Source organism: Nerophis lumbriciformis, linkage group LG08, assembly GCF_033978685.3.
Source record: "Nerophis lumbriciformis linkage group LG08, RoL_Nlum_v2.1, whole genome shotgun sequence".
Taxonomy (NCBI): Eukaryota; Metazoa; Chordata; class Actinopteri; order Syngnathiformes; family Syngnathidae; genus Nerophis; species Nerophis lumbriciformis.
Window position 1 is genome coordinate 3,083,605 of NC_084555.2, and position 119,650 is coordinate 3,203,254.

Consider the following 119,650-nt stretch of genomic DNA (forward strand, 5'->3'; position numbering starts at 1 on the left):
TGCATTTCCTTTGGAAATCGAGGTCCCAGAGTCTGGAGGAAGACAGGAGAGGCACAGGATCCACGTTGCCTGAAGTCTAGTGTAAAGTTTCCACCATCAGTGATGGTTTGGGGTGCCATGTCATCTGCTGGTGTCGGTCCACTCTGTTTCCTGAGATCCAGGGTCAACGCAGCCGTCTACCAGCAAGTTTTAGAGCACTTCATGCTTCCTGCTGCTGACCTGCTCTATGGAGATGGAGATTTCAAGTTCCAACAGGACTTGGCGCCTGCACACAGCGCAAAATCTACCCGTGCCAGGTTTACGGACCATGGTATTTCTGTTCTAAATTGGCCCGCCAACTCCCCTGACCTTAGCCCCATAGAAAATCTGTGGGGTATTGTGAAAAGGAAGATGCAGAATGCCAGACCCAAAAACGCAGAAGAGTTGAAGGCCACTATCAGAGCAACCTGGGCTCTCATAACACCTGAGCAGTGCCAGAAACCCATCGACTCCATGCCACGCCGCATTAACGCAGTAATTGAGGCAAAAGGAGCTCCAACCAAGTATTGAGTATTGTACATGCTCATATTTTTCATTTTCATACTTTTCAGCTGGCCAACATTTCTAAAAATCCCTTTTTTGTATTAGCCTTAAGTAATATTCTAATTTTGTGACACACGGAATTTTGGATTTTCATTTGTTGCCACTTCAAATCATCAAAATTAAATGAAATAAACATTTGAATGCATCAGTCTGTGTGCAATGAATAAATATAATGTACAAGTTACACCTTTTGAATGCAATTACTGAAATAAATCAAGTTTTTCAAAATATTCTAATTTACTGGCTTTTACCTGTATATATATGTATGAAATACTTGACTTGGTGAATTCTAGCTGTCAATATACTCCTCCCCTCTTAACCACGCCCCCCAACCACGCCCTGCCCCACCCCCGACCACGCCCCCACCTCCCGAAATCGGAGGTCTCATGTTTTGTATATGAGAATTCCAGTTCATTTGATCATCTATTAATACTCCCAAAAATCTGGTTTCTTTTACCCTTTCTATGTCTACTCCGTCACGAATAATATAGATTTATGACAAAAGTGGATGTTGACCACAGTAATAAAAGTATTACTTTACGAGATTTGTCTGTATTTAATGAAAAAAAAATAGTGCTTTGTTGATGTAACTGAGCGCGAAATAAACTACAAGTACCACAATGCCTTGCGATCATTTCCTGTCAGAAAACAAGATGGCTGCCCACCATGCACCGACGGCTTCTTTATTTACGTTCGTCGCTTTAAGATTAAAACAGGCTAAGACAGGCTTTTTAAACACTCCAAAACATACATAAATGTACCTACTTCATTGGCGTTTCGGCAGGCAATTTCACACCTTTTTTTTTCTTTCTAGACGCTGTTTGGTACCGACAGGCAAGAGTGTTCATTTGGGGCTGACTGAGCTGTGAAGCCAGGTGAGACAGCCATCGTCATTAGCTGCGTGTTTTGTGAGTTCATTCCAAAAAAAAAGAAGCATTAAGACACGTTTACAAGTTGCTATTATGTTCAGCCCCGTCAAGTCATCTTATTTGCGCGTCAGTCCGGCAATTGTCAACAGAGAACTGGGCAAGACCAAAATCAAAATGAGATAGCAACAGGTGGCGTGGCGCGTTCACACGGTCAAACGAAAGAAAGAAACAAAACAAAACGTCATGTTTGGGAATCTTTTTGAGGAGGCGGAGGGGGGTGAAGATGGCTTCTCCTCCTCTTCTGCTTACTCCGGTGTGGGAGCCGCCAAGGGGGGAGATGAGCCCCCGGCTCCCCGAGGAAGGAGCAACCTATGCGGCATCAAGAACCAGGGAGGGACCTGCTACCTCAACTCTCTGCTGCAGACCCTCCTTTTCTCCCCTGAGTTCAGAGGTGAGAGGTCAGAGATGAAACATAATGTCCGCCAACTGTGTTGATGATTTTGCTTCCTGTGCAGAGGAGCTGTTCAGTTTGGGGACTGAAGAATTGGGATGTCTTGAGGACAAGGACAAAACGGGGACCAAAGTAAGTGCTGCGAAATATAAATATGAGCTGCGACCAAAACGCCTTTAAAGGGGAACATTATCACCAGAGGGGAGCACGGTGGAAGAGGGGTTAGTGCGTCTGCCTCACAATACGAAGGTCCTGAGTATCATCAATCAATCAATCAATCAATCAATGTTTATTTATATAGCCCTAAATCACAAGTGTCTCAAAGGGCTGCACAAGCCACAACGACATCCTCGGTATAGCCCACATAAGGGCAAGGAAAAACTCACCCCAGTGGGACGTCGATGTGAATGACTATGAGAAACCTTGGAGAGGACCGCATATGTGGGTAACCCCCCCCTCTAGGGAGACCGAATGCAATGGATGTCGAGTGGGTCTAACATAATATTGTGAGAGTCCAGTCCATAGTGGATCCAGCATAACAGTAAGAGTCCAGTCCACAGTGGGGTCAGCAGGAAACCATCCCGAGCGGAGACGGGTCAGCAGCGCAGAGATGTTCCCAACCAATATACAGGCGAGCGGTCCACCCCGGGTCCCGACCCCGGACAGCCAGCACCCCATCCATGGCCACCGGATCTGTGTGTCTTCCCCTCCACAAGGGATAGGGGGGAGCAGAGGAGAAAAGAAAAGAAACGGCAGATCAACTGGTCTTAAAAAGGGGGGCTATTCAAAGGCTAGAGTATACAAATGAGTTTTGAGATGGGACTTAAATGTTTCTACTGAGGTAGCATCTCTAACTGTTACCGGGAGGGCATTCCATAGTACTGGAGCCCGAATAGAAAACGCTCTACAGCCCGCAGACTTTTTTTGGGCTCTGGAAATCACTAATAAGCCGGAGTTCTTTGAACGCAGATTTCTTGCCGGGACATATGGTACAATGCAATCGGTAAGATAGGCTGGAGCTAGACCGTGTAGTATTTTATACGTAAGTAGTAAAACCTTAAAGTCGCATCTTAAGTGCACAGGAAGCCAGTGCAGGTGAGCCAGTATAGGCCTAATATGATCAAACTTTCTTGTTCTTGTCAAAAGTCTAGCAGCCGCATTTTGTACCAACTGTAATCTTTTAATGCTAGACATAGGGAGACCCGAAAATAATACGTTACAGTAATCGAGACGAGACGTAACGAACGCATGAATAATGATCTCAGCGTCGCTAGTGGACAAAATGGAACGAATTTTAGCGATATTACGGAGATGAAAGAAGGCCGTTTTAGTAACACTCTTAATGTGTGACTCAAAGGAGAGAGTTGGGTCGAAGATAATACCCAGATTCTTTACTGAGTTGCTTTGTGTAATTGTTTGGTTGTCAAATGTTAAGGTGGTATTATTAAATAAATGTCGGTGTTTAGCAGGACCGATAATCAGCATTTCCGTTTTCTTAGTGTTGAGTTGCAAGAAGTTAGCGGACATCCATTGTTTAATTTCATTAAGACACGCCTCCAGCTGACTACAATCCGGCGTGTTGGTCAGCTTTAGGGGCATGTAGAGTTGGGTGTCATCAGCATAGCAATGAAAGCTAACACCGTATTTGCGTATGATGTCGCCTAGCGGCAGCATGTAAATACTAAAAAGTGCAGGGCCAAGAACCGAACCTTGGGGGACTCCGCACGTTACCTTAACATAGTCCGAGGTCACATTGTTATGGGAGACGCACTGCATCCTGTCAGTAAGATAAGAGTTAAACCACGACAAGGCTAAGTCTGACATACCAATACGTGTTTTGATACGCTCTAATAAAATATTATGATCGACGGTATCGAAAGCAGCGCTAAGATCAAGAAGCAGCAACATAGATGACGCATCAGAATCCATCGTTAGCAGTAGATCATTAGTCATTTTTGCGAGGGCTGTCTCCGTAGAGTGATTTGCCCTGAAACGGGATTGAAAAGGTTCACAGAGATTGTTAGACATTAAGTGTTCATTTAGCTGCTGTGCGACAATTTTTTCGAGGATTTTCGAGATAAACGGAAGGTGGGACACCGGCCGGTAGTTTACCATGAGGTCAGGATCGAGGTTAGGTCTTTTGAGCAAAGGATGAATAACTGCTTTTTTGAATGCTAGTGGAACAGTGCCAGAGGAAAGTGATAAGTTTATAATATTTAGCACTGATGGACCTAATAATACAAAAAGCTCCTTAATAAGTTTCCCAGGAAATGGGTCAAGTAAACATGTTGTTTGTTTTGTCCCATTGACACATCTTAACAATTCCTCTAATGTTATTTCATCAAAGAGAGAGAAACTATTTTGGAGGGCGGTATCCTTCGTAGATACAGTCGTATCTGTGTTAATAGAACCCAGTTGTAGCTGCGATGCATTGTCTTTAATCTCCTTTCTAATGAGTTCAATTTTCTTATTAAAGAAATTCATAAAATCATCTGCTGAGTGGGTGGAGCTACTGGGAGGAGTCCCTTGTTGGGTTAGCGATGCTACTGTACTAAACAAAAATTTCGGATCATTTTTGTTGAGGTGGATGAGATTTGAGTAATATTTAGCTTTAGCTAGGGTAAGCATGTGTTTATAAGTTATTAAACTATCACTCCATGCTTGATGGAAAACCTCAAGTAGTAGTCGTGAGTTCAATCCCGGCCTCGGGATCTTTCTGTGTGGAGTTTGCATGTTCTCCCCGTGACTGCGTGGGTTCCCTCCGGGTACTCCGGCTTCCTCCCACCTCCAAAGACATGCACCTGGGGATAGGTTGATTGGCAACACTAAATTGGCCCTAGTGTGTGAATGTGAGTGTGAATGTTGTCTGTCTATCTGTGTTGGCCCTGCGATGAGGTGGCGACTTGTCCAGGGTGTGCCCCGCCTTCCGCCCAATTGTAGCTGAGATAGGCTCCAGCACCCCCCGCGACCCCGAAGGGACTAAGCGGTAGAAAATGGATGGATGGATGGATGGATGGATTATCACCAGACCTATGTAAGCGTCAATATATACCTTGATGTTGCAGAAAAAAGACCATATTTTTTTAACCGATTTTCGAACTCTAAATGGGTGAATTTTGGCGAATTAAACGCCTTTCTATTATTCGCTCTCGGAGAAGCAATCCGCCATTTTCTTACTTTAAATAAATACAATACTGCTGAAAATAAGTTAGGGTCAGGGTTGCATGTAATCCACCCAAAAAGCAATACGTTCAACAACCGAAATAACAACAACCATCTTGGATTATGTTACAAATCACGTGTCCACTCGCGTATTGTCAGCGCCATTGTGTGTGTCTTTAAAGGGGAACATTATCACCAGACCTATGTAAGTGTCAATATGTACCTTGATGTTGCAGAAAAAAGACCATATATTTTTTTAACCGATTTCCGAACTCTAAATGGGTGAATTTTGGCGAATGAAACGCCTTTCTATTATTCGCTCTCGGAGCGATGATGTCACAACGTGACGTCACATCGGGAAGCAATCCGCCATTTTCTCACTTTCGTCGGTGTGTTGTCGGAGGGTGTAACACGAACAGGGACGGATTCAAGTTGCACCAGTGGCCCAAAGATGCGAACGTGGCAAGAAATTGGACGAAATTTGTTCAAAATACGAGGCTGTGGGGAAAGCCGACGAAATGGTCAGTCGTTTGTTCCGCACACTTTACCGACGAAAGCTATGCTACGACAGAGATGGCAAGAATGTGTGGATATCCTGCGACACTCAAAGCAGATGCTGACATCAACTCCAAAACTGGACAGATCAGCTTTCAGGAAAAGAGAGCGGATGAGGGTATGTCTACAGAATATATTAATTGATGAAAACTTTATTCATTACTCGCGGTTTTACGTAAATTATTATACAAAAACTGTGTTTACCAATAATTTAGCCTAAAAACATTTATTTTTTTTCAATCATTCGAGTACATTCGGGTAGTCTTGTGTAATGCAGTATTTTGTGTCTATTTAGGTATGTTTAACCTGAGTGCCTAAATCGTGGAAAAATATATGTTCTTAGCGCGCCTGAAATGGGCTGTCTGCACTCTCAAAGTGCATGTTGTTGCCAAATGTATGTCATATGCTGTAAACCTAGTTCATAGTTGTTAGTTTCCTTTAATGCTAAACAAACACATACCAATCGTTGGTTAGAAGGCGATCGCCAAATTTGTCCTCGCTTTCTCCCGTGTCGCTGGCTGTTGTGTCGTTTTTGTCGGTTTTGCTTGCATACGGTTCAAACCGATATGGCTCAATAGCTTTAGTTTCTTCTTCAATTTCGTTTTCGCTACCTGCCTCCACACTACAACTATCCGTTTCAATACATGCGTAATCTGTTGAATCGCTTAAGCCGCTGAAATCCGAGTCTGAATCCGAGCTAATGTCGCTATACCTTGCTGTTCTATCCGCCATGTTTGTTTGTATTGGCATCACTGTGTGACGTCACAGGAAAATGGACGGGTGTATATAACGATGGTTAAAATCAGGCACTTTGAAGCTTTTTTTAGGGATGTTGCGTGATGGGTAAAATTTTGAAAAAAACTTCGAAAAATAAAATAAGCCACTGGGAACTGATTTTTAATGGTTTTAACCCTTCTGAAATTGTGATAATGTTCATAAAGTGAACATACTTGCCAACAATGTTTCCTCTAATTTTTCGTGTGTGTGAGCAAACGCACAAACTCCCTGAGCATTCAGTGGAGCACATGTGAGCAACATCAGACGTGCCACACCAGCGTCACACCTGTCCCAAACCTGACATCATAACAATTTAAATGTTTTATTAAAATAATTTTCTGATATAAGTGATTTTGCCCTCTTGCAATGACAATAACAAAAAAACATGTTTTTCATGACCTATGTGCTAGTATTGTATGTCTGGCTGCGGGTCCTGCCTTTTAAAAAAAAAATTTTACCCCTTTCAGAGATTACATTTAGTTCCTGTAACTTTATGTCTGTAAAATGCATCTTTTTATTAGCATTTATGAAATCTAGTGACAATATTTCAAGAATAATATCCTTAGATTAACATTCTTAATAAATGGCAGTAAAATAAGCACACATCTGATTGAGGAGTCAGAGTGTTACAACCTGGCATTTACACATTGTGTGGCGTTGGGGTTGTCCGACTTTTTGTGTGGCCATAAACGCAGCACTGGCTAAGTGCCATGAGTGCGTGTGTTGGTGCAGGTGAGAGAGCGAGCGGCTTCTGTTGAAACGACGGATGATAACGTTGGTTTAAGCCTGGTTTGTATGGGAGAAAATTGCCAGTTTTTATAGATAAAAGTTTTTTTACTCGTGTTTTTGGTGTGGTTACAAACAGTTTTGCTCAAAAAAGTGATTGATGGAATTCCTGTCCGTAAAGTGTCTCGACAGACGATATTTGAACTGTGTTGACAAAGATTGTTTTATTCATTGGTGCCACCCTTGTTGTCACCTGTCACTCAGAGTTGCATTGCAAAATCATACAGAATAAATTGTAATGTGTTTATTTTGTTTAAAGTTCAGATGGGATTTTTGATTTCCTGCGTGGCATAAATTTGCTGTGCGCAGAGGACGCGTGAGCGGTGCGCAATTGCGCAGGGAACGTTGCTTGCCAACCCTCCCAATTTTTCCGGGAGACTCCCGAATTTCAGTGCCCTTCCCGAAAATCTCCCGGGGCAACCATTCTCCTGAATTTCTCCCAATTTTAACCTGGACAACAATATTAAGGGCGTGCCGTGATGGCACTGCCTTTAGCGTCCTCTACAACCTGTCGTCACGTCCGCTTTTTCACCATACAAACAGCGTGCCGGCCCAGTTACATGTTGTATGCGGCTTCTACAGACTAATGTAAGCGACTGCAAGACATACTTAATCAACAGCCATACAGGTCACACTGAGGGTAGCCGTATAAACAACTTTAACACTGTTACAAATATGCGCCACACTGTGAACCCACACCAAACAAGAATGACAAACACATTTCGGGAGCACATCCGCACCGTAACACAATATAAACACAACAGAACAAATACCCAGAATCCCTTGCAGCCCTAACTCTTCCGGGACGCTACAATATACACCCCCGCTACCACCAAACCCCGCCCCCCAAACCCCCCTCAATCGTACCTCAAAGTACGATTGAGTACATTGAGATTCAAGTACCCATTTAAGTTTTCATGTTAAAATTACGCACATTTTAGAGTGTAGAAAGTGTTTATAATAGCGTATATATGCACCGTATTGCTTTTTTATCCGGCACTACTATGAGCTTATGTAACGAAATTTCGTTCTTATCTGTGCTGTAAAGTTCAAATTTGAATGACAATAAAAAGGAAGTCTAAGTCTAAGTTTGTGTGCTTTAAAAGACACGCTGCTAAATGAGAGGTATCTCTTCTCTCGGCTGTTGAATAAGTCTGCATCTCTTTCCAGAAAACTGCGGTTTCATCACAAGTAAAACTTTCTGTGGTACGAAGCCTGCTTCGTCAATTCTGCCATACTTGTGAGCGCCAACGTTTTTTTCTTAAACTCCACAGCGATTCCCTCCTTATTTCCACGCTGGTCTGTTGTCTTTTTGGGACTCTTGAGTTAGCAAAATGTACAAAACTAGTCAAAAGGGGAAAAACAAACACAAAAGGCACACACACTGAAGCGCTGAGTAGTGACTATAATGTACTGCGCAGCAAGTGACGTGGAGGGCTGTGCCTACCCGAAATTGCTGCACCCTGCTTTTACCTGCAGGTGGGATGAAATGAATAACTGAATGAAGCGTTTGTACACAGAGACATGGTTCGCACACAGAGGCATATTTGGCTCATCCTAAATGTTTGGAAATGGAAAAGTTTGCAAATAGAGAGAAGGGTACGTATCGAGGTTCCACTGTATACTGTATGTACAATTAAAAAAGATGGACATCTTTGGATTAGAGTATGCTGTAAATCAGCGGTGTCCAAACTTTTTCCAGCCCATAAATAAAGTTGATTTGATTTGATTTGATACTGAAAAATGAAGTGACCACTTTGATACATTTTGTACATTAAATCCAATGTTGGTCAATATATGCTATGCTAACTTAACCAAGGTTAAGTTGAAAAAGCTAATTAGTGTTCGATAATGTATCACATTCATAAGGAATTATTATTGTATTTTTTTACAACATGCTGGGAGCAACAACAAAAAAATATTTTCTTGTCAAACGTTGTAGATATAGATGGGACATTAAATTACCTTAACCGCAAATAGGTTGGTTTGTTAGTTGGAAGCAGGCGATAATCAAAGTGGCTGTTATTTCTGAAATGCAAAAACTCATTATGTTTAACAGACATGCACCTGGGGATAGGTTGATTGGCAACACTAAAATGGCCCTAGTGTGTGAATGTGAGTGTGAATGTTGTCTGTCTATCTGTGTTGGCCCTGCCATGAGGTGGCGACTTGTCCAGGGTGTATACCGCCTTCCGCCCGTATGCAGCTGAGATAGGCTCCAGCGCCCCCGCGACCCCAATAGGGAAAAGCAGTAGAAGATGGATGGATGGATGTTATGATTTTTAACCTTCAAAGGATGACCTACAGTGATTTAAATACACATTTAAAACACTTCCTTGTGGTCTAGATAATACGTGTTGTGTATGATTTATGTAACTTGTGCTCCACATTAGGGTTGCGCGATATGAACGATATACAATATGAATGATATTAATTTGGCTGAGCTATTAATGCTATTGTTCTATCATGATAATGCATGTTGATGACACATCCTCGCTGTAGCCCGCAAATTTGACAGTGAGACGCGAACAAACGCGTCCTCAACGCAATGTAGCATTCTTGGTAGCAGCTAACGTCCCTCCACAGTGCAAAGCTACTTCTAAGTCAATAATCTTTTCCTCCATGGCGGCAAATAAACAGTTTTTAACAAGTATCATTTCTAGAGGACGAGGCATAGCTAAACATGCTTCACTACACACCATAGGACATTTCTTCTCAAATGGTGGGCAAGCCCCCCTGGGGCGGCATGGTGCGATGCAGGAACTGTTTTGTTCTTCCTGGAGGTGTATAACAGAAAATAATTGAGAAGCACTGCTGTAGGAGGATATGCTAACCACAAGCTGTAACTCTTGAATGTAAGCAAAGGTGGGTGGATCAAAATATCGACAGTAATCATGTAATTAGTCAATACTACAGAGGTTACATCAATATTTTTTATTATCAAAAAAATGTTTGGTTATTGGTTACAAAGTCAGGAAACAACTCACTGAACACAAGGGGACTTGAAAGACAAAAAACAAGAGATTCAAATCAAAGCCAATATTGGGAAATATTTTAATTTTTTAATTGATATTGCTACGCTGCCATCCTGTGTGTCTCTCTCTTTCTGGCTCTCTCTCTCTCTATTAAGCGATATAGGATAGACTTTATTTATTCAACTGTGTAGATTCAAAAAGTATTAAAAGTAGCGCAAACGTCCCACCCCTTGTTTCGCATTCCCGCTGAGTTTAAACCAAAAGCATAAAAACAAGAGGGAAACATTAAAAAAAAAAACCTAACAAACGACAGCTGCTGTAACCAGCTGCCACTTCAGCGGCGCCTATTTTACATACAGCAACAAAAGTACAATGCAATTAAAAACTAAAAAATAGTAATAAATAATACATAGTCATAGTGTGCACATTCCATTGCCCATCCTTAAGGTAGACAAAGCTGCTGCATGCTGACCACTCATGTCACTTCAAGTACAGAATTATTGTGGAGTTGGTTAAAAGCAGGAATGCTAATGCCAATGTTTTCGACCTGGTGCTAATCCGAGAGCCCGGTTGGTGTTTTTTTCGATGTGGTCTACCCACCTAACCACTATAAGATGCTCTGCAGGTTTATTGAATAAAGGTGTTAACTAAAGCATTTTATGTATGTGAGTGTACCGTGAGTGCTGTGAAGTGTAATAAGGCTTATTTTTGTGCTCCTCAGGTCCGAGTGATCCCACTGGAGCTGCAGAGACTTTTTGCTCGTCTTCTGCTCGTGGACCAGCAGAGTGCCTCCACTGCTGACCTCACTGACAGCTTTGGCTGGAACAGCAGCGAGGTGTGTGTTCCTGAGAGGCTCAAGTTACTTGTGTACTTAGCGATTGATTCATCACTCCGTGATACTGGATGCAGCCAAGAGATAAGGCAGGCCCGCGGAAAGAAGGGATGTCATCTTTGTCTAGAGGCAGTCCAGCTGCATTGGGACGACACAAAGCGTCAATATTTTTGGAAAATAATTATAATATTAGAAATTTTAATTTACCTTACTTTTAAACCCTGCTTTGTGGTGTATGAGTTAGGGATGTCCCGATCCGATATTTGGATCGGATCGGCCGCCGATATTTGCCAAAAAATGCGTATCGGCAAGGCATGGGAAAATGCAGATCCAAATCCAGTTAAAAAAACAAACTCCGGTCCGTGTTTTCCAACGCACCGATTTAAATGATACATTCCACTTTTTTGCTGCTCCGTAATTTCCGTTCCGCATTTTCCAGCACACCTTCAACACATCCACAGGTCTGTTGATTCTCACGCAGTTGCTTTTAGCTGCTGGCATTACACGACAGGCTCTTCTCACTCTTTCCTGTGTCTACCTCTCACAGACAGCAAGCGCACCTTCTTACACACGTCACATACTGTCACGTCATACGTCACATACGTATACGTCCTCCCCGAGCAGAGAGGTAGCAGCATGGCTAACGTTAGCTGTGATGCTAGCGCAGCCGTGCGAGCAACGCTCCCTCTAAGGTGCTCGCCTGTGCAATTGCGCACTGTTTAAGCGTCCTCTGCGCATAGCAAATCTATGCCACGCACAAAATCAAATTAAAAAAAATAAGCGCATAACAATTTTCGACACACGGACACGACAGAGAAAACAGTTTTCGTCATCATTGTTCAAATATCGTAACGTCTGTCGAGACGCTTATCTCCATTCGGTGCCACACGCCCACACCATCAAAATGCCGAGGCAAAAATGTCCACATCAACACCGTATGAAAAAATTAGTGATTTTTTTAGTTGTGATTTCCTTCTCTGCATGAAAGTTTAAAAGTAGCATATATTAATGCAGTATGAAGAAGAATGTTTTAATGTAGACATGCAAGCCTTGAAAGAAAATTTTGAAAATCAAGACTACATTTCCTGCAAATGGGTGCATTTCTACCCTATATTTTAACTTTAGATTTATTCTCATATCAAACTCTTTTGGCTGTCTTTTTGACACTTACATCCGGCGCCCCCCCTCCACACCCTGGATTATAAATAATGTAAATAATTCAATGTGATTATCTTGTGTGATGACTGTATTATGATGATAGTATATATCTGATAGTATATATCTGTATCATGAATCAATTTAAGTGGACCCCGACTTAAACAAGTTGAAAAACGTATTCGGGTGTTACCATTTAGTGGTCAATTGTACGGAATATGTACTTCACTGTGCAACCTACTAATAAAAGTCTCAATCAATCAATCAAAACACATAGAATCATCATACTGCTGTGATTATATGCATCAAGTGTTCATTCAAGGCTGAGGCAAAATACCGAGATATATATCGTGTATTGCAATATGGCCTTAAAATATCGCAATATTAAAAAAAGGCCATATTGCCCAGCCCTAGTTTCAATGATGCCATTTCTGTTTGTCATGTATAATTTTGTCTATTTTGTGTTTATCCTTGAATAAACAGGTCAGTTTCTTGTTACCAACCATTGTGTATTATTCAAACTCCCCTAATTCAGCTGGCTAGTTGTTATCAAGAGTACTAAAACCCTTTTCAACATGATTCTGACAACTAAGTAGGCTAAATAACTTTAAACTTTAATACATGCTCGGATAGGCCAGTATCGGTCAGTATCGGTATCGGATCGGAAGTGCAAAAACAATATCGGTATCGGATCGGAAGTGCAAAAACCTGGATCGGGACATCCCTAGTATGAGTCATGTTATGGATACGCTTTGTGTTTCAATTTTGCATACATTTTGTTCCACAGTCACTTTTTTAACCCGTTAGTCTGTCTAAAAGCTGGCTGTTTGTGGAGGCGTTCCTAGATGGTGATTGAAACCACACTCCACCCTCTTAAAAAGTATCAAATTTATTTATCTTTTAAAAAATGGGCACTTTTTAAATGTATATTTTTAAGTTGTTACCGCTATCTTTTTCAGACAGAGTCGACAATAAACTTCAAAAACATATTATTAAGTCACCGGTTATAACATTAGGTACACCTGCTCACTTGCCGACAGATCAGACAAGCTGCACTAGAAAAAATATGGCGAGCTGTGTACAAACAAAACATGAAATGTGGGCTACTACTTTACAGATACTGTAATATGATTGTTCATATTTTTTAATTCAGTACAGATTGGTGTCCTTTCGCATTGTGTTGTGCATTACAAACTCTCACTCGTTTCGTTCTGAAGAAGAAGCTAGCTTATCCCTTGCCGTAGCTAGCTTTTATGGCTAATACCGAACCATACCGATGTGTTACTAAGCTAGAAAAATAGTTCCTCAGTGTTCGCTCTTACAATAACAATGTCGCTACAGTTTGGTTATTATACAGGTTACTGTATGTTAATGAAGTATTGTTGACCATATTTAAATGCATTTTTAATGTGATTTAGAGGTAGAATTGATCGCTCCCATTAGCTGCATTGCTAACCAGCAAGAAACAAGCCAATTTTTACATGTTAGAATGCAAAACAAAAAAAACTTTTGTCTTCTTGTCTCTCATCATTTTGGATGATAGGCAAAATTCCCCAAAAAGTGCAGTTTCCCTTTGAAGCATACAAATTTGTCTTAATTCCAAACACTCTTAAGTTGAGGTACCACAGGATTTCATACCTGATTTAGATTTTAATTACAACATTCTGTCCTGGAACTCTTTGTGTCACAGGGAACAAACCAGCATGACGTGCAGGAACTCAACCGCATCCTCTTCAGCGCTTTGGAGCACTCTCTTGTTGGCACCTCCGGGAGCACACTTATCCACCGCCTGTACCACGGCACCATCGTCAACAGCATCGTCTGCAAGGAGTGCGGGAACGTCAGCCAGAGACAGGTCCTTGTCTAGGCCGGTTTTGCGTAACATGGAGCAACATCCACATGAGCCTAAATGTTTGTCTCTCTTCAGGAGGACTTCCTGGACCTGACGGTGTACGTGTGCGGCGTGTCCAGCCTGGAGGCGGCTTTGTGGAACATGTTTGTGGAGGAGGAGTTGTTTGAAGGCAATAATCTGTACCGTTGTGCGCTGTGTGACAGGCTGGTCACTGCTGCCAAGGTGAGACGTCATGTAAAAACATTCGATCAAAATGTTTTTTTTGTTTAGTTTTTTTTATTGCTTTTCCCTTAGTCTGCCAAGCTGCAGAAACTCCCGCCATTCATAACCATGTCCTTACTGAGATTCAGCTTTGACTTTGCTAAATGTGAGCGCTACAAGGAGACGGGACGCTACAGCTTCCCCCTCAGCATCAACCTACGACCGTTTTGTGAACAGGTACCACGCCACAGGAAACACACTTAAGTCACGTTTGAGCAGCGTTACTCAGCTGTGCTTGTGCTGACAGGCCGATGGAGATGACGCCGATTACTCCTACGAGCTGTTCTCTGTGATTATCCATAAGGGCGGCTGCTACGGCGGCCATTATCATGTTTACATCAGGGACATTGACCGACTCGGCCACTGGGAGCCGCCGGTGAGACGAAGTGGATGTTTGCGTTGAAAAACTTTACACTGGTGTCTTCAGAGTATCTTTTTGTTTCTATCAGGAGGACAACAACAAAACAAATATGCAGACGGATGTCAAGCAGGAGGTCAAGGACATCCACGAGACCGAACTTAATGAAAATGACCCGTTGTGCATCCTCATGGCTATTATCTCACAGGTATGCCCACTAAGTGTATTATTTTGCTTTTGTTGTCAGTGATGCTACTAGGGGTGTAACGGTACGTGTATTTGTATTGAACCGTTTCGGTACGGGGGTTCCAGTTCGGTTCGTAGGTGTACCGTACAAGATGTTTCCACACAGACATATTAAGTAGCGTATCGCACGTATGTGTAAACAATGCACACAGAGGCACAACACACGGCATGCTAGCAGCTAACGGGCTACGATAGACTGACCATAAGTCCTCTTTTCACCGGACATGTCCTCTTTTGCGGAGCTGTCAGGGCGGAGTTTCTTAAATGCCTCAAATGTCCGGCATTTTGAGTTAGGGTTGCGCGTATTTTCAATGTACGTTCAGGGTCAAGAAGGGAACAAATTGTGCGCTCAGCAGCATTCGTGAGGGAGGGGCAGAGACAGAGAGAGCGAGAGAGTTATGATAAACGCGCATGCGTCGCCAGGCTCTGCTTTTTATCCATAGATTTATCAGATTTAATTTTTTATTATCTACAGCAGGGGTTGTCAAAAGTGTGCCCTGGAGGCCATTTGCGGCCCACAGCTAATATTTTAAAGGCCCACGGCACATTCTAAAAATACTATTAAAATAAACAAAAACATAACAAAAGTGAAATAAATAAGCTTAAAGGTGAAATGTGATTTAGAAAAAGTTGCAATGTTGACTAATAAAACAAAGCTGTTTTTTTTTCTTTCAAACTGTCATTGCTCAAAACATAATATTGAATCAAAATCAATGTTATTATGAATTATTGACCTATCAAAGGTTCCGATTACTTCACATTAGGGCTGCAGCTAACGATTATTTTTCTATCGATTAATCTATAGATTATTTTTTTCGATTAATCGGTTAATCTATAGATTATTTTTTCGATTAATCTATAGATTATTTTTCCTTTTACCGATTTTTTTTTTTAATTTAAAATGAAGAGGAAAAAATAAATGTAGGCCAGTTTTTTCAAAAGGCATGGCTTTTATTTACAAAAAAAAAGTATGGCCACTAGTCAGTCAACATTGACAACAACATGACAAAATATTCTGTAACAATGTAAACATTTAAAACTTTTAACATTTAACAAAATTAAAAGTAGCTTATTTGCTTTTTAATGTGCAAATATAAAAGTAAACATCCAGTGCAAATCTTAATATTCTGGAATAGTATAAGCATTTCAAAAGTAAAAGTATTGCTTATTTTGCTTTAAAATGTGCAAAAATAAAGATAAACATCCAATACAAAAAAGTGCAAAACGGAAATATTCTGTAACAAGTGTAAACATTTCAACAAAAGTAAAAGTATTGCTTATTTGCTAAAATGTGCAAAAATAAAGCTAAACATCCAATACAAAAAAGTGTACAGTGTAAACATTTCAACAAAAGTAAAAGTATTGCTTATTTTGCTTAATAACACAACAATGATAGTATGATTAAAGTGAAAGTTAATTGTTCGTTTGTACATAGTATATGTAACTGTTAATGTTGTAAAAGGTATTTGCACAACTAATTAACGTTAGCGTTTGTGACACGTCTTGTGCCGTGGGGTTCTTTCAGGACCGAGAGACTGAACGCCAGACGGCTTTGCCAGGTTTACAATCTTTTAATTTTACACAAAGTCTTTTCTCTTCCAACTGCGCGGATCGCGCACCTGGGCACGATTGCGGCGTCGCTCCCGGCGCGCCCCGCCTCGCCGCTCGCTCGCCGCCGCCGCCTCTCCACAGCGTTAAAGAGGAGCGCGTCTTTGTAAACACTGAACAGGCACGCCAAACGCGCCTCTCAGAGCGAAACGGTGCTTTAGTTTATGAATTTACAACGCAGATACAAATGACACATTCATGTTTTTGTGTAATAATGACAACGTATACGCACGCGGACGATTGACTTGTTGATGGTGATGGCAAGAACGCTGTCGGGGGTTTTCTTTTCAAATGTTCGTTCATAGCCGTTGTGCTGCTATGATAGGCCATTTCCGCTCGACACAGTGTGCATACAACAACATTATTAGGCCGTTTATTGAAATACTCCCACACTTTTGACGACTTTTGGCGTGCTTTTTTCCCCTCGCTCGCATCGTCTGCTTTGCGCTCAGCCATGACAGTAAAGTAGTGTGACGTAAATATGCGACGCGCCGACGCACAAAAACGGCGTCGACGTATTTACGTAACCGATGACGTCGACTACGTCGACGCGTCGTTTCAGCCTTACTTCACATCAAATATTCCACTAAGACAAATATTTTTGGTGGAAGATTTTGCAAATTTGGTAAATAAATAACCCCAAAATTTATATTTTGTTGTTTTCTTACTGTACCGAAAATGAACCGAACCGTGACCTCTAAACCGAGGTACGTACCGAACCGAAATTTTTGTGTACCGTTACACCCCTAGATGTTACCAATCCATTGCCTTCATTTCCCGCTTTGTTTTGTAGGAGCCCTTAAAGAGCGTCCTATTTGACCAACTGGGCCAGAAAGTCATGGAAAAGATTGGTTCCTCCTGGAGTAAATCTTTCAGGAAAGACTGTGGCTCCATTGGCAAGGTGTTATTTTTAATCACCCCTTCAACATACAAGAAGACTTTAAGTGGTTGGTTAGTTTAGTTTTCTCCCCCATGTCCTTAGTACTAGTTGCCTTAGTTTAGTTAACAGGATAACTGAGAAACCAAGTTACCGTATTTTCCGGAGTATAAGTCGCTCTGGAGTATAAGTCGCACCGGCCGAAAATGCATAATAAAGAAGAAAAAACCCACATATAAGTCGCACTGGAGTAAAGTCGCATTTTTTGGGGAAGTTTATTTGATAAAACCCAACACCAAGAATAGACATTTGAAAGGCAATTTAAAATAAATAAAGAATAGTGAACAACAGGCTGAATAAGTGTACGTTATATGAGGCATAAATAACCAACTGAGAACGTGCCTGGTATGTTAACGTAACATATTATGGTAAGAGTCATTCAAATAACTATAACATATAGAACATGCTATACGTTTACCAAACAATCTGTCACTCCTAATCGCTAAATCCTATGAAATCTGTTACGTCTAGTCTCTTACGTGAATGAGCTGTATAATATTATTTGATATTTTACGGTAATGTGTTAATAATTTCACACATAAGTCACTCCTGACCCCGGCCAAACTATAAAAAAAACTGCGACTTATAGTCCGAAAAATACGATAGCTTAGGTACCTGACTAACAAATGGTCACCAGTCTCTTAGAAAACAATCCACAAAATGAGTAAGTGAATTACACAAAAAAAGGTTTAACCAATTTTTTTGTAAGATTGTTGGCTAAACATGACCGATTTCCGCAAAAGTGGTCCGAGCAGTATCTCAACTTTCGAGCTTAAATTGGTTGTGCGATGGAGTGTATAACGCAAAACACTTTAATCTTAAATCAACGTTGACCATTGAAGTCAATTGGTGTTTGTCACCCCCAAAACACCACAATTTTAACATGAAACATTTCCTTTGAAAAGAAAAACAACTTGGATAAAACATATTCGATGAAAAACAATACAATAGAATGTAGTACAAAAAACTAAAGTAGATTTATGAAGTATTGTAGCAGCATTTACTTTGGAAAGCAGATTTTTACGGTATCTCCTCTGAGCTGCATCCCAAACGCACCATCAGCAGCTTCACCATATTTCCATGGATAAATGTCCACATTTTAGATATTATTTTAACATCTTTGACTGGCGTTAGACTCCTCCTGCTTTAGTATGGTGCAGACTAATGCTACGCTCCGACTGCTGCCTACATACAATGATGATTTCTTTATTTAATTAAATTAATTCCACTTTTTCTGTTCAGCACTGTCCACCGCACATGCTTGGAAACACAAAGTTATGTCGATCTCTAGCTATAAGCCAATGCTAGCGAGTAAGACCAGATGTTTTGAACGTTTATTGGGTTGTTCACTGTGACATTTGCTACGCCAACTAATGGTAGGGATGTTTGGAGCTCCAAATTTTGTGTGCAACTTCAGGCACAACAATTAGCTGAGGGACGACTCTTATCTCAAAACAGTCTGAAGTTTAGGCACCACTATAGTTAGGTTTTTAATGACCGTTATTTAGGACTGCAATCTATCTGTGGCGGTGGGCTGCAGGGGGCGGACTAAATGACATCTAATTTCCACAATTGGCCAAGTGCTTGTAAATTTTATGGACGCCGTGGGAAACAAGGTGAGCAAAAAAACATGGAACGCAAATAAAATGTGTAGAAATCTAAATACCTTTTTTCCTAAACAAGATAGACCCCTCTGGTAATGCTTTTCGATGAGGGGGCAGAGTGGAGGGGCACAGCATGACCTGCTGCTACTTGAGAAAAGTAATACGTTTTTCATGTTTGTCTTCAAAGGTGTACAATAAGAGCAGAAAAAATTGCACGTCTTTTGCACGTCTTTTTTTTCTTCCTAAAAAGGATATTATAGAGGGGTTTGAATACTCGCTAAATATTGCTAAGTTGGCAACACTGATTCCTCCTGTTTTGTCTTTTTCTTCTCTGGCAGACTTGGTTCATAGGAGAGGTATGATGATGCCCCCTACTGTATAGAGTTGTAACAGCAAGCTACATTCACACACTGTCACACAATTGTCACGGCTTGTTACACCAGGCCATGCCTTATTTTGAGTTTGTTGGCATATTCCTGTGTATGAGGATTTAGTTCCGGTGTAGTGCTCTTATTTTGGTTTCTTTTCCTGTTTTAGTTTGTCTTTCTCCTGCCTCAACGCTGTTAGGTCCACCTGAATTGAGTTAGTAATTAACAGCCTATTTAAGCCAGCCTCGCATTTAGTCCGCGCTCGAGAATTGACTGCTGTTGCACGCTGTTCTTTCTTTTCATACCTTGCCGTAAGTGTAGTCTTGATTTGATTTTCCGTATAGTCTTTTTGTGCGCTCCTAACTGCACTAGTGTTCTCTCTTTTTGTGCACACTCCTGCACAAGAGTGTTTATGTAGAGTTTGACTACTGGTGTTATTAAATATTCTTTTACCTTGGGTCGGCATGGCGTAGTGGGTAGAGCGGCCGTGCCAGAAACCTGAGGGTTGCAGGTTCGCTCCCCGCCTCTTGACATCCAAATCGCTGCCGTTGTGTCCCTGGGCAGGACACTTCAGCCTTGCCCCCGGTGCCGCTCACACTGGTGAATGAATGATGAATGAATGGTAGGTGGTGGTCGGAGGGGCCGTAGGCACAAACTGGCAGCCTCGCTTCCGTCAGTCTACCCCAGGGCAGCTGTGGCTACAAATGTAGCTTACCACCACCAGGTGTGAATGAATGATGGGTTCTCACTTCTCTGTGAGCACTCTTGAGTATCTAATAATAGAAAAGCGTGATATAAAATCTAATCCATTATTATTATTATTATTATTATTATTATTACCTGCAAGCTGCATTCGTGCATTCCATTTCCATCTCGAAATCACGACAACTACCGCTAACATGCTGCCCCGCAAGCGTGGCAACAATGTGTTTGTGAGCACAGGAAAACAGGTAGCGCCAACTCTATTTGTGACGGTCCAAATGTATTTGTTGCGGCTAGCCCCAAATACATAATACATTTATATCTGGAAAACACTGACTTGAATGGGAAAAACACTGCTTAGATGTTATACTAGCTCACCAGTACATTTGTTTAGTTAGCAGGGTTACGACCACCAATTTTCCTGAATTTTTCCGTGAAACAATCCAGTTAGCTAGTTATTTAGTTAAATTGGTTTGTTTGGTCAAACCAAACTCTGAGCACCTAGACAAAGGAAGAACAAAAATATAAACGCAACACTTGTTTTTGCTCCCATTTTTCATGAGTTAAACTCGGAGCTCTAATACTTTTACTATATACACAAAATACCTATTATTTTCAAATATTGTTCACAAATTGTCTAAATGTGTGTTATTGAGCATTTCTTCTTTGCCAAGATAATCCCTATCACCTCACAGGTGTGGCATATCAAGATGCTGAATAAACCGCATGATTATTGCACAGATGTGCCTTAGGCTACCCACAATAAAAAGCCACTCTGAAATGTGCAGTTTTATCACACAGCACAATGCTACAGATGTCGCAAGTTTTGAGGGAGCGTACAGTTGGCATGCTGACTGCAGGAATGTCCACGAGAGCTGTTGCCCGTGAATTCAATGTTCATTTAATCGCTACCCTAAGCCGTCTCCAAAGGCGTTTCAGAGAATTTGGCAGTACATCCAACCAGCCACGCAACCACAGACCACGTGTAACAACACCAGCCCAGCACCTCCATGATCGTCTGAGACTAGCCACTTGGACAGCAACAATTATTTTGTACAACCAAATAATTTCTGCACAAACTGTGAGAAACCGTCTCAGGGAAGCTCATCTGCGTGCCCGTCGATCTCATTGGGGTCTCGACCTGACTGCAGTTCATCGTTGGCAAATGCTCACATTCCATGGCGTCTGGCACGTTGGAGAGGTGTTCTCTTCACAGATGAATCCCGGTTTTCACTGTTCAGGGCAGAGGGCAGACAGCGTGTGTGGTGTCGTGTGGCAGAGCGGTTTGCCGATGTCAACGTTGTGAATCGAGCAGCCCATGGTGAGGAAGGGGTTATGGTGCTGGCAGACGTATGTTATGGACAACGAACGCAGGTGCATTTTATTGATGGCATTTTGAATGCACAGATATACTGTGATGAGATCCTCAGACCCATTGTTGTGCCATTTGCTCGAGCCCATCTGCATGGCCCCATGTTGCATGGATCTGTACACAATTCCTGGAAGCTGAAAACATCCCAGTTCTTGCGTGGCCAGCATACTCACCGGACATGTCACCCATTGAGCATGTTTGGGATGCTGTGGATCGGCGTATACGACCGCGTGTTCCAGTTCCTGCCAATATCCAGCAACTTCGCACAGCCATTGAAGCGGAGTAGACCAACATTCCACAGGCCACAATCAACAACCTGATCAACTACTGTATATGCGAAGGAGATGTGAGGCAAATGGCGGTCACACCAGACACTGACGACTTTTCTGACCTCCCCAGACCTCCAATAAAGTAAAACTGCACATTTCAGAGTGGCCTTTTATCGTGGGCAGCCTAAACCACACCTGTGCAATAATCAAGCTGTTTAATCAGCATCTTGATATGCCACACCTGTGAGGTGGGATGGATTATCTTGGCAAAGAAGTCCTCAATAACACAAATTTTAGACAAATTTGTGAACAATATTCAATCAATCAATCAATCAATCTTTATTTATATAGCCCTAAATCACAAGTGTCTCAAAGGGCTGCACAAGCCACAACGACATCCTCGGTACAAAGCCCACATTCGAGAGAAATAGGTCTTTAGTGTATATAGTAAATAACTAAATCATTAAAAACGGGAGCAAAACAAGTGTTGCATTAATATTTTTGTTCAGTATACATTCAGTTGTAGATCAAGGAATTTAATTTCACTCAATTTCTGTGTCGCAGTGACCCACCAAATGCAACAGATGGGAGCTTCGTTACTTTACCTCCTCTTTACAGTACCGGACTAACTGCTTTCTTTTTCTATGAATCAGTTCCTACAGTCACACAATGATGTTTTCATGATGGTATCCAACGGTACCCGCGTGGCACTGAAGGCAAACCCGCCTAGTCCGATCATGAGCGAGCCCCCCGCACAAGCAGATCCCTCCACGAATGCTTGCCCAGATAGTGTCGCTGTTGATGGACCAAAGCCTGAGCCAGAGGTGTGCAAAATGCATGACTTTAATCTTGCATGAAGAGTTTTGAAGCTAATGGCTCATGTGCATCTTCTGTATCTTCAGGGTGACCACTGGTTTGACTTAAACGACTCCGCTGTGGCCTCCATCGGAGTGTCGGACATAGAGAAGCAGTTCCAGGGCAAAGAGAGTGCCTACATGCTGTTCTACAGAAAAACACAGCTGTGCCGGCCCAGTGAAGGTAACGGACTCATGCTGAACAGTGATATAGATATGGAGTATAAAGCACAGACTATCCTTTATCTGTCTTCCTTTGCAGCGCTCCGCTGTCCTGAATACAAAGTTCCTCATCACCTTATACAGATGGCAGAGAAAGAGAACATCAAACTGCAGCAGATGCGGTATAGAAGCATATTTTATAACTACAGCAGAACCACGTCACCTTGTGTTTCGACATTCACACCCCTGCATATTCTCAGATTTCTTCTCTCTGCTTTAAATTGAAAATACTGCATTTTTTAGGGTAACTGAAATAGAAAAGGCATATAATGGCGCTATCTGCAGGAGAAAAGAATGCTGCTGCTATTAGTCTAGCGCTGTCTGACAAGTCAATTTACTAAACATATTCAAGCAGGAAGACGCTTTGACAAGGTGTGATAATGTGTAACTGCACATTTTTTAAGTAACAAACCGTATGACTAATTGTTTTTAATGTGCAAAACTGGATTTAAAATGTGTTTTAATATCTGAAAGATACAGTTCCTCGTTTATCGCAGCTAATTGGTTTAAAGCCTGACCATGGTAAATTAATTTCCATTAATAAGGATTATTATATTTTATTTATTATTTATTATATTTTTATAGTTGGAGCATAAACTATTTACAACCCTTATAAATGTTTTGTTAACATAATTAGAGCCTTCTAAACATTAAATAGCACTTAAATAGTCACCTTTTTTTTTTTTTTACCTAATATAGTAGCCTTGAGTGTGTTCTACTGTAGAATACTTTACTCACCGTTAGCCCAGAGGATCCTCCAAGCATCCTTGCTATGGCTGTCACCCGGCCACTACAACGTGGAAATACTTTGTCACATCCTGGGTAATTCCTCTGGGCTTTAATAAGCTGTAACCATGGCTATCTGTTGTTCTTTGAAAATTTGGTCAGATTGACAGTCACATCTACGACCATTAGCCGTGTTGTTAGCATTGCGTGCCCTCCGTTGTCATTCCACATTGCTCCTGCAAATGCTTACCAATGTCATGTGGAGCTGATGATGTGAAAGATGAAATGAATCAACAAAGTTAATCTCTACTTAGCATTGCCCAGACAGCTGCTTATAGCAGTCTTGTTAGCATTAAGTGCTGCGCCGAGTCACATCGAGCCCTGATGCATTTTGCGTCTTGCCTCCAGAGGCTCGCCAACATGGAGATGTTATTGTTGAAGCAGGTGTTAAAGATTAAGTTCATCGAAACGTTTTCTGCTAAAAGTTGGTCAACTTGATGGTCGCTGTTAAGATTAGTCGCCAGGTTGTTGTTGGCTGTGTTTGCCCTTAACTGGAAGTTCCGCTTAGTGAATATTTTTATTGATTGCCACAGTACAATATGATACAAAATATAAGTATTGACTTAATACTTAATTTAAATTTTTTTTAGAATGTGCTTTAAAAAAATCTGAAATGTATTTGATACGGAATATATGAAGCACGATGTGGCGAAGGGCGACTGTATATAATAGGGTTTAGAGCAGGTTTGTCAAAACTGCGGCACGGGGGCCATTTTTGGCCTGTTCTGAAAATAAATGATTTTATTATTAATGAGGTACTGTATATTAAATATAACAACAATTATCATTTATCATTTAATTAGCTTTGTCACTTATAACACAAAAAATATAATAGTTTTTTTTCAAATAACATGTTCTGATGTACATTAAATTGATTTTAGCATCTGTGTGCAAAATGTATCAAAGTGGCCCCCACATTTTTTCTTCAGTATGCGACCCTCTCTAGAAAATGTTTGGACACTCCTGGTTTAGATGATCAAAAATAAGCATTTTAGGGCTTTTTAGGCTGTGTAAGATTCTTGAAATGTAACCACTTTGAACAAGTAGCAGGGATTCACTGTATCACAATAAAGTCATGACCACCTATATACCGTAAAACCTGAGCAATACTGAAACTCATTACTGTGCACTCACAAGTTGTTAATGCCTTTAAGTGCTCTAAATGTTTCCATCACAGGGCGGAATATGATGCCAGTAATAACAGCGTTGAGCTTCGTCTCCACCTGGCGTCCTCTTACAGGCTAATAAACGGAGCTCTGCAGTCTGTCAGCAAAGAGCCCAATGTAGCTGCCACACTCGCGTTTGATCGCAGAAAGACTGTTGGAGACTTGCGGTTGGCTATATATCAGGTATGATCATTTAAATAAATACTTGATATCCATAAGCAGGCAGACGTATAAGCAATACACATTGCTGTTAGGAACAGGAGTTATGGGAAGGAGACATGGCTCTGACTGTGGCCAAGATGCTTCCAGCAGGCCTCCACCTGTACAATACTCTCACAGGTTGGACAGTAAACTGTATATCTCTGCTTTTGATTTGATGAAATATTTTTGTAACACATATTTTTACTTGTTGTAGATGACAATGTCTCGCTGTACAGTGCCGGCCTCCGTGCAAACTGTGATTTGTTTGTTTGGAACGGCCGAGAGGTAAGAAGCTGGCAAAAGACACAGGTAGCTTCCTACCTCTGTTGCAGCATGACGTTAAAACTACACACTCGAATCTTCTCAGGTATGTGGTGCAGGTGTCCTAACCGGAGCAGAGTGGGAGCCGGTGTTGCTAACAGTCGTCCGACCTTTTGGAAACCAGGAAGGGGAGGAGTTTGAAGAGGCCACAGGCAGTGTGGACAGTGGCGGGCTGAAAAAGGAGGCCAGAGCGTTTGCAGGTGGCGTCACCCTTGGGGAGTTGCGGGAGGCCCTGGGCCAGCATGCCGGGAGTCTGCTGTGTCAGGAGCGCTCGGTGGCTAAAGTAGGAGAGCTTGGGGCGGGCGAAGGGGGCGGTGCTAGCGGATGGCGAGTGTTCCCCCCTAATGACATGCAGCGGACTCTAAAGGAGCTGTCGCTGAAAGATGGAGACGCTCTATTGGTGCTGGAGCCGCAGTCATTAGAAAGCAGGTGTAGCACGTGTCTGTTATTAACTTGATAATGGCAGTGTTTTATTTTTTTTAAACCCCGCCCCGTCTGTTTCGTTCAGCATGTTCACGCTGAACGGAGACGTGATCACCGTGACAACGCCATCAGACTGTCGCTGGCTCCAAGTGGAGTTTCGACCACATGGCGGCGGAGGAGGCGATGCAAATGAGAGGATAGTCAAGGTTCCTGCAGCAGGAAATATGGTCGGTCACTTTGGCACTTTTGTTTTTTCTTGTTCACCATTGCTGATTTTTGGTTGTGTGCGTCTGCAGCTGCTGTGTGACGTGAAACAGAGGGCCATAGAGGAGCTGCAACTCCCAGGTAAAAACAACTCAATTCGATTCTGATTCAGAATCGATTCTTGATTCAATGTGATTCTCAAAAAACAGGTTACGTGTTACAAAAGCTCATACCGGCTGCTGTCAAAAACTGCTTTTTAAAAATCGGTTCTTAAAAATGTTAAATCGATCAACAATCATAGTGGCGATTTTGATGTCAATCGATTTTTTTCCGGCAAACCTATTATTAATGTTATTAAGCCATTCTGTTTAAAACAACTTTTTGTCTTGCTTCTCCCTATTCTACGATGGTGTATCAATGTTAAAATTAATGAAATTTCATACAAATAATTTTGTATACTATTATCAGGTAAATGCATTGTAAAGCCTTTGTAATAATAAATATTGCAAGTACAATATTTGTATTTATATTTTATTGTATGTTTCTTATTTTAACATTTTTAATGTGATTAGTTTTTTTATTCTATCAAAATATTTGAAATTACTAATGTAAATTCATATATTAACATATAGTTCCTGTTTTTTTTTAAATATTTTTCTTTTTGAGAATTAAAAAAAAGTTAAATTAATGTATTGTTCAGAAACATGCATCAAAATCACTCTTAAAAAAACATTTATTAAATCACATTTAATGCACATATCTTCAAACCGATAGATACAATGTCGTTATAAAAATGTGATAGCGTCCATAATACTGGATATTTGCACTAAAGAAGTTCAAAGTTCAAGTCAGAAAAGCCAACGCAATGCATTGTGGGTCTTGCTGGACTCTGAATAGCTTATTTGGCTGAATACAAAACTCTGTGCTTAACTGTTTTTTTTAACATCATTCTCTGCCACAATCGAATCGTAGTCATGATCGCTTCAGTAAAAAAAATTATTTTGGGAGATTTTTGTCATTTCCACCTTGAAAGCAAAGCCGAAGAAAGTTGGGTTTTGAAATTAATAAAGAGACGGTGAATAGCCTGGATAACAGCCGTGAGACTATCAACATGACTTAAAGGGTAACTGCACTTTTTCTAGAATTTTGCTTATTGTGGATGTATTTTTTTTAACTCATAAATAAAAGTCTGCTTACAGCGGAGGCAATGGGAGGTCCTCTATTTTGTCCATAAAACCCAATAAATAATCATCCAAAAAGCGCCAACAATACACTATTTACATTTTGTGATTTGAATATTAAACAAGTTTTAGTGATATTGGTATCATAAGCGCTAACGCAGACAAACTATTAATAGCGGCACCGTGATCACGAGTTTGTGTACCACTGTTGACATGATCGACTGATCAGCTGCATACTTGTTTCCTTGCTCATCAAACGTTATTGTAGATCATAAATCATGCCTCTCCTCTGGATAGTAGAAGAACATAGACGTATTCCGACAAGGCTTAAATCATGTTTAATCTAAATGGGAATATATGAACATCCTATCAGTTGACATCCGAATGACAGCAGACCTTGTACAGTAAGTGATGTTTTATTATGTTTGTTGGCTCTCATAAAGTCTGCAGTAATCAGTGATGTTGTTAAAAAAAAAGAAGAAAAAAAGAAAGCGAACATCGTGATGCGTAATTTAAATTAATGCGCCACATATGCTTAAAATTTGCTAAATACTTAAATATGAATTATTATAAATGTACCTGTTACTACATTACATATATACTTACATCATGTATATAAAATCTTTTTAAGGGCTTTATAGGCAGAATAGACAGGATCCAATTGGCTTCATTGTTGGTGAACTTTTGATCGCATGTATTTACTGTTTGGAATGCATTAAAAAAATATATCCGTCGTGTCTTTCATAATGATTGATAACATAAGCAAAATCACAAAAAGTGCAGTTCCCTTTCAACGCAATCACCTGGTACATGTTGCTGTGTACAAGGCATTTTCACACAGGTAATTTAAGCCTGTTTTATTCTGTTCAGTACAATGTTGGCGTTAGCTAAGGTAAGCGAAGCAAGCTGCGGGTTCCAAACAATATACAGTATTTGGGGAAATAAGCAAGACCGCTATTCATAGATCAATAATTGAGAAGACTTTCAATATTACACTCATTAATGCACAGTCTATTTCAGAGTTGATGTATATTTAGTTTAAAACAAATGTATCCAGGAGACCTCACAGTTACTTATCACTGAAAGGACGATAGTCTTCTCTTTCTGATGCAAAAGGTTTTGCACACACCCGAAGTTGGTTTTATCGACGTTGCATTCCGAAATGTTTCGCCTATATGAAAACTGACTCCGTTGACGATTGATATACGTGACACGTTCGGCAGCTTGCTCAAATCTAGTTTATTCATTGGACGTGCTCATTTGGATCAGTTCCACCAATTGTACTTATCTGGGGTGGATGTGAGTGTGAATGTTGTCTGTCTATCTGTGTTGGCCCTGCGATGAGGTGGCGACTTGTCCAGGGTGTACCCCGCCTTCCGCCCGATTGTCGCTGAGATAGGCTCCAGCGCCCCCCGCGACCCCAAAGGGAATAAGCGGTAGAAAATGGATGGATGGATGGATGGGCAGTTACGTGCCCTTTCGAGCTCTGTAGGGTTGTTCTAAAGTTAAAGTACCAATGATTGTCACACACACACTAGGTGTGGTGAGATTATCCTCTGCATTTGACCCATCACCCTCACCCCCTGGGAGGTGAGGTGAGGGGAGCAGTGAGCAGCAGCGGTGGCCGCGCCCGGGAATCATTTTGGTGATTTAACCCCCAATTCCAACCCTTGATGCTGAGTGCCAAGCAGGGAGGTAATAGGTCCCATCTTTATAGTCTTTGGTATGGTCCCCTATGCTGCTCACACCCACTAGGGGCATATTAATGTAATATCGAGATTACAATGATATGCAGTGATTGATGAGTCAACATTTAGGCCCCTTTTTAAAAAAAAATGGTGTCCCTCTTCCCTCACCAGATGCACAGTACTGTCTGAGGCAGGTGGACAGCGCAGGGAAACTCCTTCCTCCAGGTATTCTATTTGATGTGCACACAGGCTGGAAATTCCCTCCCCCTTGCTCCCTCTATCACCCTCTAATTTTGGCCCCTCATTAAACTCTTAAAAACTATACCTTCCTTGTCATTTCCTACCTTTTGAGCTTGTGGAACTTTTTTTTAACGCCCCCCCCCCCTCTGGTTGTTTGAACAGTGTGCGAGGAGCTGAGCGTGCGGGACGCGGGGGTACGACTCATGTCCACCGTGATTCTTTGTCTGGGATGCGCCCCTCAGGCCTCGCAGGTTTGTTGTATTATTTTTATGGGAACTCCAGCGCAGGTGCATCATCAATCATGCGTCTCAAAGGTAAACACTGTTTACTGCAGCTTTTCCTGCACTTCTCTGTGGGTGCAGCGCCCTCTGCTGGAATAGAGATGGACATAATTGTAGAGAGGACTTGCACTGTTAAAGAGGTAAGTAAATACAATTTGTTTTGTGAGAATTGTTGACTTCCAATATTTTTGTGGAATTTATCATTTATACTGTGCATTTAATTTATGTTTTTTGTATATATTTTTTATTTGTATTAATATTGTATATATATTTTTGTTTTATTAATGATCATAATTTTACTTTAATACTAATTTCCAATAGAATGTGTTTTAACCGCTGACTCCAGCATAAACTATTTTATTATTATACATGGAAGTGTAAAACTTAGTTAAGCATGCACTGTATAACAAAACCTGAAATAGAATAAAACTACTCAATCTTTGAAGACACCTGACTGACCTTTGCATAGCGATACTGTTACCTTGTGGATTTCATAGTGTTAAGTCAATTTTCTTAGTTTATTTGCCTGCTAAAAAGATGTGTTTGCCATTAGTATTTAATTGTACTGCATGTACTGACACCTATGGTTATGAGTACTCTTTTACCATCAATGGCGTCACAAAAAAGCAAACCACTTCTCAGCAAAATGAAGCTTTTCATTTCTTTTTTTGCTTTACTTGCAGTGTCTACAGGCAATGCTGGATGCCGTTGGACTCGAAGGTAAGCCATATTTCATTAAATAGCAGTATTAAATATACATTTACAACTGCTAAAGTCTGGCTTTAAATGTTTTTGCAGGCACCTGTTGGCACTTGAGGAGGCTTGATTGGTGTGAAGAGGTGGGAGAGGCGCTGCTTGACGAGGTGAGTTGTCTTAATCAAGTATTGCTGCTGATTAGGTGTAATTTCACACTATTTTTAGGCATTTGCATATTTTAAAAGCAGCACAGCCTCATTTGAACGTGTGCATCCTTCAATATTATCGTCATGGCAACAACACGTTTCCTCCTCAGAATGCTTCTTTGTCCGTGTTGAACATAAATAATGGAGAGATGTTAGTCGTCGCAGAAGGACAACTTCCTCCAAAGGTAGCTCCACCTTTCTATATTGTTTATGGTTGTATTTGAGTGTCGCTCAGATGGTAGGGCGCCTGTCCAGAAACTTGAAGGTTCCTGGTTTCTTGGGCATGACACCTCACCCACCTTGCTCCTAGTGCCAGCCACACTGGTGTTAATGTAGCTTACCATCACCAGTGTGGATCTATAATAGGTTTCTACATGTAAAGTGCTTTGTTTCACGAGAGAAACAGAGCTATATAGTGAAGTGAAGTGAGGTGAATTACATTTATATAGCGCTTTTTCTCAAGTGACTCAAAGCACTTTACATTGTGAAACCCAATATCTAAATCAAATCAACTTTATTTATAAAGTACATTTAAAATTTACCACAGGGGTAGCCAAAGTGCTGTACAATGGGCAGGTTAAAAGATAATACGAGTACCAAGCAAACACAACACAAACAAAACACGATAAAAAATAAATAAATAAAATAGAATAAATAAAAACAGGTTCACAGCATGTGTATTATGGGGCGCCATTGCAGGATGGATATCACTCAGTGTTAAAAGCCATGGAATAAAAGTATGTTTTTAAGAGAGATTTAAAAACAGGAAGAGAGGAGGCTTGTCTAATATTCAGAGGTAGGTCGTTCCAGAGCTTGGGAGCAGCAGCGGCGAAAGCTCTGTCACCTCTAAGCTTCAGCCTTGTGTCAGGGACCGTCAACAGCAGCTGATCGGCTGATCTTAAGGATCTAAGTTACATTTAAACCAGTGTGGGTGGCACTGGGAGCAGTTGGGTAAAGTGTCTTGCCCAAGGACACAACGGCAGTGACTAGGATGGCGGAAGCGGGGATAGAACCTGCAACCCTCAAGTTGCTGGCACGGCCGCTCTACCAACCGAGCTATACCGTATAGTTGTAATTGACTTTACTTCACTTTTTTGCAATCAGGGTTTTGTTAAGCTGTCCATGTGGCTCCATCTGGATGCGACGAGCAAGTTGACCAACAAGATCCACACAGAGGAGCACACGGTGGATCTTCAGCTCACTTGTGTGGGACAAGTGGAGATATGTATGGAAGCCTCTCTGGAGGATCTCAAAACTCAGGTACAGTGGAATTATGATATTCTTTTGACCTCCAATGGTTCTGATTTGTTAAAATGTTGCGGGGTTTGTTTTTTTTGTCGACAGGTGTTGACACTTCCTGCTCTCCAGAACATGTGTGTACCTGCCGCTAGCTTCTTGCGCTTGTGGGAAATGGTGGGACGGACACCGACTCGCATCCTCAGAGGACACCAAGTCACACTCAGGCATGCAGCTCCTTTTCTTCACAGGTGCTTTATACTTGTTCTTTTTATTGATGTGTAATAACAACAGAATCACTTTTTCCTCCATCAGGAAGCTAAAGCTAAGTAACGGCACAGACGTTTGCATTCAGCAGCTGCTGAAGGAGGAAGATCTTGGGTGAGGCAGCTTAAATGTTAATATTGCACTTTCAGGACTTGAAGAGGGTTTAAAAATTTTGGATTACTTTTAAAACCGTAGATGTGCTTTTAAAATCAGACAGGTTCCTATTAATATTGTGTAAAAAGTCAATTAAATAATAAATAAATAATGATAAATGGGTTATACTTGTATAGCGCTTTTCTACCTTCAAGGTACTCTAAGCGCTTTAACAGTATTACCACATTCACCCATTCACACACACATTCACACACTGATGGCGGGAGCTGCCATGCAAGGCGCTAACCAGCAGCCATCAGGAGCAAGGGGTGAAGTGTCTTGCCCAAGGACACAACGAACGTGACTGGTGGTGGTGGGGATTGAACCCCAGTAACCAGCAACACTCCGATTGCTGGCACGGCCACTCTACCAACTTCGCCACGACAACTTCATATGCAGTTTTACCGTAAAACCTATTCTTCCTGTTCCGCTGCTGGCAGGAATATGATGGCAAAACTTCCAACATGATCGCAGTGGCTCCTGTGGCACACAGCATCGGTGCTTGTCTTGCGAGGTAGAGATACTGAGTTTGAATCCCGGTCGGAGTTGATTTTGGAAGGTTTATAAATGTATTTCATAATGATGTAAAATGTTTTGTTCATCCAAAATGATTGAACAATTTATTTCCAAATAATTTGTTTTAGTGCAAAACATGCATCCGATTAAATTCAAGTTTGGTTAGAAGAGAAAAACAGAAATTGTTTTACATAAATAAAATACTTAAAAATGTGTAAAGGGGAGAGGGGGCTTCCAAATAAAATTCAGCTTAGGGCCCCAAATTATAACCTGACTCTCACCAGATCCTTGTAGTTCGCTGAGCTCTACACAAGGATCTGGGCTCGAAGGCAATGCAAACTCTTTCAAGATAGCAAAAAATAATGAACCAATCAGGATCGCCGGGCGGGATTTCATAGATGTGACGTAGTGCCGCAGCGACTGTTGGATTCAAACAACAATGGCGGCACGCAGCGAGGAGTCGTGTGCTGACATATTTTCTTTGCACAAAGGACACAGGGATTTTAAATTCGAAAAACAAATCAGCAGCGTCGTTCAAAAAAGCTTTTATCAATTACGCCAAATAGCGAAAGTGAAACCGCTTCTATCAAGACATGATCTTGAGAAATTAATCCACGCTTTTATCTCGACTCGTCTTGACTACTGCAATGCCCTGTATGTTGGCATTAGCCAGGCCTCCCTCGCCCGCCTGCAGCTCGTGCAGAACTCTGCTGCTCGTCTGCTAACACAGACCCGCAGACGTGAGCACATCACCCCTATTTTAGCGTCCCTTCACTGGCTCCCTGTGCGTTACCAAATACATTTTAAACTCCTTTTATTTGTTTTTAAATGTCTAAACAACCTCGCGCCAACCTATCTCTCCGACCTCCTTCAGCCTTACTGCCCCACCCGATCCTTAAGATCAGCCGATCAGCTGCTGTTGACGGTCCCTGACACAAGGCTGAAGCTTAGAGGTGACAGAGCTTTCGCCGTTGCTGCTCCCAAGCTCTGGAACGACCTATCCTTGAGTGTTAGACAAGCCTCCTCTCTTCCTGTTTTTAAATCTCTCTTAAAAACATACTTTTATTCCATGGCTTTTAACACTGAGTGATATCCATCCTGCAATGGCGCCCCATAATACACCTGCTGTGATCCTGTTGTTTTATGTAATTCTATTTTAATTATTTATTTTTTTATCGTGTTCTGTTTGTGTTGTGTTGTGTTTGCTCGGTACTCGTTTTATCTTTTAACCTGTTCATTGTACAGCACTTTGGCTACCCCTGTGGTAAATTTTAAATGTGCTCTATAAATAAAGTTGATTTGATTTGATCGATCGTCTACTGACATTGCTGCGTTGTTTCAGTAAAAGTTCTTTAACTTTTCGCTCTGTCGTTATCAAATATGTCGGCTGTTCTGTTTTGGATTTCCCAGCGTCGCTGTCATCAGCGTCACGGGTTGATTTCGATGTGAATGGTTGAAGTAGCACGTCATTCAAGATAACGGACAAGTGGTTTATCCAATCACATACAATGATTTTTTTTACAAGGCCCCGCCTTCTGAAATACATCTCCTATTGAGAAGTCCCAGATTCTTGTGTGGAGCTCAGTGAACTAAAAGGATCTGGCGAGAGTCAGATTACCCAAATTAGCCTGTGGCTGCAATGATAGTCACATTACATCAATGCAACGTTGCTGACACCTAGTGACCAGTGTACAGTACTACATACCACAAAAAAACAACACCATAGATTTTTGCGGCAAAATCTAATAAATCCAATTCGACTATAAAAATACTTAGTCAAAGATAGCCCTAATAATTGCAATCCATATTTTGTCAACCAATCCTATGCAGTTGTTTTTTTTGTGTATTCATATACGATAAATAATTTATAATTGACTCGTTTGTAGATTTGTCTTTTCATTCTACATTTCCAAAAATGTTTATATTATTGAAATAGTAAAAAAAACAAAATATTTTGTTTATATTATTATATTGATTGAATGTATATGAATTATGTATGTATGTATGTATGTATATTATTGCAGTTGGGCACCACGGTGGAACAGGGGTTAGTGCGTGTGCCTCACAATACGAAGGTCGTATGGCCCGTGATTGCGTGGGTTCCCTCCGGCTTCCTCCGGCTTCCTCCCACCTCCAAAAACATGCACCTGGAGATAGTTTGATTGGCAACACTAAAATTGGCCCTAGTGTGTGAATGTGAGTGTGAATGTTGTCTATCTGTGTTGGCCCCGCGATGAGGTGGCGACTTGTCCAGGGTGTACCCCGCCTTCCGCCCGAATGCAGCTGAGATAGGCTCCAGCACCCCTCGCGACCCCGAAAGGGACAAGCGGTAGAAAATGGATGGATTATTACAGTTACCTTCTTCTCGTGTTCTACAGAGTAAGGTTAATGATATATTTTTCCGCTTTCATAGTCCCAAGGAGATACTGCTGAATGTTAAAATGGGTATACCAGGCGAGCGGTTCTACTACTCTACAGAGGAGCTGATTTGGGACGTGTCACGGGACTCGTCGCCTCGCGGCCTACGCACTTGTGTGGCCGCACGCTACAACTTATCACCTGATTCTCTGCTGCTGGCTAAACACCATCCAGACAAACATGTCTGGGAGGAAATCATCTCCAGCTGGGTGAGACTAAAAGAATGCTAGTTTTATAGTACCAGAAGTGTTGATGGTTTCATCAAAGTCTTGTTTTTTTGTTTTCAGAGCCAGCAACTGTCCAAGAAGAAGAAGAAGAAAAAAACTGAATCACTTTTAGGAACACCGTTTCATCTTAAAGATGGTGACGTAATTGGTGTTAAGGTAATAGAAATTTAAAAGTAAATGTTGATTGGGGCATACCTGTTTGAAATAAAACAATTTAGTTTTTGTTTGTTATGTCGATTTACAGAACCTTTTGATTGACAACAAGGACTTCTACACGCAGGAGGACGAACAAGGCCAGCAGAGGCTCAGAGAGCAAACAGAACAACGAAGGAAAGGGTGCGACACGTTGACTTTAGCTTTTTTCACACAGCCTTATGTTGCAGTTTTACTTGTTTTTTCGTGTCAATTCTGCCAACCCTTGTCACTAAGCGATACAAACAAAATTATCTGGAAGCGAAATGAGGCGGGGATTTTTGGGCCTTCACGGTAGCATCAAAGCCGTAACATATGCCTGTGTGAAAGGGGTATTACATTCAACACCTTACACCCATTTCTACCACCCTGTTATGTTGAAAGCAATTGTCGTTCACTGCCATGTATTTGCTTGATAGCTGTGGTAATATCCCGCTGTCACTGTTCTGTGTGAAAAGCACAGAGAAGTTACTGCGAGCTCTACCTCGATTTTGAGCCGTGTGTGAAAGATGCTTGGTAATCATGACGTTTTTGTTTATTATTTTTATGTTTGAAATAGAGAGCAGGCTGAAGGAGATTCGTACTGTGCCGGATCACACAAGAAGGCCGGAGGAGACGAGAGGACCAAATCGAAAAAGCCAGAAGTGGCGCTGTCAATCAATGTTGGCGTCTTCAGGTAGCACGACACTGCCTCTGGAGCTTGGACATGTCTCTACTACCTGTAACCTACACGCACACACAGTCAGGTGCCATGTTGCATTTGGGACAATCCTTTGGGCATCCGGTGGCCATTGTCCCCTCCCCCAAATACAACACTTTATAATCTGTACTTATCCCTAAATCTTTACTGTTATTAATATTATGGTTATCATATCACTTGTTTTCTCTTTTTTTTAATGTCATGCTGACCCTCAGGAAAAAAGAACTTGTTAGGCTGAATGCAGTACCTTATTTCATGTTTTTACGAGCCTACAGGGATGATAACCATAAAGATCAGGGTGACTTTTGTTAACCAGCCAATGTGGAATTACAACTTTAGTTCTATCATTATAATCTTCCTGCTAGTAATGGATGATGACGTAATTAAGCACCATTGAATATTTAAGGGGGGATAATGGCCTTTACATTGATTTGTATCCTCCGTACCTCACTCTTTGCCTCTCAGTCTACCTCTGCTTTCCCCCTTTTTATTACACAAAACAACACATTGAGAAGCAGCAAAAACAAAAATCTGATTCACTTGGGTTAATTAATCGAATTGGGCAATTTGAGAACAAAAATCATTTTTATAACCTTAATGACAGCTAATACACAGATATGTGCGAAGAGACCTTGTATTTAATCTTGGGAATTTAAATATTCTTGCATGCACTTGGTGTGAACTTCTAGTAATATTAAATACAAGTGAGGTTTGTTTTGAAGCTTCATTTGAATAATCCGGCATCAATTAGGCTGGCAATTATTTGTTTTTGTTTTGATTTTTTGTTCTTCTGTCTCCCCATACATTTAAAAGTATGGTATTTGATTGTGTATGTTTATTCATTTAACAGTTTACTGTCAAAAAATACATTTGTGTCAAATTTAACCCCCCAAAACAAATATTTTAACAACAATAAATATGTTCTTTATTGTCACTCCTGTCAAGCTTTTTGCTAAAAGTGTGGATATTTAGTTTAGTTTCATGCTTGCAATTGTTTAGTCATAGATTTAACGCTGATTTGCGTTAGCACTGGCGCACAGCGCCTTGTTGGAACAATAACCAACCATCTCAAATTAATCAATATGTGAATGGTACCCAATGCGGTCTATTTAAGAAAATAGTCAGCAATTTAATTTTGTAAATGTTTTGTCTACTTTATACGGGGAAATCCCTGTTATAATCATTACCTTGTCAATTACCGTAACCATCTGTACTTGTAAATTATTCCTTACTACCCATCGAGGCATTTTAGTATTTTCTGGTTTATTTCTGACCAATCGGAGGCGACGAGGGTTCCACCAATCAGCTTCCTTGCTGCTGCTTGAGCGCCCGCCTCCTTGCTGGAGTATTTATTTAAGCCAAACCGCACTCGTGGAATTACTAGAGCGAGGCAAAAGGTTGTTTTACGGTCTGGAAAACATTTAAAAGTGCAAACATGGTGGATGCGTTCTGTGCTAAGTGGAAACTGGTCGACAGCAAGGACTTTGATGAGTACATGAAGGCGGTCGGTAAGTTTTATTTAATTTTTTTAAATTTAGAAGTATCGCTGAGTATGCATGTATTACTGTGCAATTCATTTATACGTTGATAGCGCATAAGAGGTTACTATGCTCAGGATATAATTTTCAAATATATATTTTTTTAAATCACAGTCCTGAAAAAGCGATTTTTTTTTGACACATTGGTGCCATTTTTAAATAATTGTAGGTATTAATTTTGCTACGAGACAAGTGGGCAACGTGACCAAACCCACTGTGGTGATCAGCAAGGATGGAGACAAAGTGGTGGTGAAGACGTTCAGCACCTTCCGGAACACTGAGCTCTCCTCTAAACTTGGAGAGGAGTTTGACGAGATCACCGCTGATGACCGAAAAGTCAAAGTAAGCCTTCCTTTTTTTTAAATTATTAATATGCATAATACATCAAAACATTTTTTTATTTTTTTAACAGTCTATTTTCACTATGGAGGGTGATAAATTTGTGCACGTGCAGAAGTGGGACGGAAAAGAGAGCAAATTTGAGCGTGAGATAAAGGATGGAAAGATGGTGATGGTGAGTTTATACAATATTATTGAATTGCATCTAACTTATGTCTATAAATGTGCACAATAAAACACCTGCCAGTTTTATATGCATGTCATCTATAGCGTCTTCTACTGTGTCTCCCCAGACTTTGACCTGCCAGGGCGTCCAGGCTGTTCGCAAGTATGAAAAGGCATAATTTTAGTATCATTTGGGAGGATTTTTTTAATTTTGTTTTTATGTTGTGCAATCTGCACTGATAAGATGAAAATTGTAGAAAAGAAGCCTCAAATAAATAATTACCGTATGTGTATGTGGAGTTTGTACACGTAACAGGAACAGGGTGGTCCCTGTAACCTCTTTCCCGGCGCTGACATGACATGACATGTCATGGGCTGATGTCACCGCCAGCTTGCAGGAGGGATAATCAGATTTAGGCTGGCAGTGTCATTGCAACATTCGATCGGCGTGGGCCAACCCTCGCAGTGCATGGCGTGACACGTAATGGTCGCGGCTGCCAATATTCGCCTCTGCTTAGTCATGCAGTGTTTTTGTGTTTGCAACCCAAAATCAGTCTGTGTGTGCGCAATCAACATGTGCCAACTCGAGTGGAAGTAGGCGTAAATGTGTCCTGTGTTTAGTTTAGTGTTGCTGCTGGCGCTAATCTTCCCAAAGGAGCGGGGAAGTTTCCTCTGTTGGAATCTGTGTCAGCAGCACAGCTAAGTGACCTCAAGTAACCCCTCTGACCTCTAGGACAATCACTTAGATTAGGGGGGTCAAACTCGTTTTCATTGAGGCCACATCGCAGTTATGGGCCGCTTTTAACAATGAGTAATATATGAATATACATGTGTGTGTGTGTGTATATATATGTATGTATATATATATATATTAAAAAAAAAAAAAAAAAAAAAAAAAAAAATATATATATATATAATACATTAACAATCTTTTTTTTTTTTTTTGCATAAGCTGCAAAAAATATAAAAATTTTACTTTAAAAAACGGCCGCTCAGTCACCAGAATTTTGCAGTAAAAGCAGTTTTTTACAGCATTATAGAAAAATGGAATACATAGAATGCAATGGAGAAACAATACCACTGTTTTTAGCGGTACAATTTAAGCAACAGCTGGCAGTTTTTTTTGTTTTTTTACCGTAAAATCTTGTTTCAATGTTTTTTTGTTGTTTGTTTTTTAATGTTTTAGTGTCTTACTGTATATGGGGAAAAAACGGTACCAAATTAGATTTTACGGTAAAAAACTCAGTCGGGGGAATTTAATGGTAAAAGCTATTGGCAATTTTACAGTCTACAATTTGATTGATAATTTGTTTTGATATAAGTCGAGCAGATGTTTAAGTGCAGTATTTATCTTTATTTTAAGAAAAAATATTTAAATTTTACTTTAACAAACGGCCGCTCAGTCCCCAGAATTTTACAGTAAACGCAGTGGGTTTTGGAATAAATAGAATGGAATGGAGAAACAATACCACTGTTTTTAGCGGTAAAATTTAAGCAATTTTTATTTTATTTTTTTACCGTAAAATCTTGTTTTAATGTTTTTTTTGTTTGTTTTTTAATGTTTCATTGTCTTACTGTATATGGGGAAAAAAACGGTACCAAAGTAGATTTTACGGTAAAAAAAACCCAGTCGGCGGAATTTAACGGTAAAATCTATTGGCAATTTTACAGTCTACAATTTGATTGATGATTTGCTTTTAAATCATAAGTCGAGCAGATATTTAAGTGCAGTATTTATCTTTATTTTAACAAGAAATATTTTTGGAATACCGGTACATGATTTGATTTTGATATTATTGAATTTTAAAATATATGCAATTGCAACACTAAATTGGCCCTAGTGTGTGAATATGAGTGTGAATGTTGTCTGTCTATCTGTGTTGGCTCTGTGATGAGGTGGCGACTTGTCCAGGATGTACCCCGCCTTCCGCCCGACTGCAGCTAAGAGGCTCCAGCACCCCCCCCGCGAACCCAAAAGGGACAAGCGGTAGAAAAATGGATGGATGCAATTGCATGGAGTACATCATTTTCAGTGTCAAAAGGGAAAAAACAAATATATTTAGTAAGAAATGATTAAGCGTTTTATTAACGCATATTATTTCCAGGCTTTTGCGGTCCACATAAAATTTGGCCCCCGGGCCTTGAGTTTGACACGTGATAAAGATCGTCTTCAGTGGAATGTTCTGTCTACTCACTCTTTGAGTGTTTGCAGTAGGTTTTCAGAAACCGCAAAGCACTGCTGTCAAATAAAAAATCTTTGCTGTTTTTAAATACCTATTGCAAAACTAATCAGAGCGCTCAGGATCTTTGACGAGAGCAGATGCAGCAGATTCCTAAAAAAAAGCAGCACTTCTGTTATAGTGCTGTTGTTGCAATAGGTCTTAAACGGGGGGGTGTATGTAATAAAGCAAGGTCTCTGAGTAGCATCTTTAGGAGGCACTTAAAAAGAGCTACACTAGCTGCTGTAATTTAATGTACAGTTTTTCTGCTATATAGAGGATCTTTGACTAGGTGTGTTGCATTATATCTTAAAGAGGCTGTTTGCAACATTCACACTAATGCTGAGAGGGCGCCAACTTTCCAATGTATTTTAAACACTATTCGGTAACAGTAGAAGGGAAAGTCAAACACAAATAGACGGAATAGAAATTGAAAGAGGGAATGAAACCACATTTCTAGGTATAATGATTGATGATAAAATGAACTGGAAATCTCACATAAAAAATATACAACAAAGTGGCAAGAAAACATGTCAATAATGAATAAAGCAAAACATTGTGTAGACCAAAAATACTCCATATTCTCTACTGCTCACTAGTGTTACCATATCTGAGTTATTGTGCAGAAATATGAGGGAATGACTACAAAAGTACACTTCATTCATTAACCGTGTTACAAAAAAGATCGGTTAGAATAATACATCATGTTGGATATAGAGAACATAGAAACCCTTCATTCATTGAATCGGAAATACTGAAATTCCACGACATAGTGAATTTGCAAACAGCTAAAATGATGCACAAAGCAAACTATAACCTGCTCAACTAAAGAAGAGAAATATAATCTTGCAGACAAATGTAATTAAACATTTGTACGCACATACAACACTTAAGACCTTCAGTATATCAGTATGTGGAATTCAATGATGGAATGGATTTACCAAATAAACAATGTACTAATATACCGTATTTTTCGGACTATAATTCAGTTTTTTTCATAGTTTGGCCGGGGGTGCGACTTATACTCAGGAGCGACTTATGTGTGAAATGATTAACGCATTACCGTAAAATATCAAATATTATTATTTAGCTCATTCACGTAAGAGACTAGACGTATAAGATTTCATGGGATTTAGCGATTGGGAGTGACAGATTGTTTGGTAAACGTATAGCATGTTCTATATGTTATAGTTATTTGAATGACTCTTACCATAATATGTTACGTTAACATACCAGTTGGTTATTTATGCCTCATATAACGTACACTTATTCAGCCTGTTGTTCACTATTCTTTATTTATTAGGGCCCGCCATGGCCCATTGCAAAAGGACTCCCACAGGGAGTCCTTATGCAATGGGACATAAGGACCTATTGAATTTCTAAGGTTTTATTATTATTATTATTATTATTATTATACCGGCCGCCTCTTCGAGCACTAATTTGACCCCCTTAACATGCTTCAAAACTCACCATATTTGACCCACCCATCAGGACCTGCGAAAATTGTCTTTTAATAAAAAAACCAAACCGCAAAAATCAAATTTGCGCTCTAGCGCCCCCTAGGAAAAAAAATAACTAGACTGCCTGTAACTCCCACTAGGAAGGTCGGAAAGACATGAAACAAAATCCTCTATGTAGGTCTGACTCACACCTAACTTTCATAATGGTACATTCTCGGGCTAAAATCTACAGGAAGTTGGCAATTCCCCCTTCAAGACAAAAAAGTACTAAAAACAGTCACTTTTGCCTCTTTGAGCTGTAATTTGACCCCCTTAACATGCTTCAAAACTCACCAAACTGAACACACACATCAGGACTGGCTAAAACTGTGCTCTAATGAAAAAACCTAACCCCAAATTTAAAAATTGTGCTCTACAGCAATTGTTTTATTAAACGCACAAAAAACTGCTCCTCGGAAGAAAAAAATTACTAAACTGCCTGTAACTCCCACTGGGAAGGTCGGAGAGACATGAAACAAAAACCTCTCCGTAGGTCTCACTTAGACCTACATTTCATAAATTGACAACTCCCAGCAAAAATATACAGGAAGTTTGCTATTCCCCCTTCAACACAACATTTTTGTAAAAACCCGTCACCTTTCTTCAAACATTATCTCCTCTGAGCGCGTTTGTTGTTTCGGCTTCAAACTAACACAGGAGAGAGATTGAACCCTTCTGATTAAAAGTTGGTGAAAGAGTTGTGATACCTGCTCCGGTTTTGATTTTATGACCCTTCAAAGACCCGCTGCACTGATGCTCCTGCGGTGCTGTTTTTTTAAGATGGCTGCTCAAAAGCAGGAAGCACCAACGTGCCCACACAATGCAGACAAGGTAGGTACACTAGACAAAAGTCTTGGGACACTTCAGACTACAAGTAGACAAAAGTATTGGGACACTTAGGACTAGCACCTGCCAAATACGCGGGCCCGAACAACGCTGTTTGCAGCTTTAATTTTAAATTGCCTTTCAATTGTCTATTCTTGGTGTTGGGTTTTATCAAATACATTTCCCCCAAAAATGCGACTTATATATGTTTTTTTCCTTCTTTATTATGCATTTTCGGCCGGTGCGACTTATAGTCCGAAAAATACGGTAAACCACTTCAAGAAACTCTTCAAACTTAAAGTGTTTACAAAGTTCAAAGAAGAATCATGATGAACATTCGGAATGTACTTCATCCATCCATTCATTTTCTATATAATGTTATTTATCTCACCATATGAAATATAACTACTATAAGTAATTATTTATTTATTTTTAATGTTAGTTATGGAGTAAGAGCAGTGATTCTCGAATTGTGGTCCGCCAAAGATTTGATTCATTAAGTGCAGTGTTTTATTTTCCTATATATAAACATAGTGTTACTGTTTAAACTGTGTGTAATGTTTCAGTGGCCCAAAATATTAAATATAGTTGTTAAATAAAATCTATGCCTTGTTTTTAATTAATACTTAAGCCTACTACGCTACTGTATTTCAATGTTGGTATTTGGAGGTACTTGGTGAAAAAAGTTTTAGAAGCACTGCCAAGGAATTTTTGCCTGTTTTTGTTGTAGGTCCTTTAAAAACAGCAGAGTTAAAGGATAAATACACAATTTTAACAAGAAGAAAAACTTGCACGGCTCATTTTTTAATGTCAAATACAAGCACAATGTCAAATGTTACCAACAGTAGTGTTCTATTTACAATCACTTTGTTTTCTACACTTTGTCATTTGACATGTTTAGAGCATAAATAAACACACATGCAGATTTCAAACAATATAAACATATTTAATGAAACACCTTCATTTTCTGTCATACAGTAAGTGCAAAGTGTGCACTAGTATTCCTCTGGAAAAAAAAACCATACAAGCCTGAGCCTGCTTGAGTGCTTCGTTTACACAAAATGTGTCCTGCTTGGTTTTTTTTTTTCTTCCAAAAAGAGATAAGTGGATTTACAGTATGTGTGTGTCAATTTAGGATTAACATTAACTGTCATCCATTCAGTAGCATTTGGAACTACAATAGAAAAGCTTCATAAACAACAGCTGGTGCGGTCTGGCTTGGAACAAACAATGCACCGCCGCCACAAAAACACAGCTGGAGTGCCATCACAATGATGTGCGGTGACAGTAAAATGTATTCAACACGTCTTTGTCAGTATTCAGGCCTCATTTCTGATGCTTGCCTAAAAGAAGGCAAATCTGAATGAAGTTCAGAATTGTGCGGCGCTCAAGTATTGACATCTTTTTTTTTAGATGTTATTGTAATATACATCAGTAGTGCATAGTTGGTCTATTTAGGAAGGAACTTAACTAAAAATAGTTCATTTTTAGTTAGTCGCCAGCATTAACATTGGCGTCTAGATTTTATTAAGACATTAAATGCCAATGTTTCTAGGTAGTTTTTTTCCCATCATATTTGGGAGCTCTCAAATACTACATAGTACATGTACAGTCATTCCTTATGACGGTAAAGTAACAAAACTGACAGCACGTGTGTGTGTGTGTGACTGTAACTGTTGTTTAAATATGTGTTTTTGGGTGAAAAAAAATAAAAAAAATTCAGATAAATATGGGAAAAAACAACAAATACTGTATTTTGTCCAATAGGGGCCGGGCAACGTAAACTTCAGCTTTACAGATGCCATGCCTGCTCTGAGGCATTCAACAGTTTTGTGGAAAAACAGTATATTTGATGTTCGATGTGAAAATATGAGTACAGAATGAATAAATCAATTTAAATTCAAATAAATACAATTAAGTGAAGATCAAATACAATTATAGTCATTAAAAATAAAGTAATTTAAAACAAAACTGTAAAAAAAGGAATGACATTGGTTGTACATATTTGGTACGAGAGCTCAACCAAACCTGAAATCAAAAACACATTCCAAATGGCCTTTTCATCGTCCACTTTTTAAATCTGCAGAGGCGAAAAGGCGTAAAAGGGAAACTGGGCCTCGTCCTCGTCCACGAAGAAACACTGAAAGTAGGGCAGCTCGTCTGTGGGTGGAGTCGTGAGACCGTTCAGTTGAAAAAGTGCCTGAAGTCGATGCATCAGTCACCACATACTTACCCTCCATCGGAAATTCCTCCGAGTCGACTGGTGAAATGAGAATGAATGAGTTGAACGAGCACAAAGCACCACAAGACTATCTTCTACCAACAAACTTTACCTTTTGCCTGCTCCTCTTTTGCAGATTTATCTACAACACAAGTGTCACGAGTCAATCAATACTAATGATAAATGACTTGTTCCCCCCAAAAATGTTTATTTCACATACTTTTTTTCACCGGCTCCTGTATCTCTTTAAGAACTCTGCCTTCTGTTAGTGATAATAAAAACAGAATTAATAATAACCAACAGAAGTAAAAGCACACTTTGCAGTTAAAGCTAATTTTAAGCTTGTCACCTTTCGATTTCTCGTCTTTGGTTGCCTTCTGCGCCACTGTTTTGTCAAAAAAGAACAAACATTCTTCAACTTTTTCAAAGTTTGCTCTTTTATTCCAGTTTTCATGCTTTTTAAAAGATAGGAGTTTTTAAAATGTGTAGTGGGCCGATAAAAAATTAGATGTGGGCCGCAAATAGCCCCTGGGCTGGACATTGGACACCCCTGCTTTAAATTATAACAATTTAGGCGGAAGTCACATCATTTATTTTGTGCGTTGTTTACCTTTTTTTGCTGCAGCTGTTCTGGCCTCCTTTGCAAGATCAGCCTCTGCTAAAAACAATATGAAGTAGAAAAAAAATATTAAAATGCACAAAATTATGTAGGTACCCGTATACTGCAAAACAATTAAATGGAATACAATTTAATTAAATTAACTAAATCTTCCAACTCCCTTACTCCTTTTTGAAATTGTAAAAAAAAAAAAAAAAAATTAAATACAATGATTATAATTAAAGAACGTTTCAAAAAAAAAAAAGGAACGAAAAATATTTTTAATTAACAGTAACTTCTATACCTCCACACTTTTTATTGCAAAAAAAATACATGTATTTTATATATATAAATTATATATAAATCAGCTTTTGCATATTGTTTTCTTCACCTTTCTTTTCTGCCGTGACTTCTTTTGCATGCTTAGCCTCTGTTGGACAAATATGAAATTGTTAGAATAGAAAATAAACTGATTACAATTCAAAAATAGAGTACACATTCAAAATGAAAGGTAATATTACATCCCCCCTCCTTTTTAAATAATGTCTCCAAAGTCACAAACAATGTGTTTATTGCCTTCTTACCTTTCTTTGCTACTTTTGCCTCCTTTGCAAGCTCAGTATCTAGGAGACCAATAGGAAATCATTTAAAATGCAAAAAGAGAACCTTTGGATACTGAAAATAAATGTCCTCTACCTTTTTTCACCGCTGCAGGCTTGATATTTTCTTTTGAGGGTTTTTGCACTGTGGTATGAAAAATAATAACTTTTTTAAAATATGTTTTTGAACAACATATTTATTAGTATGATAATATTTTTAAGACAGTCAGATCATTTATATTTTTTCAATTGTATTATGTGTATAATAATATTACATTATTAATATAACAAATTGAGGCTACTTTTAGTTTTTAGGAGAGGTGTGGCCTTTCCCCTCTTTGTGTCAGCTTCGGCTTCAGAGGACACTTAAATGAAATAAAAATAAAAAATAAAATACTTTTCAGCATATGAGTTTAAAATACGACTTTTATCATTGTTTACCTTTCTTTTCATCGGCTGCTTTGGCCTTTTCCTTTGCAGCGTCTGGTTCTGAAGACAAAACGATCATTGTACAAATAAAATATAGGAATTTAAGTATTGGGGGGGGGGTTGTGTGCATGTAGCGTGCTTAGTCTGGAGGCTAAATACACACAGTGTGTTATGTAACTGTTGTTTAGTGTTGATATTCTTTGCTTAGTTTGATAAATGTTGGAGCAGTTTGCTTCATCAGGAGGGTGAAGTCGCTCAATTTAAAGTGTTGGATTTAACTGTGTTGGTGAGGGCGTAGAAAAAGGGGCATTTTTCTACCAGTAGACAGCGTTTAAGATTGAGTGTTTCACTGTTAAATTAATAATATATTTATATTGAATATGGATTTTAAATATGTATCTAAATAGGTGGTTAATTGGTTAGGTATTTATGTATTTGCATATTGGGTTTTCTGTTGCATTTATCTATTGTGTTTCTGGTGTTAAATGTATTTTATATGTATCTTGGTGCATTTATGTTGAGACAATTTATTTAAAATCTGTTTTAACTTAAAGGGAAAAGATGTGTCCATTTTCTTGCACTTGTTTAATGGTTAAGAGTTTGATAGCCTAATTAATAGTTGTAAATTATGGGATTGATAATTGATTGATTTTTTACAGCATGTTAATCTTGTGGTGTTTTGTCCTTAAAGGTTTTTCACCTACTAAAGAAGCTAAAGGCTACTAAAGGCTACTAAAGGCTACTAAAGACAGCTAATGACAGCTAAAGAAACTAAAGTCTATTAACACTGCTAAAGACTGCTAAAAAGACTAAAGAAGAAAAAAGAAGCTGTTTCTTGGTTGGAAAAACTGTTGCAAACTAAAGGAAAATAAAAGGAAAAAGTAACTACGGTCTGGTCTTTTGAGTGAAATCCAGAAGCCACATTCAGCATTGGTACATCCCTTCAAGTGTGGGATAAGCACAGCGAAAAGAGCAAAACACTTGACAGTTGTTGTATGCACACTGTGTCGAGCGGAAATGGCCTATCATAGCAGCACAACGGCTATGAAGGAACATTTGAAAAGAAAACACCCGACAGCGTTCTTGCCATCACCATCAACTAGTCAATCGTCCGCGTGAGTATACGTTGTCATCATTACACAAAATCATGAATGTGTCATTTGTATCTGCGTTGTAAATTCATAAACTAAAACACTGTTTCGCTCTGAGAGGCGCGTTTGGCGTGCCTGTTCAGTGTTTACAAAGACGCACTCCTCTTTAACGCTAACGTTAATTAGTTGTGCAAATACCTTTTACAACATTAACAGTTACATATACTATGTACAAACCAACAATTAACTTTCACTTTAATCATACTATCATTGTTGTGTTATTAAGCAAAATAAGCAATACTTTTACTTTTGTTGAAATGTTTACACTGTTACAGAATATTTCGTTTTGCACTTTTTTGTATTGGATGTTTATCTTTATTTTTGCACATTTTAAAGCAAAATAAGCAATACTTTTACTTTAGAAATGCTTATACTATTGCAGAATATTAAGATTTGCACTGGATGTTTACTTTTATATTTGCACATTAAAAAGCAAATAAGCTACTTTTAATTTTGTTAAATGTTAAAAGTTTTAAATGTTTACATTGTTACAGAATATTTTGTCATGTTGTTGTCAATGTTGACTGAGTGGCCATACTTTTTTTTTTTGTATATAAAAGTCATGCCTTTTGAAAAAACTGGCCAACATTTATGTTTTCATCTTCATTTTAAATAAAAAAAATAATCGGTAAAAGGAAAAATAATCTACAGATTAATCGAAAATAATAATCTATAGATTAACCGATTAATCGAAAAAATAATCTATAGATTAATCGACAGAAAAATAATCGTTAGCTGCAGCCTTAATAAAGTCACAATATATAATTATTTTAGCATAAAAATAAATGGATGGTATCCACAGAGTAGGTGTTGGACCAGCCAGGACACCCCACATTAGTGCGTTACATTACTGTTCAGTGCAGAAGTTATAATTTATAGAACTTTAATACAAATTATAAAAATAAATCATACTTTACAAAGGTGGGGGACCTTCAGAATTGTTGTTCCTTACACTGCTTTAATGTCTGTTCTTTACATCATTAATCAATGACATCATCATAATACATCCATCCATCTATCTATTTTCTACCGCTTGTCCCTCTTTAGGTCGCGGGGGTGACTGGACACCAAATGATATTTAAACTGATAATGTATCCTTTAGTGGAAGCCCTCCTCTTCCTGACAACCTCCTTTTTATAAAAAAAATCATAAAATAACTCAATGATATCATCCTAATAGAAGATATACGCACCTTTCTTCAGTGGCACCACTTTCACTTTCTCTTTGGTCAGAGAAGCATTTTTATGTGTGGCCACTCCATCTGTAAGAAAAAAAAAGAAGAAAATCATGTTTTTGATAAATGTATTCATTTTACCAGCTGCAGCTTGTTTTGGCTTAGGTGGGGCAGGTTCTAAGTAGAGAAGTTCTAGCGGCGTAATATTACAGTGAAAACACGCTTATGTTGACAACCAGTCATGTCGACCGACTTCTCAAGCCTTGGTCCACCATGGTCTTAAATGGATCTGTTTCTCTAGACCGGGGGTCAGCAACCCGGGGCTCTAGAGCCACATGCGGCTCTCGAGGGCGCCCTGGTGGCTCCATGGAGCTTTTTCAAAAATGTATGGAAATGGTAAAAAAATGTGTGAAAAAAAACTTTTTTGTTGTAACATGGTTTCTGTAGGAGGACAAACACTACACAAACCTTCCTAATTGTTAGGAAGCAGACAGTTTAATATGTTTGGGTTTATGCTTCCCTGATGAGTTTTTGGAGAGCGCCGTTTTGTCCTACTAATTTCAGCCGCCCTTAAACTCTCCGTTGTGTGCACTATGACTCAACAGTTTGTTTACATGTACAACTTTCTCCGACGCTGCCACAGAAAGACGTGTTTTATGCCACTCCTTTTTTTGTCCACCAAACATTTTATTCTGTGCGTGAATGCACAAAGGTGAGCTTTGTTGATAGTATTGACTTGTTATGGAGTGCTAATCAGGCATAGTTGGTCAGTGCATGACTGCAAGTTAATCAATGCTAACATGCTATTTAGGCTAGCTGTATGTACATATTGCATCATTATGCCTCGTTTGTAGGTATATTTGAGCTCATTTAATTTCCTTTACTTATGTTAATTTATATGTGCATGTCTCATGACACATTATTTGTACGTAATAATGGCTGCATTTCTGTTAGTTGTTAGTGAGCCATGTTGTTCCAGACCACAGCAAACGTTACCCAGCTTGCAAAGATTGTAATAAATCCATTAGAAGAAGACAGCCTGCCGTTTCCTTTAACTTGGACACACACATCTATACCTTTGGCCATTCTAAGACAGTCATTTCCAGGAGTTATCTCACCCTCTGAGAAGTTTTTACTAATGTTTTCCAATGTTGTAAAAATGTGTAGAATAAATATTACATTTCAACATTTCTGTCAACAAAGATTTGCATCAGCCTGCGACACATAGTCATTTTGATAGTAGGCTAATATAGCTAATTAGCCACTTACATCATTATAACACTTATATAAGGCTTTTAATTTTTTGCAGCTCCAGACCGATTACTTTTTTGTATCTGTGGTCCAATATGGCTCTTTCAACATTTTGGGTTGCCGACCCCTGCTCTAGACAAATGTTATAGTAATTTTTAATTTCATCACAAAGCAGTGTTTAACCACAACAGAAGTCAAATTACATAGTATTTAGTGCTAAAAAAGCTTAAAAATAAAAGCATGTTAATATTAACCTGGATTCTATAAAAACAACTGAAAAAATGTACTTAATAGCTTTTAGAGTTGTTCAGATCGATAGCCACTAGAGATGCGCGGATAGGCAATTTATTTCATCCGCAACCGCGTCAGAAAGTCGTCAACCATCCGCCATCCACCCGATGTAACGTTTGATCAGAACTGCACCCGCCCGCCATCCGCCCGTTGTTATATATCTAATATTAATAAAATAAAAAAAAAAGGGTGAAAACTACGCGAATTGCACCTTGTGCAGACAAGATTTTTCGATCGGACACGGAGGAATTAGCGATGTAAAAGACCACGTTGGGACAAAAAAACACAAGTCTAATGCCGTTGCTAGCGATACAAGTGGAAAACTTTCAACGTTTTTCGTCGCCCAAACAGATTCTTTGGATGTGATAAATGCCGAAGTTTTATTTACGGAGGCAATAATTGAGCATGGACTTCCAATCGCACTGGCTGATCACATGGGACAGTTAATAATGTAATGCAACCTTTAAAAATCATTACGCGGTGATCGCGATCCCAAAAATAAACTTTTCTTGCATGATAATGTCCAGAAAAATTTGCTTTATATTACTATAGAGTCCTTTTAACGAATGAGTTTGATGGTTTATCACAAACCTTAAATGAAATTCCATGGCCACCGTCCTGCTCTCTATATCAACCAGGGTGAGCCCCACCCCTTTCGTGAGCGCACTGCGAAAGCGGACGAGGCGGGGTGTCGGTGCGGTGGGCGCGGTAGTGACCCTGGACGTGCGTCGGGCCCTTCTCGCGGATCGCCTCAGCTACGGCTCCCGGTGGGGCCCTCTCGGGGGAAGGGGCCTCGGTCCCTTCTCCGCTCCGTAAAAGTGTCCATCTCTTTTCTTTTTTTTTCTTCTGTTGTGGCATATGCAGCAGGTGCCTGCTCGTTTTTCGTATGTGGGTAACAACATTTAACTATGTACAGGTAAAAGCCAGTAAATTAGAATATTTTGAAAAACTTGATTTATTTCAGTAATTGCATTCAAAAGGTGTAACTTGTACATTATATTTATTCATTGCACACAGACTGATGCATTCAAATGTTTATTTCATTTAATTTTGATGATTTGAAGTGGCAACAAATGAAAATCCAAAATTCCGTGTGTCACAAAATTAGAATATTGTGTAAGACTAATACAAAAAAGGGATTTTTAGAAATGTTGGCCAACTGAAAAGTATGAAAATGAAAAATATGAGCATGTACAATACTCAATACTTGGTTGGAGCTCCTTTTGCCTCAATTACTGCGTTAATGCGGCGTGGCATGGAGTCGATGAGTTTCTGGCACTGCTCAGGTGTTATGAGAGCCCAGGTTGCTCTGATAGTGGCCTTCAACTCTTCTGCGTTTTTGGGTCTGGCATTCTGCATCTTCCTTTTCACAATACCCCACAGATTTTCTATGGGGCTAAGGTCAGGGGAGTTGGCGGGCCAATTTAGAACAGAAATACCATGGTCCGTAAACCAGGCACGGGTAGATTTTGCGCTGTGTGCAGGCGCCAAGTCCTGTTGGAACTTGAAATCTCCATCTCCATAGAGCAGGTCAACTTGCTGGTAGACGGCTGCGTTGACCCTGGATCTCAGGAAACAGAGTGGACCGACACCAGCAGATGACATGGCACCCCAAACCATCACTGATGGTGGAAACTTTACACTAGACTTCAGGCAACGTGGATCCTGTGCCTCTCCTGTCTTCCTCCAGACTCTGGGACCTCGATTTCCAAAGGAAATGCAAAATTTGCTTTCGTCAGAAAACATGACTTTGGACCACTCAGCAGCAGTCCAGCTGGTGTCGGTCCACTCTGTTTCCTGAGATCCAGGGTCAACGCAGCCGTCTACCAGCAAGTTTTAGAGCACTTCATGCTTCCTGCTGCTGACCTGCTCTATGGAGATGGAGATTTCAAGTTCCAACAGGACTTGGCGCCTGCACACAGCGCAAAATCTACCCGTGCCTGGTTTACGGACCATGGTATTTCTGTTCTAAATTGGCCCGCCAACTCCCCTGACCTTAGCCCCATAGAAAATCTGTGGGGTATTGTGAAAAGGAAGATGCAGAATGCCAGACCCAAAAACGCAGAAGAGTTGAAGGCCACTATCAGAGCAACCTGGGCTCTCATAACACCTGAGCAGTGCCAGAAACTCATCGACTCCATGCCACGCCGCATTAACGCAGTAATTGAGGCAAAAGGAGCTCCAACCAAGTATTGAGTATTGTACATGCTCATATTTTTCATTTTCATACTTTTCAGTTGGCCAACATTTCTAAAAATCCCTTTTTTGTATTAGCCTTAAGTAATATTCTAATTTTGTGACACACGGAATTTTGGATTTTCATTTGTTGCCACTTCAAATCATCAAAATTAAATGAAATAAACATTTGAATTCATCAGTCTGTGTGCAATGAATAAATATAATGTACAAGTTACACCTTTTGAATGCAATTACTGAAATAAATCAAGTTTTTCAAAATATTCTAATTTACTGGCTTTTACCTGTATATACATACATACATACATACATATACATTGATATATACAGTATATCATTTATAAGTATTTATTTTGCTGTTTTTGTTTACATGTTAAAGGTGTTTTAATGAATATACATGCATGTTTAACATATAGATTCCTTTCTTTAATGAAGACTAGAATATAAGTTGGTGTATTACCTGATTCTGATGACTTGCGTTGATTGTAATCAGACAGTAGTGATGATAACATCCACGTTTTCAAATGGAGGAGAAGAAAAGTTCCTCCTTTCTGTCTAATACCACATGAAAGTGGTGGGTTTTTGGCATCCTATTTGTCCAGCTTCCATATTCGTTTTTATACACTTTACAAGAAATATATTGGCGTCAAACTCCGTAGCTTGCTAGCTTGTTTACGCTGGCTTCGGAGACTCTTGTTTTGAAAGCGCAGGCGCGATGGAGCGGCACTTTTATTGTGAAGACAGGAACGTCCTCATGTGCGGTCAGTCTTGACGGTACGGTTGAAATAAAACAAGTATCTTTTTTCCTTCACACTTTTGATTGATTGATTGGAACTTTTATTATTAGATTGCACAGTACAGTACATATTCCGTACAATTGACCACTAAATGGTAACACCCCAATAAGTTTTTCCACTTGTTTAAGTCAGGTCATGTGACCACCTGGCTCTGTTTGATTGGTCCAACGTCACCAGTGACTGCATCTGATTGGTGGAACGAAGTGAAACGTCACCAGTAAGGCAGGCACTTTGAAGGTCTGTCTGACAGACCAAAACAAACAAAGCGTGCATTAACAGATCGATAAAAATTAGTAGCGAGTAGCGAGCTGAATGTAGATAAAAGTAGCGGAGTAAAAGTAGCGTTCCTTCTCTATAAATATACTTAAGTAAAAGTAAAAGTATGTTGCATTAAAACTACTCTTAGAAGTACAATTTATCCCAAAAGTTACTCAAGTAGATGTAACGGAGTAAATGTAGCGCGTTACTACCCACCTCTGCGTACGAGTCTTAGGAGTAACGTCCGTGACTTTCTTTATGGGCCTTGTGACAACTGCAGCTGCATCGATGTACAGAATGTTTACTTGAATTCAAAGACTCAAGAAAAGAGGGGGAAAAAGGCACACAGACCTTTCTTCATTGGCACTATTTTGACTCTCTCCTTCAGCAGGGAGGCGTTTCTTGCAGGACTCACTTGTTCTGCCAATACTACGACAAATTAAAAATAACGTCTATATTAATGCTTTTGTATTACATTTTTAACAAGATTAAGCACACTTGAGTTGGGAATAATCGCAGTAAACTACTTGCATCATTTTGATTATTTCAAAAAAGATTCCAATATTTGGATACAAATGCAATGTTATTGTTAGAATGTCAACAATGAAAATTGTTCACGTTTTACTTAAATGAATGTCATTTATTTGGTCAAAATTTGTCATCAGTATTATCCAGTGGCGGGCCGTGAGTTTCCCACTTAGGCCTTCAGAGATGTCCAACTCCAAAGATTACCTCTAAAAATACCATAATTTATGTCACCACATGGAGAAATACTATACAGGAACACATTTACGCACTACTTGTATTGAACCACATCAACAGTGTACAAAACGGGTTATTTTCTGGCGCATTTAAAAATCATTTAAAACGCATCAGCAATTAAAACATCTTATGTGGTACTGTCAAAATTTAAATTGTAAAAAAACACATTGTCACAGTGAGGGAAGAGTGGATCGTGAGATCGACAGGCGGATCGGTGCGGCGTCTTCAGTAATGCGGACGCTGTATCGATCCGTTGTGGTGAAGAAGGAGCTGAGCCGGAAGGCAAAGCTCTCGATTTACCAGTCGATCTACGTTCCCATCCTCACCTATGGTCATGAGCTTTGGGTCATGACCGAAAGGACAAGATCACGGGTACAAGCGGCCCAAATGAGTTTCCTCCGCCGGGTGGCGGGGCTCTCCCTTAAAAAATAGGGTGAGAAGCTCTGTCATCCGGGGGGAGCTCAAAGTAAAGCCGCTGCTCCTCCACATCGAGAGGAGCCAGATGAGGTGGTTCGGGCATCTAATCAGGATGCCACCCGAACGCCTCCCTAGGGAGGTGTTTAGGGCACGTCCGACCGGTAGGAGGCCACGGGGGAAACCCAGGACACGTTGGGAAGACTATATATCACGGCTGGCCTGGGAACGCCTCGGGATCCCCCGGGAGGAGCTGGACGGAGTGGCTGGGGAAGGGACGTCTGGGCCTCCCTGCTTAGGCTGCTGCCCCCGCAACCCGACCTCGGATAAGCGGAAGAAGATGGATGGATGGATGGACATTAAAAGTGAAAAAAATTAAATATTTGAACTCACAATTAGTAGGATGTTAGAATAATTATGTAAAAATTATCACACAACTCTTATGCTTAAGGGCTGTTGCTATAGTTATTATCAATTGTGTTGAAGTAGTACTTCTCTATCTGTGCAAAGAGACGACTTGCAAATCCAAAGATTGGAAGTCGTCTCGTATCAGTATCTGTGTCCAGGAACGGCCTGATGACTGCCAAGGCCAAACACCGCCGTGACGCAGACAAAGCACAGACAGGGCGATATCACGACTGTTAGCACATTTGCATTTTTGTATAATCATATTTTGTGTCTGGGGCTGCTGATTACCCCACCTCCTTCAGCAGCAGCTTCAGTGATGTTACCAGGGTCCTCCCAAATAAACAGAGGAAGCACATGGGCTGGACTTTAGAGCGTAGTTTGGATCTGTATCTAGAGTACGGCCCAAATAACTTCTTTCCTCAATTGAGCAAAATTTTACTCTGTCTGCATGATTAATTGCTTCTCGTCTGTTTAATAGATGTCATCAGTGTTTGAACCTGACATCTTCTTGGTCCTTCGAGCCGGATTTGAACCAGCGACCTATACGGCGACTATTCGACGCCGTATAAGCCAGTGGTACCCCTTGTCGTCGGCTTATTCGAGTGGAAATGGTGAGCATTTCATCGCCAGAACAGCTGAGCTAGCTTCCGGGATTGGCCGACGTCGTCTCACAAGATGTAGTTTTTCTTTAAATATCCTTCTTGAAAATGGCCTTGCAAATATATATCTGTCACCTAATCAACGTTTTGTTCTCCTTCTCTGCTATTCCGGTCTGGCTACGGCGCAACACTTCCTGCTAAATTGAAACTTGTGATTGGATACTCACTTTGGAATGACAAGTGAATATCCAATCACAGTCTCGTCAACATCAGGCTACTTAGGCTACTGTCATCAACTTGTGATCTGATTGGCTTTCGCAACTGTCTCTCAACTCTGTGTTCTCAAACGTTCCCGATGAGTATCCAATCACAGGATGCGTAGATGTCACGTTCAACGTGAGGCCATCGAGAAGGCCTTACTGACAACAACTCGTGATCTGATTGGCTATCGCAACTGTCTATCACCTGTATGTCCCCGTGCACGGACGCCCGCATTGTTGATTCTGAAGGCCTCTGGCAGATTTGGTACAGCATGGCAACATAAGCTAGCTGAATTCTGATTGGATACAAACTAAAACTAAAAACAACAGCACTGAAAGGAGCATAACATGACATGAAGAGAATATAAATACTTTTAGATATTTAGGGAAAGTAAATAAAAAAAATATTTTTTTTCTTTAATTATGATCATGATTTCTGGTTATGTTAGGCCAGCGGAGAAGGCCTTGCTAGCCCTGACAGCACACCACTGGTATGATCTAAAGCCGTGTTTTTTTAACCATAGGGCCGCAGCCCATTGTTTCTCAGCTGTGGTCCCTATGGGCTGCAGCGGCATTCAGTTGTAATTCACACAAAAGGGTTGTTTCTTTCTGTTATTAATATTCTGGTTCCTACATTATATATCAATATATATCAATACAGTCTGCAAGGGATACAGTCCGTAAGCACACATGATTGTGTGTGCTAATAGTACTAACCTTTAACACTTAATTTTACTCATTTTCATTAATTACTAGTTTCTATGTAACTGTTTTTATATTGTTTTACTTAATTTTTTTATTCAAGAAAATGTTTTTAATTTATTTATCTTATTGTATTAATTTTTTTTAAAAAGTACCTTATCTTCACCATACCTGGTTGTCCAAATTAGGCATAATAATGTGTTAATTCCACGACTGCATATATCTGTTGATATCGGTATCGGTAATTAAAAAGTTGGACAATATCGGAATATCGGCAAAAAGCCATTATCGGACATCCCTAGCTGTAATACACTTTTCCACCACTTAGGGGCAGTAATGACAATGAAAAACAAAGTAGTAGTCTGGGGCTAAAGTCAAGTATTTTATGCACAAAAAATATGACTGAAGTGGTGAGGGTGTATTTTAATTTTCACTTGGAATGTATTGATATTGATAGTTAAGAAAAATTCCTTAATTTAGTTTACTTTGGCACAATTGTATGTAAATTTACATATGTGTGTGTGTGTGTGTGCGCGTGCGTGCATGTGTATACAGGTAAAAGCCAGTAAATTAGAATATTTTGAAAAACTTGATTTATTTCAGTAATTGCATTCAAAAGGTGTAACTTGTACATTATATTTATTCATTGCACACAGACTGATGCATTCAAATGTTTATTTCATTTAATTTTGATGATTTGAAGTGGCAACAAATGAAAATCCAAAATTCTGTGTGTCACAAAATTAGAATATTGTGTAAGGCTAATACAAAAAAGGGATTTTTAGAAATGTTGGCCAACTGAAAAGTATGAAAATGAAAAATATGAGCATGTACAATACTCAATACTTGATTGGAGCTCCTTTTGCCTCAATTACTGCGTTAATGCGGCGTGGCATGGAGTCGATGAGTTTCTGGCACTGCTCAGGTGTTATGAGAGCCCAGGTTGCTCTGATAGTGGCCTTCAACTCTTCTGCGTTTTTGGGTCTGGCATTCTGCATCTTCCTTTTCACAATACCCCACAGATTTTCTATGGGGCTAAGGTCAGGGGAGTTGGCGGGCCAATTTAGAACAGAAATACCATGGTCCGTAAACCAGGCACAGGTAGTTTTTGCGCTGTGTGCAGGCGCCAAGTCCTGTTGGAACTTGAAATCTCCATCTCCATAGAGCAGGTCAGCAGCAGGAAGCATGAAGTGCTCTAAAACTTGCTGGTAGACGGCTGCGTTGACCCTGGATCTCAGGAAACAGAGTGGACCGACACCAGCAGATGACATGGCACCCCAAACCATCACTGATGGTGGAAACTTTACACTAGACTTCAGGCAACGTGGATCCTGTGCCTCTCCTGTCTTCCTCCAGACTCTGGGACCTCGATTTCCAAAGGAAATGCAAAATTTGCATGGTTGGGTGATGGTTTGGGGTGCCATGTCATCTGCTGGTGTCGGTCCACTCTGTTTCCTGAGATCCAGGGTCAACGCAGCCGTCTACCAGCAAGTTTTAGAGCACTTCATGCTTCCTGCTGCTGACCTGCTCTATGGAGATGGAGATTTCAAGTTCCAACAGGACTTGGCGCCTGTACACAGCGCAAAATCTACCCGTGCCTGGTTTACGGACCATGGTATTTCTGTTTTAAATTGGCCCGCCAACTCCCCTGACCTTAGCCCCATAGAAAATCTGTGGGGTATTGTGAAAAGGAAGATGCAGAATGCCAGACCCAAAAACGCAGAAGAGTTGAAGGCCACTATCAGAGCAACCTGGGCTCTCATAACACCTGAGCAGTGCCAGAAACTCATCGACTCCATGCCACGCCGTATTAACGCAGTAATTGAGGCAAAAGGAGCTCCAACCAAGTATTGAGTATTGTACATGCTCATATTTTTCATTTTCATACTTTTCAGTTGGCCAACATTTCTAAAAATCCCTTTTTTGTATTAGCCTTACACAATATTCTAATTTTGTGACACACGGAATTTTGGATTTTCATTTGTTGCCACTTCAAATCATCAAAATTAAATGAAATAAACATTTGAATGCATCAGTCTGTGTGCAATGAATAAATATAATGTACAAGTTACACCTTTTGAATGCAATTACTGAAATAAATCAAGTTTTTCAAAATATTCTAATTTACTGGCTTTTACCTGTATATATGTGTGTGTGTGTGTATGTATGTATATATATATATATATATATATATATATATATATTTGTTTTTGTGTGTGTATATGTGTGTATATATTTGTGTGTGTATACATGTAAATATGTATACATGTATGTTTATATATGTATGTGTATATGTATATATGCATATATATATGGACATATGTGTATATATGGATATATATATGTGCAACTTTGCACAACCATTGAAGAATAGACCAACATTCCACAGGCCACAATCAACAACCTGATCAACTCTATGTGAAGGAGATGTGTTGCACGGCGTGAGGCAAATGGCGGTCACACCAGATACTGACTGCCTTTCTGACCCCCCCAGATCCCCAGTAAAGCAAAACTACACATTTCCAAGTGGCCTTTTATTGTGGCCAGCCTAAGGCACACTGATCTTAAGTCCCGTGGAGTATTATTTTGAAGTGAAATTTGAGAGCAAGCACACCAGTCTCCTCCCACATCTTTGCATGTATTGACTGACCAAATACATTAAATCAAAATAAATAAATCCATTCATTTTCTACCGCTTGTCCCTCTTGGGGTTGCGGGGTTGCTGGAACCTATCCCAGCTGCATTCGGCCGGAAAGCGGGGTACACCCTGGACAAGTCGACACCTCATGGCAGGGCCAACACAGATCGACAGACAACATTGTATCAAAAATAAATAGCGCATGAATCATGTATAAATGCAGATTAATCACGCAATTTTGTTGTGATTGATGCGTTAACGTTGACAGCCCTACTTTAATGACATGAACAAGGGCTTACCTTTTTTCCTGATGACCGGTTTGAGCTTTTTCTTCGGAGCCTCTGCATAAAAAAACAACACACTTGTAGTCTTATTTTTGTTCCTGTTTGAGAATGTCAAATGTATATTTATGTGAAAAATTATAAAGCATTACCTTTCTTGGCAGGAGCTGCTGCAACTTTTGCGTTTGGCACCTCTGTGTGACAAAATAGCACAATACCCACTTAGGCGCAGCATATTACTTATTGATTACTTTACTCCTCAAAAACATTTTTGTATCAGATCATCGTAATAGGAGTGAAGTAAAAGAAACTAATGAAACATTTTTGACATTTTAAAATATAACCTCAAATTTCTCACAATTATTCATAATTATGACTTCACCTTTGTAGTGGACATTTGTGTTTTGCGAAACAATTTTTTTTTTCTTGTGACAAAAAAAATACACCAAAAAGAAATGTCCACTGCAGAGGACAATGGTTCTCAGGAGGTTAATCTATTTGTATAAACTAGGGCTGTCAAAATTAACGCTTAAATGCAGATTAATCATTATTAATCCGTTTAAAAATGTTAACCTTTTGCTGCGCAGAATGACCGAAAACCCCTGGAACGTTAATAGCAAAATATTTCATACAGTTTGTCTTAGTAGTGTTACCGTATTTTCCGCACTATTAGCCGCACCTAAAAACCACAAATTTACTCAAAAGCTGACAGTGCGGCTTATAACCCGGTGCGCTTTATATATGGATTAATATTAAGATTCATTTTCATAAAGTTTCGGTCTCGCAACTACGGTAAACAGCCGCCATCTTTTTTCCCCGTAGAAGAGGAAGTGCTTCTTCTTCTACGCAAGCAACCGCCAAGGTAAGCACCCGCCCCCATAGAACAGGAAGCGCTTCTTCTTCTACTGTAAGCAACCACCCGCCCGCGTAGAAGAAGAAGAAGCGCGCGGATATTACGTTTCATTTCCTTTGTGTGTTTACATCTGTAAAGACCACAAAATGGCTCCTACTAAGCGACAGGTTTCCGGTTCATGAAAAGACGCAATCTCTCCATCCGCACACGGACTACTATTTCACAGCAACTGCCTAAAGACTTTCAAGAAAAGCTGGCTACTTTCCGTGCATATTGTAAAAACAAGATAGCTGAAAAAAAGATCCGGCCAGAGAACATTATCAACATGGACGAGGTTCCGCTGACTTTTGATATTCCTGTGAACCGCACTGTGGATACAACGGGAGCACGTACGGTGAATATTCGCACCACAGGGAATGAGAAGTCATCCTTCACTGTGGTTCTAGCTTGCCATGCTAATGGCCAGAAACTTCCACCCATGGTGATATTCAAAAGGAAGACCTTGCCAAAAGAGACCTTTCCAGCCGGCGTCATCATAAAAGCTAACTCGAAGGGATGGATGGATGAAGAAAAGATGAGCGAGTGGTTAAGGTAAGTTTACGCGAAGAGGCCGGGTGGCTTTTTTCACGCAGCTCCGTCCATGTTGATATACGACTCCATGCGCGCCCACATCACGCTGGTTTTTAATATATTATTAAAGTTTGACTGACCTATCTGACTGTTTTTTTGACATTCCTTTAGCGCAGTTAGATGCGGCTTATAGGTGGACAAAGTTTTGAAATATGCCGTTCATTGAAGGCGCGGCTTATAACCCAGGGCGCCTTATGGTGCGGAAAATACGGTATTTAATGGTGCAAATGTGCAGTTGATCCGGTAGTGAGAGGCTGAATGGAAATTAATCCACAGCAACCCTGTGATTAATCTAAATTCCAAATATAAATCAATTGGCAGCCTTAGTTTAAACAAGTAAAAAACCAAAAACGTATATACCTTTCTTTGCAGCTTCTGGTTTGGCCGTCACCTTAGGAACCTGTGGGGCCTCTAAAGAAAAAAAAAAGTTTTAATAAATAGTATGATGGATAAATAGTTGGCTATAAATTACTATGATTATTTACCTATTTTGGTTGCATTCTTTTGTTCCTTTTTCAAGATGGGGGCTATCTGCTTTTTGGTGACCCTTACCAAACTTAAAGGTCTCTTGGGCACATCAGCTGGGAACAAATATTAAATAGCAGAGTTGGGGTTATTTCATGAATATTATTTAGTTGTATTTAAATTCAATTGAGATGACTTGTATTCCTATTGACAGTCTATCATGGTGTTATTGGTATGACGGTCCTCTCCTTTAGTTGTCTCACCAGCTTTAGTAGCATTAACATGTTCCTTCGTCATGATGGACATTCTGGTCTTCTCAGTCTTTGTGGTTCTTGTGGCTTGAACAGAACAAGATACAGAAAGTGTTGATGAATAACTGCTTGAATTGTGCACTTTCTACCTGAAGTGTTAATATGAGGTCCTACATTAAGACAAAGGAATGTTGTAGGACTTGTGTCATACCTGTCTTCCCAGCTTCTTCTGTAGAAGTCTTCCTGTCCTCTTTCACTTCTTTGACTATGGTCCTTGTTTTCTCTTTGGCGATCACTTTCACTTCTTCAGAGACCACCCTGGACAGCTTCTTCTGTTCACTGTCTTTTCCGTCCTTCTTAGATTGTTTTAAAACATGCTTTTCTTTCTTTAAGGGTTCCTCTGATTTTTGTTTGATTATCTTCTGCAGTCCTTTGGAAATTATCTCTCTCTTTTCATCTTTTTCTGGTTGTTTTCTTTCTTTGAGGATCTTCAGTCCTTTTTTGTCTATGGTCTTCTCTGATGTTTCTTCAGATTGGTCTTTTGAAGCAGTATCAGCTAGTTCTTCCTTCTCCTCTTGGAGATGCATTTTGACAAGTCCATGAGTCCTGAAAGATTTGACGGGTTCAGCAACTTCTTTGGGGATCTTTGATGATACTGTCTTTGCTTCATGTGGGGTTTTTTCCATTGAAAGCTTCTTGGGGGCTTCCTTCTCCTCTGTGGGTGTCTTCTGTTCAGGTCCTTCCTTTTCTTTGTCTTTCTTCCCGTGCTTGGAAGATTCTGTCACTATGTTCTCTCTCAAGGGCTGTCTGACTTCTTTAGATGGTCTTCTTAATTCTGCAGCATCTTTTATTGGTTTCTTGATTATTTTTACTTTCTTGATGGAAGGTTTTTTCCCCACTACTATATCTTCCCCCTCTTCCTTGGGGAGTTTCTTTTGTTCTTTATCTTCTTTGGGGGGTTTTGTAACCTCTTTGTCTTTGGATGGAATCTTCTTTTCTTCTTTAAGTGGTTTCTCTTCTTGATGTAGTTTCATCTCCTCTTTGGATGGGATCGTATTTTCTTTGACTGGACTACTTCTCTTCTGTTGGTTAGATTGCATTTTTTCCTCTTTAAGAGGCCTCTCTTCTATGGGTAGAATTTTCACCTCTTTAGGAGGTTTCTTCTCTTCTTTAGGAGCTTTCTTCTCCTGTTTGGATTGAATATTCTCCTTAGAAGGTTTCTTCTCTTCTTTGGGTTGAATCTTCTCCTCTTTAGGTTGGATCTCCTCTTCTTTTGGTGGTATCTTTTCTTTAGGATGCTTCCCCTCTTCTTTGACTAGAATCTTTTCTTCTTTAGGTTGAATCTTCTCTTCTTGATGTGGTTTCATCTCCTGTTTGGATGGGATCATCTTTTCTTTGACTGGAGTCTTTCTCTTCTGTTCGTTGGATTGCGTTTTTTCCTCTTTAAGAGGTCTCTCTTCTTTGGGTTGAATTTTCACCTCTTTAAGAGGTTTCTTCTCTTCTTTAGGAGCTTTCTTCTCCTGTTTGGATTGGATCTTCTCCTTAAAAGGTTTCTTCTCTTCTTTGAGTTGAATCTTCTCCTCTTTAGTTTGGATCTCCTCTTCTATAGGTGGTATCTTTTCTTTAGGATGCTTCCCCTCTTCTTTGACTAGAATCTTTTCTTCTTTAGGTTGAATCTTCTCTTCTTGATGTGGTTTCATCTCCTGTTTGGATGGGATCATCTTTTCTTTGACTGGAGTCTTTCTCTTCTGTTCGTTGGATTGCGTTTTTTCCTCTTTAAGAGGTCTCTCTTCTTTGGGTTGAATTTTCACCTCTTTAGGAGGTTTCTTCTCTTCTTTAGGAGCTTTCTTCTCCTGTTTGGATTGGATCTTCTCCTTAAAAGGTTTCTTCTCTTCTTTGAGTTGAATCTTCTCCTCTTTAGTTTGGATCTCCTCTTCTATAGGTGGTATATTTTCTTTAGGATGTTTCCCCTCTTCTTTGACTAGAATCTTTTCTTCTTTCGGTTGAATCTTCTCTTCTTTAAGAGTTTTTTTCTTTTCTTTGACTGAAATCTTCTCTTCTTTCACCTGAAATGGGGCTTCATGAGGCGTCTTCTCCTTCTCCAGAGTGGGGGCCTTTTTATGTGCCGTCTTTGGTTTCTCTTCTTTAAGCTGTTTCCTGGTGTCGTCCTTTTCTTTGGTAATTTCATTTACTGCTTTGTCTTCTATATGAGGTTTCTTGAGAACTTCTTTATCTACTTTGGAAGTGCTTCTGATGACACTCTCTTTCTCATGAAGTTTATTTTCTGTCTTGTCTTTGGTTGCTTTCTTTGGTTCTGTCTCCTCCTTTTCTGTAAGTTCCTTGGCTTCTACTTTCAAAAGTCTTGTAATCATTATATCCCGTTTGGCATCTCTCTTGACTTTGGAATATTTCTTGACTTCTTTCAGGAATACCGATCGTCTCACTGGTTCTGTAAACGATACATTTGTTTCTCTCTCTGGTTTGACGAGTTTCTTGATTTCCTTCTCATCTTTGGGAGATTTCTTGACCTTTTTAATGTCATCTTGGGGTTTCTTTGTTTCTTTAGCCGTGACATTCATTTTTCTCTCTGGTTTGACAAGTTTATTGAGTTCTTTTTCGTCTTTGGGAGATTTCTTGACTTTTTTTATGTCATCTTGGGGTTTCTTTGTTTCTTTAGACGTGACATTCATTTTTCTCTCTGGTTTGACAAGTTTCTTGAGTTCTTTTTCGTCTTTGGGAGATTTCTTGACTTTTTTTATGTCATCTTGGGGTTTCGTTGTTTCTTTAGACGTGACATTCATTTTTCTCTCTGGTTTGACAAGTGTCTTGAGTTCTTTTTCGTCTTTGGGATGTTCTTTCATGATTTTCTCTTTTCCCGGAGCTTTCTTGACTCCTCCCAAAGTAAGTTTCTGATCTTCTTTTTCATCTGTTGATGGTTTGATGGTTTTCTTGATTATTTTCACCACTTTGAGAGGTTTCTTGTCTTTGATTTCTGTTTTGGGATGTTGCATTGTGACATTCTTTTCTTTAGGAGCTTTCTCAACTTCTGTATACATTTTCTTGGCTTCTTTAACAATCGATAATTTCTTGTCTTCTTCTTTGAGTAATCTCTTGGTGGGACTCAGTTTTCTGTTAGGTTTCCTGATCACTTTTGCCTCTTTGGCTTCTTCCTTGGGTGGTTTTTTAACATCTTGCTCTTTTTTAAGTGATTTCCTGACCTCTATCTTGGCTTTTTCTTTGGGTGGTTCTTCAGTTTTTTGTTGTTCTTTGTCAGGTTTCTTGACCTCTTTCTGGGATTTCAGTGTTTTTTTGTCTTCTTTTACCTTATTATCTATCGTGTCCTTTGGAGTTTCCAATACCCCTTTCTCTTCTTTCAGAGTTTTCCTGACTTCATTCTCCTTTCTAAAAGGTTCTTTGAGAGGTTTTGCCTCCTCTTTCTTGGTTTGATTTTTAAAGTCTGGTTCTTTCTCTCTTTTCTCTTCTTTGGTAGGTTTCCTCAGATCCTTTGAATACTTTCTGTCGTCTGTGGCTGTTCTCTTAATTCCCAGCTTCTTAACTCTGGAGACCTCCTCAAAAGGCTTTTTAATATCTGTTTTGTCTTTGATGGACTTCGCTTTAACTTGAGGCTCCTTTGGTGGCTTCTTCTCCAGGGTTTGTTCTAAAAACAAGTGGCATACTTAGTTCTGCACTTGTATCATAGTCTGTTAGACTTCTTAATGTGCTAAAATCACCTATAGTATGTATCACGACATTTGCACCATTATTCAATCATCATTAGTTTAGTTCAGTTCAGTTTCAGTTTATTTGCATGCATACGATACAATGTAATGCATCACATAGTTGGTATTACCTTTGGATTTGTCCGTTTTTTGCTTAAGAAGTGTAGTCAAGGTAGGTTTGACCTTCTCTTTTGGCTTTTCTTCTGTTGTTGTTTTGTTTTTGACTGATTCCTCATGTTCTGCGTCCTTTTTCCCATCTTTTAAAAGATCTGTATAAGGCGTAATGCATCATCATAAGTACAAAAAAATTACATCTACCGGGTATTTTCAGGTACGAGTTATATCAGGGGTGTCCAAACTTTTTGACTGGAGGGACGCATTAAGCCTAAAGAATTTGGCGGGAGGCAGAAAGCGGACTGCATGGAAAGTAAGTGGTTATTAAGAGTATGTGAAACTTCAACTCCTACTTTGTGACAACCTCCTTAAAGGAGAACTGCACTTATATTGGAATGTTGCCTATTGTTCACAATCCTTATAAGAGACAGGAAGACAACATTGTTTTTTTTTTCCGCTTTCTAACATAAAAAACGGCCAGTTGTCTGTTTTGGTACAACTGGCCAAGGACGTTTTTCTGGTTAATTATGGGTAAACACGCCATTTAGGTCGAAATAGCTTGGCTTTTAAGTTCCACATTTTGCAGCTTCGATTCACTTTCACCTTACTCTGTCAGGTTTTGTTTGCTCCAACGTCTTACTCTTCCTTCATGCTGGCTTCTAGAAGCAGTAGTTCATCCTCCATAAATTCAGATTAAAAAATATAAGGTTGTGAATCCTCGTTTGTCCAAAAAATAGTCGTCTTCGTTGTTTATCAAGTCTGCCATGATTAAAACACATACAAGTGTTTTGTATCCGGAAGTAGGAACACAGCGCTGCTATGGAAATAAATGAGCTGAAGAATTAGTTCCGGCAATGATTAAAATGACCAAACTACAGTAGATATTGTACATATTACATGTTGTTATGAACATGTCTGTTACTACATTATATATAGACTTGCAGTGTGTATACAAAACATTGATGGAGGGTTTTGAAATTGTTTTAGAGGGCTTTGAAGTCTGTTACTACATTATAAATAGACTTGCAGTGTGTATACAAAACATTGATGGAGGGTTTTGAAATTGTTTTAGAGGGCTTTGAAGGCTACAATGGTGACTCCCATTTTCGCATCTTCCATGCCTTTTTTATCTTTAACCTCTAAAGGCCTTAGTGGCCACATGCGTGGACAGCACCTTTTAGCTCTTATTTCCGAAATTGTGTACACTACTGAATTGGGGTCTTATGCCGACATATGGACACTTATACTGCTATCTGGTGGTGTCAGAAGAGTATAACATACAATGGAATTTGGGAAAAAAAAAAGTGTAAAAATAAAAATGTGCATGTCACTACACATGAAGTACACGTTTGTGCACTTATGGACTAACTACATCATATTAAAAGATGATTTTTAGCTTTTATTCTAATTAGGGTCCAATAAGCCCAAATAGCAAAGAGAAATAAAAAAAAGTAAGTAAACAAACAGCTTGGGCCTTAAGAGGTTAAAATCCAAAACAAAAAAAAGACGTGTGTCCTTGTCTCTCATAATGATTGCAAACCATAGGCAATATTCCCCAAAAAGTGCAGTTCCCCTTTAAGGTTTTTTTAATCAAACAGAAATATCAAGCAGCTAAAATGTGCCAAAATGGATAAGTGCATAGAGTTAAAGTTAAAGTACCAATGATTGTCACACACACACTAGCTGTGGTGAAATTTGTCCTCTGCATTTGACCCATCCCCTTGTTCACCCCCTGGGAGGTGAGGGGAGCAGTGGGCAGCAGCGGTGCCGCGCCCGGCACACATTTTTGGTGATTTAACCCCCAATTCCAACCCTTGATGCTGAGTGCCAAGCAGGGAGGTAATGGCTCCCATTTTTATAGTCTTTGGTATGACTCGGCCGGGGTTTGAACTCACAACCTACCGATCTCAGGGCGGACACTCTAACCACTAGGCCACTGAGTAGGTAGAGAGTGTTTTGCATTTTTACCCATCATCTCTTGTAATGCTTTTAAATATTACTTTGATTTGTTTATGTTTTTTTATAATATCCACAAAGTTCAATGAGCAGGTTCTGTTATGTGACAGTGTTTGTTGAATTTTTGTATTGGTTGATTTTTTTTTTTCTGCCCTGTGACTAGGCAAGGTTGTTTGAATTGGGTCGTAGAAGTAAATGCTGTACTTCATTGACTTTAAAGTACAATTAAAGGCAATGTTACTTTCGTTGGCCTCCAAATGGCGATCAAACAATCGATCAATCAATGTTTATTTATATAGCCCTAAATCACAAGTGTCTCAAAGGGCTGCACAAGCCACAACGACATCTTTGGTTCAGAGCCCACATAAGGGCAAGGAAAAACTCACAACCCAGTGGGATGTCAATATGAATGACTATGAGAAACCTTGGAGAGGACCGCAGATGTGGGTGACCCCCCCCTCTCGGGGAGATCGGATGCAATGGACGTCGAGTGGGTCTAGCATAATATTGTGAAAGTCCAGTCCTTAGTGGATCCAACATAACAACAAAGACAACGCGTTAGCAATCAGACCACTGGATATTTGCATATGAATATGGATACACCGCTCCTGGTCAAATTTGTTTCTTGAACTCGTGCTGTCTCTCGGGCCAAATTTGACCAAATTGAAGACGCCGGCCCCTGGGCTGTAGTTTAGACACCCCTGAGTTAGATCCTCTTTACTAGATACCTACAAGGGATATTACCTTTAAGTCTATCTTTAACTTCTTTAAGTGCTTCTCTTTTCTCTGCTTCTTCCACGACTGCAATATATAATAAACAGTTACACACACACACATCAAGTAAAGTACACAGTGTTTTTTATCGATCATGCAATGCAAAAACACTACGCTAAAAACACAGCAAGTGTAAGCCAGTGTGTCTTGTTACTTTGAAGTAGAATTCCTGTCCGTTCATTGGCCTTCTATTAACTTCAAGTTCCCATATTTTTAATCCATTTTAATGTGTTTTAGCTGACTCAATAGGGTATTGAATGTGTGTTGCCTTGATACTGGAATTTAGACCGTGTAAAAGTGCTTTTAGGAAGCCTTACTGGGAACACAACGTTTTGTGTGTCTGTAGCTTTAATGCTACTGAGCTGTGGTTATCGCCGACAGATTGAGTGCGTCTCCGCTATTGTGCACTTCATGTTGTTAAAAAAATACACTGTACCTCTGCTCTTGTCCAACGTGTAATATATGTCATATGTCACATACAACAATGTGTAAGAAGAAGGAGTGGCACAGGAGGACACAAATGTTAGCAACACTAGCATAGCTACAGGTAAAAGCCAGTAAATTAGAATATTTTGAAAAACTTGATTTATTTCAGTAATTGCATTCAAAAGGTGTAACTTGTACATTATATTTATTCATTGCACACAGACTGATGCATTCAAATGTTTATTTCATTTAATTTTGATGATTTGAAGTGGCAACAAATGAAAATCCAAAATTCCGTGTGTCACAAAATTAGAATATTACTTAAGGCTAATACAAAAAAGGGATTTTTAGAAATGTTGGCCAACTGAAAAGTATGAAAATGAAAAATATGAGCATGTACAATACTCAATACTTGGTTGGAGCTCCTTTTGCCTCAATTACTGCGTTAATACGGCGTGGCATGGAGTCGATGAGTTTCTGGCACTGCTCAGGTGTTATGAGAGCCCAGGTTGCTCTGATAGTGGCCTTCAACTCTTCTGCGTTTTTGGGTCTGGCATTCTGCATCTTCCTTTTCACAATACCCCACAGATTTTCTATGGGGCTAAGGTCAGGGGAGTTGGCGGGCCAATTTAGAACAGAAATACCATGGTCCGTAAACCAGGCACGGGTAGATTTTGCGCTGTGTGCAGGCGCCAAGTCCTGTTGGAACTTGAAATCTCCATCTCCATAGAGCAGGTCAGCAGCAGGAAGCATGAAGTGCTCTAAAACTTGCTGGTAGACGGCTGCGTTGACCCTGGATCTCAGGAAACAGAGTGGACCGACACCAGCAGATGACATGGCACCCCAAACCATCACCCAACCATGCAAATTTTGCATTTCCTTTGGAAATCGAGGTCCCAGAGTCTGGAGGAAGACAGGAGAGGCACAGGATCCACGTTGCCTGAAGTCTAGTGTAAAGTTTCCACCATCAGTGATGGTTTGGGGTGCCATGTCATCTGCTGGTGTCGGTCCACTCTGTTTCCTGAGATCCAGGGTCAACGCAGCCGTCTACCAGCAAGTTTTAGAGCACTTCATGCTTCCTGCTGCTGACCTGCTCTATGGAGATGGAGATTTCAAGTTCCAACAGGACTTGGCGCCTGCACACAGCGCAAAATCTACCCGTGCCTGGTTTACGGACCATGGTATTTCTGTTCTAAATTGGCCCGCCAACTCCCCTGACCTTAGCCCCATAGAAAATCTGTGGGGTATTGTGAAAAGGAAGATGCAGAATGCCAGACCCAAAAACGCAGAAGAGTTGAAGGCCACTATCAGAGCAACCTGGGCTCTCATAACACCTGAGCAGTGCCAGAAACTCATCGACTCCATGCCACGCCGCATTAACGCAGTAATTGAGGCAAAAGGAGCTCCAACCAAGTATTGAGTATTGTACATGCTCATATTTTTCATTTTCATACTTTTCAGTTGGCCAACATTTCTAAAAATCCCTTTTTTGTATTAGCCTTAAGTAATATTCTAATTTTGTGACACACGGAATTTTGGATTTTCATTTGTTGCCACTTCAAATCATCAAAATTAAATGAAATAAACATTTGAATGCATCAGTCTGTGTGCAATGAATAAATATAATGTACAAGTTACACCTTTTGAATGCAATTACTGAAATAAATCAAGTTTTTCAAAATATTCTAATTTACTGGCTTTTACCTGTATATGAACAAAGTTTTGAAAGATGCCATTCATTGAAGGTGCACCTTATAATCCGGTGCGCCTTACAGTGCGGAAAATACGGTATTTCTTATATATATATAAATAATCCGTTCATGAATGAGCATATCCGTTCGGCCACCGTGTTCAATGGAGAAGACTGATCTACAAAATGTGCAGGCAGCATACCCCTTCCCCTTCGAGCTGTCCTGGATGAACTGAAATTGTTTTTTCCAATCATTTTGGAACTTGCAAGCGTACTTCTTCTTACTCGTCGTCGCCATGTCTCTTCTTCGTTCTTCTGCTTCGTCTCTGTTACGTTTTTGGACATTACTACTTGCCGTAGTTTTGAAGCAATGCATGATGGGAATCCGGATGTTGTGTGTCACTGTATTAACGTGCCGGCTAGAATAAACACGCTGAGAAATAGCTCCGTGCCTGCCTACTTTATGGGTTATAGATAAACCTATGGATAACGGAGACATATATACCGTATTTTTCGGACTATAAGTCGCAGTTTTTTTTCATAGTTTGGCCGGGGGTGCGACTTTTACTCAGGGGCGACTTATGTGTGAAATTATTAACACATTACCGTAAAATATCAAATAATATTATTTAGCTCATTCACGTAAGAGACTAGACGTATAAGATTTCATGGGATTTAGCGATAAGGAGTGACAGATTGTTTGGTAAACGTATAGCATGTTCTATATGTTATAGTTATTTGAATGACTCTTACCATAATATGTTACGTTAACATACCAGGCACGTTCTCAGTTGGTTATTTATGCCTCATATAACGTACACTTATTCAGCCTGTTGTTCACTATTCTTTATTTATTTTAAATTGCCTTTCAAATGTCTATTCTTGGTGTTGGCTTTTATCAAATAAACTTCCCCAAAAAATGCGACTTATACTCCAGTGCGACTTATATACGTTTTTTTCCTTCTTTATTATGCATTTTCGGCCGGTGCGACTTATACTCCGGCGCGACTTATAATCCGAAAAATATGGTAGTCGTCGCCATGTCTCTTCTTCGTTCTTCTGCTTCGTCTCTGTTACGTTTTTGGACATTACTACTTGCCGTAGTTTTGAAGCAATGCATGATGGGAATCCGTGTATTAACACACGCTGAGAAATAGCTCCGTGCCTGCCTACTTTATGGGTTATAGATAAACCTATGGATAACGGAGACATATATACCGTATTTTTCGGACTATAAGTCGCAGTTTTTTTCATAGTTTGGCCGGGGGTGCGACTTTTACTCAGGGGCGACTTATGTGTGAAATTATTAACACATTACTGTAAAATATCAAACAATATTATTTAGCTCATTCACGTAAGAGACTAGACGTATAAGATTTCATGGGATTTAGCGATTAGGAGTGACAGATTGTTTGGTAAACGTATAGCATGTTCTATATGTTATAGTTATTTGAATGACTCTTACCATAATATGTTACGTTAACATACCAGTTGGTTATTTATGCCTCAAATAACGTACACTTATTCAGCCTGTTCACTATTCTTTATTTATTTTAAATTGCCTTTCAAATGTCTATTCTTGGTGTTGGCTTTTATCAAATACATTTCCCCAAAAAATGCGACTTATACTCCAGTGCGACTTATATACGTTTTTTTCCTTCTTTATTATGCATTTTCGGCCGGTGCGACTTATACTCCGGCGCGACTTATAATCCGAAAAATACGGTAGTTGTCGCCATGTCTTCTTCGTTCTTCTGCTTCGTCTCTGTTACGTTTTTGGACATTACTACTTGCCGTAGTTTTGAAGCAATGCATGATGGGAATCCGTGTATTAACACACGCTGAGAAATAGCTCCGTGCCTGCCTACTTTATGGGTTATAGATAAACCTATGGATAACGGAGACATATATACCGTATTTTTCGGACTATAAGTCGCAGTTTTTTTCATAGTTTGGCCGGGGGTGCGACTTTTACTCAGGGGCGACTTATGTGTGAAATTATTAACACATTACCGTAAAATATCAAATAATATTATTTAGCTCATTCACGTAAGAGACTAGACGTATAAGATTTCATGGGATTTAGCGATTAGGAGTGACAGATTGTTTGGTAAACGTATAGCATGTTCTATATGTTATAGTTATTTGAATGACTCTTACCATAATATGTTACGTTAACATACCAGTTGGTTATTTATGCCTCATATAACGTACACTTATTCAGCCTGTTCACTATTCTTTATTTATTTTAAATTGCCTTTCAAATGTCTATTCTTGGTGTTGGATTGTATCAAATAAATTTCCCCAAAAAATGCGACTTATACTCCAGTGCGACTTATATACGTTTTTTTCCTTCTTTATTATGCATTTTCGGCCGGTGCGACTTATACTCCGGCGCGACTTATAATCCGAAAAATACGGTAGTCGTCGCCATGTCTCTTCTTCGTTCTTCTGCTTCGTCTCTGTTACGTTTTTGGACATTACTACTTGCCGTAGTTTTGAAGCAATGCATGATGGGAATCCGTGTATTAACACACGCTGAGAAATAGCTCCGTGCCTGCCTACTTTATGGGTTATAGATAAACCTATGGATAACGGAGACATATATACCGTATTTTTCGGACTATAAGTCGCAGTTTTTTTCATAGTTTGGCCGGAGGTGCGACTTTTACTCAGGGGCGACTTATGTGTGAAATTATTAACACATTACCGTAAAATATCAAATAATATTATTTAGCTCATTCACGTAAGAGACTAGACGTATAAGATTTCATGGGATTTAGCGATTAGGAGTGACAGATTGTTTGGTAAACGTATAGCATGTTCTATGTGTTATAGTTATTTGAATGACTCTTACCATAATATGTTACGTTAACATACCAGTTGGTTATTTATGCCTCATATAACGTACACTTATTCAGCCTGTTGTTCACTATTCTTTATTTATTTTAAATTGCCTTTCAAATGTCTATTCTTGGTGTTGGATTTTATCAAATAAATTTCCCCAAAAAATGCGACTTATACTCCAGTGCGACTTATATACGTTTTTTTCCTTCTTTATTATGCATTTTCGGCCGGTGCGACTTATACTCCGGCGCGACTTATAATCCGAAAAATACGGTAGTCGTCGCCATGTCTCTTCTTCGTTCTTCTGCTTCGTCTCTGTTACGTTTTTGGACATTACTACTTGCCGTAGTTTTGAAGCAATGCATGATGGGAATCCGTGTATTAACACACGCTGAGAAATAGCTCCGTGCCTGCCTACTTTATGGGTTATAGATAAACCTATGGATAACGGAGACATATATACCGTATTTTTCGGACTATAAGTCGCAGTTTTTTTCATAGTTTGGCCGGGGGTGCGACTTTTACTCAGGGGCGACTTATGTGTGAAATTATTAACACATTACCGTAAAATATCAAATAATATTATTTAGCTCATTCACGTAAGAGACTAGACGTATAAGATTTCATGGGATTTAGCGATTAGGAGTGACAGATTGTTTGGTAAACGTATAGCATGTTCTATATGTTATAGTTATTTGAATGACTCTTACCATAATATGTTACGTTAACATACCAGTTGGTTATTTATGCCTCATATAACGTACACTTATTCAGTCTGTTGTTCACTATTCTTTATTTATTTTAAATTGCCTTTCAAATGTCTATTCTTGGTGTTGGCTTTTATCAAATAAATTTCCCCAAAAAATGCGACTTATACTCCAGTGCGACTTATATACGTTTTTTTCCTTCTTTATTATGCATTTTCGGCCGGTGCGACTTATACTCCGGCGCGACTTATAATCCGAAAAATACGGTAGTCGTCGCCATGTCTCTTCTTCGTTCTTCTGCTTCGTCTCTGTTACGTTTTTGGACATTACTACTTGCCGTAGTTTTGAAGCAATGCATGATGGGAATCCGTGTATTAACACACGCTGAGAAATAGCTCCGTGCCTGCCTACTTTATGGGTTATAGATAAACCTATGGATAACGGAGACATATATACCGTATTTTTCGGACTATAAGTCGCAGTTTTTTTCATAGTTTGGCCGGGGGTGCGACTTTTACTCAGGGGCGACTTATGTGTGAAATTATTAACACATTACCGTAAAATATCAAATAATATTATTTAGCTCATTCACGTAAGAGACTAGACGTATAAGATTTCGTGGGATTTAGCGATTAGGAGTGACAGATTGTTTGGTAAACGTATAGCATGTTCTATATGTTATAGTTATTTGAATGACTCTTACCATAATATGTTACGTTAACATACCAGTTGGTTATTTATGCCTCATATAACGTACACTTATTCAGCCTGTTCACTATTCTTTATTTATTTTAAATTGCCTTTCAAATGTCTATTCTTGGTGTTGGATTTTATCAAATAAATTTCCCCAAAAAATGCGACTTATACTCCAGTGCGACTTATATACGTTTTTTTCCTTCTTTATTATGCATTTTCGGCCGGTGCGACTTATACTCCGGCGCGACTTATAATCCGAAAAATACGGTAGTCGTCGCCATGTCTCTTCTTCGTTCTTCTGCTTCGTCTCTGTTACGTTTTTGGACATTACTACTTGCCGTAGTTTTGAAGCAATGCATGATGGGAATCCGGATGTTGTGTGTCACTGTGTTAACGTGCCGGCTAGAATAAACACGCTGAGAAATAGCTCCGTGCCTGCCTACTTTATGGGTTATAGATAAACCCATGGATAACGGAGACATATATACCGTATTTTTTGGACTATAAGTCGCAGTTTTTTTCATAGTTTGGCCGGGGGTGCGACTTTTACTCAGGAGCGACTTATGTGTGAAATTATTAACACATTACCGTAAAATATCAAACAATATTATTTAGCTCATTCACGTAAGAGACTAGACGTATAAGATTTCATGGGATTTAGCGATTAGGAGTGACAGATTGTTTGGTAAACGTATAGCATGTTCTATATGTTATAGTTATTTGAATGACTCTTACCATAATATGTTACATTAACATACCAGTTGGTTATTTATGCCTCATATAACGTACACTTATTCAGCCTGTTGTTCACTATTCTTTATTTATTTTAAATTGCCTTTCAAATGTCTATTCTTGGTGTTGGATTTTATCAAATAAATTTCCCCAAAAAATGCGACTTATACTCCAGTGCGACTTATATACGTTTTTTTCCTTCTTTATTATGCATTTTCGGCCGGTGCGACTTATACTCCGGCGCGACTTATAATCCGAAAAATACGGTAGTCGTCGCCATGTCTCTTCTTCGTTCTTCTGCTTCGTCTCTGTTACGTTTTTGGACATTACTACTTGCCGTAGTTTTGAAGCAATGCATGATGGGAATCCGTGTATTAACACACGCTGAGAAATAGCTCCGTGCCTGCCTACTTTATGGGTTATAGATAAACCTATGGATAACGGAGACATATATACCGTATTTTTCGGACTATAAGTCGCAGTTTTTTTCATAGTTTGGCCGGGGGTGCGACTTTTACTCAGGGGCGACTTATGTGTGAAATTATTAACACATTACCGTAAAATATCAAACAATATTATTTAGCTCATTCACGTAAGAGACTAGACGTATAAGATTTCATGGGATTTAGCGATTAGGAGTGACAGATTGTTTGGTAAACGTATAGCATGTTCTATATGTTATAGTTATTTGAATGACTCTTACCATAATATGTTACGTTAACATACCAGTTGGTTATTTATGCCTCATATAACGTACACTTATTCAGCCTGTTGTTCACTATTCTTTATTTATTTTAAATTGCCTTTCAAATGTCTATTCTTGGTGTTGGATTTTATCAAATAAATTTCCCCAAAAAATGCGACTTATACTCCAGTGCGGCTTATATACGTTTTTTTCCTTCTTTATTATGCATTTTCGGCGGGTGCGACTTATACTCCGGCGCGACTTATAATCCGAAAAATACGGTAGTCGTCGCCATGTCTCTTCTTCGTTCTTCTGCTTCGTCTCTGTTACGTTTTTGGACATTACTACTTGCCGTAGTTTTGAAGCAATGCATGATGGGAATCCGTGTATTAACACACGCTGAGAAATAGCTCCGTGCCTGCCTACTTTATGGGTTATAGATAAACCTATGGATAACGGAGACATATATACCGTATCTTTCGGACTATAAGTCGCAGTTTTTTTCATAGTTTGGCCGGGGGTGCGACTTTTACTCAGGGGCGACTTATGTGTGAAATTATTAACACATTACCGTAAAATATCAAATAATATTATTTAGCTCATTCACGTAAGAGACTAGACGTATAAGATTTCATGGGATTTAGCGATTAGGAGTGACAGATTGTTTGGTAAACGTATAGCATGTTCTATATGTTATAGTTATTTGAATGACTCTTACCATAATATGTTACGTTAACATACCAGTTGGTTATTTATGCCTCATATAACGTACACTTATTCAGCCTGTTGTTCACTATTCTTTATTTATTTTAAATTGCCTTTCAAATGTCTATTCTTGGTGTTGGCTTTTATCAAATAAATTTCCCCAAAAAATGCGACTTATACTCCAGTGCGACTTATATACGTTTTTTTCCTTCTTTATTATGCATTTTCGGCCGGTGCGACTTATACTCCGGCGCGACTTATAATCCGAAAAATGCGGTAGTCGTCGCCATGTCTCTTCTTCGTTCTTCTGCTTCGTCTCTGTTACGTTTTTGGACATTACTACTTGCTGTAGTTTTGAAGCAATGCATGATGGGAATCCGTGTATTAACACACGCTGAGAAATAGCTCCGTGCCTGCCTACTTTATGGGTTATAGATAAACCTATGGATAACGGAGACATATATACCGTATCTTTCGGACTATAAGTCGCAGTTTTTTTCATAGTTTGGCCGGGGGTGCGACTTTTACTCAGGGGCGACTTATGTGTGAAATTATTAACACATTACCGTAAAATATCAAACAATATTATTTAGCTCATTCACGTAAGAGACTAGACGTATAAGATTTCATGGGATTTAGCGATTAGGAGTGACAGATTGTTTGGTAAACGTATAGCATGTTCTATATGTTATAGTTATTTGAATGACTCTTACCATAATATGTTACGTTAACATACCAGTTGGTTATTTATGCCTCATATAACGTACATTTATTCAGCCTGTTGTTCACTATTCTTTATTTATTTTAAATTGCCTTTCAAATGTCTATTCTTGGTGTTGGCTTTTATCAAATAAATTTCCCCAAAAAATGCGACTTATACTCCAGTGCGACTTATATACGTTTTTTTCCTTCTTTATTATGCATTTTCGGCCGGTGCGACTTATACTCCGGCGCGACTTATAATCCGAAAAATACGGTAGTCGTCGCCATGTCTCTTCTTCGTTCTTCTGCTTCGTCTCTGTTACGATTTTGGACATTACTACTTGCCGTAGTTTTGAAGCAATGCATGATGGGAATCCGTGTATTAACACACGCTGAGAAATAGCTCCGTGCCTGCCTACTTTATGGGTTATAGATAAACCTATGGATAACGGAGACATATATACCGTATTTTTCGGACTATAAGTCGCAGTTTTTTTCATAGTTTGGCCGGGGGTGCCACTTTTACTCAGGGGCGGCTTATGTGTGAAATTATTAACACATTACCGTAAAATATCAAATAATATTATTTAGCTCATTCACGTAAGAGACTAGACGTATACGATTTCATGGGATTTAGCGATTAGGAGTGACAGATTGTTTGGTAAACGTATAGCATGTTCTATATGTTATAGTTATTTGAATGACTCTTACCATAATATGTTACGTTAACATACCAGTTGGTTATTTATGCCTCATATAACGTACACTTATTCAGCCTGTTGTTCACTATTCTTTATTTATTTTAAATTGCCTTTCAAATGTCTATTCTTGGTGTTGGATTGTATCAAATAAATTTCCCCAAAAAATGCGACTTATACTCCAGTGCGACTTATATACGTTTTTTTCCTTCTTTATTATGCATTTTCGGCCGGTGCGACTTATACTCCGGCGCGACTTATAATCCGAAAAATACGGTAGTCGTCGCCATGTCTCTTCTTCGTTCTTCTGCTTCGTCTCTGTTACGTTTTTGGACATTACTACTTGCCGTAGTTTTGAAGCAATGCATGATGGGAATCCGTGTATTAACACACGCTGAGAAATAGCTCCGTGCCTGCCTACTTTATGGGTTATAGATAAACCTATGGATAACGGAGACATATACAATAGTCTCCTTTTCAGGTGAGAGAGGACGCTAAAGGCAGTGCCTTTAAGGCACGCCCCCAATATTGTTGTCCGGGTGGAAATCGGGAGAAATTCGGGAGAATGGTTGATTTTCGGGAGGAGCACTGAAATTCGGGAGTCTCCCGGGAAAATCGGGAGGGTTGGCAAGTATGACTTCCACGTCTGTAGCTGAGTAACAGATAGTTGGCAGAGCTTTATTTTCTTAGATGTGTAGCGAAGCCCCCTTTATTACAAAGTGGTGGGCGTACACACGGGGCGGGTTCATCTAGCTAGGGGTGGGTGTAGGCAGTCTAAGTTTTTCTTCATGACGTCATGAAAACCTGCAACTTCAAAAGCAAGAGTTTGTGACGTGAATGAGATGGTAGATTTGTATCTCCTTTGTTGTCCATAGCCAGGTTTTAGAGACAAATGCTAATGAAAAAGTCTGAGTGGGACACTTTTTTGAACAGACTGCATTGTAATGAAGATACTGCATGACATTGATGGTGACAATCATGGAACACACTGGAACATTTTCATGAGGCTTTCATGAAAAGGTGATGAATGAGAATGACTGAAGTACCTTTGTCACGTTTGCTGAGATCTTTCCTTCTTCCTACAGGCTCCACGCTCCCACTCTCCCTCTCGTTGTTGTTTTCATGGCCGTCAGCCATCCTGTCGCTGTTTGTATTGAGGTCATACACTGCTTCTTCATCATCATCATCATCATCAGATGTTAAGCTGTGGCTACTTTCATCAGACGTACTTTCAACTTGGTGTACTGAAGACTCCACCTCATCTACATCGCCAGGAACTTCATTATTGATGAAAGCCTCCTCCTCTTCATCTATTGTTGTTGTTGTCTCCTCATACTTATCCTCTTCATCTAATATTGTTGTGGACTCCTTTTCATCTTCCTCTTCATCTGCTGTTATGGTTGTTTGCTCATCTTCGTCGTCTAATATTGTTGTGGATTTCTCTTCCTCTTCATCCTCTGTTATTGTTGTCTCCTTATGCTTCTCCTCATCGTCATCATCTAATATTGTTGTAGGCTCCTCTTTATCTTCATCTTCTGTTGTTGTGGACTCCTCGTCTTCATCTGCTGTTGTGGTCTCCTTTTCTTCTTCCTCCCCCTCCTCTGTTGTCAGCTCCTCTTCCTCATTCTTGTCCCCATCTTCAGTTGTCTCCTCCTCCTCCTCAATATCATCATCTAGTGATGTTGCCTCCTCCTCCTCATCTAATAAGGTCTCCTCCTTTTGGTCCTCTTTCACGTGTTTTAAAGTTGTGGTCTCGACCTCCTCTTCCTCACCCTCATCGTTTTTAGTTGTGGTGTCCTCCACATGATCTACTCCTATTGCGTCCTCATCTTCCTCTTCATCATCGTCTTCAGTTGTTGTTGTTTCCTCCTCATCATCATCATCGTCATCTTTAATCATGGTGGTGTCTTCTCCTTCCTCCTCTTCAGTTGTCATCTCCTCTTCCTCCTCATTGTCTTCTTCAGTAATAGTCTCCTCATCTTCAGTTGTGGTTTCCTCATCATCATCTTCATCTTTAATCGTGGTGGTGTCTTCTCCTTCCTCCTCTTCAGTTGTCATCTCCTCATCTTCAGTTGTTGTTTCCTCCTCATCATCGTCATCTTTAGTCGTGGTGGTGTCTTCTCCCTCCTCCTCTTCAGTTGTCATCTCCTCTTCCTCCTCATTGTCTTCTTCAGTAATAGTCTCCTCATCTTCAGTTGTTGTTTCCTCATCATCATCGTCATCTTTAATCATGGTGGTGTCTTCTCCTTCCTCCTCTTCAGTTGTCATCTCCTCTTCCTCCTCATAGTCTTCTTCAGTAATAGTCTCCTCATCTTCAGTTGTGGTTTCCTCATCATCATCTTCATCTTTAATCGTGGTGGTGTCTTCTCCTTCCTCCTCTTCAGTTGTCATCTCCTCATCTTCAGTTGTTGTTTCCTCCTCCTCATCATCGTCATCTTTAATCGTGGTGGTGTCTTCTCCCTCCTCCTCTTCAGTTGTCATCTCCTCTTCCTCCTCATTGTCTTCTTCAGTTGTAGTCTCCTCGTCTTCCTCTTGATCTGATGTTGTTTCTTCTTCTTCCTCGTCATTTGCAGTTGTGGTCTCCTCCTCTTCCTGCTCATCGTCATCTGTCATTGTGGTGGTGTCTTCTCCCTCCTCCCCCTCTTCAGTTGTCTCCTCTTCTTTTGTGATCTCCTCATCTAATGTTGTCTCCTCCTCTTCCTCATAGTTATTTTCAGTCGTGGTCTCCTCAACTTCAATTGTGGTTGTGTCTTCTCCCACCTCGTCCTCTAAGGTTGTGTCCACTACCTCCTTAGAGTCATCTTCAGTTGTGGTCTCCTCATTTTCCTCCTCCTCATCTAATGTTGTGTCCTCATCTTCTTTTTCCTCCTCATCGTCATCTTTTATAGCGGTGGTGTTTTCTCCCTCCTCCCTCTCTTCAGATGTCGTCTCCACTTCCTCCTCGTTGTCATCTTCAGTCGTGATGCCCTTATCGTTATCTAATGTCGACTCCTCATCTAACAGTATCCTGTTCTCCTCTAATGTTGTAGTCTCTTCATCTTCCATCGCATCATCTAAAATTGTCTCTGCTTCCTTCTCCTCATCATCACCTTTATTCGTTGTCTCCTCCACATTGTCTTCATCTAATGTTGTGTCCTCTTCTTCCTCTTCATCTCTTGACTCCTCCTCCACTAACAGAACTTGAGCATCTTTGGTCTCCTCTTTTGTCACAATTTCTTCTTCATCTCTTTCTTTATTCATCTGCTCTTCTGTTACTTCGTCAACATCATCTTTTTCCTCCCACTGCTGCTCCTCCCCGTCATCTTTTCCCGTGTCCGTCTCCTCTTTCTCCTCTCCCGGTGATGCTGACGCCTCCTTCGCTGCTTTTTTGTCGTCTTCTGTGTCTTTAGCGGCGATCATCATCTCTGCAACTTTGCGTGTTGAACGCGCATGTGAGGAAGGTGTTGAAGGTACACGGGTGATGAGGTGAAATGAGGCACACGTTTATTGCACAAAACATTCTGACATGCTTCACATTAGTGGGGAAAAAAATATAGAAATAATGCAGAGTGGAGACAAAACAAATGCTTGGGCACGCGCTTGTACAAAAAAATGCTTGGACAATGCACTGCAGATTTAAAAAAAATGCAATTATGAAGTACACAAGACCTCAGGAGAACCATTTGAAGTAGAAATGTGAGAGAAAAGACATTACATTATTGACCCGTGTATACATGATCATGCTGTGTATTGTACGAACCCCATTTTCATATGAGTTAGATGTAAATATAAACGGAATACAATGATTTGCAAATCCTTTTCAACCCATATTCAGTTGAATGCACTACAAAGACAACATATTTGATGTTCAAACTCGTAAACTTTATTTTTTTTTGCAAATAATCATTAACTTAGAATTTCATGGCTGCAACACGTGCCAAAGTAGTTGGGAAAGGGCATGTTCACCACTGTGTTACATGGCCTTTCCTTTTAACAACACTCAGTAAACCTTTGGGAACTGAGGAGACACATTTTTGAAGCTTCTCAGGTGGAATTCTTTCCCATTCTTGCTTGATGTACAGCTTAAGTTGTTCAACAGTCCGGGGGTCTCCGTTGTGCTATTTTAGGCTTCATAATGCGCCACACATTTTCAATGGGAGACAGGTCTGGACTACAGGCAGGCCAGTCTAGTACCCGCACTCTTTTACTATGAAGCCACATTGATGTAACACGTGGCTTGGCATTGTCTTGCTGAAATAAGCAGGGGCGTCCATGGTAACGTTGCTAGGATGTCAACATATGTTGCTCTAAAACCTGTATGTACCTTTCAGCATTAATCGCGCCTTCACAGATGTGTAAGTTACCCATGTCTTGGGCACTAATACACCCCCATACCATCACAGATGCTGGCTTTTCAACTTTGCGCCTAGAACAATCCGGATGGTTCTTTTCCTCTTTGGTCCGGAGGACACGACGTCCACAGTTTCCAAAAACAATTTGAAATGTGGACTCGTCAGACCACAGAACACTTTTCCACTTTGTATCAGTCCATCTTAGATGAGCTCAGGCCCAGCAAAGCTGACGGCGTTTCTGGGTGTTGTTGATAAATGGTTTTCGCCTTGCATAGGAGAGTTTTAACTTGCACTTACAGATATAGCGACCAACTGTAGTTACTGACAGTGGGTTTCTGAAGTGTTCCTGAGCCCATGTGGTGATATCCTTTACACACTGATGTCGCTTGTTGATGCAGTACAGCCTGAGGGATCGAAGGTCACGGGCTTAGCTGCATACGTGCAGTGATTTCTCCAGATTCTCTGAACCCTTTGATATTACGGACCGTAGATGGTGAACTCCCTAAATTCCTTGCAATAGCTGGTTGAGAAAGGTTTTTCTTAAACTGTTCAACAATTTGCTCACGCATTTGTTGACAAAGTGGCGACCCTCACCCCATCCTTGTTTGTGAATGACTGAGCATTTCATGGAATCTACTTTTATACTCAATCATGGCACCCACCTGTTCCCAATTTGCCTGTTCACCTGTGGGATGTTCCAAATAAGTGTTTGATGAGCATTCCTCAACTTTATCAGTATTTATTGCCACCTTTCCCAACTTCTTTGTCACGTGTTGCTGGCATCAAATTCTAAAGTTAATGATTATTTGCAAAAAAAAAAATAATGTTTATCAGTTTGAACATCAAATATGTTGTCTTTGTAGCATATTCAACTGAATATGGGTTGGAAATGATTTGCAAATCATTGTATTCCGTTTATATTTACATCTAACACAATTTCCCAACTCATATGGAAACGGGGTTTGTAATTGTTACTAGGATTCTTGTTATATGGGCCTTGCAGATTTCTTTCATATCAGCTTTAGGTTAGATCACGTTCATCTGCAGTCTGTGCAGCATGTCACACAACGCAAGTAAAGATTAGTACTTGTTACAAAAAAATGTGTGTGTGAACCTCCAAAGTCAAATGTTCTCAAAGGCTGTACCCAGGGCCATTACTAGGAATTCTGGGCCCCCTGAAAGAATATCGGTGTGGGCCCTTCTCCCTCAATAATTGCCACCTTCAATGTTCTTGTTATTCAGTTTTCTTGACGGTGCCTGGTGTAATACACCCAATTTATTGAGTATTATTATGTATTATTAGTTGTCTTTTATTTTCACTGATTTGCAACATGTTATTACACACCTGATTGCAAATACATGTTCAGTTAACCACTCAACAAATTTGTATAGTGTGTATTTTATTGTATATAACAATCAAGCACTGGTATGCACAAAAACAAAGTGGCCTGGCTCAAGATAATCCACAGGTAAATATGTAGCATTTGCTTTAAATGTGCAAGTATGAGTGCATGGAATATGTTATGAAAAAAAGATTAAAAAAAACAACAACAACAAGCCTCATCTAATCTCAATTAAAGTTTAAATGAAGTTAGAAAAAATGAAGCATATATTTTGCTAATTTGCTATTCTATAATTGAAATAGCGAAGGTGTTGATTGATGTCTTAGTCACTGCAAGTGGTAAAGCAGTTCACTCATAAACCAAGACAGCCAAGCAGTGGCATCAATCACTCCCCATCAAAGGTATCATTGGGCTGCTGGGATTGAGTGTTTGTTGTGGGGTCAAACTCAGATGAAGCAGCCACTGCTGATTCTGGTGCAGCAGAGTATAAAGGTCATTATATATTTTTCAAACATTAAATGTTATGTTTCATGAAAAAACTGATGCAGAACTGACCTATTCTTGGACAAAATCTAAATGGGCTTCTTTGCACCGTAGCTCTAGGTGGAGAGCTTCACTTTCCCCAGACAAAAAACCATTCAAAAGTCATTGTAAACTGTCCAAAATCCTAAATAGTATTTTTAACTTTGTTGTTGTCAGCTATTATTGTGTCTTTTTTGTATTTAGGCTATTAAATGACCCTTCAAGACCACATTGACCACATCATGATTTTTTTCCCAGAAATCATCTGAATCAAACCCCCATCCATAACTCACAAACAACCTCACTAAGCCAAAACTTTTAACTCCAATCCTAGCCAAAACAAAACACAAACAACACCCTGACTTTACCTGAAAGCCATAAATCAGACGTCAACCCTACGGAGCCAAAACCCCAAACTCAACTGTAGCCAAAACCTTAACTCCAACCCTACCAAGCCAAACCCCCAATATTAACACCCTAATCCTGAGCCTAGCCAAAACCCTAACACCAATCTCAGCTACCCAAAACCCAAACCAATACACTGACTTTAACCCGAATCCTAACCTCAACCGTACCAAGCCAAAACCCTAACACCAACCTCACCGAGCCAAAACCCCGAACTCAACCCTAGACAGAACCCTAACAATTACTAAACCCTAACCTCAAAAATAACACTGCAGTTTATATGATGTTGTCTGTGGAATGAATGAACTTTTAAGTATTTTCTTTGGGAATTATAACAAGATAGAAGTCAAGCAGCATGATCGATTACCATGAATTGATTAACGTGGACCCCGACTTAATCAAGTTGAAAAACTTATTGGGGTGTTACCATTTAGTGGTCAATTGTACGGAATATGTACTGTACTGTGCAATCTACTAATAAAAGTTTCAATCAATCAATCAATCAATCGTGTTCTACTTTGGAGGTTCCACTGTAGAAACGGTTTGTGTTGATGAACCACATGGAACTATCTTACCTTTTACATATGGTGGCAGAAATTCACCTGCAATTTGCACACGGAAAAATGAGCACGATTACACACACATTTATAAAACAAAATCCAGCCTTACCTTTGCGCCTGACCATATGTCTCTCAGAGTGGGATGCCACACTTTCAACTAAAGAAAATATTTGTATTAGACCAAAGATACGTTTTATTTAGAAGTGTAAAAAAACCAACCAAAAAACCCACCTTTTTCAGGAATGACGCTGACAGCCGGTGAAGCAACAGATTCTCCTAAAAAGAAGAAAAAAAGATTTTGTTTTTTAGTTATTATATAGTCACATTACATTAGATACACCTGCACTGATCAGATGCAGCTGGGATAGGCTCTAGCCACCCTCGGATGGATGGATGCCCTGATCAGAGGCACGATAGCAGTCAACCAATCAGAGATAATGCGGCGACTTATTGAATCCTTGTTTACAGACTCTTTACGGACAATATAACTGGGGAAACATGTTGAAAAATCAAACATTTGCCAAAACATGCACCCCAACAACTGTTTGCCTGTTCTGTGAATCTCTCACTTGCTGGCGCTGTTATTAAACCCCATAAATCAGATTGACTCCAAATGTTTCACAAAGCTCCATGGTTTCTACAGAACGGTAACTTACGGGAGTTTTGCCAAATCACCACCAAATTTAGTACACATCTTAAGGCGGGGGTCGGCAACCCAAAATGTTGAAAGAGCCATATTGGACCAAAAATACCCAAAAAATAATCTGTCTGGAGCCGGAAAAAATTAAAAGACTTATATAAGTGTTAAAATGATGGCAACACATGATGGAAGTGGCTAAATAGCTATCAATCAATCAATCAATCTTTATTTATATAGCCCTAAATCACAAGTGTCTCAAAGGGCTGCACAAGCCACAACGACATCCTCGGTACAAAGCCCACATACGGGCAAGGAAAAACTCACCCCAGTGGGACGTCGATGTGAATGACTATGAGAAACCTTGGAGAGGACCGCATATGTGGGTAACCCCCCCCCCTCTAGGGGAGACCGAAAGCAATGGATGTCGAGTGGGTCTGACATAATATTGTGAGAGTCCAGTCCATAGTGGATCCAACATAATAGTAAGAGTCCAGTCCATAGTGGGGCCAGCAGGACACCATCCCGAGCGGAGACGGGTCAGCAGCGTAGAGATGTTCCCAACCGATGCACAGGCGAGCGGTCCACCCCGGGTCCCGACTCTGGACAGCCAGCACTTCATCCATGGCCACCGGACCTGTGCCCCCCCCCCTCAAGGAAAAGGGGAGCAGAGGAGAAAAGAAAAGAAACGGCAGATCAACTGGTCTAACAGGGGGGCTATTTAAAGGCTAGAGTATACAAATGAGTTTTAAGATGGGACTTAAATGCTTCTACTGAGGTAGCATCTCTAATTGTTACCGGGAGGGCATTCCATAGTACTGGAGCCCGAATAGAAAACGCTCTACAGCCCGCAGACTTTTTTTGGGCTCTGGGAATCACTAATAAGCCGGAGTTCTTTGAACGCAGATTTCTTGCCGGGACATATGGTACAATGCAATCGACAAGATAGGACGGAGCTAGACCGTGTAGTATTTTATACGTAAGTAGTAAAACCTTAAAGTCACTTCTTAAGTGCACAGGAAGCCAGTGCAGGTGAGCCAGTATAGGCGTAATATGATCAAACTTTCTTGTTCTTGTCAAAAGTCTAGCAGCCGCATTTTGTACCAACTGTAATTTTTTAATGCTAGACATAGGGAGACCCGAAAATAATACGTTACAGTAGTCGAGACGAGACGTAACGAACGCATGAATAATGATCTCAGCGTCGCTAGTGGATAAAATAGAACGAATTTTAGCGATATTACGGAGATGAAAGAAGGCCGTTTTAGTAACACTCTTAATGTGTGACTCAAACGAGAGAGTTGGGTCGAAGATAATACCCAGATTCTTTACTGATTCGCCTTGTGTAATTGTTTGGTTGTCAAATGTCAAGGTGGTATTATTAAATAAATGTCGGTGTTTAGCAGGACCGATAATCAGCATTTCCGTTTTCTTGGCGTTGAGTTGCAAGAAGTTAGCGGACATCCATTGTTTAATTTCATTAAGACACGCCTCCAGCTGACTACAATCCGGCGTGTTGGTCAGCTTTAGGGGCATGTAGAGTTGGGTGTCATCAGCATAACAATGAAAGCTAACACCGTATTTGCGTATGATGTCGCCTAGCGGCAGCATGTAAATACTAAAGAGTGCAGGGCCAAGAACCGAACCCTGAGGAACTCCGCACGTTACCTTAACATAGTCCGAGGTCACATTATTATGGGAGACGCATTGCATCCTGTCAGTAAGATAAGAGTTAAACCACGACAAAGCTAAGTCTGACATACCAATACGTGTTTTGATACGCTCTAATAAAATATTATGATCGACGGTATCGAAAGCAGCGCTAAGATCAAGAAGCAGCAACATAGATGACGCATCAGAATCCATCGTTAGCAGTAGATCATTAGTCATTTTTGCGAGGGCTGTCTCCGTAGAGTGATTTGCCCTGAAACCGGATTGAAAAGGTTCACAGAGATTGTTAGACACTAAGTGTTCATTTAGCTGCTGTGCGACAATTTTTTCGAGGATTTTCGAAATAAAGGGAAGGTGGGACACCGGTCGGTAGTTTACCATGAGGTCAGGATCGAGGTTAGGTCTTTTGAGCAGAGGATGAATAACCGCTTTCTTGAATGCTAGGGGAACAGTGCCAGAGGAAAGTGATAAGTTTATAATATTTAGCACTGATGGACCTAATAATACAAAAAGCTCCTTGATAAGTTTCCCAGGAAGTGGGTCAAGTAAACATGTTGTTTGTTTTATCCCACTTACACGCTGTAATAGTTCCTCTAATGTTATTTCATCAAAAAGAGAGAGACTATTTTGTATTGCAGTATCCTATATTAGCCTATAAAGCTATATTAGCCTACTATCAAAATGACTATGTGTCCCAGGCTGACGCAAATCTTCGTTGACAGAAATGTTGAAATATATTTATTCTACACATTTTTACAACATTGGAAAACATTGGTAAAACTTCTCAGAGGGTGAGAGAACTCCTGGAAATGACTGTCTTAGAATGGCCAAAGGTATAGATGTGTGTGTGTGTCTAAGTTAAAGGAAACGTCAGGCTGTCTTCTTCTAATGGATTTATTACAATCTTTGCAAGCTGGCTAACGTTTGCTGTGGTCTGGAACAACATGGCACACTAACAACTATCAGAAATGCAGCCAAATAATGTGTCATGAGACAAAGGAAATTAAATGAGCTCAAATATACCTACAAATGAGGCATATTGATGCAATATGTACACACAGCTAGCCTAAATAGCATGTTAGCATCGATTAGCTTGCAGTCATGCAGTGACCAAATAGCAAGTCAATAACAGCAACAAAGCTCACCTTTGTGCATTCACGCACAGTATAAAACGTTTGGTGGACAAAATGAGACAAAGAAGGAGTGGCATGAAACACGTCTTTCTGTGAAAGTTGTACATGTCAACAAACTGTTGTGTCACAGTCCACACAACGGTGCGTTCAAGGGCCGCTGAAATTAGTAGGACAAAACGGCGCTCGCCAAATACTCTCAACAGTGAAGCATAAACACAAACATATTAAACAGTGGGCTTTCTAACAATTAGAAAGGTTATTATCACAACGAAAAATATATTTTTCACCCCATTTTTCATTTCATTTACATTTCCATACATTTTTGAAAAAGCTCCATGGAGTCACCAGGGTTTCCGCTCAAGAGCCGCATGTGGCTCTAGAGCGGCGGGTTGCTGACCCCCCGCCTTAAGGGAACTTACAAGCGCGTGTGTAAAAATGTTTTTCAAGATTAATGGGAAAACATCAATCAAAAATGTATTCACAACTCCATAAGTCATTGAGCATTTTTCATCATTTCAAACCCGGGTTTGACTGTGCTCGCTGCCAAGCTAAAAGCCCAAACTTTCAACCCGGTACCCTTTACTAACGTACACACGGCCCAGCCACACTTGCCTACCTTGATCCGCCACAATCATGCTGGACAAATACGCCACTAACACGTCCTTCTTTTCCGTCAGCACCAACATGGCATCTTCCATCACTTTCATCGGGTTGAAGGTCACATCGGGCAAGATTCCTGTCAAAAAACAACACATGAACACAGTCACAGCATTCTAGTCCAGAGGCGTGTGTGTGTGTGTGTGTGTGTGTGTGTGTTCTTGTATTTCTACCCTTCTTGAGACATCAACAAGGAAAAGTACCTTCCATATAAGGACCAGTGAACAAGTTAGGACATAAATCATGGTCCCAATACGGAAAAGCATCGCATCTAATAGAGAATGTCTCATTTGCACCCCTGGTGGTGAAATCAAACAAAATTAGGGTGGTCCCAAAAAGGAGGGATTTTTCAAATTGACTTTGTGTCGGTCAACATATGAAATAACAAGTGTGTGTAAGAAATTGAAATGTGCTCACTTTGGCCAAAATGTATAAAAAACACAAAATAATTATGTATATAGAGACATACTGTAATAACTTGAAGTAAATAATAAAGATTAAAAAACAATTACAAACAAAACATGGAAACATAAATAAATTAACTAAAAGCAGTCTTTTTCTCACAGTGTCAACATTTTTTCTTATAAAATTGGGAACAATTTCTCATATTCTTTCTGTTTCTGTAATATTGCAATATTTTCTCGTAAAAGTATTACTTTTTCATGTAAAATTATTACTTTTTCATGTAAAAGTATTACTTTTTCATGTAAAAGTATTACTTTTTCATGTAAAAGTATTACTTTTTAATGCAAACTGGTGACATTTGTCATATGGAATCCTGACTTTTATCACAATATTGCCAATTTTTTTGTAAAATTGTGATTTTTGTCATAATTTTGCCAAGTGAAATTACAATTATTATAGTATTGCCAACATTTTACAGTTTTCTTATAAAATTGTGATGTTTGTCGAGTAAAATTACAACTTTTTTCATAAAATTGCCAACATTTTCAGCTTTTCTTCTAAAATTGCCACTGTTATTGAGTAAAATTCCAACTTTTATCATAATATTGCACAAATGTTCAGTTTTTCGTGTAACATTTTGACTTGAGCTGAATAAAATTACGACTTATTATAATACTGCCAAAAATTTTCTTGTGAAATAGTGACCTTTTTCTTGTGAAATTCCAACTCATTTTTCACAACAAGCTTTTTTATATTTGCATAGTATGTATATATTATTAATGTTGTAAATACAAATCTTTATATATGTAGAAAGGGTGGTCCTAAAGAGGTCGGCATTTTTCGGAGGTCTCAAGAAGGTAACAAATACAAGAGTGTGTGTGTGTGTGTGTGTATGTGTGTGTGTGTGCGTGCGTGTGTTCTTGTATTGCTACCCTTCTTGAGACATCAACAAGGAAATGTACCTTCCATATGAGGACCGGTGAACAAGTTAGGACATAAATCATGGTCCCAATACAGAAAACCATTGCATCTAATAGAGAGCCAAATACTATAGTCTGTGAACATTGCTCCAAAGTCATGATTTTTTGATGATTTAATGTGCATACAAAAGTAAACATTGACAGGCCAACATTTGTAAGTGTGTGAAAGAAATTGAAAAGCGCCCCCTTTTGCCAAAATTAAGTTAAAAAAAAAAAAATTATGTATATAAAGACATACTGTAATAACTTGAAGTAAATAATGAAGATTAAAAAACAATTACAAAAAAAAAATAATAATACATGAACTAAAAACAGTCTTTTTCTCACAAAGTGTCGACTTTTTTCTTTTAAAATTGGGCACAATTTCTCACATTCTTTCTGTTTCTGTAATATTGCAATATTTTCATGTAAAATTATGACTTTTTCATGTAAAATTTTTACTTTTTCATGTAAAATGGTGACATTTGTCATATAGAATCCTGACTTTTATCACAATATTGCCAATTTTTTTGTAAAATGTGACATTTGTCGAGTAAAATTACGACTCTTTTCATAAAATTGCCAAACTTTTGAGCTTTTCTTCAAAAATTGCGACTGTTATTGAGTAAAATTCCAACTTTCATCATAAAATTGCACTTGTAACATTTTGACTTGCGTTGAGTAAAATCACGACTTCTATTATAATACTGCCAAAATTCTAAGTTTTTCTTGTGAAATTGTGACCTTTTTCTTGTGAAATTCCAACTCATTTTTCACAAGAAGCTTTTTTATATTTGCATAGTATGTATATATTATTATTGTTGTTATATATCTATAAAGGGTGGTCCTAAAGAGGTAGGCATTTTTCAGAGGTCTCAAGAAGGTAAGAAATACAAGAATGTGTGTGTGCGTGAAGGTTACCAACCTTGTTCGCCTATTAGCAAGGCAGCAATGGCGTCCACCAGCATGTGGTACTGCTCTACGACAATTTCCACGGTCCTCTTTAGCGCCGCAGAGGGGCTGAATGCGACTTTTTCCTGGATGTCTGATGGACGACAGGTCAAAAGCGATTAGCGGCTAATAGTCCCAATACTTTCAGCTTACAGTACAGCTTACTTGTATGTCTACTGGTAACAATAAATGCGTACCTTTAATGGCGTCCAGCGTCACGTCCGCAGTGGAACACAACACATCCTGGAGATGTGCGAATGTTCCACTCACAAGCTTGTTAAAGACACTGAAGACATTTCTGCCAATCACCACCGGGTTAATGAAGCTCAAGTCCGTAGTTCCTGAGGAAAGTCCACAAATGATAGCACCAACAAGTTGAATAGCACTGTAAAGTTATGGTATTTAGCTCATATTATTTAGCAACAGTTGAGGAGCCTGTTTTCATTTTTTGGTGGAAATATAAATATAAATAAATATTTATTATTATTTATTTAAATAAATCCAACTTTATTTGTATAACATCTTTTATATACACTAAAGCCTTCAACATTTTTTTTTTTTTTTTAGAATATATTGACTTCAAATTTCAAAATGTTATTTATTTGCATTAATTTTGATCATTGACCGAAGAAGAATAATAAACTAAAATTTCAGTTAAGATTAAAAAAACAAAACGGTCAAAACATGTAAAAACAAAATTGCAAGTAGATTAGCTTTCTGAGCTAGAGGCTTCACAAAATAAATAAATACATTAAGAACATTATAGAAATGCTCAATGCGCTACTCAAATTAATAAACTTGTTTAAAAAAAAGAAAAATACATTATTGGATTGGTTAAATGTGTTACCCAAGATTATGGAAATATGTTAAAATGAAATAAGTAAATTACCCAAAAACTATATCCACAAAAAAGACAAAAAAAAAAAAAAAGGAAGTTATAGATTCATGAGTGCGGCCACCGCTGCTGCTCACTGCTCCCCTCACCTCCCAGGGGGTGGAACAAGGGGATGGGTCAAATGCAGAGGGTAATTTCACCACATCTATTGTGTGTGTGACCATCAGTGGTACTTTAACTTTAACTTTAACTTTAACTTTAACTAGCTCAGAGCTTTGCTCAAACCGATCAAAGTAAAGCAAAAGGGGAAGCCAAAAAATGTAATGAAAAATCTGAAATTTGTTAAGAATAAAGACAATTTATTTTAGATACCTAAGTTTGTTTCTAGAATACAAAATATGAAAAAGAAAAAAAAAAACCTGAGCACCATATTTTCCCAACCATTTCAATGACGTCACATCCGACTCATTAAATATGCTATTCTACCGCTTGTCCCTATCGGAGTGGCGGAGGGTGCTGCATTAGACAAACTTTATTGTGTCAAAGTCATGATTTTTTTTTTCATGCTTGAAATAAGAAATTATTACTTTAAAAAAGTAGTTTTATACTTGTGAGTGTTGATGACACAGCTTTGCATCAGTTGATATTCTAGTTTTAAGCATGTTTTACTCAATATAGGTCTTTAAATCTCAGCAACAAGCTGTAATATCTTACTGAGATCATTTGGACCAAAACACTTAAAACAAGTAAAACACTCTAACATAAAATCTGCTTAGAGAGAAGAATGATCTTATCAGACAGAAAATAAGCAAATATCACCCTTATTTGAGATATTTAACCTTACTTAGATTTCAGTTTTAATATTTACATACTATACAGGTATATACAGTATATAATATATACTGAATATATACTGATATATTACATTTGTATATAACAGAGGTGGGACCAAGTCATTGTTTTGCAAGTCGCAAGTAAGTCTCAAGTCTTTGCCCTCAAGTCCGAGTCAAGTCCCGAGTCAAGACAGGCAAGCCCCGAGTCAAGTCCAAAGTCAAGACTGGAAAGTCTCAAGTCAAGTCCTAAGTCCTGCATTTTGAGTTTCGAGTCCTTTCAAGTCCTTTTAACCACAGACTAATATATTAACACAGATTGTGTATGCTTTTCAAACGCTGTATTTATTTATTAAAACAAGTGCATTTTAAATTGCAGGAAAGAAAATTGTGCTGACATTGCACTTTATAATAGCACTATTAACCAGTCATTTTAAACATTAACTCATTCCTTTACAGAACAAACACATTGAAAAATAAAGTGCAAATGTACTTATTTGTACAAAAGTGTTAACATTGAAAAAACATGACATATACGTGAACATAACAAAAAAGTTGTACTTTTTATATGTCAGGGCCTTATGCTGCATTGCATCTGCAAAAGACCAAATTAGCCAAGAGTCTGTCAGTCATTTGTGCACGATGGGGGCATAGTATGATGCCACCATGGCTGAAAACTCGCTCCACTGGAGCACTGGAGGCAGGCACTGCCAAGACTCTCATGGCCACTCGGAACAGTGAAGGAAGAGTCTTCATGTTCAATGCCCAGAACAAAAGGGGGGAGAGAGTTGTTTTGGGTTGGTGCACTACTTGTAAGTGTATCTTGTGTTTTTTATGTTGATTTAATTAAAAAAAGAAAGAAAAAAAATGTATTTCTTGTGCGGCCCGATACCAATCGATCCACGGACCAGTACCGGGCCGCGGCCCGGTGGTTGGGGACCACTGAGGTAAACAACCAACAGTATGTCAGAAAGCTAGCTAAAACGGTACACATATTCATAATATAGTATACATTTTAACTGACCTTTATTTTACTATTTTTGTCTTTTTGTAGGTGGCTAAAATACGCGGTGCTGCTGAGCGCCGTCTAACGTTACGTGTGATATATTGACTAATGTAACCCTGCTTAAAAAAAATCACTGAACAAAAAGTATGAATAAGGTAGTGAACTGCAACAGATTCCCGTGTTTGCAATAACGTTATAACGTTAGCAGTGAGTTTACAGCCTCACTGATTTAACTACACAGCAAATAAAAGTCACGTTACTTAGCCAATAAACGTTATCTTACATTCAAAACTTACCGTTCTTTGTGCAACTTCAAATGCCGGACGAAGTTGGAAGTTGTTGCCTCTCCATCAGTAATTTTCGAACCGCATGTGTTGCATACTGCAAACCGTTTTGTGTTGACCACCTCGTAATTTTTATACCCAAACAAAATTATTTTAGGTATCATTTTTTGTTCACTGGCGTGTGGTTTGGACATGTCTTCTTCGTTGGTTGTCCTGCAATTTGATTGGATGAATGCTGTGTGATGAAAACAAAGTAGATCTAATTTGATTGGCTGTTGTACTGAGACCACACCAGCTGACACACGCAACGCTGATAGACAAGTACACAATGAAAAATACGGAGCGCTCCCGAATAACTTTTTCATCTTTGGGTTTTGGGGAAAGTAGCAAGTCATGTCAAGTCATGTCAATTCAAAAGGCTCAAGTCCAAGTGAAGTCACAAGTCATTGATGTTAAAGTCTAAGTCGAGTTGCAAGTCTTTTTACATTTTGTCAAGTCGAGTCTAAAGTCATCAAATTCATGACTCGAGTCTGACTCGAGTCCAAGTCATGTGACTCGAGTCCACACCTCTGGTATATAATATATACAATATATAACAAATCCCAATTACCATGTACAATATTACAGTATATGTAACAGTTGCAGCAAAAAAAAAAAAAAAAAAGGCAGCATAAAATATACCTTATAAACAAATGTGTGTACATTGTTAGATTTTTTTGCTTAATCCATTCCATAATTTAGCCTTTAGCAAAGAAACACCCATAGATTAGCCACACCTTTTGTATAAATTGCAGGGTTCAAAGCCTGGGAAAAAGTAGTGGCTTATAGTCCGGAAAACACCGTAAATTTAAAAAAAGACTTACCTGGCCAAGCTAAAATTAATTAAATAAAAATAAATAGAAGTTTAAAAAAATATATATATAGATATTAAGTCGTTAAAGTAGAACTTAGTGGTAAAATGGATTAGTGTTGTGAGGTTGTTGTGTTTAGCTCCCTGGTGGTCTAGTGCAGGGGTCGGCAACCCAAAATGTTGAAAGAGCCATATTGGACCAAAAATACTCAAACAAATCTGTCTGGAGCTGCAAAAAATTTAAAGACATACTACATACAGATAGTGTGTCATGGAATTAAGAGGACTTAAAGGAAACGAGATGACCTCAAATATAGCTACAAATGAGGCATAATGATGCAATATAGCTAGCCTAAATAGCCTGTTAGCATCGATTAGCTTGCAGTCATGCAGTGACCAAATGTGTCTGATTAGCACTCCACACAAGTCAATAACATCAACAAAACTCACCTTTCATGCACAACCTTAAAAGTTTGGTGGACAAGATGAGACAGAAAAAGAAGTGGCATAAAACACGTCCTATAAAGTCGGAGAAAGTTATACGTGTAAACAAACTACGGTGAGTTCAAGGACCGCCAAAATTAGTAGGACAAAACGGCGCTCGCCAAATACTCGAATCAGTGAAGCATGTTTAATATAAACAGTGTGCTTTGTAACAATTGGGGAGATTTGTGTCATGTTTGTCCTCCTACAGAAACCATATTAAAACAAAAATAGATTTTTTTCCCCTCATCTTTTTCCATTTTTCATACATTTTTTTGAAAAAGCTCCAGAGAGCCACTAGGGCGGCGCTAAAGAGAGCCGCGGGTTGCCGACCCCTGGTCTAGTGGCTAGGATTCGGCGCTTTCACCGCCGTAGCCCGGGTTCGATTCCCGGTCAGGGAAAGCTATCCAACCCTTTTTACCATGAATTGATTAACGTGGACCCCAATTTAAACAAGATGTGAAGTGAATTATATTTATATAGCGCTTTTCTCTAGTGACTCAAAGCGCTTTACATAGTGAAAGCCAATATCTAAGTTCCATTTAAAGCAGTGTGGGTGGCACTGGGAGCAGGTGGGTAAAGTGTCTTGCCCAAGGACACAACGGCAGTGACTAGGATGGCGGAATTGGGAATTGAACCTGGAACCCTCAAGTTGCTGGCACGGCCACTCTACCAACCGAGCTATACCGCCCGAATAAGATGAAAAACGTATTCGGGTGTTACCATTTAGTGGTCAATTGTACGGAATAGTTTCAATCAACCAATCAGGATGAGTTAAAGAATAAGCAGCATGTACCTTTGACAATGTTTCCAACGCTGTCTGTAACAGCATCCATCACTTCCTGGAGGCTGCTGGAGACTTTAGTGATGGTGTCGTTTGTGGCCATGATGACGTTTCTACCAAACGCCACAGGGTCCAAAACGCTGAGATCAACAGTTCCTAAAAGAAGCATGTTTTTTTTTAAAGGTGTCATTAATTTTATTAATCCATTCCAGTAGTCAAAATACCTTTAATGAGATCCAGAAAAGAGTCCAAGATGCGGCAAAAGAACTTCTGGATGGAGGACATCCAACCACTCGTGAAGTCGTTGATGCTGAAGAAGACGCTTCGGCCTAACGCCACTGGATCCATGAAGCTCATGTCCATTGTTCCTGGCAGGAACACACCACACAGTAAGACACATTTATACTGTGGGAGGGATAACACATACTTGCCAACCTTGAGACCTTCGATTTCGGGAGGTGGGGGGTGGGGGGTGGGGGCGTGGTTAAGAGGGGAGGAGTATATTTACAGCTAGAATTCACCAAGTCAGGTATTTCATATACATATATATATATATATATATATATATATATATATATATATATAGGAAATACTTGACTTTCAGTGAATTCTAGTTTTATATATATATATATATATATATATATATATATATATATATATATATATATATATATATATACACACACAGGTAAAAGCCAGTAAATTAGAATATTTTGAAAAACTTGATTTATTTCAGTAATTGCATTCAAAAGGTGTAACTTGTACATTATATTTATTCATTGCACACAGACTGATGCATTCAAATGTTTATTTCATTTAATTTTGATGATTTGAAGTGGCAACAAATGAAAATCCCAAATTCCGTGTGTCACAAAATTAGAATATTACTTAAGGCTAATACAAAAAAGGGATTTTTAGAAATGTTGGCCAACTGAAAAGTATGAAAATGAAAAATATGAGCATGTACAATACTCAATACTTGGTTGGAGCTCCTTTTGCCTCAATTACTGCGTTAATGCGGCGTGGCATGGAGTCGATGAGTTTCTGGCACTGCTCAGGTGTTATGAGAGCCCAGGTTGCTCTGATAGTGGCCTTCAACTCTTCGGCGTTTTTGGGTCTGGCATTCTGCATCTTCCTTTTCACAATACCCCACAGATTTTCTATGGGGCTAAGGTCAGGGGAGTTGGCGGGCCAATTTAGAACAGAAATACCATGGTCCGTAAACCAGGCACGGGTAGATTTTGCGCTGTGTGCAGGCGCCAAGTCCTGTTGGAACTTGAAATCTCCATCTCCATAGAGCAGGTCAGCAGCAGGAAGCATGAAGTGCTCTAAAACTTGCTGGTAGACGGCTGCGTTGACCCTGGATCTCAGGAAACAGAGTGGACCGACACCAGCGGATGACATGGCACCCCAAACCATCACTGATGGTGGAAACTTTACACTAGACTTCAGGCAACGTGGATCCTGTGCCTCTCCTGTCTTCCTCCAGACTCTGGGACCTCGATTTCCAAAGGAAATGCAAAATTTGCATGGTTTGGTGATGGTTTGGGGTGCCATGTCATCTGCTGGTGTCGGTCCACTCTGTTTCCTGAGATCCAGGGTCAACGCAGCCGTCTACCAGCAAGTTTTAGAGCACTTCATGCTTCCTGCTGCTGACCTGCTCTATGGAGATGGAGATTTCAAGTTCCAACAGGACTTGGCGCCTGCACACAGCGCAAAATCTACCCGTGCCTGGTTTACGGACCATGGTATTTCTGTTCTAAATTGGCCCGCCAACTCCCCTGACCTTAGCCCCATAGAAAATCTGTGGGGTATTGTGAAAAGGAAGATGCAGAATGCCAGACCCAAAAACGCAGAAGAGTTGAAGGCCACTATCAGAGCAACCTGGGCTCTCATAACACCTGAGCAGTGCCAGAAACTCATCGACTCCATGCCACGCCGCATTAACGCAGTAATTGAGGCAAAAGGAGCTCCAACCAAGTATTGAGTATTGTACATGCTCATATTTTTCATTTTCATACTTTTCAGTTGGCCAACATTTCTAAAAATCCCTTTTTTGTATTAGCCTTAAGTAATATTCTAATTTTGTGACACACGGAATTTTGGATTTTCATTTGTTGCCACTTCAAATCATCAAAATTAAATGAAATAAACATTTGAATGCATCAGTCTGTGTGCAATGAATAAATATAATGTACAAGTTACACCTTTTGAATGCAATTACTGAAATAAATCAAGTTTTTCAAAATATTCTAATTTACTGGCTTTTACCTGTATATATATATATAATATAAATAAGAGAAATACTTGAATTTCAGTGTTCATTTATTTACACACATATACACACACATAACACTCATCTACTCATTGTTGAGTTAAGGGTTGAATTGTCCATCCTTGTTCTATTCTCTGTCACTATTTTTCTAACCATGCTGAACACCCTCTCTGATGATGCATTCTGCTTCGTCTCCTTGTTGTGTGCGCAGTTGTGCACTGCACTCTCTAAAAGCCCTAGATGTTATTGTCACATATGCATGTACAGTAGATGGCAGTATTGTCCTGTTTAAGAGTGTCACAACATTGCTGTTTACGGCAGACGAACTGCTTTACGGTAGACGAAAACGTGACTGCTGTTGTTGTGTGTTGTTGCCGCGCTGGGAGGACGTTAATGAAACTGCCTAACAATAAACCCTCATAAGAAACCAAGAACTCGCCCTCGATCATTCTACAGTTATAACGTGATTGGGCAGGCACACTGTTTATATTGTGGGAAAGCGGACGTGAAAACAGGCTGTCGAAATGTCACTCAGGTCCGCCTGAATTTCGGGAGATTTTCGGGAGAAAATTTGTCCCGGTAGGTTTTCGGGAGAGGCGCTGAATTTCGGGAGTCTCCCGTAAAATCCGGGAGGGTTGGCAAGTATGGGATAACATGCAGAATATCCAAGTACAGTAGTATGTAATTGATAACACATCATAGAATATGGTAGAAAAAAATAGCACACAAACACGCCACGTAGATCAATGTTTTCAACCACTGAGATACAGTCTGGTGTGCCGTAGGAGTTTATGTAATTTCACCTATTTGGGTTAAAAATATTTTGTGCAAACCAGTAATTATAGTCTGCAAATAATTTGCCGTTGTTGAGTGTCTGTACTGTCTAGAACTCGGTAGAGTAACAATCAGTAGGTGGCAGCCGGTAGCTAATAGCTTTGGAGATGTCGGGAACATGGTTTGTCGTGATCCCAATATGCAGACAACAGTGGTAGGCAGCGTGCAGGTAAAAAGGTATCTAATGCTAAAACCAAAAATAAACAAAAAGTGAGTGCCTCTAAGAAAAGGCATTAAAGCTTAGGGAACTAAACTAAAGCTGAACTGGCTACAAGGTCAACAAAAACAGAATGCTGGACGACAGCAAAGACTTACCGTGGAGCAAAGACGGCGTCCACAAAGTACATCCGAACATGACATGACAATCAACCATGTCCCCACAAAGAAGGATAAAAACAACTTAAATATTCTTGATCGCTAAAACAAAGCAGGTGCGGGGAATAGCACTCAAAAGAAGACATGAAACTACTACAGGAAATTACAGACAAAACAGGAAAATCCACCAAAATAGCGCAAGTCAAGAACTAAAACACTACATACAGGAAAAACACAAAAAAACTCCAAATAAGTCAGGGCGTGATGTGACAGGTGGTGACAGTACACCTACTTTGAGACAAGAGCTATAGTGATGCATGCTTGGTTATGGTTTAAATTCATATCCAACAATTGCGACAACGACTTTTTACTGTCAACTTAGTTTAATTTTTTCATGATTTCTACTAGTGGTGTGCCCTTGGATATTTTCAATCGAAAAAAATGTGCCTTGGCTCAAAAAAGGTTGAAAAACACTGACCTAAAGACTTTAAGGGGCATATATATACCATTATTGGCTGTAGTATTCCAGAGTGTAGAAAACATGAGGCAATAGTTCCATGAGTTGGTTTGTTTGTTTGTAAATGTACATAACTACTTTTCACAAATGTAACTATTTAGACACTCTTTTTGTCATTCAATAGCGTGAACAAATCTGACTGCTATTCTAAACTTTTCTCCACAAAACTGAAAAAGTAGCTTAAGGAAAATCAGAGGTGTGAGCCCTAGAACTGGGTGTAGGATGGACAAATGGGGCCAATTATTTTCAATGTGTTTTTATTTTGGTACTTGTCTTAATCCTTTTGTATGTGTTTTACACTTTTTTCCACTTTTTGTAAAAAGCCTAACCAGGGACTACCCCTCGGTGGCAAGGCCCCGGGGGTAGATGAGATCCGCCCGGAGTTCCTTAAGGCTCTGGATGCTGTGGGGCTGTCTTGGTTGACAAGACTCTGCAGCATCGCGTGGACATCGGGGGCGGTACCTCTAGATTGGCAGACCGGGGTGGTGGTTCCTCTCTTTAAGAAGGGGAACCGGAGGGTGTGTTCTAACTATCGTGGGATCACACTCCTCAGCCTTCCCGGTAAGGTCTATTCAGGTGTACTGGAGAGGAGGCTACGCCGGATAGTCGAACCTCGGATTCAGGAGGAACAGTGTGGTTTTCGTCCTGGTCGTGGAACTGTGGACCAGCTCTATACTCTCGGCAGGGTCCTTGAGGGTGCATGGGAGTTTGCCCAACCAGTCTACATGTGTTTTGTGGACTTGGAGAAGGCATTCGACCGTGTCCCTCGGGAAGTCCTGTGGGGAGTGCTCAGAGAGTATGGGGTATCGGACTGTCTGATTGTGGCAGTCCGCTCCCTGTATGCTCAGTGCCAGAGCTTGGTCCGCATTGCCGGCAGTAAGTCGGACACGTTTCCAGTGAGGGTTGGACTCCGCCAAGGCTGCCCTTTGTCACCGATTCTGTTCATAACTTTTATGGACAGAATTTCTAGGCGCAGTCAAGGCGTTGAGGGGATCTGGTTTGGTGGCTGCAGGATTAGGTCTCTGCTTTTTGCAGATGATGTGGTCTTGATGGCTTCATCTGGCCAGGATCTTCAGCTCTCACTGGATCGGTTCGCAGCTGAGTGTGAAGCGACTGGGATGAGAATCAGCACCTCCAAGTCCGAGTCCATGGTTCTCGCCCGGAAAAGGGTGGAGTGCCATCTCCGGGTTGGGGAGGAGATCTTGCCCCAAGTGGAGGAGTTCAAGTACCTCGGAGTCTTGTTCACGAGTGGGGGAAGAGTGGATCGTGAGATCGACAGGCGGATCGGTGCGGCATCTTCAGTAATGCGGACGCTGTATCGATCCGTTGTGGTGAAGAAGGAGTTGAGCCGGAAGGCAAAGCTCTCAATTTACCGGTCGATCTACGTTCCCATCCTCACCTATGGTCATGAGCTTTGGGTTATGACCGAAAGGACAAGATCACGGGTACAAGCGGCCGAAATGAGTTTCCTCCGCCGGGTGGCGGGGCTCTCCCTTAGAGATAGGGTGAGAAGCTCTGCCATCCGGGAGGAGCTCAAAGTAAAGCCGCTGCTCCTCCACATTGAGAGGAGCCAGATGAGGTGGCTCGGGCATCTGGTCAGGATGCCACCCGAACGCCTCCCTAGGGAGGTGTTTAGGGCACGTCCCACCGGTAGGAGGCCGCGGGGAAGACCCAGGACACGTTGGGAAGACTATGTCTCCCGGCTGGCCTGGGAACGCCTCGGGGTCCCACAGGAAAAGCTGGACGAAGTGGCTGGGGAGAGGGAAGTCTGGGCTTCCCTGCTTAAGCTGCTGCCCCCGCGACCCGACCTCGGATAAGCGGAAGAAGATGGATGGATGGATGGAGGGACAAGGGTTGCAAATTAGCCTGTGGCTATAAGTCTTATGTACTTTGACATCGGTTACCTGTGGGTAGCAATGTTTCATTGTACTGTCCCTGTCAAATAAATGCATAAATAAATAAATAAAAATAAATTTTTTACAGAACACCTGACGAAAAAGAACATTTTCAATTTGGTCAAGCTCCAAAAATTAAATAATATAATTTAATCGTTACAATCCACTTGCATTGAGGTCAGGGTTTGAGTTCATTTGAAAGGTGCAGTTTACCGACCTGTTTTTAAGTACGATACAGTGGCCGACGCGGCGTCCACGGCGGCACACAGAGCGTCCCTGATGGACGCCGTCACGCCGCACACGCAGTCGTCGGTTGAATGGAAAAGTCTTCTGCCAAAGACCACCGGGTCAACATAGCTCAGGTAGAAGTTTCCTGGACGTTAGGAGAGACATGAGGTGAAATATTCACAATGAAACCATGTAAGCAAATCAAGACTCCAAACATCCCAGAACAAGCTAGTCAGATTACTTCTAGACCTCCACCCCAGATCACACCTCACTCCTACCCACTTCTCCAAAGTGGACTGGCTCAGGGTGGAGGACAGAGTAAAACAACTTGCACTGAGCCTAGTCTATAAAATCCGCTACACCTCCCTGATACTGAAGTACATGTCAAACTACTTCCATAACGTAAATGACCGCCATAACCACAACACCAGGGGGAGCTCCACTAACCACGTTAAACCCAGATTCCGATCTAACAAAGGTCTTAACTCATTCTCCTTCTATGCCACATCAATGTGGAATGCACTCCCAACAGGTGTAAAAGGAAGTGCATCTCTATCCTCCTTCAAAACCGCACTAAAAGAACACCTCCAGGCAACTACAACCCTAGACTAATCTCCTCCTCCTCACCACATCCCACCTCCCCGGATTGTAAATAATCAAATGTATATACTTTCTGAGCTCACTATGTTCACTGCTCGCTGTACATATCCTACCAAGTCAGACCTACACTGTTTCAATGTCCATTTCTCAGATGATAAACTTGTATGATGACTGAAATATGCTGATAGCAACCTAACCTTTAAACCCCTCCACATTCCACCCCCTGGATTGTAAATAATGCAATGTACAGGTAAAAGCCAGTAAATTAGAATATTTTTGAAAAACTTGATTTATTTCAGTAATTGCATTCAAAAGGTGTAACTTGTACATTATATTTATTCATTGCACACAGACTGATGCATTCAAATGTTTATTTCATTTAATTTTGATGATTTGAAGTGGCAACAAATGAAAATCCAAAATTCCGTGTGTCACAAAATTAGAATATTACTTAAGGCTAATACAAAAAAGGGATTTTTAGAAATGTTGGCCAACTGAAAAGTATGAAAATGAAAAATATGAGCATGTACAATACTCAATACTTGGTTGGAGCTCCTTTTGCCTCAATTACTGCGTTAATGCGGCGTGGCATGGAGTCGATGAGTTTCTGGCACTGCTCAGGTGTTATGAGAGCCCAGGTTGCTCTGATAGTGGCCTTCAACTCTTCTGTGTTTTTGGGTCTGGCATTCTGCATCTTCCTTTTCGCAATACCCCACAGATTTTCTATGGGGCTAAGGTCAGGGGAGTTGGCGGGCCAATTTAGAACAGAAATACCATGGTCCGTAAACCAGGCACGGGTAGATTTTGCGCTGTGTGCAGGCGCCAAGTCCTGTTGGAACTTGAAATCTCCATCTCCATAGAGCAGGTCAGCAGCAGGAAGCATGAAGTGCTCTAAAACTTGCTGGTAGACGGCTGCGTTGACCCTGGATCTCAGGAAACAGAGTGGACCGACACCAGCAGATGACATGGCACCCCAAACCATCACTGATGGTGGAAACTTTACACTAGACTTCAGGCAACGTGGATCCTGTGCCTCTCCTGTCTTCCTCCAGACTCTGGGACCTCGATTTCCAAAGGAAATGCAAAATTTGCATGGTTGGGTGATGGTTTGGGGTGCCATGTCATCTGCTGGTGTCGGTCCACTCTGTTTCCTGAGATCCAGGGTCAACGCAGCCGTCTACCAGCAAGTTTTAGAGCACTTCATGCTTCCTGCTGCTGACCTGCTCTATGGAGATGGAGATTTCAAGTTCCAACAGGACTTGGCGCCTGCACACAGCGCAAAATCTACCCGTGCCTGGTTTACGGACCATGGTATTTCTGTTCTAAATTGGCCCGCCAACTCCCCTGACCTTAGCCCCATAGAAAATCTGTGGGGTATTGTGAAAAGGAAGATGCAGAATGCCAGACCCAAAAACGCAGAAGAGTTGAAGGCCACTATCAGAGCAACCTGGGCTCTCATAACACCTGAGCAGTGCCAGAAACTCATCGACTCCATGCCACGCCGCATTAACGCAGTAATTGAGGCAAAAGGAGCTCCAACCAAGTATTGAGTATTGTACATGCTCATATTTTTCATTTTCATACTTTTCAGTTGGCCAACATTTCTAAAAATCCCTTTTTTGTATTAGCCTTAAGTAATATTCTAATTTTGTGACACACGGAATTTTGGATTTTCATTTGTTGCCACTTCAAATCATCAAAATTAAATGAAATAAACATTTGAATGCATCAGTCTGTGTGCAATGAATAAATATAATGTACAAGTTACACCTTTTGAATGCAATTACTGAAATAAATCAAGTTTTTCAAAATATTCTAATTTACTGGCTTTTACCTGTATATACTCTGATGATTAACTTGTGTGATGACTGTATTATGCTGATAGTATATATTTGTACCATGAATTGATTAACGTGGACCCCGACTTAAACAAGTTGAAAAACTTATTGGGGTGTTACCATTTAGTGGTCAATTGTACGGAATATGTACTGTACTGTCCAATCTCCTAATACAAGTTTCAATCAATCAATCAATGTTTGTACCTTCTTCGTCTGACAAGTATTGCACAAATCCATCTTTTGCTTCCGCTATTTCCTCCACCGCGTACGCGGCTGCAGACATGGGGTCACTTAGGTCAGGCGCACATTCTGTGGAGACGATAACAAGTCAACAATAGCTAAAAAAAAACACAACAAAAGAGGTTAGGCACCTTGGAACTTGTTGAGCAGACTGGACACCTCCTCCACTGCATCATGCACGGCTTGGACCGGGTCTGACACCACCTGCTGAATGTCTGCATCACACATGCTGGACATCAGCACTGCGATTGTTATTGATGTCATGTGTGGTTGTGTCACCCACCAGGTACTGCCTTGTACTCCACAAAGTCAAACATGACCACGCCCACCACCAGCCAGGACAAGAAGGCAGCCAGGGCGATGAGCAGCTCCACGGACACTCGCAGCTTGCTCAGTACCACTCCCACTTTGGATTTCACAGAACCAGCTGTGGAGCCACCGGACGCGGTTTTGGCCCCTTTATGGTAGGAAAAACAACAATTATCTTACAAAAAAACAAACAAGACGTGGCTTAGTTTTACCACAATGGAAGTAGCGTCAAAGGAAAATATGTTTTTCTGTATTTTTTTCTAGCTGCTGCCCCTAAATAAACTAATCTGACTACTCTATAACTATGTCAGCATTATACAATAACTTTATTTATAAGGCACTTTTAATACTAAATTTAAAAAAAATAATCAATCCAATTCACTTTATTTGTATAGCACAACAGAAATGTTTCCAAAATGCTGCACAACAGTATTAAAAACAATATTCAAATATTATCCTTAGCTCCACCATAATAATAATGCTTAAAATGAATGAAATATGAGGAGAAATAAATACAAACACTGCATCTTTGAGCAAAAAGTGAAAACAAATATTTTTATGGAATTTTATTACTTTCCATTCAAATATTTTCAGATAGATATTTTGGCTTATTTAGTTTTTTCTATGATATTATAAATATATTATTATTGTACTAGAATAACATTATTTTTTATTTTCTTAAATACACTACGCTATTATATTACGCAATAATAGTTTAATTTTAAATATTAAAAGTGAAATATAATGATAATTATGCAGATAAATGGCAAAATAGTCATAATAATTTTAAAACCTTTAAAAGTATATCACTTTTTTTTTTTTTTTAATAAGTATAAATCATTTTGCATGTAAATAGGAAGAATTCATGTTGATTTTAGTCTTATTTCTAATTTATTTAGATGAATGTTAATAAATGTGGCTTTTTTTCTGTCCATCCATTCATTTTCTACCGCTTATTTCCTTTTGGGGTCGCGGGGGGCGCTGGAGCCTATCTCAGCTACAATCGGGCGGAAGGCGGGGTACACCCTGGACAAGTCGCCACCTCATTGCAGGGCCAACACAGATAGACAGACAACAATTCACACTCATATTCACACTTTTTTCTATATTTACTATAAATATATAAATATTGTTCCACAGTAAAAAAAACTACGTTATTTTGTTAAATGCACTACTTTATTTTAATATACAATAATTATTTAATTTAGATTATTTAAATTGAAATATTATGATAATGATGAAGGGGATTTTTCAAAAGAATCCTAATATATTTACTATAAATATATAAATATTGTTCTACAGTAAAAAAAAAAAGAAGTTATTTTGTTAAACGCACTACTTTATTTTAATATACAATAAATATTTAATTTAAATTATTTAAATTGAAATATGATGATAATGATGAAGGGGATTTTCAAAATAATCCTAATAAATTTAAAATCATTGAAACCGTGTTACTTATTTTTCAAATAAGTATAACAAAATATGATTTGCCTGAGAAGCTGTACAGGACAAAAACAATGAAAAAAAAAAAAAGTATAACACAGTTTGCATATAAATAGGACTAATTAACAGTTTAGTCTCATTTCTAATTCGTTCATCCATCCATCCATTTTCTACCGCTTATTCCCTTTGGGGTCGCGGGGGGCGCTGGAGCCTATCTCAGCTACAATCGGGCGGAAGGCGGGGTACACCCTGGACAAGTCGCCACCTCATTGCAGGGCCAACACAGATAGACAGACAACAATTCACACTCATATTCACACTTTTTTCTATATTTACTATAAATATATAAATATTGTTCCACAGTAAAAAAAACAACGTTATTTTGTTAAATGCACTACTTTATTTTAATATACAATAATTATTTAATTTAGATTATTTAAATTGAAATATTATGATAATGATGAAGGGGATTTTTCAAAAGAATCCTAATATATTTACTATAAATATATAAATATTATTCTACAGTAAAAAAAAAAAAGAAGTTATTTTGTTAAACGCACTACTTTATTTTAATATACAATAAATATTTAATTTAAATTATTTAAATTGAAATATGATGATAATGATGAAGGGGATTTTCAAAATAATCCTAATAAATTTAAAAATCATTGAAACCGTGTTACTTATTTTTCAAATAAGTATAACAAAATATGATTTGCCTGAGAAGCTGTACAGGACAAAAACAATAAAAAAATAAGTATAACACAGTTTGCATATAAATAGGACTAATTAACAGTTTAGTCTCATTTCTAATTCGTTCAAATGAATGCTAATAAATTCACTCAATTGAATTATTAAATGTAGTTCTGTATTTATGTTCCTTTAGCCTTTTGTTTTCATTTCATTATCATGCATTGTTTTTTAATTAATCTAAATGACAAAAGAATGACCAAAACATTTAAACCTTCGCTCAGTTGCACTACCGCTAATAGCCACTGGTCGTCGCTGTTTCGCAACAATTTTGTGAGAGCCTCTTTGAGGCCTGAAGGGTCAATACAGGTAAAAGCCAGTAAATTAGAATATTTTGAAAAACTTGATTTATTTCAGTAATTGCATTCAAAAGGTGTAACTTGTACATTATATTTATTCATTGCACACAGACTGATGCATTCAAATGTTTATTTCATTTAATTTTGATGATTTGAAGTGTCAACAAATGAAAATCCAAAATTCCGTGTGTCACAAAATTAGAATATTACTTAAGGCTAATACAAAAAAGGGATTTTTAGAAATGTTGGCCAACTGAAAAGTATGAAAATGAAAAATATGAGCATGTACAATACTCAATACTTGGTTGGAGCTCCTTTTGCCTCAATTACTGCGTTAATGCGGCGTGGCATGGAGTCGATGAGTTTCTGGCACTGCTCAGGTGTTATGAGAGCCCAGGTTGCTCTGATAGTGGCCTTCAACTCTTCTGCGTTTTTGGGTCTGGCATTCTGCATCTGCCTTTTCACAATACCCCACAGATTTTCTATGGGGCTAAGGTCAGGGGAGTTGGCGGGCCAATTTAGAACAGAAATACCATGGTCCGTAAACCAGGCACGGGTAGATTTTGCGCTGTGTGCAGGCGCCAAGTCCTGTTGGAACTTGAAATCTCCATCTCCATAGAGCAGGTCAGCAGCAGGAAGCATGAAGTGCTCTAAAACTTGCTGGTAGACGGCTGCGTTGACCTTGGATCTCAGGAAACAGAGTGGACCGACACCAGCAGATGACATGGCACCCCAAACCATCACTGATGGTGGAAACTTTACACTAGACTTCAGGCAACGTGGATCCTGTGCCTCTCCTGTCTTCCTCCAGACTCTGGGACCTCGATTTCCAAAGGAAATGCAACATTTGCATGGTTGGGTGATGGTTTGGGGTGCCATGTCATCTGCTGGTGTCGGTCCACTCTGTTTCCTGAGATCCAGGGTCAACGCAGTCGTCTACCAGCAAGTTTTAGAGCACTTCATGCTTCCTGCTGCTGACCTGCTCTATGGAGATGGAGATTTCAAGTTCCAACAGGACTTGGCGCCTGCACACAGCGCAAAATCTACCCGTGCCTGGTTTACGGACCATAGTATTTCTGTTCTAAATTGGCCCGCCAACTCCCCTGACCATAGCCCCATAGAAAATATGTGGGGTATTGTGAAAAGGAAGATGCAGAATGCCAGACCCAAAAACGCAGAAGAGTTGAAGGCCACTATCAGAGCAACCTGGGCTCTCATAACACCTGAGCAGTGCCAGAAACTCATCGACTCCATGCCACGCCGCATTAACGCAGTAATTGAGGCAAAAGGAGCTCCAACCAAGTATTGAGTATTGTACATGCTCATATTTTTCATTTTCATACTTTTCAGTTGGCCAACATTTCTAAAAATCCCTTTTTTGTATTAGCCTTAAGTAATATTCTAATTTTGTGACACACGGAATTTTGGATTTTCATTTGTTGCCACTTCAAATCATCAAAATTAAATGAAATAAACATTTGAATGCATCAGTCTGTGTGCAATGAATAAATATAATGTACAAGTTACACCTTTTGAATGCAATTACTGAAATAAATCAAGTTTTTCAAAATATTCTAATTTACTGGCTTTTACCTGTACTCCCATCATTTATCTGCATTTCATGTTTTTCTTTTAACCAATCCCTCAAAATTAGTCATTAAATAGAAGAACACGTGTTAATAAAGCAGAGCTAAGTCTCATGTGGACGCAAAGCCTTTTGCTAATGCTCACGACCGCCTTGACACATGATAGCATGTATTTATAGCAGGGTACTTTCAACACATTGGCCCGGGAGGACATGCCCCATCAAAACACTGTTATTTATTGTTATACAACATCTATTTACTCCTAAATATGATGAATTCCATCCAAGCACATTTTATTGCTTTTACCATTACAAATAGCATCCTCCTTTGGAGTTTTCTGTATGAAAATGTAAATAAATAGGATCCGATTCAAGATGATTAATAATAATAATCATCATTTTTGAAGCCATGTATTGCATTATTTCACAGTTTTATTAGTTTTTAACACTTGTAAAGTTATTTTGTGGAAGCACCCTGAACAAAAGTTCATCCTACCGTCAGCCATGTTCAAGCGCCCCGTTATTTTAGTCAGAATCCTTTTGATTTTGGCCAAAAAGCGAAAGGAAATGCAGTTAATTTTCCACCGGTCCTCGTTTGGGAATTATTCCATAACTGACCGCTTCTTCTTGGTTAAAAAAAAAAAGGTCAATTAAAGAAGCGAGGTTTACGGGTGGATGTGGAGGTGCCAGTGCGGCGGCATTGCTGAGGTGAGGGTGCTGTTTGGCGCACACTGTGGTCAGAGAGACGGTCGGGATGAAAACACGCAGCAACATGTCGAGGTAACTTTATCCTCTGACGGGTTATTCTTAGGTGTGTGACCTTTTTTGGAGCTCAGGAGGTGGAGGAGGGGGTGTTCAGCGTAAGGATCATCTATCAGAGAGAGAAATGAGTGCCCCTAGTGGTCAAATTTAGTTTTTTAAATTTGGGATGAGGCTTTTATTGGGTGGTATATTATTCGTTTTATAGGGTAGGTACGTAATTATAGTGCAGCGTAAGGATAAGAATGATCCAGTTGGTGGCAAACTCAAGGCCCGGGGGCCACTTCATTTTATTTGGCCCTCGAAAGCCTGGAAATAATATGTATCAATAAAGTAATAAATAAATAATTTATTTCTATTTTGGGAGAAAAAAAAATGTATGCACTCCATGTAATCGGAAATTATGTTAATTAAATATTGTCTAATTATGCAAAAATATGTATATATGTCTAAATGTAAATGTGTATGTATGTAAATTTGTATATATATGTACATGTATATATATGTTTACATGTATATATGTACATAATGTATGTACATATGTATATATATATATATATATATACATATACATGTATATGTGTATATATATATGTACATATGTATATATATATATATGTACATATGTATATATATAAATGTACATATATATGTATATATGTGTATATATACATATGTATATACATATATATATATATATATATATATATATATGTATGTATATTCATATATATATATATATACAGGTAAAAGCCAGTAAATTAGAATATTTTGAAAAACTTGATTTATTTCAGTAATTGCATTCAAAAGGTGTAACTTGTACATTATATTTATTCATTGCACACAGACTGATGCATTCAAATGTTTATTTCATTTAATTTTGATGATTTGAAGTGGCAACAAATGAAAATCCAAAATTCCGTGTGTCACAAAATTAAAATATTACTTAAGGCTAATACAAAAAAGGGATTTTTAGAAATGTTGGTCAACTGAAAAGTATGAAAATGAAAAATATGAGCATGTACAATACTCAATACTTGGTTGGAGCTCCTTTTGCCTCAATTACTGCGTTAATGCGGCGTGGCATGGAGTCGATGAGTTTCTGGCACTGCTCAGGTGTTATGAGAGCCCAGGTTGCTCTGATAGTGGCCTTCAACTCTTCTGCGTTTTTGGGTCTGGCATTCTGCATCTTCCTTTTCACAATACCCCACAGATTTTCTATGGGGCTAAGGTCAGGGGAGTTGGCGGGCCAATTTAGAACAGAAATACCATGGTCCGTAAACCAGGCACGGGTAGATTTTGCGCTGTGTGCAGGCGCCAAGTCCTGTTGGAACTTGAAATCTCCATCTCCATAGAGCAGGTCAGCAGCAGGAAGCATGAAGTGCTCTAAAACTTGCTGGTAGACGGCTGCGTTGACCCTGGATCTCAGGAAACAGAGTGGACCGACACCAGCAGATGACATGGCACCCCAAACCATCACCCAACCATGCAAATTTTGCATTTCCTTTGGAAATCGAGGTCCCAGAGTCTGGAGGAAGACAGGAGAGGCACAGGATCCACGTTGCCTGAAGTCTAGTGTAAAGTTTCCACCATCAGTGATGGTTTGGGGTGCCATGTCATCTGCTGGTGTCGGTCCACTCTGTTTCCTGAGATCCAGGGTCAACGCAGCCGTCTACCAGCAAGTTTTAGAGCACTTCATGCTTCCTGCTGCTGACCTGCTCTATGGAGATGGAGATTTCAAGTTCCAACAGGACTTGGCGCCTGCACACAGCGCAAAATCTACCCGTGCCTGGTTTACGGACCATGGTATTTCTGTTCTAAATTGGCCCGCCAACTCCCCTGACCTTAGCCCCATAGAAAATCTGTGGGGTATTGTGAAAAGGAAGATGCAGAATGCCAGACCCAAAAACGCAGAAGAGTTGAAGGCCACTATCAGAGCAACCTGGGCTCTCATAACACCTGAGCAGTGCCAGAAACTCATCGACTCCATGCCACGCCGCATTAACGCAGTAATTGAGGCAAAAGGAGCTCCAACCAAGTATTGAGTATTGTACATGCTCATATTTTTCATTTTCATACTTTTCAGTTGGCCAACATTTCTAAAAATCCCTTTTTTGTATTAGCCTTAAGTAATATTCTAATTTTGTGACACACGGAATTTTGGATTTTCATTTGTTGCCACTTCAAATCATCAAAATTAAATGAAATAAACATTTGAATGCATCAGTCTGTGTGCAATGAATAAATATAATGTACAAGTTACACCTTTTGAATGCAATTACTGAAATAAATCAAGTTTTTCAAAATATTCTAATTTACTGGCTTTTACCTGTATATACATATGTATATATATACATATGTATATATATATATATATATATATATATATATACACATACATATATATATATATATATGTATGTATATATGTATATACATACTTAATATTACTTACTTATTAATCTGCGTCCAATCACGGCCCTGCAAACAGTCTCAAGGTGTTTTAGAACCAGATCCTCCAGGAAGGCTTCGCTTGGAGGGGAAGTTTACTTCTGACAGCAACAGCATATGAAACATGCACAGAGTTTGTTCATTAAGTCTGTTTACAGCACCGCACTATTATCACATCCTCACCTTGACGTGCAGAAGTCCTTTTACCTTCATTCTGTGGGCATTTTTAAGACAATACTTCACTTTGGTCCTGAATGTTACACAAGTACAGTACAGTATGTGGCAACTCAAATGTATAAGCCATACTTTTTATAGGTATTTACGTGTTTTAGGTAGAATTCTAATATTATAGCAGGGGTGTCAACATTTGCAGCCCGCAGATCTTTTTTTCTCTCCTAAAAACCCTATTACAAAAACAACCAGCAAACAGGTGAAATGGGGTGAGAAAAAGTTGAAATATGGACGCCAATAACACAAAAATGATACAGGCTGATTTTTTTCTTTAAAACAATATCCATTTATTGTATTAGTTTGAAAAAGGAAAAATATCAAAATGCATAGTTTGATTTTTCAATTTGCGGCCATCAGTGAAAAAGTTGTAAGGCAGCACATTGAATACAGTCACAAATGTATCATTTAAAATAAAAAAAAAATCTTAAATAATTTATATATATATTAAATATTTAAAATTTAATATAAAAAAATATATTAAATATTTACCGTACTTAATTTATATTTAATTATCAACAACTATCTAAGACATACCAAACAGTTCAGTTGCGATCGATTGAATGCCCTGAGATGACAATGACCTGGATGAGAACATTCATGGGGCAGGGCCGACATCCGGGCAACTGAGCTACATACGGGTTCTTCGAGCCATAGCAACATTACTGGCGTTGAAAACAAACCGTCGCCATGACTCTTTAACCTGTCGACCTGCGCTGATTAAACCCGTCATTCTGCCTCCAAAATGCCAAAAAACGGTGTTGTTTTTGGTTGTGCAAACCACAACTGGAAACAGGGAAAACAAAGGTCGTATTTTGTTCTGCCAAAGCGTGCTAAAAGCCCACAGAGACGAGACAAATGGCTCGCAGCTTTACACCGGGAAAACGAGGACGGTAGTGATGGGTTGATGAGGCGTCATGAAGCGTTTCGACACATTGCAAAACTGTATTGATACTGTGTCGATACTGTGTCACTAAATACTGACATCTGCTGGACATTACAAATCCCTACAGGCAACCTATGGACCGACTCAACTGACACTGATTTTATGACCTAGTACAGTGGTTCTCAAATGGGGACCCCTGGGGGTACTTGAAGGTATGCCAAGGGGTACGTGAGATTTCGAAAAAATATTCTAAAAATAGCAACAATTCAAAAATCGTTTATAAATATATTTATTGAATAATACTTCAACAAAATATGAATGTAAGTTCATAAACTCAGTGAAGCACAAGCTTAGGTTTGTCACTAAAATGTCTGTCAAAAAGAACTGTGAAAAGAAATGCAACAATGCTATATTCAGTGTTGACAGCTAGATTTTTTGTGGACATGTTCCATAAATATTGATATTAAAGATTTTTTTTTTTTTGTGAAGAAATGTTTAGAATTATTATACAATTTAATAAATCAGAAACTGATGACATAGTGCTGTATTTTACTTCTTTATCTTTTTTTTTTCCAACCAAAACTGCTTTGCTCTGATTAGGGGGTACTTGAATTAAAAAAATAATCACAGGGGGTACATTGCTGAAAAAGGGTTGCGAACCACTGACCTAGTATATACAATAATATAAACCAAGTCATTGTATTTCATTTAGGATTATTTCATAACTTCATTTAAATACAAATATATTTTTTGTCTTTTTTAGATAATGTGAACATGTATCATAACATGGAAATCTAAGAGAACGTGTTGTGAATGAGGATATTTGTGGACCTGGAAATTATTATTTATTTTTTTTACACATTTTTATTAAAAAAAAACAACCCCGTTTTTCCAACGTATTCAATTTTAGACTCTTTCTTTTCTTAGTTATTATTTCTCCAGCTGTAGAAAAGACCCGCTCACAGGGCACAGAGGAGGCGTCAGTGCGACACAATTCGCGTATCGGTCACGTGACCAAAACAGCTCATGATCGGTCACGTGACTTTCTAAAAGCGGTACGCGCACCGACACAGGGTTTCGCTCTATGAGCTCGACGCATGCGCCCATGCATCGGTGTTGCCGGACCCATCACTAGAGGACGGTTCTCACTGGAGTCCCCCAAAATCCCGGGTCGTGTGTTCGGATCACTTCGTTTCTGGTAAATATAAGGAACAAAAATCCACCTTCTTAACCACAACTTGGTCCATGCTAATGTTGAACCCGTTGAATTTTTACTGAATAACGTTCGACAGCTGAAGTTGTTGTTGTTGCACAACAATAACATACGGTATAAAGGCTATTTCCAGTAATTCAGCAAATAATAAATCATAATACTGAACTGAATTTGAATGAGCTCTCTACAGATATAACAAATATACAGATACTGGTAGCCACCGTGTCATCCTTATTATCATTTATCAACATACCTTGGGTGATTTAACAATTTTTATGTGATTTATTCGTTATATAACAACCGAAGCTAACAACCGACCTGGTGCGCTTGTGAGGTAGACATAAAGATTTCCAAATTCCATGTCCGGCCATTGTGTAGGATTATCAGTCCACGCATCTGCTGGAAGGCGGTAAACTAGGCAGTCGTTTAATCCAACTACAGAACATTTTAACTCATATCTTAACCTAGCCTCACTGGAAAGACTATTTACATAATCATACGCCATTTAGAACAGTTTAAAATGCCGTGAAACCTCGTTAAATGCCTTTTCTGTCAATGCTGTGTTCGCTGTGAGCTGGTTTGTTTTCAACGAATTCAATATGGCGACCGCGTTGCTAGGGGATTGGAGGGCGGAAGTGACGTAGGTCCGCCCTCGCCCATAGACGTTTAAGAATATTAACATGATTATTTCTAATATTAATAATAATAGCTTAGTTATATTATTTTGTCATATATTTTTTTTTTATGTTAGTGTTTAGCATTATAGTTTTTTCATATATCCTATTAAAATATACATCGTTTTTAAAAATCAAATGTCATAGATTTTTATAAATAGTTATCTCGTATGGTGGGTGAAATGGGACAGAATGAAATAAATACATTTGAAATAATCACGTAAATATGTCATTCAGTCAGTTAAAATGAGGAATTAAATACATAAATGAGTCAAAAAAAAATGTCAATGTCATTATGTCCCATTTGACTCTCCCTAATCTCTTCCCGTACCGCATCTTAATGTTTGGCACATGTCGTTTGATTGTGAGCTGTGATTCACGAACTGAGCAGCAGGGGGCGGTAACGTTAGCATAGTTTGGAGGCGCTCGCCTGGAAGAGAAGAGTAAGAAATTCATCCTCCCTGACAAATTATTTATTTATTTAATTTAATTTTTTTTTTTTTTTTTTTACAACGAAAATGTGTTTTTGAAGGCTATTTTTGAGGGGGGGAAAAAAAGTTCGCTTAATTTTGACGCCCAAAACGTGCATTTAAGTCTTCACTACGATATGTTAACTCAGTTTTTTGTTCAATTAGGTTGAAAAATGAAGTTTTTCAACCTTTTTTGAGCCAAGGCACATTTTTTTCATTGAAAAAATCCGGAGGCACACCACCGGCAGAAAACATTAAAAAATTAAGCCGATATTAACAATAAAAAGTTGTTTTCGCAATTGTTGAGTATGAATTCAAATTATAACCAAGCATGCATCACTATTACCATGAATTGATTAACGTGGACCCCGACTTAAACAAGTTGAAAAACTTATTCGGGTGTTACCATTTAGTGGTCAATTGTACAGAATATGTACTGTACTGTGCAATCTACTAATAAAAGTTTCAATCAATCAATCAATCAATAGCTCTTGTCTCAAAGTAGGTGTACTGTAACGACCTGTCACACCAAGCCGTGACTTAATTTAAGTTTTTTGGTGTTTTCCTTTAGTTCTTGTCTTGCACTCCTATTTTAGTGGCTTTTCCTGTTTTGTTGGTATTTTCCTGTAGCAGTTCCATGTCTTCCTATGAGCGCTATTCCCCGCACCTGCTTTGTTTTAGCAATCAAGACTTTGATTATGTTGTGCGGACGCTATTCTTCTTTGTGGGGACATTGTTGATTGTGATGTCATGTTCGGCTGTACTTTGTGGATGCCATCTCTGCTCCACACGCTGTAATGTACGGTAAGTCTTTGCTGTCGTCCAGCATTCTGTTTTTGTTTACTTTGCAGCCAGCTCAGTTTTAGTTTCATTTTTCATAGCCATCCCTTAGCGGCACTCGCCTTTTGTTTATTTTTGGTTTAACCTCTAAAGGCCTTAGTGGCCACATGCGTGGACAGCACCTTTTAGCTCTTATTTCCAAAATTGTGTACACTACGGAATTGGGGTCTTATGCCGACATATGGACACTTATACTGCTATCTGGTGGTGTCAGTAGAGTATAACATACAATGGAATTTGTAAAAATTAAAATTTGCATGTGTACTTATGGACAAGTACATCATATAAAAAGATGATTTATAGTTTTTATTCTAATTAGGGTCCAATAAGCCCAAATAGCAAAGAGAAATAAAAAAAAAACATGGAAACAAACAGCTTTGGCCTTAAGAGGTTAAGCATTAGATACCTTTTTACCTGCACACTGCCTCCCGCTGTCGTCTGCATATTGTGATCACGACAAACCATCGTCGTCGTTACCGACATCTACAAAGCAATTTGCTGCCACCTACTGATATGGAAGAATATTACACTGTTACTCTGGACAGTACAGACACTCAACAACGGCACATTATTTGTTGATTATAACTACTGGTTTGCAAAAATATTTTTAACCCAGTTAGGTGAACTCACATTATCTCCCACGGCACACCAGACTGCATTTCACGTCACACTAGTTTAGACTTTCCACTCACATTAAAGCATATTATAAGTAACATTTACTACTGATTCATTTACTTAGGTCGTTTTGCAAGTGTAATAAATGAAAATAAAGCAGACTGTAAGACACAGTGGAGCTGCAGACAAAATGAATAAATAAAAATCACAGCTCATCTGACTCATAAAAATATATAATTAAATAATTGTTTCGGGTAAAAACAATTAAAATACCAATATTTGTTAAATCAATATCTTTTGCAGTGGACAACAGTAGTTAATTCTAGTAATATTCAGTCAGTATTGTGAAATTCAAGTTTCTCTTCTTAGGTACACACCTACAGTATTTATGCATCTGTATACATCAATTATATATAATTCTACCTGAGAGGATATTACATCATTGTATTGTTTTTTTTTAACATCTTCAAAATGACAAAAACACCTCCAGTTTTGATGAAACTCAAGTTTGACCGTTTTAGGCACAGTTACTAAAATAAATACATTAAAAATAATATAAACCTTAAAACAAGCTATTTTAGGAAAACATAACTTGTATTTCATCGGACAATAAAAGACCAGGTGTCTTTATTCTGGTAAATAAACGCTGATACAAAGGTATTACTGAGAATAGGGTTCAATGTCAAAAAGAAGACTTTTTAAGATGGCAAGGCTGTTTATTTTAAACCATGTACAAGTAATGGACAGAGACAATAAATAATAATAATAATAATAATAATAATACAGAGACAAAACAAAAAAAACACAAAGCAACATAAGCACGCACAAAAAGGGTTGGCATGGAACGTCCAGACCTGCAACATATCCTATTATCATGACTCGGCATTTTTTTTCTTTGCAAGTGAAAGACATTTGATGCTCTTCTCCAAATTCATGGCTGCAGCTGAAATGCAACGGATGCATTGCGCATCCGGTGGAAGAGTTCATTAGGCAATCAGTTAGAAAGCAAGTAGAAGGCATTCCCTTACAATAGAAGAGTACTTACTAAAGAGGAAAAGGCAAGAACAGGTGTTAGAGTACATACAAGTTTCCTTGAGAGGAGCAGTAGCGTTATACTCGATTAAATTAGTGTAAATAAACAAACAAAAAAGCTCAATGAATCGCACAGCCACACAATTGTTTTAATATTAATACTAATCATTTATAATACTATTCATATAATATTGTCACTGCACAACAAAAAGCATGTATCACTTTTTCAAAGTTCAATAACGGTTTTGGTTCCATCCATCCATTCATTTTCTACCGGAAATTAAAACCATATTAGAAATAAAAACAAAAAAAGTGTTACGTTTTTTTCTGTTCAAATCCCCCAACCCTAAATTACTTTTGTTTAGGATCATTTAAACAAAAAATGACATAAAAAATTGCCTGCACCTCTAAATTCTGTGATTTTTCTTAATTCAGAATTGTAAAAAAAATACATTTTCTTAAAACGGGGAAAAATGGACATTAAAGAAGAGAGTATCACTAGATTTTGTGATTTTTGTCATCTGAAAATAATTTTCTTTTAG

General features: G+C 39.3%; 3 protein-coding genes and 1 long non-coding RNA gene across 7 annotated transcripts; 2 read left to right on the forward strand and 2 right to left on the reverse strand.

The window, feature by feature from the left end:
* Positions 1-1,522: 1,522 nt before the first annotated feature.
* On the forward strand, positions 1,523-37,754 carry usp40 (ubiquitin specific peptidase 40). 3 transcript variants are annotated; one of them, XM_061968136.2, is made up of 32 exons: positions 1,523-1,902; positions 1,967-2,034; positions 10,879-10,992; positions 13,835-13,999; positions 14,072-14,218; positions 14,291-14,434; positions 14,505-14,633; positions 14,707-14,823; positions 17,263-17,370; positions 22,375-22,545; positions 22,624-22,759; positions 22,838-22,919; positions 24,761-24,932; positions 25,004-25,088; positions 25,165-25,235; positions 25,318-25,700; positions 25,780-25,921; positions 25,991-26,039; positions 28,939-28,992; positions 29,170-29,258; positions 29,342-29,428; positions 29,972-30,008; positions 30,087-30,151; positions 30,301-30,375; positions 31,295-31,450; positions 31,535-31,677; positions 31,742-31,807; positions 34,776-34,989; positions 35,068-35,163; positions 35,252-35,343; positions 35,759-35,875; positions 37,607-37,754. In XM_061968136.2, the coding sequence occupies exons 1-32, from the start codon at positions 1,695-1,697 to the stop codon at positions 37,611-37,613; spliced, it is 3,789 nt and encodes a 1,262-aa protein (XP_061824120.2). In that variant the 5' UTR covers positions 1,523-1,694; the 3' UTR covers positions 37,614-37,754. The 3 variants fall into 3 exon arrangements, with proteins under 3 accessions (XP_061824120.2, XP_061824122.2, XP_061824121.2); XM_061968138.2 differs by having other exon boundaries at positions 31,535-31,653; XM_061968137.2 differs by having other exon boundaries at positions 25,010-25,088.
* LOC133611402 (fatty acid-binding protein, brain-like) lies at positions 35,764-38,230 on the forward strand. 2 transcript variants are annotated; one of them, XM_072913622.1, is made up of 4 exons: positions 35,764-35,875; positions 37,607-37,779; positions 37,850-37,951; positions 38,070-38,230. In XM_072913622.1, exons 1-4 carry the CDS (start codon positions 35,860-35,862, stop codon positions 38,118-38,120), a joined length of 342 nt encoding a protein of 113 aa, XP_072769723.1. In that variant the 5' UTR covers positions 35,764-35,859; the 3' UTR covers positions 38,121-38,230. The 2 variants fall into 2 exon arrangements, with proteins under 2 accessions (XP_072769723.1, XP_061824123.1); XM_061968139.2 differs by having other exon boundaries at positions 35,869-37,407.
* Positions 38,231-43,272: 5,042 nt separating this feature from the next.
* LOC140678983 (uncharacterized) lies at positions 43,273-46,175 on the reverse strand. The gene is made up of 8 exons (XR_012050566.1): positions 46,000-46,175; positions 45,888-45,926; positions 45,695-45,733; positions 45,316-45,363; positions 44,926-45,090; positions 44,818-44,847; positions 44,718-44,744; positions 43,273-44,644 (listed from the first exon to the last, which is right to left on the reverse strand). It is a non-coding gene; the product is annotated as an uncharacterized lncRNA (long non-coding RNA).
* Positions 46,176-46,181: 6 nt separating this feature from the next.
* On the reverse strand, positions 46,182-110,657 carry LOC133612033 (uncharacterized). Its single transcript, XM_072913734.1, has 25 exons — positions 110,437-110,657; positions 105,835-106,008; positions 105,683-105,766; positions 105,516-105,620; positions 102,863-103,018; positions 97,034-97,177; positions 96,822-96,965; positions 91,935-92,078; positions 91,712-91,831; positions 89,382-89,501; positions 85,556-85,600; positions 85,434-85,481; positions 85,340-85,366; positions 79,210-81,573; positions 68,246-68,302; positions 65,563-65,700; positions 61,924-65,370; positions 61,725-61,799; positions 61,482-61,577; positions 61,357-61,407; positions 59,666-59,707; positions 59,532-59,573; positions 48,675-48,743; positions 46,344-46,391; positions 46,182-46,267 (listed from the first exon to the last, which is right to left on the reverse strand). The coding sequence occupies exons 1-25, from the start codon at positions 110,444-110,446 to the stop codon at positions 46,182-46,184; spliced, it is 7,836 nt and encodes a 2,611-aa protein (XP_072769835.1). The 5' UTR covers positions 110,447-110,657.
* Between the last annotated feature and the right edge of the window lie 8,993 nt (positions 110,658-119,650).

What these genes read in the sequence shown, in the direction of transcription:
- usp40 (XM_061968136.2), top strand. Translation starts at nt 1,695, where the DNA reads ATGTTTGGGAATCTTTTTGAGGAGGCGGAGGGGGGTGAAGATGGCTTC. An exon ending in CCGCAGTCATTAGAAAGCAG is followed by an intron (nt 25,701 to 25,779) that starts GTGTAGCACGTG and finishes TGTTTCGTTCAG; the next exon opens with CATGTTCACGCTGAACGGAG. An exon ending in AGGGAAACTCCTTCCTCCAG is followed by an intron (nt 28,993 to 29,169) that starts GTATTCTATTTG and finishes TTGTTTGAACAG; the next exon opens with TGTGCGAGGAGCTGAGCGTG.
- LOC133611402 (XM_061968139.2), top strand. Translation starts at nt 37,335, where the DNA reads ATGGTGGATGCGTTCTGTGCTAAGTGGAAACTGGTCGACAGCAAGGAC. An exon ending in TGAGTACATGAAGGCGGTCG is followed by an intron (nt 37,408 to 37,606) that starts GTAAGTTTTATT and finishes AAATAATTGTAG; the next exon opens with GTATTAATTTTGCTACGAGA. An exon ending in CTGATGACCGAAAAGTCAAA is followed by an intron (nt 37,780 to 37,849) that starts GTAAGCCTTCCT and finishes TTTTTTTAACAG; the next exon opens with TCTATTTTCACTATGGAGGG.
- LOC133612033 (XM_072913734.1), bottom strand. An exon ending in ATACTTGTCAGACGAAGAAG is followed by an intron (nt 103,019 to 105,515) that starts GTACAAACATTG and finishes CCTAACGTCCAG; the next exon opens with GAAACTTCTACCTGAGCTAT. An exon ending in AGTGGTGCCACTGAAGAAAG is followed by an intron (nt 46,392 to 48,674) that starts GTGCGTATATCT and finishes TTTTGTCTTCAG; the next exon opens with AACCAGACGCTGCAAAGGAA.